Source organism: Sarcophilus harrisii, chromosome 6 (genome assembly GCF_902635505.1).
Source record: "Sarcophilus harrisii chromosome 6, mSarHar1.11, whole genome shotgun sequence".
NCBI lineage: Eukaryota > Metazoa > Chordata > Mammalia > Dasyuromorphia > Dasyuridae > Sarcophilus > Sarcophilus harrisii.
The window spans coordinates 36,557,513-36,698,023 of NC_045431.1; the positions used below are offsets into that span (position 1 = coordinate 36,557,513).

Consider the following 140,511-nt stretch of genomic DNA (forward strand, 5'->3'; position numbering starts at 1 on the left):
GGAGAGGATTGATGGGCAAGAGCACCAAGATGGAGAAAAATGGAAGTCATTCACTCAGACACTCCCAGTCTCATAAGGCTCCCCATTCAGTGATCTTTGGTTGCTTTATTTCATCTCCTGGCCAAACTTTCTATATTGAATCCAATAATTAAAAAAATAAAATAAAATAAAAAATCTCCTGCTCTCGTGCTTTTGTTTTAGTTGGGTGGGTTGGCTTGTCTCTAAATGCGTTTGGGTGAGTTTATGCCCTAAGCTGTGATAGAAGCAAATGAGATCCATCTTGGTTCTTATCTCTTTTTAAAGAAGTGACTATATATATCATGTAGAGTTCGTTAAGCCTAAGGTTAAATCCTGAAGTGATCTTGGCAACTTCTAATATGGCAAAATCTCCTTTCAAGAAGCTACAACTTTAAGAAAATGGTCTGTCTAAAAGAGATTATGAAGAAATGTGTCAGTACTGAAGACTAATGATACTTTTCTATTATTTTGTTGAGCAGTTAAAATTATGCACTTGGTTATAATTTCTAATGGATCTTTATAATTTAATTTATATATTTATATTTATTATTGTTATTGTTTTTATATTTACTATTTCATTTACATATTATATTATATTATTTATGTATAATATATTTGTATATAATAGCATATATTGTATTTTATTTCTAAATATTATTATATTTAATTTAACATAAATAATAATTAAATTAACATATAATGTAATTTAAAATTGATTTACACAAAGATACATCAGTGTAAATCGTTCACTCTATGAACAATGACAGTATGGGGAATGGATAAAGATTTGATCTTGAAGTCAGGAGGACTCTGGCCAAAACAGATTGTATGATTCTAAAAGTCACTTGACTTTTCAGTGTCCTAAGCAACTATCAAAGACCATATGAATTACAGGCAAAGTGTTGAGCAGCAGTGGTAGAGATAGGTTTTGAGCAGGAATTCCTTACTGTGATGAAATCATAGAGTCAGTCAAAAGAAATCCATTCAATAACTTTGCTTGTAGATAAATGTAAGTAGTTTCAGGACTTTGAAACACTGGAGAAAAAAGCATTACACATGTATCTCTGAGCTAACTAGGTGTAACTTAAAAGAATCACAGGCGGTTTAGGGAGGGTCGATGGGGGAAAGAGGTGGCCAAAGAAAAGAGTCTTCCATTGAACACAAAAATACAAGCTCTTAACACCAAAACCTTGGCTTTTCTCATGAGATGATTAGGATAAACATAATAGAAGTAAAATGTTTAATGTATTTAAGAGAATGAACTCCTTTCACATATTTTAGAAGGTTCCATTTCAAATAAATAATTGATATGCACATCATAAATCATCTTTATCTGTTCATGAAAGTAAATCCCCCTAGACCTATACCTGCCAACATTTTATTTAGCTTAGTTTGAGTTATTATTTAGATTTGTAAGCAATTAATTTTTGTTTTTCTAAGATACAAACTTTTCACTAATGTAGAAAGGCCTTCCTCCTGATTAGCTTGAATCAATGAGACTCTCCTATATTTGGATTTCATAAAATGTGTTCCACAATCAGCTAAAACAAAATGTTTAAAAAGCTTGATGGGCAGTCAGCAGAAATGAGAGGTAGAGGGTAGGGTGTATAGCTTATACAAAAAGTCCCAGGCACAAACAAAACAAAACTTAGAAACCATGTGTGAATAGTCTAATCCTCAGGAAGCATTAATCACACAGCATGAATTAAATCTGCTATGTAGGAGATGCCTGGTATGTGAAATATCCTCTTTTTTTTAATGGCTAGATGACCCAAACCACAGCCATTGTTTCTTTGTGAAGTTTTCAGTTCTTTGAACTGTTTGAAAACTTTGGATTGTTTTTTCTCTAGTGAAATTATTTTATCTTACAGTAGAGCTAAAGTATAAAATGCCCGAAAATTTGAGGTAGTATAAAAACAAAAATCCATTCACTTGGTAGTATAGGATAGTTACATTAAAAATAAAACCATGTGATCAAACTGGGCAAATCAATCATCATAATCAATTATTTCTAACTCTTCACTCTCCATTTAACTAAGCAAGAAATGACTTTTCTATTCTTCCATTTGAGTGAGTTTAGCTCAGGAAAAAACAGACTAGAGTTCTATGTCATTCTCAGAACCATAGGACCTTATAATGAGAAAAAAACTTAAAAACCTCATTTCGTTGATGGAGACCTGAAAGCCTTAGCAAAGAAGTGATCTTCTCATAAAAGCATAATGGTGAGATGAGGACAGAGTCTGGACTAGAATCTAGGTGTCTTAACTCCTTTCAATGGCACCGTTACCCCATGGCAAGGCATCTCTCTGTCTAGAATAAAAGTATGATGACAAAGTGATAGAGGCTGGTTATTTGGATGGTGGTTATGGAAAGTCACTTAAATCAATCTCTGCTGTTTTTTACTAACTTAAAAATGAGGCAAACATTATTCACCTAAATAATGTATGGGAAAGGCTTTGGACTTGTGATTTTCTTAATGGAGGGGTCATTAAGATGAAGAAATTCCTTCTACTAAAGTAGGTTGACAACTTCTTCAATTTCAAGTCTTAGAGTTGCCTGGAGCATTGACAGGTTAAGTGACTTGTGGAGTCACAAAGTCAATATGTGAGAGGCAGGTCTGTCCCAGATGTGCAAGAAGAGCAATTTATTCAGATTGCTCTTCACCATATCTTGCTATCATCCTTTATTTGTATGATTACCTTAGCAAAATAATGGAAAGAAATACTGGTCAGTTTAGTTTTGGGGAAAAGAATGCTCTTGACTTAAAAACAGCTTTCACTAAATTCGACTTAGTTGATCCTTACTGGTTTCATCAGTTATGGATGAAATACAGAGGAATACAGAACTAGAAAAGTAAGGCTGCACCAAATTGGAAAGTGCCACAAATGAATTTGAACTTGATTTGCTTGCAAAAGGGGAGTCACTGAAGATTTTTAAGCAAAGCATTGATTTGCCTGGATTTATGCATAACAAAGGATCTTCTAGCAGTATGGGAAAGGATTGGTTAGAAGAGGAGATCGCCTAGACATTAAAGCCTTAAGAACAAAACCCAGCCCCTGTAATGGGATTTTTTTAAAAGGAGCAGGCTTTCCTATGCCAATTCCTATAATCATCCTGCAAAGCCAAACACTTCTACCTACTGAGTAAAAGGTAGTTCTGCCTTCCAGTCCTTAGAAAGAAAGGTGCTTTGAAAACTGGGTTAGGAAAATTACAGTAATGAGGCTTCTGTGTTAGACAGACACTCGTTGCAATGCTAAAATTTTTATCATTTTACAAATCATTAGACAGTGATTGTCTCAGTTCCTGGAATCTAAGTCTAGCAAATGTCCTCTTTATTCCCACTGTAAGAGTGGAAAGGGTAAGAACCCAGACTGTAAAACACCCTGATTTATAAATACTGGCTTCCTTTGCATAGAAATCACAAAGAGACTGGAGAGGGAGAGAAAAGTAGCAGAGAGGTCTCCATCCTTCTCAATATTCTCCAACCAGCATAGTGCTTGTAATTTTCACAGAGCAAAAGAATATGTGATTGGAAAGTTTTTTCACCACAGTTTCATTAATCTCAAGGGAGGCTTGCCCAAGCAAGAGCATATGATTAGAACTAAGAACTAAAAAGACCATGTCAGGTGAGAGTTGAGTCAACTCTTTCTAACAATGAGATGATTGAGAACAGTTCCAATGATCTCATGATGAAGAGAGCCATCTCTCTGCACCCAGAGAGAGGACTGTGGGAACTGAGTGTGGATCACAACATAGCATTTTCAGTCTTTTTGTTGTTGTTTGCCTGCATTTTATTTTCTTACTCGTTTTTTCTTTTTGATTGCATTTTTCTTGTGTTGCAAGATGATTGCATAAATATGCATGAATATATTGGATTTAACATATATTTTAACATGTTTAACATATATTGAATTACTTGCCATCTAGGGGAGGGGGTGGGAGAAAGGAGGAGAAAATTTGGAACACAAGAATTTTTAAGAGTCAATGTCAAAAAATTATCCATGCATAGGTTTTGTGAATAAAAAGCTTTAATAAAAAAAAAAAAAAAAGAGGGAATTGAGTCAAGGGAGGCAGAAGAAATAGTGAAAAAAGTTCAAAGAAGAGATGGGCACTTAATCTAGTATGTAAAGCAACCTGGCTGAGGGAAAGCAGTTCATAACTATTGGTTGAAAGATAGTTAGTGTTCACTTGCATGGGAGAGGCTTATTAGCCACAACATCCCCCTGTGGATGTTTAACAGGGTAGCAGGAAGCCATGAAGCTATCATCTCAGTAGAAAATTATAAGTAAGGATAAAAGAGTTGGCTGAAAGTACTATAGCTCTCTCCTACAAGGGAGAAATTGGCTAAAAACAGCATCTGCCTTCTTCTTCCCCTCCATAAAATGGAAAGTGGAAATGACTGAAAAAGATATTATATATTATTTAAGGGGAGACGCTTACTATGTTACTAACCATAATATCTCTCAGTGTATGGGAGACATGTAGCCTTGAAGACACCATGATGGTGGAAAACCAGATAGAACACACATGTAATATTAAGCAAAGAGTGAGAAAGATGCAATACCCAGCAGGGAAGTGGAATGGCCATAGCACTTGACAGGTAGCTGACCAAGCAAAAGACAGCCTGATCACATTGGCAAAATACACATAATTCTGAGGCACAAGAGACATGAATTGCCCTTCTACAATGCAGGTTGGCTAGATACTCAAATATCTGTGGATGCCCCATGCATTATCCTATGCATGTTTACAGTTTCTGCTGGAAATGTATTTCTGAATAGGTCAGCTCAAAGTTTATAGGATGTTCTATTGTCATTAGAGTGGCTCTGATTTTTAACTAAATGTTTTCTTCAAGAAATTAAAATTAAATACATCAGTGATGGCTGTAGGTATCATTTAGAAGGAATTCCGAGTCACCAAATGCATAGAACACGAGTAGAGGCACATGGATAAGGAGGATCCTGGGTCTTATATCTTTAAATAGAATATTTATAGTAGATATTGTGATCATTTAAAGCCTTATGAACAGACCCCTATGAGCATTTCCATTTCACAACATGAAGAGAGTAAACTCACAAACCTATTTTGATAATATAAAACTTAAAAGGCCAAATGACTGATAAAATGTTAAAATACATTAAAAGTGATGTTAAAACATGGAGAACCAAGAACTATCCAGAGTGATATACCTTGTAATTCAGGCTCCCTCTGATATTTATCTAGCTTTAAATATACTACCCCTTACCCTCTCCCAACCCCCACACAAAATTTCAAACTTTCAAGAGATTGTAAATTTTATATTGAATGCTCTGCAGGGTTTGAGGCCCAATGTTATTAGCAAAATGTTATCCACAAACAGAAGCTTCTGGCCGGCCTGGCCATATAGGAAATTCCTCATCTATTTGTATTCTTCTCTGGATGGCCTCTTGACAATGGCAAATACAATGGGTGTGAGCTTGCCTCCCTAAAATGATTGGACAATCCTTCCTATTAGGTTGGATAGACGCCCTGTGTAGAGAGGATTAACAGATAGATTTGGGCAAGAAATGCACAGAATGAAAAGGCAAGGATGCTTGGCAATATTCACAAATCAGGAAGGGCCCATGATCATGGGATCATAGACCTGCTGAAATCCAGTATTGATATTTCTGCCTTAGCTTTGACCCATCATTTAATGGATTTAATGGAAGGTCACACAGTTTATTCTAATCCTGGGCCTAATCCAGTTAGGTAGCTTAGAGGCTATACCACTGGGCTTGGTCAGGAAAACCTAACTTTCAAGTTTTTCTAAGGATCAAATGAGATAATATTTATAAAGTTTTAAGCATAGTATCTTTTCACATAGTAGGCATTATGTTCCCTTTCCTTTCCCTTCCCTACATTTCCCTACATAGCCTCTCTCAGCCTGTCTCCTCATCTATAAAATGAGAGGATGGAATTCACTGAAGGTCCCTTCAAATTCTAAATCCACAATCGCTTTCTAACATACTACATTGCTTCAAAAAGATGCAGTCTAGTCATTAGTTTAAATGCTAAATTCCTGGTAAAGGTTCTTAGGGAGAACATTTTTATTACAAAATAAAGAGAGCACAGCTTTAAAAAAAAAGACTGTCATTTTGGAAGTCTGAAGTATAATACAGTAGCTTCTGGGTAGAATGTACATCCTTCTGATTTAACAAAAAGAAATTTTAAAAAATATTCCAAACCGCATACTTGCAAATGTCAGGTATGATTTAAAACCCTGAGATACAATCTTAGACATCTTGGTGACAAGTATGGCAAGATCCCTCATCCTAATCAGCAAGAAACTTAGAGATATGGGAGACCTTCTCCTGTTAGAAAGGTCTTGAGAGGTAGCCCAGAGATGGATTGTATGTCTTTCAATCTACTGTCTGCGAATCAGTCCAAGGTTGAAAAATCACACATAAGGCTGGCCATATATTGTTGAGAGCATGACAACTCATTCAACATTAACTAAGGCTTGGGTGGACTTCCATGGGTGAAGAAATCAAATATGCTTTTGCCCATCTGCCCATCTGTTTGTATGTTTCCAATCAAAAGCACAGTTCTTGAGGCTAAGTGAAATGAGGAGAACCAGGAGATCATTATACATGACAACAGCAAGATTATATGATGATGAATTCTGAGGGATGTGGCTCTCTTCAACAGAGATGATTCAGGCCAATTCTAATGATATTGTGATGGAAAACGCCATCCGTATCCAGAGAGAGGACTGTGGGAAATGAGGGTGGATCACAACATAGCATTTTCACTCTTTTTGTTGTTGTTTGCTTGCATTTTATTTTCTTTCTCATTTTTTTCCTTTTTGATCTGATTTTCCTGTGCAGCGTGATATTTATAGAATTGCACATGTTTCACATATATTGGATTATTTGCCATCTAAGGGAGGGATTGGGAGAAAGGGAAGGAAAAAATTTGAAACACAAGGTTTTGCAAGAGTGAATATTGAAAATTATTCATGCATATATTTTGAAAATAAAAGCTTTAATTAAAAAAAAAAAAAGCACGGTTCTTTGGGTAACATCCTCTCCCACTACTGATACAAAAGACATGGGCCCCAAATATGCTTTCTATAACCCAATGGTCCATTTAGTAACTTGTCTATATCCCCAAGAAGCCCTCTGTTGTTTAACTGATAAGCTTTTCTCTCAGGTCACATGAGGTCCCAGTGTATCACACTTGACATAAATCTAACATTTGGTCCAAAAAAGGGAAATTCTCACCTGACTCTAATCAATGGATTCCCCCCTCCCCAATTTCACCATCACAGCACATGCCACCAGGATTAGGGAAACAAAACCTATTTGTCCTTTTTTTTCCTCCAAAATTGGTCAGAAGAGAACAGAATAATTCCCTTTTATCAAAGCAGTAAAGTTTTTTTTTCCTCCCTCTACTTTTCAGAATTATGAAAAAGACAAAGCTTGTTATTCTCCCAAAGCCACATTAAAAGAAGGAACATTCTGCTGACAGTTTAATAAAAAACAGGGCCTGCATGCTAAATAGGAAACATACAAGAAATGACAAATGGAATTAAGGGAGAGGGACAGAGAGGGCAGATTAAAGAATCTTAATGAATGCAATCAACAAAAAGAATGTTTAAGGGAGGGTTTAATTAAAGTGTATGAAAATACTAAAAGGCTTAGATAGGATCAACAGGCTTTCAGCACAGATGATTACATGAGGGCATGCAATACGGATTGGACCCAAGGAAATCCTTCTCCTGCTAGAGTACCAACAACTAAAGAACAATTAACATGTGGCAAGATGTGGTGCTCAAAGAATGGAGAAATGAGGGTTAGATAGAAAAGGACACAGATATTGCGACAAAAAATTGAGAACCAGCCCATGAATGTAAATGATGGTCTCCAGGGGACCCAGGAAGCTTTTCTGTGGGTGTGGGGAAAGAGAAAAACGAATAGATCAAAGCTTCTAGAGTATAAGATCCTTAAGGACAATAGTGTGTATTTAATAACAATATACTCTTCACATAATGTTGTTGTTGAGTCATTCGTTCTTCATTTCTGATTCTTCATGCCCCTTTTTTGGAGATTTTCTTGGCAGAGATGCTGGAGTTGGCCATTTCCCTTTCCAGTTCATTTTACACATAAGAAACTGAGATAAACAGAGTTAAGTGACTTGCCCAGGATCACAAAGCAATAAGTGTCTGAGGCTGGATTTGAACTCATAAACATGAGCTTTCCTCATACAAAGCCCAGTACCTCTATCCACAGTCTAGACACTTAATAAAGATTTTTGGAACAACCATGTGAGTTAGAAGCAAAATAGAAAATTCTTAGTTCAATAGATCTTGATGGTTCTGGAAGCAAATACTGATAAAGATGAACATTGGACTGGTTAGATCTCATCAGCATCCCTCTCTAAAAACTCTGTGTTTAGAACCACAGAAGGGATCTTCAAAGCCAGTGCCATGACTAGCCAATTAGTGCCGGTTCAAGTGTGCCCTCTGCTCCCTTTCCAAGAAGAAGTTATCCAGCCTTCACTTAAGGGAAAGTGTTTATATTTGAATGAAATATTTTGCTGTGAAGAGTGACGTATATAGAAAGGTTATCAACCCATTTAGTCCAGGACACGTAATTCTCTAAAGGCAGGTAAAGGTTCCATTAGTATTTTTGACTCTTGTGTTTTACTACTGACTTCTATTGCACTTATTGTCTACTAAAACCCTCAAATCTTTTTCAGATAAACTTGTATATGTATATAAAGCTGTTTTTTTTTAACACAAGAAGCCTCAAATTCTTTTTCATAACATCTTCTTCCATGTAAAAAATAACTATTTAATCTAGTAGAATGTAAATTCCCTGATGACCAAACTATTTTTCTTTTGTTTTTGTATCTACAGTGATTAAAATAATACCTGGTACATAATAGGTACTTAAAATGCTTATTGAATTGCTACATATTAATATGTCTATCTTCCCAGAAAAGGATCATCTTTCAAATCCTCTCAGTGCTCTTGGGGAAACTTTGTTGTAAGAAAAAGTATTTCTTCGATTCACTACTTTAGCCCCCACTAATGTGTTTCTATTTTCACATGCTAACTACTCATAATGATGATACTTTTAGATCGTAAGTGTATCCATTTACTTAGTAAATAAGCAAAAGAAGTAATAACATTATAGGGATTCATAAATAAAAGTAGATAAATAATAAATACATCATAATTTACACATAAACTCAGGTCACATTCTCCTATCAATGCATTCAATACCTATCGAGGGCTGTGGATATATATTTATAAAAACCTGTCAAGGAGAATATTAGTAAAGAAAATCCCTGTCTTAGAATAACTCATAACTATGGAACATCCATAAACTTCAGTGTCTCAGAAAATGCCTATAAAATTCCTTAACAAGCATTGATTCTGTGTTAAACAGATGCTTTCACTACTAAATTGAGTGATCTCACTCCTCTTAATTCACTCGATAAATATCTATGTCAAACTAGTTTATCTATTAGGTGACTTCTTTGATAGGAAGTTTTTGATGCATCCTGCTGCTGAACCTGATTTACATCACTTCTAGCTTCACACTTAACTGGCACAGTTCTGAAATTTGTCCTTTTACCTTTTCTGCTCTTAATAGGTTTAGACAATGGATCATGTCTGTGAATGACCTCAGGTTCTATGATGATTAATAGCCAAATTATCATCATCTTTTTATAATCAGAATATTTTCCACAATCACAAACAAATTCTGACATCCATTTCCCCCATATGCTATAGTGAGTCACATTCAAAGTGAAATAATTAAATGGTATCACAGAAGTCTTGTTTATAATTAATTGCTTCTTTTAGAAATCTGAGCAGATTTAACTCAGCAACAAACTACTCCATCTGAAAAGGACAGAATCTTAAAGGAATAGTGCTTTACACCATTCTAGATTGTGTTTGGATGTGGGATCATTAACTTACAGAATGCAGTGTGATGCTATGTGGGTGATAATGGTGCATTCTTTTTTCTGCTTAGAGCATGATTCTTCCTGGAGTTGTCTTATGGAAAGCTGTTTTGTTTTGCTTTTCCCCCAGGTAGCCACAATTATCCAGAAGTAGCATTTTTAAGTCCTAAGTCCTTGACAGACTAAGAAAATTTCAATGAGAAAAATGACTTACAATTCAGGGTTTTTTTTAAAGGTATTTATCTGTTGATGTCACAATTAATTAAGTGTGACAAAATGGCTATGTAGTTACTAAATTTAAGAAGTGGGAAACCTCAATATTTCAATGTAATATGCTTCCCACATACCCACAGTAACCCCCATATACCTCCTTACTACTTATCCAATTAGGTCCAAAGCTCCTTATCTTGGCATTCAAGACCTTCTACCTACTTGAGAGATTGAGCATTACAAATAGTGTGCTGCATGTAGCTGGTAAGGCTTGGATTTGAATTCCCTCTCAGACATTAACGTGGGCAATTTAATCTCCCTGAACCTCAGTTTACTCACCTGTAAGATGGGGATGATACAGATACCATTTCCTCATGAGACTGCTGTGAGTCTCAAATGAGATAATGTATGTAAAACATTTTAGAAACCTTAAAATACCATGTAAATACCAATTATTATTATTCCTTACATCTAAATTATTCCTTTAGCTAGTGAGAAAGGAAAAGGCAGGAAGAAGCAAATTATTTCAGCTTCAAAGAATTTGTCATCAAAAGGAACAAAAGAAATGTTGAACACAAAGGAAAGTGAATGTTCTTGGGATAATCCCCCGGCTTCCCTTGTCAGTGACAGCACAGAAGGAAAAACACACCTGGCATGGAGAAAGGGCTGCTTGGCCCTGGGTCGGACAGTTTGCAGATTCTCTTCTCTCATCTAGAACTCAGCTAAAAAACAAACACCAAAATAATAGCTTAAACACACACACACACACACACACACACACACACACAAGCAAAATTGTTTTACGTGAAAGGGCTTCAAAGAAATTCTCTGTAGATAAGAAATGCAGATGATTACCCAAGAGACCTTGAATTTTAAAATTCAAAAGATAAATCCAAAATACTGATATTCAATCAAAAGCCTACAAAGGGTCAACAGGCATATATTATAGTTTAAGGATATAAGGCTTCTAAAATTTGGATTGCTTCACTAACAGAAGATAGGATTTTTTGTGGAAAACATAAAATGAGCTCCTTTTATGCTTCTTGAATTGCACATTTATTAAAGGTTTGGAATAGAATGCATGATTTGGAGTCAGGAAGTTCAAATCCACTCCTGACACTTGAGTACCCATTCTTGACCTCTCTGCCTCTCAGTTTCCTTATCTGCAAAATGGCAAAAATAGTAGTACCTCTCAGGATTATTGTAAGGTTCAAATAGGATGATGCAAATAAATTGCTTTGAAAAATGTCAATCATAATAGATAGCGATGATGTCAATCAATGAACATTTATTAAGTGTCTACTGTGTGGCAGGTCTTAGAGTTAATAAAGACAAAAGTAAAAATGGTTCCTACTTTCAGAGAGTTTTCATTTTATTGAAGGTCACATGGACATATATACAAAATCAATATAAAGAAGTTTGTAGGGGAACACTAAGATATAATCAGTTGGAAGAGTATTACGTGTTCACGGGTAGGCCAAGCTAATATAATAAAAATGACAATTCTACCTAAATCAATCTACTTATTCAGTGTCATACTGATCAAACTCCCAAGAAAATACAGAACTAGAAAAATAATAACAAAGTTTACCTGGAAGAGCAAAAGGAACTAATCCAACCATTCTAGAGAACAATTGAGAACTATGCCCAAAGGACTGTCAAATTGTGCATACCCTTTGATCCAGCAGTGTCTCTACTGGATCTGTGTCTCAAAGAGATCTTAAAGGAAGGAAAGGGACCCATATGTGCAAAATGTTTGTGGCAGCCCTGTTTGTAGTGGTGAGAAACTGGAAACTGAGTGGATGTCCATCAGTGGGAGAACGGCTGAATAAATTGTATATGAATGTTATGGAATATTATTGTTCTGTAAGAAACGACCAGCAGGATGAATACAGAGAGGCCTGGAGAGACTCACATGGACTGAAGCTGAGTGAAATGAGCAGAACCAAATCATTGTACATGAGAACAGATTATGTGATGATCAATCCTTATGGATGTGGCCCTTTTCAACAGCGAGGTGATTCAAACCAATTTCAATAGTGTTGTGATGGAGAGAGCCATTTGCACTCAGAGAGGGACCGAGTGTGGATCACAAATATAATATTTTCACCTTTTTGTAATTGTTTGCTTGTATTTTGTTTTCTTTCTTACTTTTTTCCCTTTTTGATCTGAATTTTCTTGTGCAGCATGATAATTGTGGAAATATGTATAGAAGAACTGCATATGTTTAACATTAAAAAAAAAAAGAAGAAGTTTGTGGGGGAACCAAGTTTCTCTGAGACAGTGGGACTGTGATCCCATGGTTGCCTGGGAGGCTCCTCAATCCTCATTAGGGAAAAAAGGCTGGGAAAACACTGACTTCAAGAGGTCCTTGAGCAAACAAAGCATGAGTCTGCTCCCTGAATGTTCTGCAGATTTTCTCCTGGTCTCCTTGCATGTTGGGTCACTGGTCACATGCCAGATCCTTCCTGCCATTCATTGCTTGCCTCATCTGATATGACCCACAGTCTAAGTGATCATTTCTTAGAGCTTAGAAACAACTTCCCCCAGAGAAGACAGAGCTCCTCCCTTCATAAACAGTCTTATCTTCTCTTACAGCTCTAATGTTCAACAATCCTTCTTGTCAGCTTCCTTCTCTGAGCTGCGTTCTTCACCTTTTAGCCTCCTAATCAGGTGATCACTTGCTTTTGCCTTTTTTCTGTATACTTTTACCTTCAAGCACTATTTCCATTCTTGAAAGGAATGCTTTATTCTTTCTGTTAACTAGACAATAGATATACTTTCTTCCAGGAATCTTACTTTTTTCAAATAAAGATGAGTTTTCACTTTCTATATCCATAGAAGACAGAGAAAGAGAGAGAGAGAGAGAGAGAGAGAGAGAGAGAGAGAGAGAGAGAGATGCAAAAAGAAACAGAAAAGAAAGAAGAAGGAAGAAGGAAGAGGAGGAGGAGAAGGAGAAAGAGGAGGAGGAGGAGAACAAGACAAAGAAAAAGAACAAGAACAAGAACACAAAGAACAAGAAGGAGGCAGCTAGGTGGCATAGTGGATAGAGCACCAGCTCTGAAATCAGGAGGACCTGAGTTCAAATGTGACCTCAGACACTTAACACTTTCTAGCTGTGTGATCCTGGGCAAGTCACTTAACTCCAATTGCTCAGCAGGAAAAAAAGAAGAACAAGATGAAGAACAAGACCAAGAACAAAAACAAATCTAATGAGATCCAACCAATCCATTTCTCCAGTCAGCTCCAGATGTGTTCCTGCACTTCTCTGGATGCTGGGCTCACTGTCCTTTCTTGGGAGGATGGTGAGATTTAATTCATTTGGTATTCAGAAGCAAACAAGATGCAAATTCATGAGTCATAAGGACACTAAAGAAAAAAATACACACACACACACACACACACACACACACACACAATTCATTTATTTAATGGGATCTACCTCTCTTGTTTTACCTTGTTGCTGTTCTCTATATTCTTTCCTTACCTTCATGGACATTAGCCATGAAGTTTTGTCCCAGACCAGAAGACAATAGAGAATGAGTTGTTGTTTTTAAAAATTAGCGTGGATAACTCATTCAGGTTGGCAAGGAGAGAAAGAAGGCAAAGAGATCAATGAGGAAACTATTATAATATGATCATGAATTGTTGAGGACCAGCTCTAGGCTCTGGGTCTCAAGAGACACTGTTTAGGAGGACTTGATGGTTAATAAGATATGAGATATCAAAGAAACTGAGAGTCCAAAATGATTTGAAGGTTGTCCTTAGTCCTGTATTGAAGTGCTGGATTTGAAAGAGTACTGGATTTGGAGTCAGCTCCAAAGAAGAAGAGCTCGTTTCAAGCCTTGGTTCTTTCTGTAAACCTGGACAAATCACATCCCCTCTGGGGATACAGTTTCTTTATTTCTAAAATGAGATAGTCGAACTAGCTGATCTTTAAATATCCTTTCAGATGAAATTTGATGATGCTGTAATCTTGAGACCAACAGTCATCACCCCAAACTCACAGCTCCTTTCCCCATGAAGAACCCTTGCAATAGCCAGAAGTCATGCCCTACAATGAAAAGTTGCCCTTTTGGGCCATGACAGACCTGGAACCAATAGCCTACCTGTCATATTACACATTAAGGGCACAGGGACACTAGCAAGACTCATGGGAATGGCTGGATGGCACCATCTCCTACCATGTCCAGTTCTGGGTAATGTTATCGCTCTGTTAGTTTCATTAGCACTTTAGAAAGATTATTTCCAAGTCTTTATAAATCATCACTGGGTATTTCCAAGGGAGAGACATTAGACTCCTGAAATAAATCTGCCTCAAGTGTTTTGTTTATGAATTTTGCCCTTAGTGATCCTATACCTTTAGAATTGATAAACAGAAGTGTACATTTGGTTATGAGTACAAATGAGAAAAAAAAAAAAAAAAGAATAAGCCATCTCTGTGAAAGGTTCTATTTTTATCCGGCAAAGACTAAATACTGCAAATGGAAGCTTAGAAAGGATGGCTGTTGACCCAAGGTTCCCTGGAGCCTAGTGCTTATTACAATAGAGGATTCTCAATCCATCATTCACTCCATGCACCTCCAAATGCCTGAAGGCCTTTATCTAAAATATGAAAAATGATATCTGCTTATGCTTTATCTCAGATAGTATCCTAAACATGAGGATTTTACCTCTTTTCATTTGCAACTATATATTTCTGGCTACTTGTCTGAGAGTCCAGAGAGACTGAGGAAAATAATTCAAATTCCCATTTTCTTGGAGGATTTCTTTACTGGCTTTCAACATCTACATGTCATACCTGTCCCCATCCCTATACATTTCATCTTGTTTTCTCCAAACCTAAACTCCATCTGCCTTTCAAACTCTATTTTGTTTCTCTTCCTTTAAGAAACCCTCTCTGGATACTTCAGCCTATATTGCTTCCTTGCTTCTACAACAGAAACAACGCAAGTTTAATGTAAATTAATGGTATGGCAAGGCAGCCAAAAAAGAAGGGGAAAGACTGGGGCTAATCAAATCTTAGGGGGGCATTAGTAGAGACACAGTATCAAGAACCAGAAGAAAAATCATATTCATAGATAGGGGCCACATTTTAACAAGGACAAAGATGATTGGAAGGATCGATCTTGCAAAGACGGCCATCGGGATGCAGAGCAGGCTGTAGTGCGTGGCATATGGGAAACAATCTAAGGAGTTCTGACTCTACAACCAAAGCACCTGGGTTCAAATACTGATTTACTGGGCACTCATCTCTCTGGGTCTCAATACTGACCTCCATGGCCTCTTCTGTCTTTAAATCTGTGATCCTACCATATATCTGTCAACCAAATGAAGGCACTAGGGATGCTTAACCTGGAAGGGACAGGTATTAAGAGAAAACAGGAAAGCTGCCTACTGGAAATACTGGAAGGACTGTTGTACTAAGAGGGGTTTGACTCCTTCTACTTGTCTCAGAGGGCAGCAATGGAAAAAGAACTGGTTAGAAGTTGCAGAGGATTAGCTATGAGGAAAACCTTGAGGAAAATCCAGAAGGAGAATGGGAGCACCTCTAAATCATGGGAAACTCAATGGAGGCTTTCAAGCAGAGACTGGGTGATCCCTTATCTGTTGATGGTCTGGGGGGAACACTGACATTCTCTGAATTCCTCTAGTATGCTCACTTTGAAACTCAATTTTGTGCTTTTTTCATATAAACCTGGCACGGTCCTTTAGTTATTTCAGATGTGTCCATTTTTTCTCCTGACAAATCTCCATTTCTTTGGGGTAGAGGTCATTGCCAATACTTCTTTGTGCCTAGCACAAACTTATGCCCATAATTAAATTCAATTAAACAAACATTTGTTAAGTAATGATAGCTAGCATTCAAGTAATGGTAGTGACTAGATAGAGGTCCGAAGGGGGTGGGGTATATCAAATGTCTAACTCAATCTTACTACAATCCCACTATTTTTACCTTTAGAAAGATAGATATAGATAGATGAATAGATAGACAGACAGACAGACAACAGATAGATAAATAGATAGAGAGAAAGAAAAATAGACGGATAGATAGGCACTGGCCCATATGGCTAGAACCCATTGATAGTGAGTAAAAGATGATATTTGTATTTATCTTACCATATGGCTAATAACTGAGAGACAGAATAGCATATCACACTCTTAAAACCTGGATTCATCTATGGAAGTCTCTACACCAGGAGTTCCTCACACCAATGAAATCACAGATCTAAAACAAAAAAGAAAAAAGATTACAAAATAAGTTTTCTTGTTGCTCTTTGTTAGTGGCTAATGTTTGTGGCTAGGTGGTAAACTGCAAAGAGTACCAGACCTGGAATCAAGAAGACGATTTCATATTCAGTCTCAATTCTAATTCAATGATATGAATTGAATTTGAAGGAGTGTGCATTTCTAATCATTTACTAGCTATGTGACTCTGGTTAAAGAGGTCATTCAACGTCTGCCTGCCTCAGTTTCCTCACCTGTAAAATGGGAATAAAATAGCACCTACCTCCCAGGAGGTTATTGTGAAGATCAAATGAGATAATATTTGCAGAATTTTGAAAATCTTACAACATCATATAAATGCCACATAATAATTACCATTATAGTTTAAAACTATTGACTGGGAAATTGGAATGTGTATCTGCAAGAAGAGTTGTAAGATTTCCCCTTGCTAACTGTAGGAAACCAGGCAGACTACAGCACTGATAAAAAGCTCCTCTTTTCCCCGTTCTCTTTCCTCTGCAAAAGTAAAAAGCTCTGAAATCACAATAATTCACTTACGCCCAGCAATTTTTATTGGACATACAGCTCCTCTGACTCTCAAAATATTAAACCCAACAGCCACTAATTATACCTGCATTATGTTGTCTCTAACTTTCAGGGAGACCAGAAGGGTAATTTTCTCCAACTAGCTGAACATGTGTTCCTATTTTCCAGCAAGTCTCTTGCTATGGTTTCTTAATTCTACCCTAGTGATAAATCTAAGCAGTCGGTGGGACACCTTGAGATGTTAAAGCATCATGATAGGAAAGTGTCAATCAGCCACATTCATTAATTATAATCATCCTAACGAGCAGACAACAAAGCCAGTCTTAGATTGCAGACTTAACTGTGATATTTCCTATTTTCATTTCCTGCTCTCGCTGGCACAATCTTCAAACATCCATTTTGATTAGTGGGTTGCCTCCACTCGGAGATTGCCTCAGAGAAATTAAAAATAGTATGAAAAGATTTATTCAAGTCAGCCTCTGTTTTTCTGAAGGTATAAACCTATCATTAGGGATGATAATGTTATGCTATCAGAATTGTATGTACCTTCTCCTATGTTCCCCCAATTTATAGGTGCCAAAAGTAGAGTCAGAATTTTTCATGCTCCTTATTCCTCTTTGCCATTTTGATACTTTCCCTTTGCTGCTATCAGTTTGAAGCCCCTCTTCCTTTGAGTTTCATTCTATCCAAAAGTTTCACTCAATCCAGATCCTGTTGTCTGTTATCACTTTGCCCTCGGGGCATTTTTTCTCCCTTCTCAGTGAGTTGAATGCCTGGTTCTTAGCCTTTCTCTCCACCCCTGCTGTAATCGATATACTAAAGAATCTCAGCAATATATGTTGTTCTTCCCTCAAATCCCTACCTCTCAATTCTTCAAATTATGCAACTCCCATGACCTACTCCTTTTTCCAGCTCAACTACATATAGGAATGGTTATCTATTTGATCTTGATCTAATATTTTATTTTCCCCAGTTTACCTGTAAAACAATTTTTTACATTTGTTTCTAAAACTTTGATTCTCTCCCTTCCTCCCTCTCTGCCCCCACCCCATTGAGAAGACATATGTGAAGTTTTGTAAGATGTTTTCCATCATTTGCTTGATCTTGCCATCATTCACAAGGATTTCGCTTCCTTGGTCAAAAATCCAAAATTCCTTCATCCAATCAAAAGCTCTGATATTTCAATCTCCCCCCATGCCTTACTACCCTTAAACCTAGTCTGCATTTTCATGGTAATTTCCAGGTCCAGGCTTTGGGATTTCCCAAACTGTCATTCCCCATTCCCGTTCTGATTACACTGTTTTCCTTCTCCATCCTTAATCCCTTAAGCAACCCGATCAATTCCATACTTGCTTTTACTTACCAGTCCCTTGTTCCTTTGTCTTATTGCCATTCATACCTTGCCAAACTTCAATTCTGAATGACAACCATTCACTTTGAGATCCTCCTTTCCCCCTTTTCCTTATCTCCCAACATTTGATATCATCTCTTTATTTCGTCTCTGGAGGATGACAAGGTGGCCCTTCTCACCAGAGGTAATCCATCTACAAATGTTTTACATTTTAAATATCACAAAAAGGAAAGTGATGGCTGGGGAAGGAAACTTTGGTCTAGAAAGGTACAAGGAAAGGGAGAAAATCTCTTAATCCCATCTGTGGGATGTTCTCCCTCTTTATTCCTGCTCCTAGCTCCACTTGCTTCACTTCTTTCAGGATTCAGCTCACTTTCTGCAAAAAGGCTCTCCTGATTCCTTCATGCCTAATCTCTGAGATCCCCTTCCATCAACCCTGTATCTAGCTTATTTGTACATATGTTTACTTGTTTTCTGTCCCATTAGAGTGTGAGCAACTTCAGGGAAGGGCTGATATTTATTTGTATACCCATGTTTAGCACAGTGGGTAGCACACAGTAGGCGCTTAATAATTGCTTGTTAACTCAAGTCCCACTCATATGGGGAAGGAGAGAGAAAATGTTTCAGTTCAGAGAGGAGATAGATGAAGAGATGGGAGAGATGGGAAATATAGAAAAGATTTTCCTCAAATAATGTTCTGAGAGATGATAGCTTATACATTAAAAGTGAAGCCCCAGGGCAGAAGTTCCTCTAGGACATGGTCTCTGGTATAGATCATGAGGCTTCTGAAGTCCAGGAGTACAGCAGATAACAAGCGAATATGGAGCAAACTGAAGCTTGTCAGTCCCTATGGTATTCAGGAAGGAATTCATTTATCAAATTATCTAATAATATGACAGTTTACTGAGAAAAAAAAAGAGAGAGAGAAAGGCAAGAAAGTTTGATTAACAAGGAGGGGGGAAGAATAAATCTGAAGACATTGGGAAGAATATTTGTTCCTGCTGCCACAGAGCACTGTCTCCAGATGATAGCCCCTGTGAGGCACTGGGCAGGTTAAAGATTGCATGAGAACCAAGAACCACAAATAGGAACTTTTGTACCATGGACAAGCACCACGAACTGCTCAATCCTCAGTTGAAGAAGGGAGGATGCTGACTTACTGGGGGAGACAGATACTCCAAGACTGAGTCTGGGATGCTCTATTTGCTGACGTGGCTACTGTTCAATAGGAAGAAGGAGCTTTCCCTAAACTACCATGTAGTAGCTTCCTATTTAAACTATTCTTGTTAACTAAAGGTGTTTCCTTGTTGTTTCTGTAAATTTTGTGAGCGTCTTAATTGGGCACCTATGGGGTGAAACTCAATTTCTTCATCCTAGTCATAATTCTGGATAGTAACAGGAAGAAGAAGGGAGAGAAAAGGTCACAGATCATCTGTGAGAATTCAGAGGAGTCCTTTTCAGACAGAAGTAAGATGGGTTTCCCTGTTTCTGGGAAGGACTTGGGCAGAAGGGAAGACTCGAGCCAATACTATTGATAAGTTACAAAGGGGTATCTCTAACCCTAGGATACCCATAGTTGGTACTTAATATGTTCGTTAAATTGAATTAAATGAGGACACTGTGTTCCTGGCATGCAGAAGCTAGCTGTTCTTTATAAATCCCAAATCTCGTGTTTACAAAACTGCAAAATCATTTCCTCTGTAACATTTTTGTGGATATCCACGTGATTCACGGTTTCTTACAGCTGCAAATTTCATGGTATTTCAGATGCCCTGTAGCTTTTCAAAAGGTGTCTTGGCAAGTGTACAGTACTGGATTTGGACTCAAAGGACCTGGGTTCAAAGGTCATCTCTATTATTTACCGTTCTTGTGACTTTGTGCCCCTCAGTTATTTAACATCCTTGGTCCTATTTCCTTATTTATTTAAAAACAAAAAAGGTGTTTGGCTTAAACAGTTCTACCATCCAAAGTAAACATCTTCCTGCTTTTCGCCATGGGCTTCATTTTGTATATTTGGTTCTCACTTCAGATAAATCACCCCTCTTGCATACCATAACCAGACTCTCTAATTTAGCATTAAGAGCATTGGCCAACAGAGTAATCCTCATCCTCTAGAAAGTCCAGGGTGCCAAGACTTTAATTTAATCCACATTCCTCAAGTCACACACTGAGGAAAAGCCACATTCTAGTAAACAAATAAATGTCACCTTTTCCTAGCAAAGCAAAGTTCATGTAAATGGCATCTGGGATTCTCCATGGCATAATGAGATTTGGGATTAGGATTAAAAGCCAGGATCCAGGGGGCTCTGCAAAACATGGATTCTTTCAAAGAAGATAAGTGTTTTTAATTGGCCCAATAAAATGTGGTCACGGGAAGACTTTATAAGCCTTTCTGTCTGTTTATTTGAAGTGGTACAAATGTACCAAGGATTTCACTTTTAGTGCTCAACAGTGAAACACTCACTTGCTACCTAATTCTACTTAATGTGAAACAGAGTGAGGCAAGAAAGAAGAGAGAAAAGGAGTGGATTGTGCTCCCTTGCCCTTTCTGCACCTTAGTTCCATTGATTTCTGTTCCCTCTGCTCTTTTGTAGATACCTTATAGCTACCTATTCATATTCCAACTAAAAGATGACATTAACAAGCCATTAGATTTGTTCTGGGTCATTTCCCCAGTGACCATTTTTAAAAGACACAGATAAATGGCCCAGATCCACTTACTTTGCCTTTGGCAGCTAAGTGGCACACGACAGACTTGAGGTCAAATACAGCCTCCTTTACTTATTACCTGTGTATCCTACAGCAAATTTCCTTCTGCCTTAATTTCTCCATTAATAAAATGGGGTTTAGTTCCTACCCCCAAAAACTGTCATGAAGATCATAATGAGATAACATTTGTAAAGTGCTCCATAAATATTATTATTATTATTATTACTACTTGCCTCTCTGGTAAAATGCTGTAACATTTTCATTCATTTTTTTAAAATGTAGGGTTTTTTTTTTATTTTTAAAGTGGAACCCTCCCTACCTCCCCTTTTTTCAATATTTTAGTTATTGCGTTATGTCTGTTTTTAAAATGTTTAAAAAATGTCCTCTCCTACTTTATTTGTTAATATTCTTTTTTTTTTCTACATCACTATCAACCACCCTCTTCCCCAACAATAGAGCTCTTTCTTACTTAGAGGCAATTGAATTATCTCAAGAAGGACCACATTCTCTACATAAAGACCAGGTATTATCTACCTCAGGATCAGAAATCATTCATAAAATAGGGGAAGAGTGACAAAAACACTTGAAATAGAGTAGGTGGCCATTATTTGGGGATTGGATGAATGAGTTGTGCCTTGTGTACATGAAGGCATATTATTGCCCCATAAATAATGATGAATGGAAGGCAGCCTAATGTAGCCACACTAGAGTTAGCTATTAAGCTAATCAAAAGAACGAGTCATCCCTCTGACCTTGTCTGTGATCCTGTATCTTTAGTCCACCATCTTTCTGTTGAGAAAGAGTATATTCCATCATTAGTCCTTGGAGAGTCGAGATCGGTCATTGTGCTGCCCTGGATTCTCATTCCTTTTCAGTGTTGTTTTCTTTTATATGATTGTGGTTTTAGGTCTGTTGATTTCACTCTACATCCATTTATCCTATTTTTCCACATTTGTTCTTTCTTATCACTCTTTTTTTTTTTTTTGGTGGGAAGTGGGGAGAGAAGGATAGGAAAGGAAGGATGGGACAGGACTTGTCATTTCATGGATGTAGGGAATTACTTGGTGATCATCAACTTTTCTGAAATGTAAAATCTAAGAGAGTTTCCTAGGGGGAGGTGAGAAATTAAATGATTGGCCCAAGGTCACAGTTTATAGCAGAGAAAGGATTTGAATCCAAACAATCCTGGCTTCAAGATTGACTCTAAGTTGGCTACCCTCTGCTGCCTTCCATTCATCATTACTTTTGGGGCAATAATATGCCTTCATGCACACAAAACACAACTCATTCATCCAATTAACTGGCGCCTACTCTATTTCAAATGTTTTTGCCACTCTTCTCCTATGCTATGAATGATTTTTGACCCTGAGGCAGCTAATGCCTGGTCTCTGAGTAGAGAATGTGGTCCTTCTTGAGCTAATCTAATTGCTTCTAAGTGCTTCTTTATCCCTCCCATCTGTGCTTGACCCTGCCATCCCTTCAAGCTAGCCCTCTGATATTTCTTTTCCCTTTCACTGCCCAGTTATTTAAGAGTTGCCTACAGTCAACTCCTGGTGGAGAAAATGACTCATCTTTTTCATTCACTACTCACTCAGCCCTCTCTATCTGGTTTCCAGCCCATTCCACTTCATCCACTCTGCAGAAACTTCTCTGTCAAAGATTGCCAATAGCTTTTTAACATCTAAATCCCAAATATTCAATCTTTGCCTCCTGCTCTATTCTTCCTTTCAAACTCCAGGGCTGCATCACCAAGTGCCTCCTGCAAATTTCTCCCTGGGAGTCCTATAAGTATCTCAAACCCAGCATTTATATCAACAGCCTTTAGCTCATCCCATCCTCAAATCCACTTCTCCTTCATACTTCCCTACCTTTGTCCAAGACATCATTGTCCTTCCAGGTGGGTAATCTCAAAATCATCCTGGATTCTTTCCTATCCCTCAAGCTCTATAATCAATCAATTTCTAAAGTTTATCAATTCTCTGTCTACAGCATCTCTTGCCTCTTCTCTCTCCCTTCTACTTACACAGTCACTATTCTAGGTGAGGTCATCTCTGATAGACTTGGAATCTGTATGGCCCTGGGCATGCCATTTAACCTAGCTTAATTTTCATTTCCTTATCTTTAAAATGGGAATAATAATAATAGGACTTAACACACAGGATTCTTGTGAGGGTCAAATGAGTAAATATATTAAGTGTTTAATAGGCTTTAAAGCATTACATAAAATGCTAACATCATTATAATCATTTCCTGGATGATTGGACTATTCCTAATTAATCACTCTGCTTTTAATCTCATCCTTCTTTAATCCATATCTCTCATAGCTGCCAAAATAATCTCCCAAAAGCCTAAGTCAAAACCTCACTCATCTCTGCTCAAAAAATCTTCTATGGTTCCCTATATTAAATACAGATTCTAGGATAAGATAAAAACCTCTCAGCCTGTTGTAGATGATCCTTTCCCTACAAGGTGACCCCTGCCCACCTTTCTGTGACATCATGATCCTTCTCTAAGAACAGAGACTATTGTTGTTATTTGTCCTTCTTTCTCAAAGAGGACCATGACCTCAGGGAGGTGACATTGTGACATGCAAGTGAGCTGGATTTAAGCAAGGGAGGGCTGGGCAAAGTCACGAGTGATCCTTTCTTCTCCAGAATCATCTGGGTCCAATGGCCAGAGATAGATCAAGATGACTGGAGGTGGCCCCAATGCAGTGGGAGATAATGAGTTTTTTAAGCTAAGTTCTTTAACAGGTCTCAGAATGACTGAAACAATACCAATCATTATTAAAATTGGGTAAGAAATGAGGCAGACAGTTCCAATGATCTTGTGATGAAGAGAGCCATCTACATCCAGAGAGAAGACTGTGGGGTATGAGGGATCACAACATAGCATTTTCACTCTTTTTTGTTGTTGTTTGCTTGCATTTTGTTTTCTTTCTCATTTTTTTCCTTTTGGATCTGATTTTTTTATCGGATTTTGTGCAGTATAACTATAAATATGTGCACATATATTGGATTTAACATATATTTTATCATGTTTAACATATATTGGATTACTTGACATTTAGGGGGAGGAAATGGAAAGGGGAAGGAAAATTGGAACACAAGGTTTTGCAAGGGTCAATATTGAAAAATCCATGCATATGTTTTGAAAATAAAATGCTTTAATTAAAAAAAAAAAAGAAAAGAAAAATAAATGAGGCAGAAACTGGCCTCTTTTACCTAGCCAAAAAAAAAAATCAAATTTCCTCAGGAGCTAATGATTTTCTCTTCATTAGAGGTCTCTGTCAAATAGAAACCCAATGATCATTTGGTGTGGGGGAAGAGGGAGAGGGAATATTGTAGGGAGATTCTTATTCAGATCCAGTTAACATAGATAGCCTTAAGTCCTTTCCAATTCTGACTGAGGACCTGATTCCTTCTATAACAAAACATGACATTTATGGCTCTTCAAGTGTTTCTGCACATAGTACATAATCTCATTTGTCCTTCAGTACATCAAACTCTAACCACATAGATGCTATCTCACCATTTATCTAGTTCAGTGCTCTCTCTACAGCTCCATGCTCCAGCATCATTTGAAGGCAAATTTTTATTAGTCTCAAAAAACTTCTGCTTCCAACAGTTCTTAATTTCTCTAAACTTAAAAACTGGATTCTTTCTTTTCTCTGGAGTTTTTCCTTTCCCTGCTCCTCAGTGAGTTAGCCTGCAGAGGGCCATGTGGTCCTTTATAGAAAATTCTAAAATTTTCTGGGGTCGAAAGTAGAGTTTGATGTGGAAAACACTGATCTGCTCTGCTCATATTTTATAATTGAGGATCCCAATTGCCAACAAAGGAAGTGGCTAGCCCAAGATCACCCAACTTGTTAGTGGTAGAAGTTGGGGCTAAAACACATGCTTCTGAATTTCTAGATCATTACTCTCTCTCCTGCCTCATGCTGCTTCTGGATTCCCCAATGTCTGCAATTTATTACAATGTCTGAAGAAATATCTGAGTCCCTTTTACTTTCTTCTTATAATTCCAGAATGAGTGCAGAGTTAGGAATGTTAGTATAAGACTCTAGTCTATATACCACTGGGAACAGAGGACCTGAATTTGGCTTTCACATATGGGGTTAATATTAATCAGGTATCTGATCTGAAGCCATCTCCTTCACAAGGAGGCACTAAGTTCTTGTTAAGTTCCCTGCCCAAGGCAATCTCAGCAAGCCCCAGACAGAGAAACAATTAGAAATGAATATTTAAAATATGAACAGAAGGATCCAGATTGAAGATGTCTGGTTTCCTAAAAGCTACTGTGGGAACAGTTCAAAAAGCAGTGGGGCTCAAATAGAATTCCATGATTAAAACCAAAAAGTTTTAGTGATGATGTGTTGTTCCTTTTTAACTTTTCTTTTAAGGATGAGAAAGATAATGTGCTTTTGCATTTTCATTTTTCACAACCCAGTAAGATTCTCCAAGTCTGATATTTCTTAATATCTACTGGAAGTCATGGCTGGAAGACTTTTGTCATCCAGTGGCTAAAAATCTCAACCAAGAGAGCAAGCATCTTTTAACTGTATGGGGACTGGAAATCCTCAAACTTTCCAAAGAGTTCCAGTCTCAGACTTTACACAAGAAAAGCTGAAGCCCCCACAAGTGAGGATCCATAAAAACTACTTCAATACAACTTCGATAACTACTCAAAGCCTCTGTGTGATCGTTGGTAAGTCGCTTTACATGTCTAGACCAACTTGCTTTCTGCATTCCAATAATAATAGGATAGAGATGTGGACTGGACCTGGATTTCATGAAAAAATTCCCTGTTTTGATATAGCTCATTACCTTATCTGCATCTTATCTTAGAGAGTGACTCAAACAGAAATAGGGGCAACTAAATAGTACCTAAGGATCATAGTTAGTATGAATGTGTGTCAGAGATGAAACCTGAACCCATTCTACAGATTAGGACACAAAAGCTTAGTAATGACTCTGCTCACATCAAGGGGATGGTGTTCCCATAGCAAAAATGTACTCCCTCCGGAGTTGTGTCCAGAGAGGGAGCTTGAATGGTGTTCCCAGTCTGGGTCATAATAAATATTCTAGTAAATTTCCATATCATTAGTACCTTAACAAATAGATTCCCAAATTATCAACACAATACATTGAAAATTGGATTCTAAACATGATGTTTTTTATAATGATGACTGGTACTGATAAAATGTAAAGATTTCCAACATACTAAGGAAATGTCTCAATAGAAGCTCTATGGGAAAACATAGGTAAGAATTGCATATTGTGGCAATTTCTGTTTGCTCTGATGGAAGGAATACTCATATTAATGAAATTTTAATTGTATTAAATGGAAATATGGAAGTAAAATTATGACCTTGAAACACGCCCAAATCCCAAAGTACCTTCTGACTCAGCATAGAAAGAATTGCTTATGTTTATTTACTATGGCATGATTTTAGGTTTCTGTGGATGTTACTGCATTCTCATTTCAATGCAAATTAACAACCTGTGAATGGCATACGAGAGTTTTGGTTTGGTTTATTTTGCTTAGGACTTAAGATTTTGTTGCTGTAAGGGACTCGCTTTGTCCACCTGCAATTTAGCTATAATTTAAAGTCTCAGAGAATTGTTTGGGACTCTAGGAAATCCAATGAAATGGATGTGATTTACTCTCTTCCCCTGTCAGGAAGAAGCTATTATCGGATAATTCTCAGACTACCTAGGAAAGAACTCTTTATCAACCTCCATTGTCAATCCTCCAACTTTAGGTATCTTTAAACACTTGTGAGCTATTGATCAGCATATCTTTAGACAGGTCTGGGACCCATCTCTCTGAGTTTCCCCATTTACTTTTCGGATCTCCCTGAGGAAAAAACTCCAAGGCTGCATTTCCCCTATGAAAGATCTGTTTATAATGAAGATTTTTGCCAAATTCTATTTAGGACTAAGCCCACTCTGAAGTACTCTCTTTCTCTCTCTTACAATGGCTTCCTTTTAATGGCACCTTTGTCCTTACTCTAGCTAACTGTGGTCTGGCTAACCTGCCAGTCAATAATTTACTTCTACCTCATGGAGTATTTCCTTTCTCCTGGTTAATTTTGAGTTCCCTTGGGGAACTTGTCTTTTTCTTTGCTAACTATATGCTCTCCCAATTTTATTTCATATTTGCCACTCCTGGTGTTTATTTTACTTCCTATTTTTGTCTGTAACCTATTCCCCTTTTGGCAAAGAAAATGGCCATTGTGGAGTCCTCACACATTATTTCAAATAAGACATTGCTATCCTGAATAGCATCAGGATCACTTGACCAAGGTATGTGTCATAGATAAGATTTGAATCCAGTCTTCCTGATTCCAAGAATGGTTCTCTAATCTACAGCATACTGCTTCCCAGGTACATGAATAGAGTTGAACAAAAAGACAAATGTTCACTTGATCTTGATTTTCAGTCATAGTGTTGTGCCACAGTTCCCTTTTATTGTCCTGGCTCAGTTTCCCTAATTGTCCTGACTCGGTTTCCTTAAATTGTCCTGCCTTGGTTTCCCTGAATTGTTCTGTCTCAATTCCTAATGGTTCTGTTCAATCTTGCAACACCACCCCTCCCTCCTAATCATGATGATCCAGATAAGGAGAAAGACCTTCTATCTTCAACTTTATCAGAATGTTGGGTGCCTCTCCCCATCCCAATTTCTCAGAATGTCCCTTGCCTCCCCCGACCCTGTTGGAACCAGATTGATAGTCCATCCCACTCTCAGCGCTCTGACTCCACTCCTGCCTCAGTCTATCCATGTAGTGGAGTCTCCTGCATATATATGTCATTGAGAACTCCCATTGGTTGCTGGATGCTTTGGACATCAGCCCTGGGGGGAGTAGCCCCCAGTACATTCTCTCCCTTTCAAATAAAATATTAAAAGTCTCTAATCTCAATCTTGTCTCAGTTTCTTTGGCATTACAATAGAGGATAACTCCAGGTTCTGTTTACTACATACTCAGGGACATTTCTCACTGCCACCCTACTGGTTCTTTTTTTAATCTGGGATGTGGGGATAGTGTTAATGCTTAACATGATCCTTAAACTCCTTAGAATATTTGCATAGTTTTTTTACCTTATCACCAAGGTACATATGAATATACCTTTATAGGAATTTTGGAGAGACATTTCAAGGTAAAGAAGAGGGTATAGGGAAGTACATCAAACTCATGTTTGTTGTCAAAACAGAAACTAATGCAGCCCTTTTTTATTTCCTTTTGAAAGTTCACTAGGAAAAATCAAAGGTTTTCAACAGCTCTACAATGGAGTTTATATATAAACACAGTAGGAACAAAAGGTTTGCTCCATTGGGAGTTGCCATGGAGAAGTCCACAAAACTCTGCTCGCTACCCAAGTTTCTTTTAAAAGATGATGACAATTTATGTGGGGATGTGCAAAGAGCACGAAAATATGCCAAGATTAAAGAGCAGCCGTGGATGAATTAATCTGGCCCTCTGACCGCATGAATGAGAACTGGAAATTTACCAGGAATAAAAAACAATTTAATGAATTGAAAGCCTTACTTGTCTACATTAAGCTTAAACTTATCATTCTCCGTCTACTCCCATCATGGAAGAATAAGTCGGAGATTTGCTAAGAACAGAAACTTTATTCTTAGATTTATAAATATTTTTAATAATTACAAGACTATGCGTGCAAAGCCATTCTTTTGGAGAGAAGCACTGTGCCCCCAAGGCAGCAGGAAATAACAGAAAAAGCACTGGTTCACCAGTAAGTGGAAATGGTCCAAATCTTAACTCTACCATTTACAGCCCATCATTGGGCTTTATTGTTCCTCAGTTTCCTCAGTGTAAGCTAAGGGGGTTGGACCAGATAGCTCCTAATGGAACTTGAACTTCTCTTCAGCTCATAGTCCTGAGAAATCACGGCAATTTCACAGAGCCCAGCTTTTATGAGTAGGCACCTACATGTTCAGCTGATGAAGTGTCCCATGTGGAAGAAGCTGGAGGGATTACTTCCTGGGGCTTAATACCTTGGAGAGATTTGGGGCATGAACAGAAATTCTGTAGCTAACCTGGTGAGACTGGCTGTGGAAACTAGGGATGCTCTCAGACGGTGCTAGTCAAGTACATCCCTTCTCTTGCTTTGACTTCTTCCAGGCTGGGGGTATTTCAGGGAGGGAAGAAACCATTGCTGTAAGTCTTTCTAACTGAGGCAGACCTGCTACTCCTGAATACAAGACTTAGTTCTTTGCCTCAATATCTGTTTTGCTTTAGATGAAGAAGATTGGTTGACCTGATGAGCTTTGAGAGATTCAAGAATTAAGTCCCCAAGCTTTCTAGCCAATTGGTCTAGCTTAGAGACCCTAAGGGATGAGGAACAAGTTGAGAGATGAGACAAGGGTTCATTCAGTGGCAGGGCCATATTTGGATATGAATTTGGTGCAATTAGTGGTTTGTGGAAGTCTGAGACTATGGGCTGAGATGATACAGGGAAGAGTGTGCTCTTGAGGCAGAGGTAATTAGGTGTCTCAGTACTGGGATTACTCAGTCTCACACACTTTATTAGCTATGTGATCTTAGGCAAGTCACAACTTCTTCTGCCTCAGTTTATTCTACTGGGAAATGGAGCTATAATAGCCCCCACCTTGCAAGGTTACTGTGAGGATCAAATGAAATAATATTAGTAAGAACAAACAAACAAAACAACAACAAAAAAAAAAAGAGTGTGGCTCATAGAAAGAGCTATATATATAAAAGCTCTTCCCTTTCCCTGAATCTGTATTTCTGTTCTTGCTTTATCCCAGGGCACAGCAAAGTCAAAGTATTTGCTTTTAAAATTGCAACTAATATTGCAATAATTAGTATTTTATTACAATCATAAGTATATAGCTTCTCAGCCTTCATATTCATCCTTTTAGCTTCTCAAAGGACATTGCTATCACATTTGATATCTCTCTCTTCAAAATGATATTCCAAAAGCACAAGTCTAAACATGTCACTCCTCTGCTCAGGAAAGTTCAGTGGCTCCCTATTACCTCTAAGATCAAATAAAAACTGTACCATTTGGCCTTTAAATTCTTTCACAACCTAACTACAACCCAACTTTCCAGGCTCATTGTGCATTATTCTCCTCCATAAACTCTCCAGTTTGACCAAACCTGCCTTGAGCTCCTATCTCTGTGGTATCTATCACATACTGTTTTCCATGTTCATGTTACGGATTCCTTCCTCACCTCCACTTCTTGGAATCCCTGACCCCATTGCTCAGCTCAGGTGCTGCTCTTTACTGATTGATACAGATAGAACTAATCTGCCTCCCATCCTCCCAAACTACCTTGTAATTTAGTCTGGAGTTGAGGAGGGACAAGGAAATAGATATCAGAAATGTAATTTCATTGGTCGTGAGGAAACTCTAAATAGGAAAGCAGGTCAGCACCAACTCTGAAAGCTATGATCTTAGGGGATTCCCTGACTGCAGTGAGAGGTTGTGATTTGCCTGTTGTCACACAGTAAATCAGGAGTTCAATCTAGGTCTTCCTGAATCCAAACTTGCCCTCTATCCCCTGATTCATATTACCTCTAAAATTGAATTTTTTTGGTATAAATTCCTCCAGTTAAACTAGTCTGTTGGTCATCACAATGTCTAGCAGAGTTTCTGGTACATAATAAATGAATAAATAAGTGCTTGTTGCTTGATTGATTCAATAAGAAGATATACATGTATATGGAAAAGTATATTTTGGATATCTGACCCTTGGGAATAAAGACATTTATATCTGTGTAAAATGGGACCATCTTTGGATCAGATGGAAAAACTACATGCCAAAATATCAGAAGCAAATGTAATAAAATTACAAAAATCCATCAGAACTGAAGAGACATTCAAGGATGCTCCTCACCCGGTCCTACACGGAGGAGGAAGGTACCCAAGTGTGTCACTTTGCATGTGTTTTGGGACTTTTTCATTGTATCGATTAGTTGTGCTCATTTTTCCCCCCCTAAAAAATACTACTTGTTATAGGGAATAGCTTTCTGGGAAGGAAAAGAAAAGGATACTTGGTATAACCATGATGACATAATAAAAACCAGAATATCTCAATTAAAAATGATAATAAAAAAGAGACACTACTCAAGCAACATTTTCTGAATATTTGCTTTCCTGATCCCCATCTGCTACTTCTTTTCCCTTCCCAATTATCTTGTAATGAATTACTTTGCATATATTTATATTTATTCCCTATACTTAAACTGTGTATCTGTTTATATGTACTTATATCTACTATTAGGACATATTCCTTGCAAATAGGTATTGTTTTATTCTTTGTACTTATATCCCAGCACTAGCACAGAGTTTAGCATGTCGTAGATGCTTAATAAAGGCTTGCTGATGTTTAACTCATCCAAACAACTTATCTCCCTCTCATTCCATCTCCTTTTCATAAGCATTTAATAAAAGAGCAATCCTTGGTTAAATCAAAATTGACATCTTTCCTTTTAAAAATAAGATCCAATAATTGTCTATTTTCAATCCTGTTGCAGAGCCAATACTGCTCCTTATTAGGCAGATGAATCAGATCTGGACAAAACTCCATTATCAGGCCCCAGAGTTAGTCATTTTTCCAATGCCTTCAGGGGAAAGAACTACAAATTCGCCAGAGAAAGGACGTCTTTCTGACAGGGCTACCGATCTGTTTCAAAGCCTATTAATACATTCCCCATGACCATAACATTAGAGCCAATGCTGCTGCAGACACGTCCCGCCAGTCAGCACATTCTGAGCTGCTGGAACCATTTTGCTCAGTGAGAGGGAACCAGAGTGCTCTGCTCCTGTGACCAATCTTTAATCCTGTGGGGGAGGCCACAGGGCCTGAATTCCTAGCATCCATGTCTGGGGAATGAAATCGCCCACGACTTTTCCCACCACGTTTTTAAGGACCTCTAAGATCTTAGACATAAGAAAATCTCCTGACATAAAAAAAGAGGATCCTACCCAACTTGGACAAGCAAAATCTTCCCCTTCTTGTTTAAAAGTTTAAATTATAAAGGAGTATGGCTTTACCACTAGTAGTACTGCATCATGTTTTCTCTATTATTCTGTACAACTTTCAGTACCTCAAAAATCCAGATGACAACACGCCCATAACTTAACAGACAAGTTTCAAAAATGTTTTGGGAGGTTCAAAGAAACAACAGAATCTGCTGATAACCGTGCAGATCCTAAACATGAATCAGAAGGGGCTTGGAAATCATCAAGTCTAAATTCTTCATTTTATAGATAAGGAAAATGAGGCCCAGAAAGCTGAGTTGGCTCACCCAAAGTTACACTCATAGTAAGGAGCAAATTAGGATTTCAAATGCAGCATTTTTTCCAAGATATCACATTGTTCCTTCCAGAGATGAGCCTTGAATTAGTCTTCCAGATTCTAAGTCTGGTACTCTCTCCACTACCCTACTTTTTTTTTTTTTTTTTTTTTTGCTAAGGCAACTGGGGCTAAGTGACTTGCCCAGAGTCACACATATAGGGAGTGTTAAGTGTCTGAGACCAGATTTGAACTCAGGTCCTTCTGACTTCAGGGCTGGTGCTCTATCCACTGCACCAACTAGCTGCCACATGCTACCTTACTTTTGACCACATAAGGCTTCTTTTAGCCTAAAGAGTTAGAAACTTAATAAATTAATAAATATCCCATCCCCAACTACCCAAGGTAGATCATAGCTGATTGACTGTTACTTCTCTATCAGGAGGTGAAAATAACAGAATTTCTTGCCCACAAGATCCCTTAGGTGACTTGCCCAATAGCAACTTCTTTGCAACATTTTGGGGATGCCATAATTGCTGGGGCCTTGTAAATACTGCCAGACAGAAAGAAGCTGGAGGGCTGCTTTTATTCTTAAATACCAAGTTTTTCTTTTTTTCTTTCAAAATTCTAGAGCTGATCAAATATGAACACAGACTAGCAGCCCCTATCATGGGGGCCTATCATTAGATCTTGAACCCATCTTACTGGGGCTGTATTTTTGGAAGTTTTGCATTGTGATATTTGAAAGAAAGGAAATTAAAAGGAAAAAAGAAAAGCAAAACACTGTGATTACTTTCTTGATCTACCATTGGGTTGGAGACCCCTCCCTTAATATTTTATTCCCTTCAATAGTCTTCAAACTAACATAAGGCCTTTTCTCCCTCTTTCCCATTAAAATGGCCTCAACAGGAAATCAGACATGAAACCCCCTTCTAAATTCTCCAACAATGCGCTATTGGCGATAGGAACTTTGAGGATAGCCTTAACTGGCAACAACTCTCCCCATTTTTCAGAACAAAAATCGCTTTCACTCATCTGATCATGCATTAGGTAAAACGTGGGCAAAACTGAACTTCCTCATTTCAGACAGAATTCCTTCAAACTAGCTGGAAGTTTGTTCTGGTTCACAAGAATGCCCTAATATTCAGATACATCTGGATGTTGGACCTCATGGAGACGAAACTTCCAAACAAGAAATTGCATTTTTCATCTATTATCTCATATGTAAGGACAAGCAAATAAGCTTTCAGTATACTCCTTCCCACTCCCCAAAAAGTATTTAGATATTTAGGATGCAAATTATTTTCATGTCCCATGGCTAATAGGACTCAGCGATACCTTTCCCTTGAGGGCTCTCTAGGTTAAGATTTTTAGTTCTTTGAAATTTCTTTATTACATTCCTCTGTTGAGAGTCACATGCTATTATTCACATGGGGCTTGCAAGGTAAAATCCATAATGATAATAATAACCAACATTTATATAGCACTTTAAGGTGTGCAAAGTGCTTTACAAGTATTGTTGCATTTGATCTTCACTCCAACTCTGGCAAGTTGAGCTTTGCAAACAGGCCTGGCGAACTTTCAATGAAGGCAGTGCTAAATGTTTCACAACCAGCTTTCTGGAGGGCAAACATGCACACTTTGAAATTTAATCTGAATTATTAACGTTCTCTCCAAGATTTTCTTAAGTGTAGAAATCAACCAAACAAAATAATAAATCAAGTCCTGATTTATGGCATTTGTTGATTTCTAAGGCATAAATGCTCACACTGAAAATTTAACAATTGTCCCTCCCCATCAGTTGCTCCCAACTACGGAATGCCCTTTGCCAAGATCTGAACAGATTAAAGCTATAGGTTTCTCTACCATTTAGAATCAGAGATTTCAATCTTAATGGAACCTTGGAGGCCCATATTCCAAATTCCTCATTTTACTAATTAAGAAAGTAAGGTCACAATTTACTCCAAGTTCCTCAGGTAGAAATTGCAGAACTAAGATTTGAACCCTGGTCCCTTGAATCCAAATCTAGGACTGTTTGCACTATACCACACAACTTGTGTTGTTGCAGACTTTAGAGATATGCTGCTTGCTCAGCTCGTCTGGTATACTGCCTGCCACGGATTGGATGTGTTGGAACTACTACCTTCTCTACCATTGACAATCATCCATATCTTCATCCTTTGGCTAGCACTTCTTCAAAACTTGCTTGTACTTTTTTCAATACTGCAAAGATATGCCCACTTTGTAAGCCCGTGCACAGTTTCCTGGGCCATGGCCATTCAAAGACCTTCTTCTAATATATGAGTGCCTAATAAGTCCCAACACACAGTGAAGATACCCACAGGCCAATTTACATGCTAAAGGTACATGTAGTCCAATTTTCTTTCCTTTTTAAAAATTTAATTTAATTTTTATTTATTTTGTTATTTTTATAATAGCTTTTTGTTTTTCAAAATACATGCAAAGGTAGTTTTCAACATTCACCCTTACAAAATCTTGTATTTTATATTTTTCTCCCTCCCTTCCCAGATCTCTCCTCCCCTAGAGAGCAAGTAATTCAATATAAGTTAAACATGTACAATCCTTCTAAATGTATTTTCACATTTATCATGATACGCAAGAAAAATCAGATCAAAAATCAGAAAAAAAAAGAGAAAAAAAACAACAACAAAAAGAGTGAAAATCCTATGTTGTGATCCACATTCAGTCTCCATATCCTTTCTCGGGATGCAGATGGCTCTGTCCATCACAAGTCTATTGGAGTTGTAGGCCAATTTTCAATGGCACATTGGTAGGTCATACCTACCATGCTTCTCTTCCACACCCTGTGTGAGAGTTGTATCCTGTACTCCTCCACCACTAAGTCAGCTTGTAGCCCTGCTTTCCACCTTCAATGATGTTTTCTTCATAAGTTCACAATTAACATAAAACTTTTAAAAACCTTTTAATCCCAATTTTTTTTTCTATCCTCATCCCTGAGTATGGCAAATGTTTCATGATAAAAGTGAATCTGCTCCCAGCCCTTTGGTTTCTGTATTTTTAGAGTGACGCTACAAAGAAAAACCCTCCTATCCCTTCAGCCCTATAACTGTTAATAAAAGACCATCGCCTCCTATTCCTCATCCCTCAAATAAATGTAAATAAATCCCTTGCCACAGCCTCAGAGCATCAGGAAAGTTGCTGCCTGTTTCTAATGAGCTTAAACTCAGTCGGGCATAAGGGGTTTTAGATAAGGTTTCTTTCCCCATTCTCCTTTTGGTGGATACCAACAAAAGGAGTTAGGTAAAGTCTTTGGGACTTGTAAGGAAGAAGGATTCAGGACTACTCTATTTCTAGGAAAGCTCTGCCTTCAAACCAGTATCTCTTTGCTGTGGAAATCATTAACTGTTGGTTCTTGCATCCCAGGAAGAAAAAAAAAAAGTGTGACTTTTTATATCATATTTGAAAACAGAGCCAATTCGCCAGATAATCCTCTGAGCATGAGTATGCAAATAAGGGCAAACTTCATTTGCAGTGTCTACACCCCTGCGGTCTTTACCACAGGAACAAGAAGGCTCAGTGCCATGATGTCATTGAATAGACGCCTAAAAGCCTGCCTGTCTGCCCCTAAAATATCTCACCCACCAGTCTGTTACAACTGCCTTTATCGGCGTCATTTCTGGGAGTTAAACTACTCTGTCTCCAGAAATTTCCTATTAAATGCTAATAATGTTTTAAGGATAATGTGCTGACCCTCTAGGACATGCTAATACGAAATAGACATTAATTGAATGGGTTAGCTGTCACTTTGCAAAGTGATGAGTAAGGACCTAAAGTTGTAATCACTTAACCTGTGTTCCTTATTTCTGAAATAAGAGCTGAATTAGATGACTCTGAAGTCCTTTTAGGCCAAATCTATGATCCCATCACTCAAGAAAGGCAGTTTTTTTTTTTTAATTGAAGTTTTTTTTTTTAATTAAGCATTCATTTTTCTCTCTCTCCCCTTCCTCCCTTCTTGTAAAAAAAAAAGAAAGGAAAGAGGAGGAGGAAGAGGAGGAGGAGAAAAAGAAAGAAGAAATGGGGTGAGGAGAAGGAGCAGGAGAAAGAGGAAGAAAAGGAGGAAGAGGAGGAGGAGAAGGAGAAAGAAGAGGAGAAAGAGGAGGAGAAAAGGGGTGAGGAGGAAGAGGAGAAGAAGAAAAAGAAAAGACCAAGAGAAAGAAGAAAGAATGGAAGGATAGAAGGAAGAAAGGAAAGAGGGAAGGATGGAAGGAAAGAAGGAAGAGGGAAGGAAGAAAAGAAGAATGGAAGGATGGAAGAAAAAAGAATGGAAGGATAGAAAGGTGGAAGGAAGGAAGGATGGAAGAAAAAAGAATGGAAGGATAGAAAGGTGGAAGGAAGGAAGGAGGGAAGGTAGGATGGAAAAAAGTAGAAAGAAAGAAAGAAAGAAAGAAAGAAAGAAAGAAAGAAAGAAAGAAAGAAAGAAAGAAAGGAAGGAAGGAAGGAAGGAAGGAAGGAAGGAAGGAAGGAAGGAAGGAAGGAAGGAAGGAAGGAAGGAAGGAAGGAAGGAAGAAAAGAAAGAGAAAGAAAAGCAAAATTCTTGTAACAAATGTCCATGGATAAGTAAAACCAATATGCTCTTAGCATTGATAAGAGTTTTTTCTCAGTGGAAGTTTGCTGTACCAATGATCCCACAAGGACTAGTTTGGCAGGGGAAAAAAAGATGTAAAACTTCCAAGAGGTTTGCAAATATTGTATCCAAATGTTTCCTCTTTTGAGGTCCATATCAATTGAGCTCTTGGGGATTCATTTGGGAGGAAGTTCCTATTGAATCATAAAATTTGAGAGGCATAAGGGAAATTAGGAATCTGGTCATGAATTTAGAAGGGAGAGAGACTTGGAAGCCATTGAGTCTGCATTTCTCACTTAAGATCAACATAACTAGTGCCTGAGGAGAATTTTGTGTCCAGTCTCCCTGGCTCCAGGTCCAGTATTCTTGCCACCCTGGCTCTCTCTATTTTGTCAACACTATCATTTTGAAGTTGGAAACTGAACCCTAAAAGGGTTAAATGATTTGCCTGAGACCACACAGGACATGAGTGAGACCACACGAGAAATAGGATGAGGTCACAAATCTTGTTTTTGTGAGTTATTTGGGGTCACCCAGCTAGGAAGCGTTAAGTGTCTGAGATCAGATTTGAACTCGGGTCCCCCTGACTCCAGGCCTGGTGCTCTCTCCACTGCACCTTTGAGCTGCCTCAAGGTCTCAAATCTTAATCCCCTTTCAGTCCCTTATGATGTAGGAAATGAATAAACGAATGTGAATAATCAGTATATATATATTACCCCAAAACAAGAGAGATACTGGCTGCATTATGCTTTGCCTTCAGAAGACACTATCACTAATCTAGTGCTCAGTTCTGGTTGTATTGGTGATGGTTTTTAATTTATATCTTTTATATTTCCATCACATTCATTTCTGAATGTAACCCTCTTCCCCTACACTTCCCAGAAAGCTTTTCCTTGTAATGGATCTAAGGTCTTACTAGCCCGCCTCTGAAGACAGGGAAAGAGTGAATACTTGCATCTCGAAAAATGCTAGTTGGGATTGAGGAGCGACAGACTCCCGGGGGTGCATGTCTGCCCATCTCTAAGAGGAATATTGGATTAGAATTATATCTCTGTGCCATACTTCAGATATCTTACTAATTTAGAGATTCAGAAGGAAATCTGGTTATTCCTAAAAGCTTATATTTCTCAGCTTAACTCCTTCCCACCTGATTCTCTTTCACAAAATAACACCACCAAGAGTGAATAACTGTAAGTCCATTTGTCCAAGTGAACACCAAACAGAAATTAGAGGAGTTATATAGATTAAAATATACGAGTGAATGAGCTTTTCAGTTAGAAGTGAGCTGTGACTTCAGCTCAAATGCTCAGAAGAAAAAATAAATGTGCTCCTCCCCACCCAGAAGATGTCTATTCTAACAGTCCCTAGCATTTCAAGCAAGTCCAAGAGACATAGTAGGATGCTTTCTCCACCATTTCCCTAGAGGGTCCTCGGTCCCCTTCCCATGTCTTTCCTAAGAAACTCTGAAAGATTTTCAATAAGTCCCTTACATTGGGTTGCAGTGTCAAGGTCAACATTTGTTCCATCAACCTGGTATCCTCTTCCTCCATATGTAGCATCAGGCTGTCTCTTCTTCATCTTGCTTGGATGGGGTGGGGGGAATAAATCAGCTTTTACATCACATTTATATCACATTATATATTATATCACCACCTAACAGTGCTACATGTTAAAAGGACAGTCATGCTAAAATGCCCAAGATGCTGAGAGAATTCAAAATCTTGTCAAACAAGAATGATTCGCAGGAATTGGCAACATCTTGCTTGGAGGAGAGAAGGCTCAGGGGATCACAATTGCTGTTTTCAAGTATCTGGAGAGACGTTCTATAAAAAGGGACTAGAACAGAAGACAAAAGGAGGAAGAATTTGACTCAATACAAAGACAGTTTCCTCATGGAGCTTCCTAAAATGGAATGGGCTGCCTTGGGAGATAGCAAGTTTCCCTTCAATGGAAATCTACAAGCAGAGATCAGAGGATTGCTCATTAGAGATGCTACAGAGTGGATTCCTTCTCTTCTCGATTGGCGCCGAACCCCCTTCCAACTCTGACATTGTGTTTCATTAAAGATTGGGGAGGAGAGGGTAGAGTCAACTTGTTGTACAATCACTTAACTTCACCCCCTCCTCAGATGGGCAATGAAAATACAAAACTCTAAATCTGGGGAATCCAGCCTCGGTCTTCTGATTTGATCACTGTCATAGGATCTCAGCCTAAAAATATTTCAGGATAAACACATTTATCTAGAAAGCCAGAGAACTCATACCATTTCTGGGGGGTATTTATAATTATAACTTCCTAAGTCCTTTCCAAGCCCTCTCTTTCTTTGTTCAGATTCTGGAAAACTAATTGCCTGGATTTCACAATAAAAACAGATATCCCAATAATAGCAGAGTAAAAATATCAGCTTTTGTAGTGTTTATAATTTTTACTGTTTGACTTTGGAATGAATTGCAAAAGAAACAAACTATATCAGCTCAATGGGGAAAATGTGGGTCATTTTAAAATATTTTCTTCCTCCGTGTATCCAATCTGTTGCCAATTTCCTATTGATTCTCACCTAGAACATCTCTCAATTATCCCATCTTTTCTCTTCTGACACTCCTATTATCCTGGGATAAGTCCTCATTATTTCACACCTGGACTATTTTAGTAACTTGTAGGGGGTCTCCCTACCTCAAACTCTCCCCATTCATTCTCTTCTCAGCTCTCATATTGATCTTCCTAACACAGGTTCCCTATACCTCCAGAATCAAATATAAAATATAAAAAATAAATAAATAATAATAATAATAATAAATAAAATATAAAATGTATAAATATAAAATAAAATATAAAATCTGTTGTTTAACTTCTGAAGCCCTGGTTGTTTTCTATCTCTCCAGTCTTCTGCTTTTTTTTTTTTTTTGCTGAGGCAATTGGGGTTAAATGACTTGCCCAGGATCACGTAGCTAGTAAATATTAAGTGTCTGAGAATAGATTTGAAACTCAGGTTCTCCTGACTTTGGGTCTGGTGCTCTATCCACTGCACCACCTAGCTTCCCTCTCTCCAGTCTTCTCAAACTTAATTCTCCTCCACCTCTCCTACAATCTAGTTACACTGCTCTCCCATAGCACTCCATCTTCCACCTGTGCACCTTTTCATAAGCTTTCTCCCCTGGCTGAGATGCCCTCTTCCTTCATCCCCAGCTCTTAGTTTCCTGGTGTCAGGTCCCAGTTTTAAGAGAAGAGCAGCACAATTACAAGGGACCAGGAGCCCTGGGAAAGGCCAAAGCAGAATGGGAAGGCAATGACCAGACCTCTCTGCAGATCATACCACTTGGCCAACACTGAAAACTCACAGGCCCCCAGTGAGGGGTGAAAGCATCAGAGACATTAAGAAAAAAGAAGCCGTTCAGGCCAGTTGTCCCCTCACAGGTTAGCAGAGCCCAAATCTTATTAACATAAAGACCAAAGTCAAGATATAGGCTAGAAAACTGAACAAAAAAAGAACCCTTCCATAAAAAATTACTTTGGTGATAGGGAAGCTCAAGACGCAGACTGAGAAGACAATGACTTAAAAACCTACATGTAAAGCTCAAAGAAAAATACATGTATATATTTTTGTATATAACTAGTTATTTACGTGTGATGTCTCTTCATTAGAATGTGAACTCCTTAAAAGCAGAAATTATTCTTAATTATTTTTATATCTTTAGCATTTAGCACAGTTCCTGGAGCATAATAAGCACTTTATCAATTTTTTTTGATTAACTTATTGATTCTATAGTTTTGGAATTATATATAAACTACAGATTACTGAATGTTTCTAATAGCCTTTGATATTGAAATGAAACATCATGGCTGATGGCAATTGCTTGTGGCAGAAGTCAGCAATGTCTATGAAAGCTATGAAAGTCTTTGGCTACATAAAGATGACTTTCTTCTATCTTGTAGCAGTTACTATATTGCTGCTCTTTGTGTCCCTTGAGCTCCTGAAGGAAATCGGAGACATGGAAATGGGTTACCTAGGAATTAGGAACTCTCATGTGGAAATCCAGGATGCAACTGACCTGCACTGAAATCCAATCTTTGCCACATGCTAAATGTAGGGTTGGTTGAAGGACCTCCTGAAGAAATACAAATCTTACTTAGCCACAACTAGAAAAAGCAGCTCTCAAAATTGGCAAGAACTTCACATCTCTCTAATTTAGTTGTTTAGAAATTTGACCAAAGGGGTGATGTTATTATTTGATGATCTCAGCTCTTTATATCTTCTCTTTAAAGCTATTGAACATCTCATGATCAAAATAGCATCTATCCATCATTCCCTTTCAATAATATAGATCTGCTGACTTCAGGGTGCTCTGGAAAAAAACAAAGTGCTCGCAGTAAACTTTAAAGTGGTGAAAATAGAAGGCAGCATAAGATTGATTTCTGCATCTCTCTGAGAAAGAGAAACATGGATCAGAAGAAGAATAAAAGAATGGAAATTGATGACTTGCTGTATTCTCCTTTCCTACTTAAATTAAGTCAGAGTTCTTGACTTATAACCATTCCAGAAACTAACTTAAAAATTGAACTTATTTTGAGTATGTGAGCTTATTTAGTGGCATGGAATAAAGAAAATACCACTGAACCACAAATCAAAAGGCTTATGTTCCACTCCCAGCTGGGAACATCACCTCTTCAGACCTCAATTTTCTTAAGAAGGATCTGAATTCAAATTCTGACTTTGCTGCTTAGGGCCTGTGTAACCTTGGGCAAATTACCTCTGTGGCCCTCTCTTTCTTTATCTGTGAAAGATGAGGATTGGATTAGAAGGTCTCCACAACTCATTTTGGCTCTATATTTGATAGCTCATGATAAGGAACTTGGACCAGTTGATTCTAAGTTCCCATCAACCATCTCCATGTCTTTGAACTGTCTCTCTACAATGTTCTGACCTCTCTTATGACATCCCAGATTTCCTTCTACATGGAGCTACTTCCTGCAAGAAACCTTTTCTGACCCTTCTACTTCTAGGGTTTTCCTTCCCAAAATCACTTTATATTAGCCACAGGATCATAGCTTTAGAAATGGAACAGACTTTAGAGATCCAAACTCATTTTATAGACAAATAAACTCAGACTTCAAAAAGATGAATGATTTAGCCAGAGTCACACAGCTGAAAGACAAGAGTGCTGGCCTTGGAGGCAGGAATCCCTGAGTTAAATTCTCAACTGTGTTCTCTCCCCATCCCCTTCCTCACCCCAGAAAAGTACTTTAATGTCTTTCAGCCTCAATAATAATCATATCACCTATGTGTGAGGTTTGTTGCAAGAATCAAATTGTGTGTATGTGTGCCCACACATATACATATACATGTATATATTCATATATCCACACATGCACAAGCCACAAAACCTATTGTGTACATGAATGCACATGTGTATAGTATGTATGTATGTTTACATATGTGTGTATACATATGTGTATTTATGCTTTGCAAACCTTAAAGCCCTTAATAAATGCTAGTTACCATCATTAGTATCAACATCTGAGCCTGGATTTGAATTCACGTCTCCCTAAATCTAAGTCCAATACTTGGCTCCAATGAATAATATTTTTTCAAATTAGTATCATCCTTAAAAGGAGCCTTTTGCTTTACTGAGTAAATTTCAGACTCCTTTGCTTAGCTCTTCCTAATATGGCTCTAGCTTTATTTTTCCTTCTCACTATATTCAATGCCCATCAAAGTGGAGCTCAAATAGAATTATAGTCCAATTTCACTGCTTTTGGATTTTGATGTGTGGAAAAATCTTCTTATAACAAAATCTATACAAAGAAATCCTTATTTCAAGTTCAAGCACAATTCAAAATTTTGCAAAACATTGGTAGTTCCTTGGAATTACTTGTCATGTGGCTTTGACCCTTACTAAGCTCTTTAAAATCACTTTCTAATTTGGGATCTTAAATACTTACTTTCTTGTTAAATTTATTTTTGCTTTCAAATGTCAACTGAAAATATCAGTTACCTCAATTAGAACTGTGGAGTGCTGCAGAATTCTTTTGGTAATCATCACTAAGTAAGCATAATAAAGCATCCCCTTCCCTCTGTCATGTTTTTGTTTCTTAGTTAACATTCTTTCATTCCTTACTCACAGCTTCAATTCCCAGAATCATCACTTAGATTTCTGTCCTTATTCTCCCACCACTCCCCATCCCTAGCTAAACAAAGAAGAAAAACAGCTTCTGCTTTCAACCTCAAGCTTGTGGCCAAATATCATTCAGATTCATTGCCATGCTATAGTTTACAATCACTATGTCACTTTGAGAAAGAGCAATAGTCAGTGAAATTAGATTTAATTACATTAACATTACATTGTATATCTGTTTCAGGCAAAGCTGCCAGGGTTATTTATTTATTTTTGAGATAAATTTTATAGATGCTTTTTGTTTACTATCAAAGTAATTTCTGGATATTTTTTTTTCCTTCCAATCTCAGAACAATTAAGTAAAAATAAACAATAGAGTAATCACAAGTGACAACGTATGCAACATTCTGCCCCAAAAGTTCCTCACTTCTCTGCCAAGAGGAAGAAGACATATTTCATTATTTTTCTCTAGGAGTTGTCCAAAAGATGGTGGAGAAGAAATAGAAAAGTCCAGCTCTCTCCCAACAATTCCAGAAAGGATTAAAAATAAATAAATAAAAAGAACCAGATCAAGAAAGAATCAAGACACCCAAGGGGAAACTATAATAAGTGCATTTTTCCAGGCCAGGTCCTCACAAAGAGATAGCCAGAAGACTAGGAGCACTAGGCAAGGTTTGCTCCAGTCAGAAAAGTCTTGCTAAAGAATTGCTGTCTCCGGGAGGTGAGAAGTTGGGGAGGGAGAGAGAAAAATTTGGAACACAGAGTTTTGTAAGGGTGAATGTTGAAAATGATCTTTGCATGTATTTTGAAAAAAAAAAAGTTAGGATTACTATTTTAAAAAAAACAAAGAAATATAAAAAAGAACTTAGCATATAGCAACCTTCCATTTGGGACCAGGAACAATTCAGGAAGCTTTGAGTTAGGAGCAGGGAGATGAAAGTCAAGACCAGGATCTGGACAAGGGTTTCTGGTGCCTTTACCTGAGATGAACTAGCTCCAACATGGGGTCAACAAGCCAATGGTGCTAAGACTTGGAGAACAACAGAGTGTGCTCTGATCAGAGGATCCCAATGAAGACACATCCCCTGCTGTCACAGAATGTTTCACCATTCATCCTAGAAGAGCACAAAAACTCTCTGTCACAAAGTTACAATTCAAGAACCAAAGCAGGAAAACTTAGTAAAACAATTTTAAAAATCAACAATAAAGAAATATTATGGAACAAAAAATATTTTGAAAAACAATTCTCAAAGAAGAGAGTAACTGATTGCACATTAGGATAATCCAAAAGAGCAACAATAATAACATCCTCTCTTTCTCTCTCTATGCTGGCCTGAGTTTCTGCAAAATAAAGGGGAAAATATGGAACTGGAAGGAAGAAGCCAATGACTTGGTCGCTTTTCCTTCACTTTTTTTCCTTAGCTGACTTCATTTGCAGGCCAATCAAAGGGGATCTTAAAAGAGAAATAGCTTAATAGTCCATTATAGCTTGTGTATTATCTAGTTGTTGGTTTTTTCCTTGGATAGAACACTCCAAAATGGTTATGGGGACACATAATGCCAATTGGGGATGTAAAAAGGAATTCAATTTTCTAACTCTAAGTTGTATAATTATCTGAGACCATGAGCTTTAAATCAGTGCCAAACATTTGTTGCTAGGTCTTTTCAGTTGTCTACGATGTTTCATGACCCCATTTGGGGTTTTCTTGGCAAAGATATTGGAGTAGTTTGCCATCTCCTTCTCCAGCTAATTTTACAAATGAAGAACTGAAACAGGGTTAAGTGACCAAATGAACTACCATATTTCAAAGTCTGCTCCAAATATCCTTTCTTCCTTGGAATCCTCAGTGGGTCACGTATTCCTCCCTAAGACTTCACAAAATATTTTGTACTTTTGGTTTTTTAATTAATAAAAATTCACATTCTCTTTCCATCCCCACCCTTCCCCCATTAAAAGAGAAAGGAAAACCAAACCTTTGTTACATATATACACAGTCAATCAAACAAACACCTACATTGGCCATGTCCAAAATGTAGGGGTATATGCATAAATAGATAGATGAATATAGACAGATAAATATAAGTATAGATAGATAGATATGGATATGAATGTGAATATATGTCCCCTGAGTCCTTCATCTTTTAAAAGATTTTTTTATTCTTTCTTTTATTTTATTCCAAACACCCCAAAAATGCACATTAAAAATAGACCAGTAAAAGAATATTAGGGTAACCAGGTGGTACAGTGGATAGAACACCAAGCATGAAGTCAGGAAGAGTTGACTTCAAATCCAGCCTCAGAAACTTACTAGCTGTGTGACCCTGGGAAAGTCACTTAACTCTGTTTGACTCAGTTTCCTCATCTGCAAAATGAGCCGAAGAAAGAAATGGCAAACTACTCCCAGTATCCCTGCTCAAGAAAAGCTCAAAGAGGGTCATAATGAGTCATACATAATTGAAAACAATTAAAATAAAAGAGATTTATTATATGAAATTGCAAATCTCTATTATTTGCAGCTTACAATTTTGCACCTTTACAAAGCACTCATCTTGATATAATATTTTGTCTTACAGTTAATTGTGTATGTGTCATATCCCTCTACTTAACTGCATCTCTCCAAGGCAAGGGTCTGTCTCTTAGCTAAACTTAGCATCCTCCCCTTCATCCTGTCATACATAGCACAATGTTTTGCATGCTGTAGATTGATGTTTGTTGAATTGAACTGACTTTCAGTCCCAACTCTCTCAATTCTCAGCGTGATTTCATTTCCTAAATCTATAAAATGAGAATGATAATAATACTCAGAGGCAGATATGACATAGTTGAAGAAGTGTTTAATTTGGAGACAAAAGATCTGAATTCTGATCCCAGCTTAACTACTTCTGACTATGTGATCTTGAATAAGTCACTTTCCCTCCCTGATTTCTTATTTTCTCATTTTTAAAATAAAGAGGTTGTCCAAGATCAGTGATATCAGGCTCAAATAGCAATGGGGACCATTAACCATGCTTAAGGGGCTATACATTAACTCAGAAAACTACATATGAATATTATCTGGTTCTATTGAATTTTTATTTTATTTAAAATTTCCCAACTACATTTCAATCTGGTTTATGTCACACTGAAGAGTGTTGCTGGAGGTAACATAGTGAGTTAGGCACTTCTGAATTAAATGACTTTTGGGGTCCCTTTCAGATTTCAGTCTGTGATCTTTTGCTGTTGTTTGCTGTTATTCAGTCATTTCAGTCATGTCCAACTCTTTGTGATCCCATTTGAGGCTTTTTTTGAAAAGATACTGGAGTCGTCCGCCATTTCCTTCTCCAGCTCATTTGACAGATGAGGAAATTGAGGCAAACAGGTTAAGAGACTTGTCCAGGATCACACAGCTAGTAAGTATCTGAGATTGGATTTGAATTCAGAAAGATGAATCGTCCTGACTCCAGAGTTGTTACTCTACTTGTACCACCTAATTGCCTATAATCCTTTACTATGCTCAAAATCTGTGATCCTTTGCTCCTTACCTTATAGTGTTATTTTGATAAGCAAGAGCTCTATAAGACATTCTACAAATGTGGTCTATTATTAGTATTCTGTTGCTTATATGTACTTGTCAAAAAGATGTATTAAAGTAGGCAGGGATAAAAAAAAAATAGACTCTGGCTGAGATACCATCTGGCTTAAATTTTGGCTTGAGTCTTATAGAAATTGTCAAAAATCAGTGATAAGAATAAACATCATCACAACCTGGCAACCCCCAAAATAACAGAGTAAATGGTTAGCTTCAAAATTCTTAGCTGAACAAGAGGATGAGGAACAAAATTGAATCTCTCAGTTCTAAGCCCATCTAAGAAAGTTTTTTTCCTGATCAAAACAAGACAGCTACCACAGGAAGGGCTTGGGTAAACCACAAGTCTCACACCTGGAGAAAAAAAATCCACTTCACAAGTACACAAGACAGAGATGCTTGGTTAGACAGCAGTTGTTTGGAGGAAAAAAAAGATGTGGGAGTTTTAATATACTGCAACTTCAACGTGAGTCAGCAATGTGACAGCAAAGTCAAAAAAAGCTAATTGATCTTGGGTTCCATTAAAAGGTCCATAGATTCAAGGCTCAGCAAGTGACGGCCCCACTCTACTTTGCCCCAGTGAGATCTCATCTAGCTATTGAATTCAATTTGGGGCACCTCATACTGAGAAGGACATTAATCAACTGGAATGTGTTCAGAGAAGGGTAGTTGGGAGATGGGACTTTGAATCAATGTCATATGAGAATCCTTTGAAATAATTTGACATATTTAGCTTGGGAAAGAGAAGATCCAAGTGTCTTCAAGTTGTTTTAAAGGAATATCATGGGGAGAAATGATTTGATTTCTTTTATTTGACTCTAAAAGGCAGAACCAAAAGTAATAGTTGAAAGCTTTCAAGAGGCCAATCGAGCCTTGATACCCACGATTGGAGTTGTCCCAAAGTGGAATGAGATGCCTTGAGAGGTGGTAGTCCCTCACTCTTGAACACTTTCTGATCTCACTTCCTGAACAACAACCTGTCATGTATCTTTAAATAGGGATTCCTTTTCTGTATAGATTGCATTAGATGGCCCCTAAGTTCCCTTCCATCTTTCAAAATTCTGTGATTTAATAATTACCAAATGTGCCCATTTCAGTTGGCTTTGAGAAGTGGTAAAGATTTAATCTCAAGCATTCATAGACTTCAAGTTGGGTCCTTGAGGTTCCACTCACTGATCCTCGGTTTCCTCCCAAGCAATGTCCAATGGTCAGTTTTTCCAATGAAGTATTAAAACAAAATTGTGTTGCCTTCCTTCTCCCTGTTTTCTAGCCCTTCCCCCAAAAGGAAATTCCAAAGGAAAGGTCAATGGCTTAATTTATCTCTATTCCACTCCTGTTTGCTCTGCCTTCTGGCTTAATGAATTTTCTCAAGCCTAAAGAAGCAGCAGGCTGAATTTGAGACCCTCCCTGCCAGAATGAATTAGGATCTTTGCAGGAAAACTCTTATCTTCTTCATAATAATTCATATTTCTTTAGAGTAGAGTTCTTGATCTGGAGTCCATGAACTTATTTTTAAAATGACTATCTCAATATAATTGGATTCCTTGGTAAGCCTGTGTATTTTATTTTATACATTTACAAACACTGCCCTGAACAGAAGTCAAGAGGCTTTACCAATTGCCAAAAGGATCCATGAGACACATTAGAAGGGGTAAAGAACCTCTGGTCTTGAGCCTACAAAACTATATCCGCCACAACAATCCTGTGAGATAGTGCAAGTCTACAATTGTTATTTTTTAAAAATTTCAATGAACAAATATTTATTTTCTCTACTTCCTACAATCCCTAACTGAAAAAAAGTCCCCAACCCCAAATCCTTGTAACAAATATTTGTAGTCACTTACATGAACTGATGCTGAGTGAAATGAGCAGAACCTGGAGATCACTATACAAGGCAACAACAAGATTATACAATGATCAATTCTGATGGACATGACCCTTTCCAATAATGAGATGATTGAGGCCAGATCCAATGATCTTGTGATGAAGAAAGCCAGAGGGAGGACTGTGGGAACTGAGTGGATCACAACATGGTATTTTCATTCTTTTTGTTGTGGTTTGCTTGCAATTTGTTTTCTTTTTCATTTTTTTTCTTTTTGAGCTGAATTTCCTTGTGCAGCAAAATAATTGTAAAAATATGTATACATATATTGGATTTAACATATATTTTAACATATTTAACATATATTGGATTACTTGCCATCTAGGGGAGGGAGTCGGGAGAAAGGGGGTAAAATTTGGAACACAAGGTTTTGCAAGGGTCAGTGTTGAAAAATTATCCATGTATGTGTTTTGAAAATAAAAAGCTTTAATAAAAATATATATTTGTATCAAACAAAACAAATTTCTACATTGGTTGTGTTCAAGAATGCATATCTCAAATGTTGGAGGGGATGTGGGAAAACTGGGACACCAATACGCTATTGGTGGCACTGTGAATGAGCCAGCCATTCTGGAGAGCAATTTGGAACTATGTTCAAAAAGTTATCACACTGTGCATACCCTTTGACCCAGCAGGGTTACTACTGGGCTTATATCCCAAAGAGATGCTAAAGAAGGGAAAGGGACCTGTATGTGCCAAAATGTTTGTGGCAGCCCTGTTTATAGTGGCCAGAAACTGGAAAATGAATGGATGTCCATCAGTTGGAGAATGGTTGGGTAAATTTTGGTATATGAATGTTATGGAATATTATTGTTCTGTAAGAAATGACCAGCAGGATGAATACAGAGAGTCTTGGAAAGACTTACATGAACTGATGCTGAGTGAAATGAGCAGAACCAGGAGATCATTGTACACGGCAACAGCAAGATTATATGATGATCAATTCTACTGGACATGATTCTTTACAACGAGATGACTGATGCCAGTTCCAATGATCTTGTGATGATGAAAGTCTTCTATATGCAGGAGAGAACTGTGGGAACTGAATGTAGACCACAACATAACATTCTCACTCTTTTTGTTATTATTTGCTTGCATTTTGTTTTCTTACTCATTTTCTTTCCTTTTTGATCTGATTTTTCTTGTGTAGCAAGAGAATTGTATAAATATTTTTACACATATTGGATTTAACATATGTTTTAAATGCATAACATATATTGGATTGCCGGCATCTAGGGGAGGGGATGAAGGGAAGGAGGGGAAATCTGAAACACAAAGCTATGCAAGGGTCAATCTTGAAAAATTATCTGTACATATGTTTTGAAAATAAAAAGCTTAAAAAAGCGAAAATTAGTATCCTCACATCATCTTATCTGTTTCAAACTATGGACCCAACTAGCGTAACTCAGAGTAAGAATTAATTGCAAAATAATAATAATAAAGAATGTCAAATAATCGAGAGACTAAAAAAAAAAAAAAAGAATGCATGTCTCATTCTGCATCTTGATGCCATCACTTTTCTATCAAGAGATGAGTAGATATCTCATTTCCTCCATTGTATGAAGAGGTTTGATGGGGAATCCTGATCAGTTGATAAAGCTTCAGGAAGATGAGCCTTAGCTTGACAACTTCTATTACATCTACTTCTGGAAAATATCTACGTACTTTTTGGTGCCCCTTAAGAGAGTTAAAGATAGCTCTGGACTACTTAGATATCTGGAATAGATACCTGCTGAGGAGGAGTGCTTACGTTTCAGCATCCAGGGTTAATTAAACTGATCCAAGCTGTTGTAGGTTCGAACTCCCCTTTACCTGGCCTGTAGAAGGGAATTTTGAAGCAATGGAAATATTGTAATTATCTCAGTTGTACAAAATGGGATTAGTGAGCACCAGAGAGTGTATTAACCTATAGCAGAAAGAAAAGATTGGACCTGGGAAAGTGAGTAGGGGGTGTGGAAAGTGAGGGAATGATGACCTGGTGGGTGATCCCAAGTCTCTACTCTGTACAACCTCTCCCATTGGAGGAGCTAATGGCAGCTTAACAGAACAATGTCCAAGCCCTCACTCATAGTCTGAAGAGGCGTTTGTCATAGAGTTACCCCATAGGAAAGTCTAGAGCCACACAACCAACTTCCTAAATGATTCCAGATCCTGATCTTTTAGAGAGAAAAGAAACATCTTGCCACGTTCCAGTCCTCTAGAGAGAAGAGGACTGAGAATATGGTCCCCAAGCTTGACACACAATTAAGTCAAATTAATGAAGATCACAAACCTAGTCTTTACCTGTTGCCAATATTGTGTTTTTTGGACAGTGCCAAACCATGGTTAGGGGACTGCCTCTCTATCAGCTCTGAGTTCATTTTGCTTCTGAGAGAATTCCCATCGTTAGGTACTATTATGAGGCTAGAAATCTGTATAAAAGTCCCAAGTATGAACATTGGACTCAGAGGAAAAGGAGAAAGACTCATAACTAGAATCATAATTCTTTTAAAAATATTTCAATTTTTAATTTTTTTTCTGAGGCAATTGGCAATTGCGTCTTCCATCTACGTTGGTCTTCCTGCTGCTCCTTGCATATGGCTCTCTATTTCTTGATTCTGCCTTTCCACTAACTGTTCCTTATGTCAGACTTGCCCAGAGTCACACAGCTAGGAAGTGTTAAGTATTCTGAGGTCAGATTTGAACTCGGGTGCTCCTGACTTCAGGGCCGGTGCTCTATTCAACTATTAATTTTAAAAAATTATTAGGATTCTTGATTTCCAAATATGGGCCTCCTCCTTAATGTCTTCCCTTGTAATAATGACTAAATAAATAGAAAAAAGTGAGAGTTCAGCAAAACTAATAAACACAGAGAGGAATCTGATAGTATGTGAAATATTGGATACCCATAGATAATCTTCACTTTTACTAAGAAAAAAAGGAGGCACAGATTCTCAAATCTGGGGGTTCAAGCTTGGTCATTATAATAATAGTATTTGGTTTAATTTTATTATTCTTTCCATTTTTATTCTTATAGCCATTGTGTTTACTGCTTTCCTAGTTCTACATCAATTCATCTACAGTGTTTCTGTGAATTCTTCACATTAGTCATTTCCCACGTTACACTGCATAAGTGGAATGGGATGCTGATGCTTGCTGTGAAAGCCTTGCCCTCCTTCTCTTATTCATCAATAAATCTCACAGTTTAGGTACATACCCAACAAGAGTTTGTTTCTTAGAACACTGGGAAATGAATGTGGACTGCTTGCATTTTTGTTTTTCTTCCCAGGTTATTTTTACCTTTCTGACTTCGATTTTTCTTGTGCACAAGAGAACTGTCTAAATATGTAAACATATATTGTATTTAAGATATACCTTAACATGTTTAACATGTATGAGACTGCCTGCCATCTAGGGGAAGGGGGGGGAAAGTCGGAATGAAGTGATTGCAAGGGACAACATTGAAAAATTACCTATGCATATGTTCTGTCAATAAAAAGCTATACTAAAGAAACAGTATATTTCTTACATCATTTTAAATTTCATTTATAATTTTTGTTCCTCGAATTTTTATGTGGTACTTTCAGATAATTTGTTTTTTAACAAGCATTTTTAAGCAATTACTAGGACTCCGGCACTATACTAAGCGAGGAGGATACAAGAAAGGCAAAGGGTGGTCCCTGCACTGAAGGAACTCCCATTCTAATGAGGGAAGAACATATAAATAAATTTGGACATACAAGACATATGGAGAGCCAAGGGGATAGAATCTGAGGGCAGTCTCTAGCAGTTGGGGGAAGCAGAAAGATTTGTGCAGAAGATAAGGTTTGAGCTGAGTCTCAAAGGAAGCCAGGGGGAGGAGGTGAGGAAAGGAGAGCATTTCTGATATGTCAGTGAAAAGGCAGAGTCAAGAAATAGAGAGCCATATGCAAGGAGCAGCAGGAAGACCAACGTAAATGGAAGATGCAAAGTGTGAAAGATTACAAAGGTAAGAATGTGCCAGGTGGTAAAGAGCTTTAAAAAGCCAAATAGAGCATTCTCTTTAATCCTGGACATAAAACTGGAGTTTTTTAAGGAAGTTTTTTAAGAACTACTAGAGTTTATTAAGGAAGGGAATAACAAGATCAGTCCAGCAATTTAGAAACACCATTTTGACATTCAAGTGAGAGAGAGATCAGAGAGACTTTAGAGAAGAGAAGCAACAGAAAGCCTGAGTAATCTGGGCATGAGAAGGTGCTGAGGGACAGCACCAGGGTGGAGAAGTGGGGGATACCTATAAGAGAGACTCCAAAGGTAGAAATGGCAAGACTTGGCAAGAGCTTGGACATGGTAGATGATTGTGAGGGAGGAGTCTAGGATGGTACAGAGATTGCACATTAAATGACTGGTGCTATAGTAGTGCCCTAAAATGTAATAGGGGATTTTTTAGATAAGGTGAGGGTTTGGTAGGAAAGATACTGAGTTTTTTGGGCTGATTAAGCTTGCAGTGCCTAAGGAATATTTCTAATTTGAGATGTTGAAAAGGAAGTTGATGAAAAAGAAATAGAGTTCAGGAGAAAGATGAAGGCTAAATAATAATAAGGCTAACATATAGCACCTACTACGTGCTGGAAAACGATGCTAAACACTTTACAAATATTATCTCATTTGGTTGTCTCAACAACCATGGGAGGTAGATATTATTATTGTTATCCCAATTCTGTTGTTAAGGAAACTGAGGCAAACTGAGGTTTATGTGACTTGCTCATGGCCTGACAGCCAGTAAATGTCTGAAGTCCCACTGGAACTCAAATCTTCTTGATTTCTACCCACTGCTCCACCAGCTGCCTCCTAGTTGTCTGTCACCTAGCTAGATAGACAGATCTGGAATCATTTACATAGAGATGATGATTGATTCCATGGGAAGTGATGTGAACACTAAGGGAGATAATCTAGAGAGAGAAGAAGAATTTAGATTCTTGAGGAGCCCCCAGAGTTGCCAAGAAGGAAACTGAAGGGTCTGAGAAGTAGGAAGATAGAATGAGAAGAAAGAAAGGAAAGTGTATGTAGGAGAAGATGTTAAACCAAGGATGAAGAATGAGAGAAGGTCCTCAGGTTTGACCTTAAAGAGCTCATTGACAACTTTGGAAAGAGCAGTTTCAATTGAAGGTTGAGGTCAGAAGCCACATTGCAGAGAGTTTAGAAGACAGTGAAAGGAGAGGAGATGGAAATAATATTAATTTTTTTTTGCTTTTACATCACATTCATTTTTCCTTAACCAATCTCCACCCTTCCATCCCAATTCTGAACCTTTGCTTACAGCCACCAAAACGAAAATCTCCTGTACAAAGTCAACCAGAATGGCAGCTGCAACTGACTGTACATATGTCCCTGAGAGCCATCATTCATCTCTACATTTTTGCCAAGAAAAAGATGGGATGCTTCCCTTACAATTCTTGAAAACAAAAAGGATTCTTAACAACTCATGGCAGAATCAAGAAACTCATAATAATTCAGTTGCTTTTTAGCGCTATTGACAACTTTGGATATTAAGGTCAACATTGAGATTAAACCCGAGAAGGATCTCTGGAGTGTGGGACAGGATCTTTTGTGAAGACTTATGGAGGATCACGGCTAAGGATTCACCAAGGATGAAAAAGCATATGCAAGTTATGATCCAGAAAGCAGGGAGCACACGTGGATGAAATCATGGCTACTTGGCCATACCCATGTATGAATCCAATCAGCAAAGAGCCCAGCTGAGGGTATAAGGTAATTCAATACCATCTCTAGAGCTACTTTTGATATGTTTGTCTTTTGTTATGTTGACAGACGCTAAGTCTCGTTGACGTTTATGTTTTATTGGCTTGACTTCTTGGTGAAGCATTTGGAACCTAGACTCAGCCCAATTTGTTCATCCTTGGACATTCTTAGATCTACAAAGATCTGCAAACAAAATCGTTTTAAATAACAGTAATGCTGAAGCAGAGGTACAGAGGAGTGAATCATAAGCTAAGCTTCAGCATCAGGAAGACCTGGGGGCATACAATGTCCCAAATCAATAGTAGCTGTAGGGCCTTATACAATTCCCTTAACTTGGAGGAGACTCTCTAAGATTAACTAGCAGAAGACTTAGCAAATCATTTTTTGGAAGCAGGACCTTATCAGGAAGCCTAATTTAAAGCTCCATTAGAGGTAATTTTTCCCCTGTATACCTTTTACCCCTCAAATCTCCTACTAGACATAGCCCATTGGGAAGAGGTTCTACCTAATCTTCTGATACCAAGTCAATAATGGCTCACTTTCATCAACAATGGTTCTTTAAAGGGCTTCCCATCATGAAGGTTTCCTGAAGGGTCAGATAAAGGACTATAGTACGGATCATAAAACTCATCTTACTTTAAATATACAGATAATACCATAGACAGAAAACAGTGGCTCCAGTGAGTGAAATATTTCCCTTCCAATAATAATAATAAAATGCAAAGCCAAGCAAACATCATCTCGTTCTTTCCCTTCATCCCTACTCACACAGATGAGGCTCTGGGTTCAAATCTCTGTGCTGCCGTTATCCACGTGCCTTTGAAAAACTGCTTCCACCCCTCTCTGGGACTCAGTTTCTCCTTCTGTAAAGTGAGGAGGTTATAATTTCAAGATTCCTTACAGACCTAAATCCATGGTCCTTTAATATGGGTCTCTAACTTTCCCCTAATAATGCCCTTTAGAACCTGGCTTTTCCAGGGTTTTTTCATATACCTTCACACCATCTTCCAGCTAAAGATCACTTCCTGTTCCTTCTATTCCCCAAACCCAGAATTCTTGTCTTTGCGGGCTCCCTAGGTCTGGAATGGCCTCCCTCCTCACCTCTGCCTCTTAGAATTCTATTTTATTCATCACTTGGCCCAAGCTCAGTTAAGTGTTCACTCTCTCCTCCAGTTAGCATGTACACAATTATTTTTTGATGTATTCTATGAAAATGTATCCCACCTCCAATCCCATATACGGTCCTTTAGGGCAGTGACTGATTTTATCTTTGACAAAAGTTACCCATACATATAACCTGTAAATAAAAGGCTAGTAAATAAAAATAATAATAATAATTTATCTTTGACAGCTGACTGATTTCAGAAAAGCCTGGAAAGACTTGCACGAACTGATTCTAAGTGAAGTAAATAGAAGCAAAAGAACATTGTCCTCAGTAACAAGATTCTAACAACTAGGCTTGGCTTTTTTCAACAATGAGCTTGAAGGCAATTCCAATAGATTTGTGGAGAGAGCCATTTGCATTCAGAGACTAAATGTGGATCAAAACAGTATATTTCACCTTTTGTTGTTTCTTTACTTGTTTTTTTTCTTTCATATTTTTTCCCTTTTGCCCTGTTTTTTTTTTTTTTAGCAACATGATGAATATGGAAATATGTTTAGAAGAATTGCACATATTTAACATATTAGATTATTGTCTAGGGGAGGAAGGAGAAAGAAAATTTGGAACACAAGATTTTGCAAAGGTGGATATTAAAAACTATCTTTGCATGTATTGGGAAAAATAAAAAACTATTAAAAATAAACGATATTTATATTTGTATTCACAGCACCTGGTATAGCATCTTGAACATAGTATGAGCTTAATACGTGTTTTCTGGACTGGCTGGAAGAACGTCATTATGAAAGCCAGTAGGGATGCTGGGCTTGCAGGTGCCAACCATTGTTTACCATAATCCCTCTAAACTCAATTTTTTTTTTAGATTGAGATGGTTATTTGTAATCCACAGCCTGGAAAGTGTGCCCCATACTTGGTAGGATTATAATTACACAAAACAGAAATGTATAAATAATTATAGCTTATGCCTGGAAAGGAGGTAACCGAGTCTCACAGCAAGAAGGCGGCACAGCAGATTGCTGCCCATGTCTGTGTGTGTCCATATGACGGCAGGAAGCTTGGGGGTAGGCTCGAGCATCCTGGGTGACCCCTTGTGGCATATTTACCAGAGAACATAGACGAGTAATAGAATGAGGAGACATGGAGAGGCTTTGATCTGCACCATGGGAGACGTCACATTGATGAGAGCATAGAGCCGTGGATTTAGGAAGTATTAAAACTTACAGAAAACAGGCAGCCTCTGGGTCCCCAACTAGGGTTTTCTTGGAAAAGATACTGGTTTGCCATTTCCTTCTTCAGTTCATTTTACAGATGAGAAAACTGAGACAGAGTTAAGTGACACAATTAGGGTCACAGAGCTATTAAGTACATGAGGTTGATTTGAACTCAGAAAAATAGTTCTTCCTTACTCCAAACCCCAGAACTCTCTCTACTGCACTCCAGGCACAACAAACATGAAATTAGGAATCTTAAAAAAAAAAAACAGCATCTCTGTATCTCATATCTAAAATGCAGTAGGAATATTTTAGGAAGACAAGGAAATTTGAATTTTTCCTCACCTATTCTAAGGGGAAGGTACAAATTTTAAACAAGTGTAGTGTGGGAATTTGTTTTGCTATAATGAGAATTTTATTTAACTTTTTTTCTATTGGAGGAACAGATTAAAATATATGTATATTTTAAGAATTCTAAAGAAAGTCTCTATGTCTAAATTTCCTGAAAGACTAGTGCTAATAGTACCTACCATACAGGGCTGGCTAGGATGATCAAAATAACTAATGTATGTAATGTGTTTTGCAAACTTGAAACTTTAACACACTATATAATTATCAACTTGGCAGAGGAGACAGAGCACCAGTCTGGAGTCTGCTGACCCAGACCAAAGCCCGTCCTCAGCCACAGCCACAGCCACGGACACGCCACAGCCTCTCATTAACTCAAGTTTCCCAAGCTCTACAATCGGGATACTATTCTCCTACCTACCTCAGAGCTAGTAAAGTAGTTCAAAGAAAACGCTGACAAATCTCAAATGCGAGTTTATTTCATTTTCTCGTAGAGGGCTCCAAGAGCAATCGTCCACAGTGAAATCACATTGAGGAAGATAGAGTGGGAGGGGGTTCTCTATATTTAAGGCTCAAATCTTCCTCATCCCTACAGAACCCTTAACCTGGACGGGAAGGGACAAACACTAATTCGGTACCTACTCTGTGCCAGGTACTGTTCTAAGTGCTTTACAAATATTATCTCATTTAATTCTCACAAACATCTTATTATTATTCCAATTTTACAATTGAAGAAACTGAGGCAGGAGTTAAGTGACTTGACCAAGGTCACATTAGCTAGAAAAATTAGATCTAAACTCAGCTTTTCCTGACTCTAGGACCAGCACTCTATCCTCTACAATACTTAGTTGCCTGTGAAAAGATGGTTACAATGAATTTTATTCTTGGGACATGTATATGTCCCGAGGTTGGTCACTACACAAAGTGCACACTCCTTAGCACCAAAGGATAGGTAACAGATCATTAGAACACTGGTGGTATTTCCAATATAAGATTTTGGATAAAAGGTTCCTTTTCTCGAGCTTCTTCAGTTTATAGTGCACAATCAATAGCCCTCAACCTGCAGGATAATTTGGAGCCAAAGTGAAGCAAAGGGCCAGGGTTGATAAGCACATCTGAGGAATTTTCTTCTGATACACCCACTGGAGAATTCCCATATACCCAAACATTCTCTAATAAGATCTGGTCCCATATAATAACCTAAAGCCCATGGGACATAATTATTTCCAAAAACGAAGTTTCAAAAGAAATGTACCATTCCATTTCAGAAAGTTACATTATAAAATCAATTTGCATTAAAAAAAAAAATCAAAGTAGATCCCAGCTGTGCAGTTATTTTCGTCTCTTAATTGCCAACTCTTGACTACTCTTTCCCGCATTTTGTTAACTCAACATATTGTTCCATAGACTTTGGTTACAGGTTCAGTGTTGATTTTTTTTGTCTGTTTAAAATAAAAAGCAACAGCTTTCTCAAGAAAAATGTATCAGTTCTAATAAGAACACAGCCATTACTGGGAAATAAAGAGGAATCAACTTTTCTTCAAATTCCAATAATTTCAAAATCAAATTATGAATAACTTTTCCATGTCACCCTGTCCCTTTCTTTCATATCACCGTATTTTGAAGTCTTCACGCAGAACATTACCCGACATAGTTCTCTACAGAGAGAATTTCCATTTATTTATTTATTTGTTGTTGTTGGGTTTTTTGTTTCATTTTTTGTTTTTTGCAAACTCCATTTTAGAGGCAAGGGGTTAAACTGATTGAATTTTCACACGATTGAAATTATTGCTTAAAGTGCTTGGGTTGGTTACATTTTTTAAAAATGAAAGTACAGAGTCTTTAAAATTAAAACTATAGGTATCAGCAACACAAATGGAAACTACATGGATACAGCAAATATGTCAGTTATGCAGAAACAGGAGGCGGAAATAAATTAATATAACACTGGAAAACAATTTACTTACGTAAATTGAGCAAGAAAAAAATATACCTATTTTTCCCTGACTCACACCATTTACAAGGGCAAATTATTCGGAATGGTGACTATGAACACCTTGGCTACACAATAGCAAACGAGGGCAAAACATTTAGTGCATGATATTTAATTTCACACGAATATACAAAATTGAACAAAAAGTCACGTTTGAAGATAAAATCCATCGATGGTAAAATGTAAGAATCCATGTACCTAAAATAAGCCTTAAACCTCAGTTAGAACTTGGTTCACCATTATGCAGCTCCATAAAATTCAAGGTATAGGAAATGTTTCTATCGCTTTTCCCATCTTATCTTCAGCTGCCTCGGTCTAGCAAACCCCAAAAGATGCCCGTCCCATTTTCAGATCCACCTTTAGTTGGTGGTGTTTCTCTCCCCTCCTTCATTTTCAGCTGCATCGAATAGCATCTCAAAATGAGGAACATCTTGAACTGAGCAAGACTAGGAGCTAGCGATCTCCCTTTCAAAGTGCATCCTTAAGTGGATCTTCCCAGAGAATGTTGTCCTGAACTCTACTATATTCTCATTCTTAACTAGGAACCCATAAAATCAAAAGATTTCTTTTCTCCTTTAGCACGATATAGCAGCTTGTTTTAAAATACATAACCAATAAGAATGATGCTGTAAAGCAATTTTTGCAGGGGCCCAGCAAGCCAAACACGGACATAGAAGAAAGCCACAAAGTTGTGCTGGTCTCTGAAATGTGAATTCTTTAAATGACTTTGAAGATGGGTTTATTTGTTTTATACCATTCTTAGGCTCTCTCATAATGGGAAGAATTTGTTAAAAAAGAATCCACTTGGGTGACGTCATCTTTAAATACAGTGAAAAGATTTTTTAAAAAAGGTTATAGCTGATCTCTTACTAATTGGAGGTGAAATGGAGGGTGAGTGGGAATGGAAGAGTAAGCAAACAGATCTAAAATAAAGTAAATGCTGATTAAATTTTGATAGTGGGCAAGTTAATTTTTGACTAGTTACCAATTGTTTACTTGCACTAGTCCACACGTCTCTCTAATACCTTCCAAAATACCTTCTTACAAATACAGAAATCTGTTCATAAACTCTACATTTCCCTTTTTCTTTTGCATGAAAAAAATAAACTATCATAGTAAAAATCATTGGGAAAAGCTGTTTGTAACCTCATAAAAGGTCAGACTGTAACCCTGGTTTAACATTTCAATATTGCTTCACTCGTCACTACTTAATTCCTTAACAGTTTATAAACCTCTTCCTAGCAAAATGGACATTTATTTCCAAAAATCTATTTTAAAATAATTTTAACAATTTCTCTCCCCAAAGTTATCATTCAGTCTCCCAACTCTGATTGTGTAAGGTTCGCTATACATTTCTTGAGCTTTGCGATCTATAGCCAAGGATCTGGGGTACAATCAACATAGACATTCTCTCTTCATCTTCAGTCTGGAAAGTGCACTCATTCACAACCAGAGCCCAAGATTCACCTGCTAAGCAAGTGATTGCTGTATAACTTTAATGGGGGAAAAAAAAGGTGAGGCATGAATATTCAAAAATAGGAATTCGCCTCTAAACAAGGTAAGGCATTTTATACTCTCACCAAGAAAGTGGGAAGGGGGAAGGGAATCACCCCGTTTTGGTCTCGGATGGAAAGTTGAACATTTCCCCTTTAGCATGACAAAATGAAGCATGTGGGACTAATGAGTCACATTCTGAGTAATAAAGAGTTCAAGGTATTTCAAAGATAAGAAATCCAGTTTCTCTCTGGTTAAAGTGCTATATTCCTTATGATACAAAATGGTGGTTCACCTTTTCCATTCCATTTCAAACCACATCATACCAAAGGCTTATAAATTCATGGATCATAAGGTACAAAATAATATCACATTCACAGTAGATTATAACATCAAGAAGTTAACTGACTTCCTCAACAGAAGCAGAAATCCAGAATGAGAATTTCAAACAAACTTTGCTAAGAGGGTTGGGGGAGGAGAGGACGGGAAGGAATGGAGAAAAAAGGGAAAAGACAAAACCAGCTAAGGACAGAAAGGCAGTTGACCCTTTTAATGAAAAGTACTGAACTGTCTAATAAATATACATTTAAAAAAATGAAAATAAGTAAAAGTAAATATGTATGAGATGAGGTTCTTCCTTGGAAATCTGTCTTGTCTAACAGCCTACGGGCTGATTGAACCTAAGAAAATGTCCGTCACTTAGTCCACTTTTCCTCCTCCTACTTGCCCTCCCCTTCCACTTCCTTGGACTTTGTCTCGTTCCTACTTGGATATTTCCAGTATTCCCCCTAGGGAACAGTTCTTTATTAGCCCTGACACTTGCCAGGTCCTCAGTAAACTAACTGAAAAATAAAAATTACTAACAGTCACATAATGTGGCTGGATAGTGTAAAAACGTGATTTCCTGTTTAGTCCCATGATGTGAGGGCAGTGCGGGTACTAAATGATTTGGGGGGGACTGGAGTCAGGTGTCTTTTTTTTTTTTTTATCCCTACTATTGTAGGAAGTATTCAAGGATCAGCTGAAGTTACCCTGAAAAGATGAATAGGGCTATTTCCTACCCACAGGGGAAAATGTTGATGGTACTGAAACTCCTTGAAGTACATTTTTAAAGTTAAGGATCTCTGTCCAGAAAATTCTCTCCTATTTCTTCCTTTCTTTCACCTACCCTTAATGCCATACTTTGTTAGGCCCTTGAACTTTGACAGTTGGTTCCAAGGCCCAAAGGGCTAACACTAATGTCACCATAATAAGCTGTCTACCCCTCTCCCCTCCTTTGAGGCTATTTTTAGTACTGAGGTTACTCACTTCTAAAAGTTTTTCAACTTAAAGTTATGGTTTTTAGCCCCAGAGGGCATGAAATCCATCCAGTTCTTTAAGCCTACTCTATCGAAAACTTGGCTTAGGAGCTAGAAATGGAGAGCCACAGAGCCTCTGACTTACACCATTAAGAGGAATGCATCGTAAGTTGGCCCCTGAAGCCATTTACAAAGTTCAGTAAAAAGCCCCAAAAGAGAACACGGCCATTTGTAGAAAACATTACTCTAGTTCACTGGGAGGCAGCGGATGGCATAGTGTGTACTCAATCCTAAAAATCTGTAAATGTTATTCATGTAAATCTGACTACAACTGGATAACATTGAATTCTACCTTGGACTGAAAGAAAACCAAAAGTGCTGCATATCAAAATGGCGGGAGGAAGGGGGGGACGGGGGAAAGGGGGCAACAGCCTAACACCGTTAGACCATTCAGGCTCAGGGTGTCGATGGCGGGCCATTAAGAAGGAAGGTGATTGATCTGCGGAGAAGCCAGTCAGAGTGGGCACTATGCCATTCTCCCACTTGAAGCAGTTCTGCAGTTCTTCACATCATTCTCTTGATTGATAGAATAAAATATATCCTGACTCCGAATTTTTTGATATATCTGATGTCAGACCATAGAATTCTTCGATAGCTTGTGCATCTATTTTCTTTGGGAAGGAATGAAGGGGAAATAGAAGAGAAGAGAGAGAGAGAAAAAAAATTAAAATAAACACAAATGTTCAAAATGCTAATTGGAAGAAAATAATATAAACACATTACAAATAAATGGCATATCATAAGGTCAGAACATATAAAGAAGCAATTCAAGGAGCCAGAACAATCCAGTACTTTAAGTTCTTCTAATAGTTAAAAGAAGGGGGGTGAAAGAGGTGAGAGAGCCAGAGGGAGTATGAAATAGAGTCTAATTTTAACTATTTCTGTTTACCAGGAATCCATTTAGTGTTCTGAAGAATAATCTCATAAAATAGTCCCCTAGTCACCTCAGATTTAATGGGTGCCTCAAGCATGGAATTTACCCTTATAAATCCCCCTTACAACAAAACCATGACACAGAAAATATCCCTATAATAACAACAAAAAGATCCTATGGTTCCAGCAGATGGTCCACTTAACTTAAGAAATAATTAATACAATAAAATTCTAGCACAAGAAAAATAGTTCAGACAGATCTTTGAAGTATAACCAGAATACCATCTAGACTGTTGTGTCCATGGCCAATTAGTACAGTTGACTGTATAATACTAATGAGGTCAAGGTCACAAGTTGAATTGAAGCTCAGGTCAGTTAGTTTTATTTGGTTTCTCTGCCACAGACAGTAATCCTAACTCTTTTTTGCCCTTCTGAAAATTTGTCCCCCTTGGCTCAAAGCGGGTTCTGGGTGAGGGGATATTAATGTATCTCCACTACTGGAAAAATGAGTCAAAGTGAATGTCCTACCCAGTGGTGGCAGGGAGCCATTAGTATATCACCTCATTAAGAGATTGTTCATACGTTAAATTACTTCCACAGAAGTTTTCTGTTATGACTATGGGACAGGGATGATAACTGGAAAATATGTTACAAACATTTCCTAATAACGTGCTAGAAAGAGAATTTTTAGGAGTCAAATTTGATTACTGCCTCCTCAAACTTTCATTTGTTCAATGTTTTCATTAGTGTATTATCTTCTAAGAAGTTTCAAGCACTTAAATCCCATCTCCCAAACTGATCAGGGGAAGAAACAAGTCCTACCCTTTTATTCTATCTCTTCTGGTGCCCATCGTGTTGGACCACTGTTACTCAACAAATGTTTGTCAAATTGAATTAATGTAAACCATTCATTGCAGTAATTCAGGAATACTGGATTTCAAAGGTTATTTGGATCTCAAACTTTCATCCTGAATTGCAAATATAAAATTTTGGGAGGCTCAATTTGAAAGTCAAATGTTCTTAACTCTCAAATTCCTTGCAGAGATTGCACACAAAGCTTTCAGATAACTGCCACAGTAATTTGTCAAGTTATGTCCTCTTACTGCTTTGTGAACAGCAGTGTGCAGCAGACTAGTCAAACACATCTACGGGGACCCATTTCTTATCTTCCTGTACTCCCAAGCAGAATTCATCAGAACAGGGGTCATGTAGGTCATGCAGTTTTATAGCTTCTATGTGCATAATTGGTAGTATTAAACAATGATTACAGACATTCTAATAATAATCCACTGGGATATAAAATGCCAAGTTAGATGAGAAAATAGAATCTGGTACATCTGAGTCACATTTAAGCATAAATTTTTAAAAATCTGCTTGACTTTAAAACCCTGCTCTCTACATGTTTGCTACATCCTAATTTCCAATCTTCAAAAAATTCAACTTGCTATTTGGTCAATTATACAGCATAACATAACTGCTAGCAGGAACTGTTTAGTAATAATCTTACTCTTTCCTCAGAATCTTAAAACTCCCTCATGTTCTATACTAGAGATTCTTAAGCTTTTTTGCCTCATGTAACCCTGTGGCAGTCTGGAGTCTATAAAGCTTTTCTTACAATATTTTAGATTCACAAAATGAAATCTGTAGGATTAGAAAGAAAATCAATTATATTGGAGTAAGAATCTAATCCTTTTGTCATTCAAGTTCATGAACCCCCTGAAATCTACCCTCAGGAGTCCACAATCCACAGCCTAAGAATTCCTGCCTTAGATCCCAGCTTCTTTTTCTCTTAATTTAAATTTAAATTATTTTTTGTTTGTTTTTCTTTTTTTTTAATAATGGTATTTTATTTTTCCAAATGCACACAAAGACAGTTTTCAACATTCACATTTGCAAAACCTTGTGTTTCAAATTTTTCTCTCTCTCTACAAGATAGCAAGCAATCTGATATGGCAAACTGTATAATTCTTCTAAACATATTTCCATATTCATCATGTAGAGTCTAGCTTCTTAAACTGTGAACCCATGAGGTCTCATAACTGAATGTGGGAGTCACAAAATTATGATTTGTTATCAATAAATTTTTAATTTATATACCTATTTTATATACCTATATGCCTGGAGTCATGACAAAGAGAAAGAGGGGACAGAGGAAGGAAAAAAGTAAAAGAGAGAGAGGGAAAGAGAGAAGAATAGACAGAGAAAGACATAAATACACTGACCTCTACAATGTCATCATCAAATAAAAGCCAGAAGCCATGACTCTTCACAATGGTAATATAATGCCCACGATTAGGTCCACTGAAAAAAAATATTACAAAGAATTAGCTATGACTGGAAGAACATTTCTCCACTTTGCACTTCTATTTTTTTCTATGACTATTATCAGTTTTATTTTAGATTTAATTTTAGATGTGTTGTATACACCGGAAAGATACAATTCCCCCAGGGTTTGTTCAAAATGACATGAGATCTTCTAGGTACATCCTAGAAGAACATAATAGGACTTAGGGGGTCCTCTTCAAAAGACTGTTGATTTAATAACATTTCTCTAAAGAATTAACCAAGGGTCTGGCCAACCCTTGGAGCCCCCTATATTGAAATCACTGGGCAAGAACAATTCCTTAGGAATTGATGAAGTTTCAAAAGAACTTAGATTTAATGAAAAATGGAATAACTGGCCAAGAACTTTATGGTGTGAATCTTAAGATGAAGCTATCATTACTACTTCTTAAAATACTACCTTGAATACTACAGTGACAAAACTCCAAATTTGGCATTTTCAAAATTACAGAATACCAGGGTTGATAGAAACTTCAAAAAAACAATCAGTAAGGCTGATGAAAATATATTTTAAAAACACAATTGAATCTCCTCCACTTTGTGTTTGTTTGCTGTATTCTTTTAGTTTTGTTTATAAATGCTCTGAATAATCTATCTTATAATCTGGATCTCTTCCAGACTTTCCAATGGGCGTATCATCTACTTTTCAACTACTTTTTCAATGCTCATGGTCTTCTGTTAGTCTTCTCTGTGAAGTCTATGAATGAGCACTCTATACAAGAGAGCTTTAACTAGGCTAGGGAAACCCAATATCACTGTGGTCTCCTGCCTATATTCAGACTTAAGGAAAAACGCTAGCTGGAAGTTAATGAAAATAAAGATATAATTTTTTTTCTCCATTCAAGTTCATGGATCCCCTAAAATTATCTTCATGGACTCCAAGTGAAGAACTTCTGCACTAAACCATTAGTGTCCTTGGGTGTCATGTGTCTCTGTTTGGCAAGCACATATGTCTGCCAGCCAAGGCTGTATCTGAGTTCTCTTTTAGATATTAGTTGTGATGACAATTTTCCTTTGTTTCAAGTTTTCTCTCCATTTTTCCATTTAGTCACTATTTTGTTTTCCGTTTTCATTTATAGTGGGAATGTAAAAATAGGTATAGTTTATATCTTTCAATAGTATGTCAACACACCCTTTACAGGTCACATATGAAGAGGATCCCAATTAAGTTAAATTTGAATTATTGTATTGTATCATTTGCAAATGCTCTAAAAACTGACATTCTGCTACTCCCTGGTGATTCCTTCAGAAAATCCTAACAGAAATATAAGAAAAAATTTTTTAAATTGGAAGGTGTATTCTTTTCTCAAAAAAAAAAAAAAAAAAAAAAAAGCTAAATCAAGCCTATCCAAATAAGAAAATTAATAACATGGATTAAGATTTTCAATTTTTCTGATTTTAGTTATCTTGAAGAATAAAGACATCTTTGCCCTTTACTTGGTGGAACAATCTGGGAGACCTCTATAAAAACAGGTACCAACTTTTCCTGTATAGGTCAGTGGTTTTCTTCAAATTGTACTCAGAATTTCCCTAGACTATGTATTTTTAATAGCCCTTCAAAACACAAATAATGACCACTCAAGATGCAATGATACCTGCCACAGTGGACTACTACAGCCACCAAGTCATACATGCGGTCCAGGTTCACTGCGTCACTGGATGTATTGAACAGACGGAGCTCCAGCGGGAAGACCACACGGTAGGAGAGCTTGGTATATCTGTGGAGTTGTTCCATATATTTGAACCTCTTAAGATGTAATGCTAGGATCATTGGAAGCTTTTTTACTCTCATCCTAGAAAGTCATAAATAAGTTGTCAGTCAAGTCTCATCCTTTTTGGGGGTTAAAAAAGAAAAAAGCACAATCTGTTTTCTGTATTGGCTCATGGAGGGCAGACATGGCCCTGGTAACCTAAAGTAGAAGGTACTAAAACAAAAACTAGAATACTTCACTCATTTACTAGATACCATCTTGTACAGTAACCTCAACTATGCAAAAGATGGCTGAAAAGATCTCTGAGCAGCCCAAATGGTCAGCACCCATCAGTTCACGAAATACAATCCACATACTTAATAAATAGGAGCAGTCCAGGTCTCAGGTCTAGCAAACTTGGTTATCTGGTTTCCCTGCCCACTACAGATGAGAATCATCCAAATGATGGTGAGAGCCATGTGTGATGCTCTAGAGAAGAAATGGCTAACAGGATCAAAATTAGAGCTAAAAGGGGTCTTAGAGGTTATCTAGCTTAACCCCCTCTTGCAGTTGAGGAAACGGGCACAGAAAGGTAAGGGGATGTGACTTATAGAAAGTAACAAAACCCAGATTCTCTGATTTCAAATCTAGGGTTCTTCTGCATTGCACTATAGTGCTTTCCTCTTGAGGCAGGAGAAGAAAGAAAAAATAAATAAGACACCAACTATCTCACATAAATCATTCAGCTCCTTAGAATAATACCCATCCCTTTAATGAAGTTTTAGTATAAGACATTTTGCCAGCAATGTCAGTGATGAAAACTGAAGCTAGCCCAATAGGTAGCATGTGCCTTATTTCCAACCTTGAGTTGAGAAGGTTCACAGATATACCTCTGCCATGTGCTAGTCTTGCATTATGGTACGGAACAGAAGAGAGAGCTCCTTCAGAGTAGGGAAGGCAGGGCTGATCACCCTGCCTTATTGCTTTCAACTTAAGTCTTCCATTTAATTCATTTACTCTCAACCAAGCTTCCTCAATTCAATGGCAAGATGTGAGATCCAACAAGGAAAAAGACAGAAAAATTACAAAAAGCAGAAATAAGAACCTAAAGGTATAGTGTGGAGCCATTGAATGTAGGGATATGCAGGCCTACTTATTTCCCAAAGCTCCTAAGGGCATTATATTATTATAGTGGAGCGGGCAAGGACTCAAAATAATAGAGATGGGGGAACCTTACAGATTCCATTTCCACGACTTCCATTTTACTGAAGTCAAAATGCATTAATGCCGAGTACCAATCAGTAACTCAAGTGATACAATAATAGATACACATAATAATACCCTGGAATTATCAAGGCAAGATCAAATTATGTTCAGTAAATGTTTTTTAAGCCTAGGGAATACTATGCCTCAGTAGGTCTCCTTTAGTGGATCATCATCCATCCATCTCCTATCCATGAAATGATCTCCTTTGGGGGACCATCTTCCATCCATCTCCTATCTATTAAATGATATCCCTTGGTGGACCATCTTCCTTCCATCTTCTATCCATTAAATGATCTCCTTTGGGAGACCATCTTCCATCCATCTTCTATCTATTAAATGATCTCCTTTGGTGGACCATCATCCATCCATCTCCTATCTATTAAATGATATCCCTTGGTGAACCATCTTCCTTCCATCTCCTATCCATTAAATGATCTCCTTTGGTGGACCATCATCCATCCATCTCCTATCTATTAAATGATATCCCTTGGTGGACCATCTTCCATCCATCTCCTATCTATTAAATGATCTCCTTTGGTGGATCATCATCTATCTCCCATTTATTAAATGACAGTATGTTCCAAGGCTTAGGTATAGGCCCTCTTCTCTTTTTTATGTTGTCTTAGTGACCTTATGATCTCCCATGAGTTCAATTAATTGGTACGTGAGATTTGCAATGTAAATGATGATCCAAAGAAGGAAACAGAGTAAAATTGGTTACACAGGTGGGAAGAACAGGGTAACCAGTAGTGAACGCTCAAGAGTGTGAAACAGGAATGAGGAGTGAGAAAAAAAAGCCACTGAATTTGAAAATTAAGAGATTACTAAAAATCTTAAAAAGAAAAGCATTAGTCAAGTAGTGAGCTTCAAAGTTAGTTTACAAGGGTATAAAAGATAAAGAAGAGACAATGAAAAAAGATAAATTGGATCTACATATTACTTCAGAGAATCAAAACATTTCTCTCATTTCTTGCTTATCAACTTATCATGCTTATTTAAATACATTTTTAAAAATAGAACAGAAGATAGTATAAATAAAGACTTCCTCTTTTGCCTTATATTCTATGGAATAGAACCTTTGAAAGATTCTACAAAGCTGGAAAGGTTTCAAACACAAGTTCAATCAAGAATCGTACACTGATAATCACGATCTAGTCTAGGCAAGTTTGCAGAGATTCATCACCAGACTGGCAGCAAGGTCATGAATGATCAGGTAACAATTCTCAAGTCCCATTTACTAAGTTACAGAGGTTTGCATTCTGCACCATTGGAAGTAATACCCTGCTCATCAAATCCCAGATCCCTGAAGCATTTAAGATAAGGAGATGGTGTGGGAACAATTCTTGAGTCTAATGATTCAGAGAACAGAGGAATTCTCTTCCTTTTGCTGGAAGAAATGGTTTCACAGAAGGTTATGTTAGAAAACTACAAGGATTTTAGCTGACTACAGGTTCAATAAGTATAGTGTACAAGATGGCGGCAGCCTCTCAGACTATAATAAGGCTCATCTTTTGACATCAGACAGAGTGTACTCAGTGCCCTTATATTCATAGCCTATCAAACTTGTTAGAATCTGCCAGACTCTGAGAACTCTTAAATCACTATAAGGATTTCATAGCAAGACTTTAATGATCTTACTCAGCATTTACAGATAGTTTCCAGAATAAGTGGGATGTTAGTAAAATTTAAGTATTTCTAGATTTCACATTTTTGCAAAATATATTCAGAGAAAAACAACTTAAAAAAAAACACTATTCTATAACCATGAAATTTAAGGACTAACTGAAGAAAAGGGGGGTAGTAAAGCTGGAAAAAAGATTTGGTTAGGGGGTAAGGGAGGAAAAGGATTAACCATTCCAGAGGGTCCAAGAAGGGAAAACTGGACAAAAGGTTAGTTAATTTTTGCACATTTCGCCTTAACATGAGAAAGAATTGTCTAATGTTATAGCTTATAAAAAAGGAGACAGATGCTTTGTGAGCTAGAAAGCTTCCTGTTGTAGGAAAGGGTCAAGTAGAAGTCTGACATCTCCATTTGTTTATAGAAGGGGTTTCTGCACCAGGAAGGGTTTGCCATAGACAGAAATGATTATTAATAATAAATGATTCAGAGAAATTCAGAATTTTTTTATCTTTTTTTTAATCTTCATTTGAAGCACTCAATCTCTGAAGGTTAAGCTAACTTTTTCTTCGACCCCACCCAGGTGGAGCAGCTATTTGGTCGACTTGAGTTTGGGTGGGGATAAATTCTTTGAATAGATTGCTCAAAGCTGGGAGTAATTTAAGAATTAAATGACACAATCAAAGGTCAGGTCCTGCTCCTCATTGTAATATTCATTTTCTCATTAATTGTTAACCAATCAGAGTTGACTGCTACTTTGGGGAATATCAACTCTTTTGGACTAAGAGAGACAGCCAAATGACCATCCTTTTATTAAAATGCTGAATATATTAATAAAATGATTAAATTACCCAGAAATTATATTTTTTCAAACCTTTTAAAATGCTACACCTAGTTGCCATCTTAGATAACTTCCAAATCTAAAATTCTACAATCTCCTAACCTACCATGCCTAAAGCTGCAGATTCCCTGTCCCCTTCTCACTCGTCTCCACATTCCCACTCCCAATCAGGTGAATATCCACATCCCCTGTCCTTAAAGAACAAGACAAATTGGGAAGGTGTATCTGAAGTTTCCACCTACCTTTTCTGGGCCTCCTGTTTACTGCAGCAAGTTTCACAGTAGTATTTCTGTTCACTACACAATGTCTCAGTGTTACTGAAGTCTCTGTAGAGAAATACAATCTCATTTTTAAAAGGGACCAGGATATATTTTGTTTACTCGATCAAAGACACTTCTTATATCACATTGCAAAATCCATATAAGATGATTTGTAATCTGAATATAGAAAAACAAAGTAGAAGACTTCTGAAAAACATAAAAAATTGAAAACTCTGAATTATTTTCATCTGAAGCCTGGAGATAATGTTCATAACATTATTACTTCCATTGTCCGGGCTATTATTTCACTAGACAAGAAAATTCGAGTCACTGAATGGATCCTAGAACTACAACCTTAAATCCCCTAATGGTTCAGAAAACTCCAGTGTTCAACAGAATGGACTTTTAATGGAAGATCAAATAGATATACAGATAATATTACTGGGTAAGTTGAAAAACCCTTCTTCAGGCTTCTTTTTTCAAAGCTCCTTAAAATAGTCTTTAAATCATTACTTGAGGGAATCACTGGGAACACTATTTTTAGGCTATTGACAATAATATTTAGCATCTTCAAGAAGATGTGGACAAATGGGTGGTTTTGTTAATTTTCACATTAAATTTAATATACTCTTAAAAAAACCCACACATATCACAAATCTGAAGACCCCTTTCTTTATTTTCTTTTTTGTATATTGAAATATTTACTTTTGTTAAGATCATAATAAAAACAAAAAATCATTTTAGAGATGTTGCATGTATCAGTGCAGAACTGAAGTCAAACCAGGAAGCATCACATGTCATCACCATTATAGATATTTATGAAGTATTACTATGGGACAGGCACTCTGCTAAACATTGCAATCATCTCATTTGATTCTGAAGGGAGGTGCTATTATCATCCCCATTTTACAGATGGAAGAAATGAGGCAAAAAGATTTTCCAGCTTAGTAAGTGTCTGAGGCCAGATTTAACTCATCTTCCAGATTCCAGACCCAGCGCTCTATCCACTGAGCAAACTAGTTGCCATGACTACAACAAAATGATAGAAGAACAAAGCTGAATACTGTAAAATTGTAATGATCATTTGATCCCAGAGAAGAGGCAAGAAAATGCACTTCCCTTCCCAATCCCCACACCCCAGCCCATTTCCCTATAGCACTGGGGGACCACGGCTGCAGAATGCTGCATACAACTTTGATGGACTGTGTAGCTCCCGCTGTCCCTTTCCTACAGCTCCCACCATCCCTTTCCTTTGCATTCCTTGCTTTGAGGGACAGGCTTTTCCTTATTTTGGGAAGGAGAGTGGAGAAAGATATATTTAGAAATACCACATGGATCCTCGTTCCAGCTCTCAGGTCATATATATTAATACCATTAATGAACAATTCTACTATAGTCTGACTTAAACAGGCTTTGGTGACCTAACTAACCTAATCCTTAGGTAAGGCAATGTTGCTTGGACTCTTTAATTAAGATGCCTTCTGTCTCCTGAACACCGCACACAAAACATAGAATACAAATAATGAACCTATTATAGAAGACAACTAGCTATCAGGAAGTTTGTGGGTTGTTAACTTTGTAGTTAACATAATGATTGACTTAACCAGGAAATCCTAAGTCACCACTTCTGACACTTCCCACCTCTATGGCCATTTTATTTAATCTCTGAGTCTATTTCCCCATTTGTGAAATGAGACTAATAACACCTCAAGGGATTGTTCTGAAGCACAAATAAAATAACAGATGAAAATACTCTGCAGATTTTCTTTGCAAATTTCAGTTATTTTTGAAAAGTTGTATAAGTAATCATTTTTTGAAGGGCACAATTTATACAATAACAGCAGTCTTGTAAAACGGAACAACTCTGAAAGATTTTTAAGGGCTCTCATCCATACTTCCAAAGTGCTAATTATGAAGAGAGATGGGAGGCAGAGAAAATAAATGCATGTTAATTGAATAAAAAGTTAACCGAAAAATGCCAGAAGGAAACACAAGCAAGACAGCTTTGAAAATGACATGTATAATTCATTATACCTTTATAAGAAAAAGCAAGCTATAAGTAAGAAAAATGATTCTGAAAAATATATCCTTTTTCTGTTCTGTGTCCCCGAGTGGGCCTTGTCATTTTGTGTTTATTGAGTCTAGCAGCATCACTTCTGGAACTATGAAATATATTTTGTTTTGTTTCATCTGTGCCTTCCCACTCCTGCCAAACCAAGGTTCACTCGCCTGGCTGGTGAGAAGAATGGATATGGGAGTTTTTGTTTTGTTTTGAATGCATGAATGAAGCCATGTCAAGTAGTGTAAGGGGCCGGGTTCCCCAGTGAGTAGTAGTATAATAGTTCTAAGAGTGACAGATGAAAATAAAAAGCTCCTTCCTCTTTAATGAAGAATGGTCTATGAAAGCATAGCTGAAATTAGCTCTCTGAAATACTTTACAGAACACAGGAGTTCTGACCCTTTGTACTTTTTTTTTTTTTTTAAATAAAAAAGATTCTCAGTTCAAAAAAGGTGTGGATAACTTATCATATGTAAAGAGATCTCAACAAACACAACCAGAAATAAAACCTAAAACAAAAATGGAGAAACGGTCTCTCCTGTCTAGCTTAAACCTAATTTCTCCAAGAGGGGCAGGGACTGTCAGGGAGGTTCCAAGGAATTTGCAGAGTTCTGCAATAGTTCAGGAGTGATCTTATATGGAGGAGGAACTGGGAATTTCCAGTCCACTTCCTGACTCCTCCTCCTAAAGGATCTTAGGAACACAGATAAGAAATTTAACATTGAGGGACCTTGGAGTTATCTAGTTTAATTGCTTTATTTCATAGCTGAGAAAACTAAGACTTTAGGAGATAAATTACTTGGCCCAAGGTCACACAGGAAGTAAGAAGCAGGAGATGAACCCATCTTCTGATTAGAAAATCTTTCCAATGTGACCACACTTTCTACTGACCATAAGATCTTCCACTGATTATCCTGCCTCGCATCTTTCCCTAGAACCCTTATGACTGGTTCAAAAACTGCTGAAATTATATAAGCCTGGAGACTTGGAGGACATGTATCTATCGGGAGCAGGAAGGTTTGACTATTAATGGGAAAATAGAGAGCATAAGAAACAGGACCAAATTTGTGGGGAAAGGAAAGAGTTCAGTAAATTCATTGGCCTGAGCCACCCCAGAGAGATGGGAATCTCAACTATTTTTAAAGGCATTCAGAAAAGATTCCACAGTAACCCACTTGAATGTTTAGTATGTTTTTAACAATTCCAGATGTTACAACCTTTCTTCTCAAGCACAGCTGACCAACAGGGGGCACAGATACGGTTTGCAAAACAAAGAAGAAGAAATGTAAAAAAGTCACATTTCTCCAAGTACCATCTCCTTGCTAGGAGTCCTGTTAATGACAAAGTCATTACAATTTTGAGTTGTTTGACCCAAAGCATTAAATTGAGAAAATCAAGGGGGAAGGAAAGGGATCATTCCTAAATACAAGAATGTTTACAGCAGCTTATTTCATTGTTGCTATAGCAAAGAATTGGAAGAAACTAAAGAAAGGGGTGCTGATCAATTGGAGAATAGCTGAACAAATGATGATATGTGAAGATAAGGAAATATTCTATTATTATTCTATGAAATGGGAAAAGGGAGAGTTCAGAGAAATCTGGGAAGATTTATATGAACCGATGCCAAATTAAGTGAGCATAACCTGGAGGAATCATTTCTACAATAATAAAACTGGAAAGAAAAACAACTTTCAAAGACTTAATAACTGCGCTGGAACAATGATCAATTAAGAAGCTGGACCACACAGTAATGATCAAATACACTACCAGCCTTCTTAGAAGGAGTAGATGGATTCAAAATGCAAAATGAGACATACATTTTTAAATATAGGCAATATAGGATCTTTTAAACAATTAATATTTGTTATAAGGATTTTTTTTTCAAAAGAAAAGTAAGAGAGGGTTAGTGACAGAATTGTCCAAAAAAAAAAAAAAGAGAGAGAGAGAAAAGGTCACTGAAGCATTTTTAAACTATTCAAGAGAACAATTTATAAAATCACAACCATATAAAAACAAACTCTGAAAGAATTATTAACTCTGATCAATGAATTCATTGACTAACTAGGATTCCAAAGAATAACTGAAGGATTTCCCACCAATTTTCTTACAGAGAGATTATAGATTCACAATGAAAAATGAAACATACATTCTGGAACATAATCAAACCTGGAATTTGTTCTGCCTGATTGTGTATATTTGTTACAAGAGGGTTTTTTTTTCTTTTTTCTTTATTTTTTTCCCCAGTGGGGGAGTTGGTGTGGGAGAGAAAATAAATACTAATTAATTAGAAAAATAAATTTAATAAATAAAATGTACAGAGGAGAACAGATGGAATGCCAGTAAGAAACACAGATAAGAAGATAACAGAAAGACAGCCAGAAAGAAATACTGATAAGCATTAAGCCATCTCTGAAAGTGACATAATGAAGCTAATTTTATATTTTAAAAGTAAGAGAAATCTATAAAAGAGACTAATAGGATCATGTAGAATCCTCTTTTCCTATTCTATTTTGTATAATGGAAATAGTCATTTTATTTAGTATTTATCTAGTTCAGATTTTTTTTATTTCAAATTTTTAAAAATCACCAAGCCTTACTAAAGAGGCACTGGATTGGCTGCTGCTATGTCCCACCCCCTTCTGTAGTTTACTTAAATTGCAGTTTGGGAGTGCCACATAGCTGACAGAATCTTTCGTTCCTGGGCATCAGTTCATAACATTACGAAATCTTCCCTCAGTCTTCAGGCGATCATCAAATGAGGGCAGCTAAGTGGCGCAGTAGATAAGGCACTAACCCTGGAGTCAGGAGGATCTGCATTCAAATTGATGTGACGCTTGACCCTACTCCCTTCACAGCCTACGATACCTTCAAAGTGAAAGTCTTAGCATTTTCTGTTCTTGTCCCCATCTACCAAATCTCTATAACTTTGCTCACTTGGTTCCTTCTGATGGTCAGAGAGTCAGTTAACAAGCATCTGTTAAATGTCATTATAGTTTCCTGCCAGATCCATCTATTGGGAGTTGCTCCCCTCTTTCAAAAAAGGGGAGATCACCTCCTCATCCAGCTCACCCACATATATCTCTCCACAATATCTCCCTTGCCTTCTCTCATTGGGAGTTTTTTTGGTTTTTGGGTTTTTTTTTACTTTTTTTGCAAGGCAATCTTGGTTGCCCAGGATCACATAGCTAGTAAGTGTCAAGAATATGAGGCTACTCATACTCAGGTCCTCCAGACTCCAGAACCAGCACTCTCTATCCATTGCACTATCTGGCTGCCTCTTGGGGAGTTCTTGGAATAGAGAGGACCAGGGTCAGCCAGCCTTCAATTCCTCTCCTAGCCCAATTCCTAACTTTCTCTAGATTTCAAAACCATGTCCCTTCCCGGCTCTGTGTAATTTCAATTGCTTTCTCCAGGACTTTTTAGTTGCCTATTATATGAAGTCTCCCCCTAAATTTGAATGTAGGGTAAGGTCTTTCTTTTTTGCTTTTTTTGTTTGTACTTTTATCTCCAGCATTCAGCACAGCATCACACACAAAAAACTAAATTATTCCTTTCTTCCTTTTCTCCTTCCTCTCCTTTCCTCTTTCCTTCTCTTGCTTCCCTTCCTTCCACAAAGCTAATATGTTTACACAATTGAGATTGATAGAGGTAAAAGGCATACATTTCATATTTAAGGGATTAAGCAGAATATCAAACATTTAAAACTTTTAAAAAAATTAATAACTGGTCTTATTTACTTTAATTATTTACTTTAAGCCAAAAGGTATAAATAGGAACATGAGATGATCCATTTACCTTAGACAGTGTGTGATTGATGTGTTCTGTTCCACGTCAACAGAAAGGTCAAGAAAATCTTCATCTTTGCTACTAACCTGTGTAAGAAAAAAATCATATTAGGTCCAAGGCTACACCATGGCTAAGATTTTCAGTGAACATGTTTTATTTGCAATTAACCAGACTGTATCTACCAAAATAATCACTGTCAAGAATTAAAGAAGTTAAAAGTTTACAATGAAATAAAATATTCTGCAGATAAATCTGAAATTCTCTATTCTAGAGAACAATTTGGAACTATGGTCAAAAGATCATAAAACTGTGCATACCCTTTAAGCCAGAGACATCATTACTAGGTCTATGTCTCACACACACACACACACACACACACACACACACACACACACAAGCAAAAATGAAAAAAAAGGCCTAAATGTACAAAAATATTGTACAAAAATAAGTAGTTCTTTTAGTGGTGACAAAGAAATTGAAGGGATGCCCATTGATTTAGGAATCAAAGTCCTGGTATATGATTGTGATGTAATGCTGTTGGGCAATAAAAAAAATTATGAAAAGGATGCTCTCAGAAAAACCTGTAAAGAATTACATGAACTGATGCAGACTGAAGTAAGCAGAACCAGGAGAACATTGTACATACACAGGGACAACAATACTACATGATGATTAGCTTTGGATGATTTAGCTATTCTCAGCAATGCAATGATCCAAAGCAGTTCCTAAGGATTTATGATGAAAAATGCTATCCATATCCAGAGAAAGAACTGAAATCCGAATGCAGATTGAAGCATACTTTAAAAAAAAATACAACACCTTTATTTTTCTGGGAGGTTTGTGTGTGTGTTTATCTGTTTTCTTTCACAACATAACTAAAATAAAATAGAAATATATTTTACATGACCACACATATAACATGTCAAATTGCTTGCCTTCTCAATGAGAAGGAAGAAGAGAATGCAAAACTCAAAGTTTTAGGAAACAAATGTGAAAAACTGTTTTTCATGTAATTGGTGAAGAAGACCAAAATATTCTTTTTGTTTGTTTGTTTTAAAGACAAGAATAATGATCTAATGACTAAATTCAGAGACTTTTTCTCAGGCCTCAACTTCTGACCTCTCTGAAAATTTTAACACCGCTGGCTATCCCTTCCCGGTTAACTTACACATCACTCTAAATTCTAACCTAAGCATGACACTCTCTACTGATTTTCTTCCTACCTCTTTAGTTGCACTTCTTTTGTTTTAATTACTATCTCTTTTTCTCCCAGTTCATTAACAGAGATGTTCCCCAAGAATCTGTTCTTGGTCTTCTTTTTTCTCTAAACTCTCTTCCTCAGCAATCCCACTTATTCCTATAGATTCAACTACCTCCTTCTATGCAGATGATGCCCAAATGTCTGTGCCCCGCGTTCCTAAATTCCTTCAAGTCACCTTCACCTGGAAATCCTTCACTCAGTAAGTCAGATTTAAAATATCCTAAATCAGGATTATTACTGTTTCTGTAAACTCATGCTTTCTTCTCATGAGCTGAAAATACTGTCTACAAGAAAACTTTCAAGCTCAAGAAATGATAGGTATATCATATATATGTATACACCTATAGACATATATATAGACATATATGTGTATATGTGTGTATATATATATGTATATATATATATATACATATATATATATATATATATATATATATATATAAAATGACTCCTGCTCCTTTTTTCTTCAGTGAATCACAGAATTAAAAAGCTCTGAAAAGAAGAACTTGTTCAGCTTCCTCATTTTCTAAGAGAGGAATGAATAAGAGTGGTTAATGACCAAGAAGGTAAAAGAAGTAAATAGTGGTCAAGATCCAAATCCAGATCTTTCTTCTTCCCTATCTAATTTTAGATCATGTATCTCTTAGTTTCAGTTAGTACCTCGGACAGCTAAGTGATGCAGCCATAGCTATTTGCATAAGAGAGAGGGACTTATGGGTAGAGGTAGAAAAATCTTTCTTGCTACAGTACTACTCAGCTCTTTTTCTACTTGAAAAAGCAGAGTGCTGGCCAAGAACTAAAATGACTTTCTGACCCTAAGTGGAGACAACTAAACTGAGAGACTCAGAGGGGTCCATAGATACCAAGGGAGTACTGAAGAATCCAACTGAAGAAGTCAAAAGAATAGATCTGACTTCAAGATAAGCTTCTGCATTTTCTACTACAGGCTGGATGAAAGAAGAACTCCAATTCCTTTGCCCGAGAACTGGACAAAGGACTTCATAGTCACCGTTCGAGAATGCTGGCTAAAGAGCTCCACAGCCCTCCCTTCTGGAAAAGGGGATTATTGATCAAGTGAATGAAGGACAGGTGCTTTTGAGGATCTTCCCTCAGCTGAGAACCACAGCTGAGATATAAGAGGAAGTTGAAAAAGTGAAAAGTTATAGCAAGACAAGAAAGCAGTAAGCTCTTTTTGTGGTAGCAAAGGATTGGAAAAGGAATGGAGGCCCATCCATTGGGGAATGGCTAAGCACCCTGTGGGACATGAAGGCAACTGAATATTATTGTTCTCTAAGAAATGATGAACAAGCTGATTTTAGAAAGGCCTGGAAAGATTTACATCAACTGATGCTGAATGAAACAAGCAGAACCAGGAATACATTGTACACAGTAACAGCAAGAATGTGCAAAGACCAACTATGAAAGACTTGGTTCTTCTCAGTGGTTCAATCCAAGACAATCCCTATAGACTTTGGACAGAAAATGTCATCTGCATCCAGAAAAAGAACGGAGACTAAATGTAAATCAACACGTTCTATGTTCACTTCTTTTTTCTGTTTTTGTATCTCTCCCATGATTTTTCTCTTTTGCTCCGATTTTTCTCTTTTGCTCCGATTTTTCTCTTCCAACACGATTTATAAAACAATGTGTATTAAAAATAAACTTACTATGAAAAAAAGACAAGAAAGCAGTAGCCTACCCTATAGAAGAGACATCCCATCTCCATCCCCCACCCCCATTTTTGGCATAGCCAAGGAGACAGCTGGGGCAGAGACATGACACCCACCAGGGAGTGGGCTCATTCATCAGGGAGCACCTGAGACACACCACTTGGCAGGTAACCAAAGACAGCAATGCTTGTGGGGAAAGGTTGAGCAGCACAATGATATCAGTGCAAGATAACGGCAGTCTTACAATATCAGAAACACGAGTTTTCCTCCCCATCCTCCATGTACTCAAATTTCCTGTGAATATTCCCCTTTAGGAGTATACTCCGGACACATTTCTTCTCCCTAAATGGATGTCCCACATATCACTCCTATGAAGGTCCTGTGAATATTCCCCTTTAGGAGTGTATTCTAGACACATTTCTTCCCCCTAAATGGATGTCCTACATATGATTCCTATCAAGGTTTGTTCTTCTCATTGAAAATGTTTATAATTGTGGGAGAATGAGTTATGGAGGAGTTATTAATGTTCTTTTATTACTGTTAGTACATTTCTAGTTAATTAAGCCTAGTTAATTAGTAAAAGTGAACTATCAGTGGGGACTAGTAAGCTATGGTTTGGACAAGGTTCTGGCCACAAAGTATCTAGAACCTGGTATAGCTAACGGAGTAATGTGAGTGATAGGTCCCTAGGTATTAAAGATTATCTGGAAGAGCCACTAGGTGACACAGTGAATACAGCACTAGGCTTGGAATCAAGACATCTTTCTAAGTTCAAATCTGGCTTTTAGGCACTTACTAGCTTGTGACATTGGGCAAGTCACTTACTGTTGTTTGCTTCAATTTCCTCATCTGCAAAATGACCTGGAGGAGAATCTTCCCCAAAGTCAGAAACATAACCCAAAAACTACTGAACAGAGCTGAATGGGACTTTCTATCCAAATTCCCCATTTTACAGGGGATGAAGTACTGTAATTAAGTCTCAAAGATGGAACTAGAATCCGGAGTCTCTTACCTCCTCGCCTAACCTTATGTTCTTTCTAGCACACTCCCAGATTCCAGAAGGAAAGGGGGAAAAATGTAGATAACTTTTATTTACCTAACAGGCGCCACCAAGGTGCTGGGAATCAAGTCATAATGACAATGAGGTAGTTCCATTAAGTTAGAAGGAAACAGTGTACAAACCTGACACTATGGAACAGGAACTAAATAAAGCAGGAACTTCTGAAACAAGGTCCTTATTGCATAGGGATAAATCCACCTAAAAACCCCTGGGAACAATAGGTGTGGCAAAACTAGTTGGCAGCCTTAAAACAGACCTTGGAGGCAAGAGGATAAAATTTAAACATAAAGAAAGTATGTGTATTAAGATTCAACAGGCCTAGAAAATGGAAGGGAGGAAGCAAAAGAGTAACCAGTACAAACTAAGGGAAAAGTCACAGCTTTTCAATTCTGAAGTAACTTTACCAAAGTTAGTTGGAAAGGGTTTTCCAACCCTTTCTCCATGGCATTTCTAAAAGGGGACTGAAAGCAGCCCTGTCTCTACAAATCTGTTGACATTTTTGCAGCAAGTTCAGGCAACATTCCCAACTGACTTCCAAAGGGTGAGAACCAGAAAAACAACATTGTTTTCCAGAACATAAGGCTGAAAGCTGTTTCTCTGTAATTAGAAGAAACGTTGAGTTCTTTTTATCATGCTGACAATTCTCCAGGGGCTAATCTACTCAGCACAATCTCCTCCAGTTTGGTCCCACTGTGAGATTTCCCAAATGCAGTCAATGATAATTTTTTTTCCCTTAACTTTTGAAGTATCTTCTATTCCATAACTGCCCTATATAGAAACACCAAACATTAATATGTTTGTCCTTTTACATCTTTATTAACTCTTAACACGGCAACAGTAGTTTAAGTTTTCCACAACTTGTGGAAGAGAAGTATAACAAATTCGATATGCTGTTGTGCCACAATTCTCTTTTATTATCCTGACTCAGTTTCCCTAATTATCCTGACTCAGTTTTCCTAAATTGTCCTGCCTCGGTTTATAAGTGTTCTACTCAATCCTGCAAAATTTTCCCTCCCTCTCTATCAGAATATTTGATAAGGATATCTTAGAATATCAGAATGTCAGATACTGTCTTATCAAGATGCCTCTCCCCATCTCTGGAGGTCGGTGCCTTCCCCCGACCCAGTCAGAGTTCCCGCCCTTAGCACTCTGACTCTGCCCCTGCCTCAGTCTACCCCCTGTGTGTGAACATATATATTATTGAGAATTCACATTGTTGGCTGGATTCTTGGAGACAATAGTCTCATTCAGCCCTGGGACCAAACCATGATCCATTGGGTCCCAGTAAATCTCTCCCTTTCAAATAAAATATTAAATACTCTCTAATCTCTATCTTGCCTCAGTTTCTCCAGCATTACAATGTCTAAGACCAATTTTATCATCTTGTTCTCCAAACCTTCTGATTTCAATATTTCTGTCAATTGCACCATCCCCTTTCACTTAGTCTTCAAACCCATTATGCTAACTCAGAGTCTCCTCCCTTCACCTCTCATACTTAATCAGTTGCCACATCCTGATGATTTTACCTCCACAACTGTAATCTCTCCTGACTGCGTTCTCCTACTCTCCATTATCACTGTCATAACTCCCACAGGTCCTGAATATCACCCACCTGTACTAATAGAAAAATTGCATAAAAGCTGTTCCTGCCAGTCAAAACTAATAATCATGGTGCTGGGGCAAACAGCACCAACATGCCCTCAAACAACTTTATAATTCATACTGTGAAAATGGTATAACAAATTTAGACAAGTGAGTGGAGTGGGAAGGAGAATTAGAGGCTCCGAGATAAGTCTTATTAATAGTGCCTACCATCTTATAGTTTCCTATTTCAATTAACTATCCTTGCTACTGATGTAATGTGACTTTGGGGTCCCCTGACCTTGGGGCTTTTGTTCTAATGAGGCCTAGATCTTCTGTTTTTGGAATCTGCTTCAGAAACTGAGCACATCCAATCTATCAAGTCCACCCTTAATTCATCTGGAGATTACTTCCTAGCCTTACCTTTGAGCTATAGAATTAATATATCTATGACTGAAAGCTGTATAAGTGTATCTCCTTGGTACTGTTTCTTTACTGAATTTGCTTAGATGTCAGTTCCCCCAGTAATGGCATCACGTTGCTTTTAATAAACTTTGCCCCTTTACTAGGAGAAGGGTTCAAGCCCACAAATTCTTTTGAGACACTTCGGCGACACCGGTCTGGGACTTTTAGCGTCCCCTTCTCAACCTCAACGCTAGCTAGTTGTTTCTATAGTGAGAAGAGTATATGTACTTAATGGAGCAAATTTTCAAAATTCACAATTTTTTATAATCTTTCTTTTACATAAATAAAGCTTCTCAAGGTATTCTTAAGGACAAGATGCAGAAGGCTAAATGATAAATGAGATAAATTCAAAACTGTACAAATGGATAGACTCAAAGAGTAAGTCACTGATACTTTTCTACCATTTTGAAAGGAAGTCTCTAGTACAGTGCCCCAGGGATATGAGGTTGGCCAAATGGAGTTCAATCTTTTTATTAAGGCCTCAGATAAACATAAATGGGATGTCATCAAATTTGCAAATGACCAGGATGAGAAAAATAGCTAACACATTGAATAACTGAGCAAAAAAAAAACCCAACAGTGCAACAGAATGAATCTAAGAATATGAAATTCACAAAAATAAATGTAAGGTTTTATATTTGGGCTCAAAAAAATTAACTTCATAAGTACATGATGAGAAAAATATGACTAGACAACACAAAATAAAGCTCTGAATTAGCTAGCTCAGGCAGATTTACCTAAGCATTTATATTTAGTAGAGATGTAAGCTCCTAAAGGATAGAGGTCATGTTTGATCTTTTATGTTTTCCATATGTGCACATATGGATACTGTACATATATTTAATTTGACATTGGGACAGTTTGATGATCTCTTAGAACACTGTTTCATCTATAGCTGGTTTGGGAATATTTTTCTTGCTGTTTAAGGAAAAAACATACATGTAAATGTACACAGACACTTCAAAATGGAAAAAAAAAATTCTAAAGCTTACAGTTTCACAGTTCAAGCATCGGGTTTCATTGGTCAACGTTCCCTGAAAGATTTCATGTACCCAAGTGAGTTCTGGCTTATTGTTCTCCACAGGTTCATTCATGTTGCCATTTTTTAACTTCCCATTTTGTTTTTCCTGCTTTTTCTCCTCCTGCAGGATGTCTGCAATAGTGTTTAGCAAATAATTTAAAAACTCATGGGCATCCTGCTGCATGTAGTTGTCAAAGAGATCTGGAAAAAAAAAAAAGAAATTCATTATTTTGCTCTCCATTTTTCACTGGAAAAAACAAAGCATATTTAAAATCAAGTACCACACCTACGCATTTATTTTAAAAGATGGACAAAAGTATAGAATATTAGTATACTTAACTGTGATATGCAGCTAAGCTTTAAGAAAACTCTTAGTCATTTCAGTTTTATTTTCTAAGGTCTAAACTTTTCACAGAGCTACATTTGAATGATAAAGAAAATCTCCAAGGTACAATGTATGATTTTTGCTTTAAATATGGAGTTTTAAAAAGTTCACTTTCTTGATAAAACAAATACCCTCATCAATTGAGTATTGAAAAAGATCACTCATCCCTTCATTTTACAGGTGAGGAAATTAAGGTAGAGAGATGAGGTGACTTACTCAAGACCATAAAGCTAGCTAGTGTCTGGGCCAATATTTAAATCTGGGGCTTTCTGACTCCAAAGTCCAGGAAACTATCCTCTGTCCTACTGTCTCAGGAAAAAAAAAAAGGAACTACTATTATATGATTATGGGTTATTCAGCCTACTGTGAATTAGCTGTAGCGAATTGAGGTCTCTCCTAAAGATTCTAGCTGTTGTTCTTCATTTTCAAAGAGCACCATTATATCAGGGAAGTGATGTCATGACATGCAAGTGAATTGGATGGAAGGGACGAAGGGCTTGGCAAGGGCACCTGCCTCACTTTCCCATCCAGAGCCATCTGGGTCCAGTGGCCAGATATAGAGCTAGACTATGGAGATGGCCCCAGATGCAGTGATCCAGAGCTAATGGATATTGAAACAGGACATAGAAAGAAATGAGGCACACTCTCATGGGGAAGGAAGATTTCACAATGAAAGTCTCCTTTTCTGTGCGGTCTCCTTGCCTCAAGCCTCTCCTCCTCCAGTCCATCCTCCACTCAGCTGCCAAAGGGATTATCCTGTTTGATCATGTCATCCCTCTTTTCAGTAACCTCCAGCCAGTCCCTTTGCCTCCAGAATCAAATATAAAATCCTCTATTTGGCTTTCAAAGCCTTCTATATCACCCCCCACCCCGCACCCCAGTCTTCTTATAACTAACTATACATGCTCCAATATAATTAGTTGTACACTGGCTCCCTTGTTCTTCAAAGAAAACCCTCCATCTCTTGACTCTAGGCAATTTCACCAGCCATCCCGTGCCTGAATTCCCTCTCTCCTCATCTCTTGCTCCCTCCAGCTTCCATCAAGTCTCTCTAAAACCAGAACTCTAAAGCATCTCAGTCTCAGTGTCCATTATACACATTACTCCGTCATATGCTTGCTTCCTTTTGCTGTTATCCATTCATCCAAATCTTCCCAAGTTTCTTGAAAATTAGGAGCCATCTAGTAATTAAGTGCTATGTGCCATGCACAGTGCTAGCATGGGTCAGGTAAGGGTGAGGAAAGAAATGGAGGTGAGTTTTTGGAAAGGATAAAGGCTTGCAGTGGTCACAGAACTTGCTGGATTGGGGAAATGATAAGCAGGAAAGTGGGAAAAGATCTTATACTATGGTATCAGTGCTTGATTGGGATACCATAAAAATGAAGAGTGAAACAATAGGGAGGCAAGATTGCAAATCAATTGGGAAGGATCTGTTTTGGACAGGAACATATAATAAGCTCCTAACTTTGAAGCCAGATTCGGAGAACCAGAGCCAAGTGGTTCTACTCTGAATTTAAATGTCATATAGAGCATGTATATCTGATGATGCATACAAGGCTGACCCTGCTGTATACACAGTCAGTACTACGTCACAGATGTGTCTCCTCAAGTAGTTAACAGTGGTCAACATTGTTCCAATCAGCATGCATTTATTAGGCAATTACTTTGTGTACCAGGCACTCTGGTGCGCTCGGCAGAAACAAATATAAAATGAAATAATCCAAGAAGCTGATATTGTACAAGTGGAGACAATTTGTGCAGATAAAAAACATCCCAGAAAAATATACATGACAGGGTAGGTAAGGAAGAAAAGCAGAGGGAGTAGGGAGGCTAGTGAGAAATAGGGGAGGAATCAGGAAAGTCTTCCTGTGGAAGGCAGTGCTCAAGCTGTGTCCTGAAGGAAGGGGTTCTGTCAGCTGATGGGGGAGCATGGGGGCAGCTAACCGGTAGAAAGACCAAAATATCGCTGTCCTTGGTTCTCGAGGAGGACCAGAATGACATCACTAGGTTAGAGCCAAGTTAGTGTGTCCGACTGTGGCTGATCAGACCAATAGGAGCTTGAGTGCTCTGCCGGGAGGTCGGGCACAAGGGGTCCATGTGAAAATTGGGCGGATTCTCTCAGTCTGCCGATCTCGCATTTCTTTTGGGCTATTTCAATTCTGCTTTGCTCGTAGAGCAGAGTACCTTCTGAGATGAGGGCACGCCATATTGGGAAGTGGAGAATCATTTGAGAAGCTAGACCACTGAAGAAGGGGAAAGGAATGGCATGAGGTTGGAAAGAAGAATTGGCCAGGAAAGGCTTTAAAAGCCAAATATGGAGCAGCTAGGGGGTGCAGTGGATAGAGCAGCAGCCCTGAAGTCAGGAGGACCTGAGTTCAAATCTGGTCTCAGACACTTAAGATCTCCTAGCTGTGTGACCCTAGGCAAGTCATTTAATCCCAATTGCCTCAGCAGAAAAAGAAAAAGAAAAAGACATGGAAATGAAATGGCAAGGATTCTAGCTAAGCAGTATTGTGGAATGAAGAATTAAGGATAATACTGAGATTATGAATCTGGCTGGCTTAAAAAATAATGGTGGCTTCAAAAAAAATAAGGAAGTCTGGGAGGGGCAGAGAAATGATGGTGGAAAGATAATAAGTGCTACTTTGGACATATTGAGTTTGAAATGCCTACAGATCATCCAGTTTGGAATATCCAATGGTGATAAAAGGCTGAACCATCACTAGAACACTTCACTGTTCTAGCACAAGTCCATTCATCCAAATCTTCCCAAGTTTCTCAAAAATCAGCAGCCATCTAGTAATTAAGTGCTATGTGCCATGCACGGTGCTAGCGTGGGTCAGGTAAGGGTGAGGAAAGAAATGGAGGTGAGTTTGGAATGGAAAGCACAAGACTGCACCATGTTGCCATTTGAGTTTTACCATTTATGCCACTGTTCCACAGAGTCTTACTGCTTCTTCTAAGATCATTTCATCTAACAATGAGCTTTTGCTAAACTAAATAGCTCTGGAGGACAAGGTATTCCTGGATACAGATCAAACAACCACCTTACTCAAAAATGAGTTTATAGTTTTCCATCCCATGTAACTCTTCTCTTATTTGTTTGTTTGTTTGTTTTAGATCTTCTCTTTCAAGGGAAAAAAATTAAACCACAGCAAGAAACCAGCAGCAAGTCAACTAAACAAACATCATATAATGTTTCACATTGATATCCTTCAATTGAACCAGACAAACTAATTTAAAAGAACTGGATTTTTTTTTAAAGCATTACTTAGTATGAGATAATATTTACTTTTTTTTAATTGGTGTTCTATTTACAAGGATGTCTGAGGCAAGTATCTCTCTTACCTAACCCTAGATATAATCCTACAAGAAGAAGACTCTTTATTTTGGGGGAAAGGGGATGTCCTGGGACAAGAAGCAGAGAATTTTTAGAGCAGAAAGAGCTCTCTGCAACCATAAAGTCTAACCTATATTAATAAAAGGATCTCCATGATATTATACCCACCCTCCACTTCCAGACCACCAATGAGGGGAAATCCTTGGAGATTGCTCCATGTGATCAAAGTTTCTCCTTTCCTCTCCAAGTTTCACTCTGGACTTTCTCTTCCATACCCAAAAAACCTCTTCATCCTAAAGCTCCCTCAGACCCCAGAAACCACACATTAGAAGTACCAAGCTTGCTCAATGGCTTTTCCTTGGAGGGTACTCAGGTCAACCAACACCTCGTCACACCCAGGACTGCACTCTTTACATCTTCCAGAGCCACAGACCTTTGTGTCCGCCCCCAAACCACTCACACACCTTTATTCCTTTTGTCTTCTCCCAAGAGAACTTAAGTGTCTTGAAGTAGGAACTATTTTTTTGTTTCCTCAGTGTTGAGTACAGTGTCTGGCACATAGAAAGTACTAAAAAGTGCTTGTTTACTCACTTTCATCAAAACCTAAAATTGTTTCTCTATCTTCCACCCAAGGCTCCTGTTCCTTCTCATTGGGACCAAACAGAACATATCTAATCCTTCTGAGAGCATTCTAAAACTGAGGTGCTTAGCCTATTTGTATGTCATAATACCTTTTCACAGCCTGGTAAAGCAAGTGGACTCCATTCTCAGAGAAACCTTTCTAAATGTCTAAAATAAGCTACAAAGAAAACCCATTTTATTGAAATATATTCCCCCCAAAAATTCATAGACCTTTCTCCTAAAATGAAATTATAAATTTTGCCCTGATAAGGGAACCATTCCTCCATTAAAATTTTATTTTGAAGCCTTTTTTATATAAAAAGCTCACTCCTCAAAGGCCCTATCAGTGAAAAGCAAACTTTAAAAAAGGTCTGTCAAACTAAGAGAGGCTTTGAATACTGGCCCAATAATAGACTTTGTTTATGGCTAGAGAGATCCATCACTAAGTGAGCCGAAGGCTAATGATCAGTGGGATGCACTTTGTAGGAGGGAAGAAGAGGGAACCAGTTTTTAGAAAAAAACGAGTAAGTCAATTTTGTTTTAATCTAATAAGAATTGAAATCTCCATTGGTATAAGGAATGCTACCATTAAGAAAATGACAGATCCTGAAAATAAACCTTGAGATTGAAGGAATTTGATCTACTCCATCCTGTTATTAACTTTTTCTCACTTTATGGAAAAGCCGGCAAGACCAGTCATGCTTTAAACAAGGCATTCCTTTATACTCACCATTCTCCTTTCTTAACCTTGAAATGAACTTCTTTGGTGGAATCACGCCAACTTTTTTCTTCTGAGTAGCAATACTATGAAAAAGGTCTGCCAGGCAAGTCAACAGATTTTCCTTCTTTTTTTGCTGGGCCTTGTACGCCAATACATTTTCTCGAAATGGCCGACAGAAGTACAATGCTTGAAGGACAGAGTTACAGTAGCATGTGTTCCCAAACTGCCAAAGGAAAAGCAGAATGTCATGAATCATTGTCCAAAGGGACTGAATTCTAGAAAACCTTCGCCTATGGAGATCTTAATACTCAATCACCAACCAAATATGACATTTGTACACAGTCTGCTCATTTTAGCAGAAAGTACAATCTTTTTATGTGTCAATTAAGTTGGTATCAATATAAATAGATGAAAAATACAAATATTCCCATTGATGGTCTTTGGACCTTTCCTTTAAGTGTAGCAAATTACTTGCTAAATCGCTTAGTGTTCTTCCATAGATACAATATTCTTTTTTTTTTTAATTGAAGCTTTTTATTTTCAAGATATATGCAAGGATAATTTTTCACCAATGATCCTTGTAAAACATAGTGTTCCAATTTCCCCCCCTTCTCTTACCCTCTCCCCTAGATGGTACATAATCCAATATATATTAAACATGGTAAAAAAAATATATGTTAAATCCAATATAGGCATATATAGTTATACAATTATCTTGCTGCACAAGAACAATCAAATCAAAAAAGAAAAAATGAGAAAGGAAACAAAATGCAAGCAAACAACAACAAAAAGAGTGAAAATGCTCTGTTGTGATCCACCCTAAGTTCCCACAGCCCTCTCTCTGGATATAGATGGCTCTCTTCATCTCAAGGTCATTGGAACTGACTTGACATAATATTCTAAGGTGACAATTAGCATTATTCCCTGATGGAAAAAATGGTTGAGTCTTGTTGGCTGGGATGATGAGCCAAATCTAACAAATAAAAATGATAGATTCAAATCTGATAAAGACAAATATTTAAATCCTAGACTTATGTTTAGGACATTACAGGAAGGAAAGACCTTTTTCTCATGAAAACGATGTAAGGATTTTGGTCAACTGCCAACAACATACAATAAGTATGAAATGATGAACTAAAAATGGCAAAGCTGTCTTTGGCTCAGAAATAGCAAGAAGCTTCTCAATAGCAATCTCTGCTATGGCCGGGCCACATCTTAAGAAAAATTACCAACAGATGCATAGTAAAGAGAAGGGTAATGAGGATAATTAATTTGAAACCATATCAGATAAGGAAACACTGAAGAAACCAGAGACATTTAACCTGGAGTAGATAAAACTCGGGAGGGGGGAGAGACAAGAGGGCAAGATAGCTGTCTTCAAACATTTCAAAGGCTGCCATATGGAAGGGGCATTAGACAATCTCTAAAACCCCAGAGGGTGAGACTAAGATCAATGAACGGGAGCGATAGAGAAGGTAGAGAATGGGAGCTGAAAGGGAGAAATTCCTAAATGTTATAGCCTTTCCCACAAAAGGGGTGCTCATGGTTCTCCCTCAAAGGTGACATTTCAGCAGAAGCTGAACACCACTCACTTGTGAGGGGCAGAGGCTCTTAGAGATATGGAGACATTCAGGTGACTTTGAGCTTTTGAGAACCCTAGCCACCATCATAACACAGTACATAAAAATAAAATGGAACACAAAAAAGAAGAATCATTTAAACAAAATCTTCTCTAGCGTTTATCTTTACAAGTAAACTAATTGAAGGAGGGAGTGGAGAATCTAGCTTTGGCACAATGTCACAGCAGACATTATCACAGCCCAGAAAGACCATTCAAAAACTCTTGCCTCATAGATGAAGACTCTGCCCGCTAAATTTGAGCTCACTCTAGGCCAAACAGCCTTTATGGTTTACAAAGGACTTTATATGGATTTTCTCATTCCATCCTCAGATCAACCCTGTGAAGGAAGTAGTACAATTATTGGGCTTAGGGATTCTTTGTTGTTGCCACTGTTGTTTTTGACCAGATCTGTGATTTCATTGGTATAAGAGACCTGATGAAATGAAGAAAATCCCTCATTAAAAGATGGGACCCTTATAATATTAGAGGGTTATTATTCCGCTGAAATTTGGCCCTTTTTCAACAGACAATGCCGGGGAGAAAAGGCTTTGATGGAAAAGGTTTCTGGAATATACTTCCCTTTTCTGTATTTGATGGTCCTGCCAGGTTTGATAATGTGTATACATAAAAAGAGGGAGATGGAAGAAAAAGTAGAAAAGATGGAGGAAGAAAGAGAAAGGCAAGGAGCCAAAAGAGAAGGCATAAAAGAAGAAGAAAAGGGAGAGGGAGGAGAGGAGAATAAGGAAGAGAGAGAGAGATGGAGGGAGGGAGGGAGAGGGAAGGAGGGAGAAAGAAAGAGAGAGGAAATGACTTCTTTTAAGAAAGTAGACAGAGCTGTGATATATCACATTAGCTGTGAATACGGAAAAATTAACAAGTCTATGGGGAAAGAAAATAAGCATCAATTTCCATAATTTTTTCTTCCTTCATTCAATGACCTAAATTTTCATTCCTCCCCAAATACTGTTAATATATTTCTCTTCATTAAGGCAAAAACTCCCATCGACTTCGGTAATGGCCTTCACAGATCAATTTAAGCCAAGGACTTGTGCCCAAGGTCCAAGACATTACATTTAAATAAAATGTTCATATTTCACTTCCTTTTATGCTTCTGTTCCAACCCACAAGCATCACTTGCAGTTCTATAATCTTCCTTCTCTCCTCACTAGCCTTTCCCTATGACTACTAAAAGAAAGGCCCAAAGTGGAAGCTACACACTTTGTCACACACGGGGAAAGGGGCTGCATTCAGGGGGCTTCTGGGTTCACTGGAAATTCTACATAAGCCAACAACCACTCTATCAGAGAGCACTTCCAGAGCCGTATATGGGAGAGCCAGGTGTTTCTGAGAGAGTGGTTATGCTCCGTTAAGTCCTGCACCCAGAGAGGCAGATCAGGAAGGGAAACTGTAGGGGAGATGGCTTATATTACTTGATCACTTGGCTATAGCCAGCTGGTCAGGAAACCAGAGCCTGGTAGATCTTGTTATGCACAAGGTTTTGTTCTGGGGCAGTTCAAAGAGCATATTACTACAACAGAAGTGAAATGGGACCAGGAGTTTGCACAGAATATCTAAGCTAGCTTATTCCACCAAGAGCTGGGATGCTTTCTATGTTCATTCCATTTAGGTTAGGAAATTCCAGATCAAACGTCACTTCTCCATAAAGTCTGACCTAATTATCCCCATATCTCCCCAGAGCTGGAAATGGTACTTGTTTTCTGTATTTTGCATAATAATTTGGTTGGATTTGCTTTATAGAATTATCTTTTTCTATCAGGTTTTATATTTATTCCTCTCTGTGTCCTTACCCTCAGTAATCTTACAATCTAGAAAGAGAAATATCTTTTATTTAATCTTTCTCTCTCCTTTACTTCATATAAAATGTAGTATTTAATAAATATTTGTGAAATTCTTATTATATAAAGAATTCAGCATTAACCTAAGATTTTATCCATGTGATTTGGGAAGCTTTGTAGTTGGGGGGAATTCTATAAGTACCACTCCACAAACATTAGCCCAGATACAGTAGCTAATGTCTATTTTAAAGCATCTAAAATTGTCTTAAATTAATGGATTGAAGTTGTCCTTCTTATACCTCCGACTTGCCACTTTCTAATCACTACAATGGAATTATTGCAACTCAACCAATGAAAACAAAACCATGGATTCCAAGTGGAAGACTAGACCAGAACATTTAATAAGAACAATACTTACGTTGACCAATCCAAAATAGTGTTCATTGATTGGAAACTGCTCTGGACCAATGTCTTTTTCCAGAGCAGAGGCATTGGTGCCCTGGAAAAAGAAAAACGATATGTTCAGTTTAATGGAAAATAAGACAAGACGAAAAAGCAAAACCTGAAAAAGCTCCCAAAAGAAACATTTTCTTTGGTCAGAGATGTACAGTCTAGTGTGTAGAAAAATGAATTCCAAGTAGTGGGACTTGGCCAGCCCATAAGGTACAGAAATAATGGGCAAACATGGTATTATTGTCTGCATATCATTATTTCTCATGCTGGATAATAAGGGGTCAAAAATGGGAAGGAACAAAAACTAAGAGCATCCCTCACATCCAGCTGCTCTTCCTCAGTCTTGGCAATATGTGTCTCTTTTCCTCCAACCTTTTGTTCCCTTTTCCCATTATGTCCTAAAAGAATTCTAGGAAAGAGGAGACATGAAACCATTAAATGGGGAAATCAACAGTATAAAATTCCTTTGAAATAAAATGCTGGATTTACATAGGAGTGAAAGTCCATCAGCCAGAATAGCATATAGGTTATACCATCAATTTCAAATTTTTATCAAAAGAGAGGAAGGAAGGAAGGAAGGAAGGAAAAAAGGAAGGAAAGAAGAAAAAGAAAAGAGAGGAAAGAAGGAAAGAAAGGAAGGAGGAATGGACAGAGGGGAAAAAAGAAGGAAGAAAAGGAGAAAGAAAGGGAGGGAAGGAGAGAAAGAAAAGGGAAAGAGGATAGGAGGAAAGGAAAGGAAGAAGGGAGGAAAGGAAGGAAGGGAGGAAGGAACAAAGAAAGATTCACTTTGAAAAAACAGAAGTTATAAAAGCTTTTTTAAAAGGACAAGTTTCATTTACCTTATTTGATCCTCACAACAATCTCAGGGAGCTAAGACTATTATTAACCCCATTTTATGATTGAGCAAACTGAAGCAGAGTTGACTTGACCAGGATCACACTGCTAATAAATTTCTGAGGCTGGAATTGAGCTCAGATACTCCTGAGTCTTGTTCCAATGTTCTACAATCGAGCTGAATCAAACAGAGTAATATTTGTAAAAGCACTTAGCATGGCTCCTGGCACATAGCAGGAACTTAATAAATGTTTCTTCTCTTCCCTTCCCCCAGGTAGAATCTAGTCATTCCCAATGACAACTACTCCATGAGCCAAGTAAAACAGTCTACACTTTTACACAATAAACAATTATTTCTCTTCCCTGACCTTGGTAAAGCTTCATCAACAATGAATCTATTACAACAAGGAAAAGTGAAGCAAAGTTTATGCAACAATGTAAAAGGAACAAGGTCAGAAAAAATGGAATTCAAATCAAGTAAATGACCAAATTCTCTTCGTCACAGGCCAGTGACAAGGAGAGCCTCAGGAACTCATGCAAGAATATCTCTCTCTTGAGAGCCTATTCTCTGGACAGCCAGCCTGCCTGCCTGCCTTCTTATTTGAGTACATACTTTAAAAGGCTTAGTCCTTTTAACCCTCCAGAGATCTATAATATTGAAATTATTAAGGTAAGAATTCAAACTTTGAAAGAACTGTTTCTAAAAAAAAAATAAATAAACATAATAGGATGGAACTTCACACAGATCTGCAAAGGGACATAGAATAAAAGCCTTTTTTTAAAAAAAATTAATTTTTCATTAATGTATTTGGTTCTACTTTGTTGAAAGTTAAACTTCTTTGAGAGATTGTACTCATTCTGTAAGTATCTGTTTTGGTTATTGGTTAAGTTTACAATAAAAAATTTGTTTAATCTGATTTTAGCTTGTATCATGCTGCATACAATTAGCACCTCCTGCCAAGAGAGTGAAGTCACTTCTGAAGAACTGACTAGATGGGGTGAAAATAGCCACAACTGCCAGTGGGAACCTCGAAAAGCTGAATTGCAGAAACAATGTGTTGTAAAGCAAGTAACTGCTTGAAAGGATGGAATTTTTCACCTTCATCTCAATTGCCTTTTCCTCCTCATTGAATTTCTATATTTTATCTGCTGTTTCAATAATCCAGTTTCTTTAGCTGTCATTTAGGAACAAAGTACCATACAATACTGCTTAAATCTATTTTGTCTCTAGTGATGAAGGAACCTATAATTAATGGTTGCTCTTCTTAAGACTGTAAAAGACATCAAACGAAATTCACATCCCCTACAATATTCTCAATTTTTTGTGTCTTGGACATCTGGCAGTATGGTACAAGCTAGAGACCCCTTTTCTGAATGTTTTTAAATATATATAAAATAAAGGATTACAAAAGGAAACCAATTATGTTGAAATAATTTTTTAATCATAGGCATGATGTATAATTATCTATGTCAAATTACATAACATCTCAGGGAGGGAAGACGGGAAGGAGGGAGAGAATGTGGAACACAAATTTTTTTTAAAAGGAATGTTGAGGGACAGATAAGTGCCACAGTGGATAGAGCAACAGCGCTCGAGTCAGGGGTATCTGAGTTCAAATACGGCCTCAGACACTTACTGTGTGACACTGAGCAAGTCACTTAACCCCAACTGCCTCAAAAAAAAAAAAGTTAGAAATTATTTTTACAAGTAATTGGAAGAAAAATATAATTCATAATTTAAAAAAAAAATCCAGATTAAAAACCCCTGCCCTAAGTGATCAAAACAAGTGTTCACCCCCTGTGATTTCAATCTTATAACTCCATTTCAGCTTGATGCAATGAATAGGCCTTGGGATCTGAAAGCCTTAGCTTCAAGTACTGCTTCTAGCTATGTCACCTTCACAAACTACTTAGCATCCCAAGCAACATTCCAAGTCTCTTAATTTCTGATGATTTGCTCTGATTAGCATCAGTACTGGGATGAAATCATAGGTCAAATAATAAAAATAAAAATTTCAAATAAAAAACCCCGCCTATTTACCGAGTCCCTACTATGTTGCAGGCCCTCCAAGGTTTTATAAATGCAAAGGCATTCCTATCCATCTCGGCTTTTGAATCTCTAGCTTCCTTGTGAGCTTAGCTATTACACACTTCATTTATTAGTTACCCTTTCCTTCCAGAAATTATTTTGCATTTGCTTTTTATAAAATTTATAATTGCTCCTCTGCATATATGTTGTACTACCCTGGTAGAAAGGAAATTCCTTGAGGTCAGGGACTATGTGATGTTTTCTCCTTGGTGTCCCCAGGACTCTATATAGAATAGAAATTTAACAAGTGCTAGTTAAATTATTGGCCAGATATGGGTTCCACTTTGTGATTCTGAATGTTTTTGCAAGATACACATCTAATATAAAATCATAATGCTTGGAGCTCACAAAATGTTTCTCTGTAAGACAGAAATGTTCCTAACCCCAGAAATGTAAACAAAGAAAAAATAAAAACAAACTACACACACACACACACACACAAATTTATCTTCTTATGATCAGCTACTCTCTTGTTTTATTACCTAAGAAATAAAATTCCTGGTCTTAATAGGAAAAAAAAAAAAAAAAAGGCTATGTACGGTTCTTACTGAAAAGAGTGATCCTGGGCCCAAAGCCCAAGAGTCTTTGTAATGAAGTAATATTCATACACAAGAAGCAGGCCAATAAAATGAATTATATGGACTATACTTTTCATCCTTCAGTTTCTGCTTGTTTTCTTTTAGAACAGTTAAGTAGTCATCATGTCAGTGACACACCAGGAAAATCTTCCTGACTCGAAGCCCCAAATTCTCTCCACCGCACTCCCTCACTGTGCCTTTGGGGAGGCAATAACACTGGGTCAAAGAATACTCAGTTTAGCGGGGGCCTCTTGAACAAGGCTATGACATCAGGGACGCTGACAAGACATGCAAGTGAACTGGACTGAAGTGAGGAAGGGCTATGCAAAGCAGACCCACGTTCTCCTCCAGAGCCATCTGAGTCCAGTGGCCAGATCTAGATTAGAATCTAGTGGCAGAGCTACAAACTTCAAAGGTCTTCGATGGATCTCCTGCATATCATCCCATCTCTCCCCATTCCAATCCATCTTCCTCAAAGCCACCAATGATTTTCTGAAAACACAAATCTAGTCCATCAAGTCCTACTCAAGCTCCAGTGGCCTCCTGTTCCCTCGAGGATCTACAAAAACAGCAAGGAACTGGAAACGAAGCAGACTCCCATCAGTTGGGCATATGAATGTTATGGTTCGATGAATGTTATGGAATATTATTGTTCTATAAGAAAGGACCAGAAGGATGATTTCAGAGAGACTTGGAGAGACTTACATGAACTGATGCTGAGTGAAATGAGCAGAACCAGGAGATCATTGTACACGGCAACAAGACTTTGTGATGATCGATTCTGACGGACGTGACTCTTTTCAACAATGAGATGATTCAGGCCAATTCCAATAGACTTGGGATGGAGAGTCATCCACATCCAGAGAGAGAACTATGGGCACTGAATGTGGATCACAACATAGTATTTTTACCTTTTTTTTGTTGTTATTTACTTGCTTTTTTTCTCATTTTTTCCCCTTTTGATCTGATTTTTCTTGTGCAGCATAATAATTGTGTCAATATGTATAAAAGAACTGTACATATTTAACATACATTGGATTACGTGCAGTCTAGGGGCAGGGATGGGAGAAAGGAGGGAGGAAAATTTGGAATACAAGGTTTTGCAAGGGTAAATGTTGAAAACTATCTTTGTATGTATTTTGAAAATAAAAAGCCATAATCAATTTTTTTTTAATTTAAAAAGTATTTAAAGCTCTTCAGATCTTGGCCCCTTCTCTTTCTTTACACATTCCTCTCCTACATAATTGCTATTCCTCACATAAACACTACATTGCCTATCCATGTGACCTGCACACTAACTGCCCCCATACCTGGAACATCCTCTTCCTCCTTACCTCTCTCTCTTGAGGTGCTTGGCTCCCTTCAACCTACTCAAATGCCACCTTTTGCAGAAGGTTCTTTCCCAGTATCCTCAGAAGCTGAAGTCTTCCCCTCTAAACAAGTCTTCCACATATTCTATGTGTACCTTGCATATGCTTTTAAAAAATAGATATATACATATATATATATTGTATTTAATATATACTTTAACATATTTAACATGTAGAGGTAGTCCTACCTGCCATCTAGGGGAGGGGGTGGAGGGAAGGAGGGGAAAAGTTGGAACAGAAGGTTTTGCAAGGATCAGTGTTGAAAAATTTGAAGAATTAATTCAACAGAACAAGAATTGGACTTATTCTGCTTAGTTTTAGAGAGAGCAGCCAATAGTAATGGACAGAAGGTGCAGAGAGGCAGATTTAGGCTTGTTTACAAGAATAACATCTTAATAGTTAAGTTATTCACAAGTAGAAAGGACTGCCACAGGAGACAGTAGGTTTCCTCCTTCCTGGAGGTCTTCAAACAATGGTTGGATGACCCATTTGTTGGAGCAATGCAGGTTTCAAAATCCCACAGAGAGATTGATTACTCAACACAGTATGCCTTTGTGAAGGGAGAAGAAGTAGGAGCCAGAGCTTGGGAAGAGTCCCTCTTTTTCCTTCCTGCTTCAAAAAAAGACCTAAGTGACTTCAAACTCTCTGGGAGGAAAACCAGAGACAAAGAGAACAGAGTTGGAAAAAACAGACATGTTGGAGGGCCAGCTGTCTCCCCAAAGCCCGTTCTACTTTCCTACAGGCTCTTCCCCTAATAGAGTCAGCAACCACTTGTATCTTTTCTCAAAGCAGAAAAAAAGAAAGAGTCTTCTCCCCAGTTCTCCTGCCAATTCGACACCTGGTGCAGGCATTCGGTGCTGTGTCCATAAATGCAGTTTACCTCCACAGCAGCTCACAAAACCCAGATTACCTTCCTGATTTCCTTTAAACAGGAAACAAAGCTTCCAACTCCAACTGAATGTAAGCAACCTATTTGGACATATCCAACCTACGGGGACAACACATACCATACATGGAAAATGTCTGTCAGGAAATTCTGGTTTTACACACATGAAGAGCATCAGGCAGCCTCAAGTCTCCTCCAGTTCTTGAAATGGCATGAAACTGAGTAGCTGAGCTTGGCAGCCTACCAGCTAAGGAAGGCACTACCCTAGGGGAACAGGAAATGCTGCTCCCTGACAAGAGCTTTGGGAACACAATTTGCTTCATGGCAATGCTGGCAAAGTCACTTAGACAAGAAGGACAGACTCATAAATGAATGAATGAATACAAAAAAGAGCATTTGTTAAGTGCTTACTGTGTGCCAGGAACTGTGCTGAGTTGTTTGTTTGTTTTTTTTCTTGTGGACTTTCCTGTTGTTGTTCAGTTATGCCCGCCTCTTCATGACCCCATTTTGAGGTTTTCTTGGCAAAGGTACGAGGGAGCTTGCCATTTCCTCGTCTGGTTCATTTTACAGATGAGGTAACTGAGGCAAACAGGGTTAAGTGACTTGTCCAGGATTCCATAGCCAGCAAGTTTTTGATGCTGGATTTGGACTGATGAAGATGAGTTTTCCTGACTGCAGGGCCAGTACATTACCCATTGTACCATCTAGCTGCTTCACTCTGCTGGGTACTGGATACCCAAATGCAAAAAAGAAAAATAAGACACATGGAGGGGACAGGGATTAGGAAATGGGTAAGGGAAAAGAAGGGACAGATCAAAAGAGGTGCCTGAACTGAGGAAGAATTGCAAGAAGAAGCAAGAGAGTAAATTCTACCCATTACAGACAAGAATACAAAGAGATGGGAAATGGAGCATTTGTTTGGAACAAACAGGCCAATATGATTGCATTGCATAGTATGTGGAGTAGAATAATGAGTATAGGAAAACTGAACGGATAAAAAGGGAGCAGATTGTGAAGAGCTTTAAATGCCAAATAAAGGAGTTTATGTTTGATTCCAAATATAATAGGAAACCATTGGACTCTTGTTAGGGAGGGGCGAGGTGGACATTGTCAGACCTGACTGTGTTACAAAAATCACTTTGGCAGTCATGTGGAGGATGGATTGGAGTGAGAAACTTGAGCTAGGGAAAGCAAAGAAAAAGCCACCAAAATAGTCCAGGTGAGAGGCAGGTCCTAACTAGGGTCATGGCTACATAAGGGAGAGGAAAAGATGAAACTGAGGGAACCTTGTAGAGACAGAGGAGACAAGATGTGACTAATGACTATCAGATTTATAGAATAAGGATAAGGAGACAAAAATAACATGAAGATTTTTAAAATAGCTGCCTGGGAAGAGGGGATGCTACCCTCGACAATAAAAGGGAATTTCAACAGACAGATCAATTTGGAAGCAAAGACAATGAGTTCTGCTCTGGACATATTGAGCTTGAGATGATTATGGAATATCCGGTTCAGAATGTCCAAAAACCAATGGGACTGAAGCTCAGAAAAGAGAAGTGATCTGTATATATACACACAGAGCAGTTGGGGGAGGGGGGAGGGGAGGGAGGGAGAGGGAAGAAAGAAGCAATGGGAAGATGGAGGGAGGAAAAGGGAAAGGGGGAGACAGACAGAGAAGAAACAGAGAGAGAAGAGACAGAGAGAGAGAAAGAGAGAGAGAGAAGAGACAGAGAGAGAGAAATAGAAAGAGGGAGAAGAGAGAGAAAGAGAGGGGGGAGAAGGGGAGGGAGGGAGACAGACAGAGAGAGGGAAAAAGTGTTAATGAGTGTCATGGGACAATTGATTTGAATATTGGTAGAAGAACAAGAGGTGTGGGGGAGAGAGGTAGTGATACATGAGTAGTAGCAGGACAAGAAGAGGATCAGAGAACAATGTGGTGGGTCTGGAGACAACTAAATAGGATGAAGACTCATTCACCACTCAGGAGAGTTGGGTGGTAGAATTCCCTAGGGTAAAAGCTGGAAGCCTTGATCAGTAGATGGACCTATGACATCATGGGTACTTTCATCTTAAGGAGTGGAGAAGAGGAAACAATAATGAAGGAGATGGAAAAGTGGTTAAAGAAATAAAAGAGCAAAGTGTGATGTTTCTGAAGCCACAGAAAGAGCAATTATCCAAAAGGAGGATGATCACTATGAGTGTCAAAAGAAATGTCTTGAAGTAAAGTACTGGTGATTCATAGTTCGCTGATCCCTTTCAAGAGAATATTTTCTATACAGGGTGGAAATTGAAAATTTCAATGAATTAAAGAGAGGATTTGTGATAAGTAAAATGGAGACAGTGATTGATGGGGTGTCATGGAAAATTATAATAAAATTTAGGAAGGGAACTTCCACTTTTTGTAACCCCAGCACTTAGCATAAAACCTGAATTATAATAAGCATTTAATATATGTTTACTGCCATACTGATTTTAAAAAGAAAAATATATGAAATATATATATATATATATATATATATATATATATATATATATATAAAATGTGAAAATATGTATGAAAGAAAATTACTCAACATAATGCAAAATGAAAAAAGCAGAGCCGGAGTATCAGAATACATATTGGCTATAATTATATTTTTGTTTTAGGCTAGGCTTATGATTTCATGAAATCATATTAGGAAATTCCCAATGAAGAAACTTACTGATTACAAACAATATTTGCTCTGAAATTTTTTTGAGAATAACCTGCCCAAGATCACCCAGTTATAATTATGTAGATATATATATTTTAATCTAGAAATTTGACGTGAACAAAATTTTATGTCCACAAATGTGGACAGTGTGGTCAGAGATAACAAAATGGAACAGAGAAAGAAGTATTAACTGTTAAATTATTATAGATATTATACAGATTTGTTCAAGCTTAATTTGTTACGTATTAGGTTTCATTGACTTTCCACTATGTAAAAGTTAATCTCACACAAAAAAAACTTGTAATTGTGTAAAAGTTAGTTTCACACGCACACAAAAAAATTACTTTATAAAAAATAAGGCATTTACCTCCTCTTATCCTACTTGTTTGAAACTCTTGATTCAGGTATTTTCTGAGGAAAGAGAACCCAAAGTAGTTTATATATTTGAATAAAAATAAATTTCAAGGGAAAAAAACCACACTACAAATAGATCTGTCTAAAACCCCAGAAAAATCTATGTGTTGTTTCCACTTTCATAAAAATAGAGACAAAGGGTCAACTAGTTTAGGACCAATGTATCCCAAGAGTTATTAAGAGATATGTGGAATTCTATCATTTTTTTTTTCCTATTTAAAAAAGTTTTCTCTTGTGTATACCCTTTGATCCAGCAGTATCTCTACTGGGTTGTATCCTAAAGAGATTACAAAAGAAGGAAAAGTTCCCACATGTGCAAAATTGTTTGTGACAGCCATTGTTATAGAGGCAAAAAATTGGAAATTAAGTGGATGCCCCTAAATTGGGGAAGAAATGATGAACAGACTGATTTCAGAAAAACCTGGGAAGTCTTATATGAACTGAGAGAAGTAAGCAGAATCAAGAGAACACTATACACAGTAACAAGAAGATTATGTGATGGTCAACTGCAATGGACAATGAGGTGATTCAAGGCAATTCAATAGTCTTACGGTGGAAAATATCATTCATATCCAGAGAGAGAACTATGGAGACTGAATGGGGATCAGAGCATAATATTTTCAACTTTTGTTGTTATTTGCTTGTTTTTTTCCCTTTTGATCTTTTTTTTTTTCTCAGCATGACAAATATAGAAATATGTTTAGAAGAATTGTACACATTCAACCTATTTTTAACCTATTATAACCTATTGCTGTCTTGGACAAGGGAAAGGGAAGAAGAGGGAGAAAAAAAAAAATTGGAACACAAGGTAATTGCAAAGGTGAATGTTGAAAACTATCTTTGCATGTATTTGGAAAAAGAAAATACCATTACAAATGTTTTCTCTTCCTTCTACCTCTCCTCTAGGAGGGGAAGAAGAAAACAACCACCTTGTAACAAATATGCATAATCAAACAAAACAAATTCCCTCATTGGTTTTTATTACTTTTCAAAAAACATTAAGGAATGAAAAAAATGCCTGTGAGGGAAGAACTGATTCAACTACCTAACCACAGTCTTAATAACTAGGACAAGGCAACTAGGACTGGATCCAGGACTAAAAATCCTGTTCCAGGCAGTATTTCCCTTTCACCACATATCCCACACACATATATCCCAGCTTAGTTTCTCCAGCCCCTCTCTCTTATTCTAAGTGCATAAAATCTCTACATATAACTTAAAAACTAACTGAAAAACTGGAGTCATCTAGGGTAAACCCAAGTTTAGACCAATTTGGAATGGTCTTCTAAGCTGAGAATTTGAGTAATTTCAAAGTGATAAATTTGGGGGTGGTGTACAAAAAGCTGAACAATTGATAAAGACAGTACTCCTGGATATATTCAGTTGGTTGCTGGCTCTATTTGTTGAAATATGTAAGCTCAAGACCCAGAATAAGGTTCACTTGCCACAAACCATCCACCACACTGAGTAACACATCCAGACGTCATTCTTATTGTAAATAACTATAGAGAGAAAACAATGTATGGTGTACAAATTTCCATAGGATATTAGTCACTTTGAAAGAAATAGAACCCAAAAGGTTATAAGCAATGTCTGTTGAGTCATATTTCACGCTTGTATAGCTCTTCATGATTTCATTCGGGGTTTTTGTGGCAAAGATACTAAAGTAGTTTGCCATTCCCTTCTCCAGCTCATTTTACAGGTGAGGAAATTAAGGCACATAGGATTAAGTGACTTGCCCAGGGTTGCACAGCTGGTAAATGTCTGAGGCTGGATTTGAACTCAGGAAACGAGCTCGGGTTTTCCTGGCTACAGGACTGGTATTTGTAGGCAATACAAGGAAAAGAATGTCAATGTCGTTTACTTTAATCTGATTAAGAGACTAGATCCAAGAAAATGTTAAAATGAAATCCTGCACCAAAATGATTTGATTATAGAATTTTCCTCAAGAAAAAGATGTAATTGGGAGAATTATTCATTTCTGTCTTTAATCTTACTCTTCAATACTTATGAAGAAAGCGTATCAGAACACAGGAATGTATCTATAGCATCAACAATGATATAATCCAAAGGCTACACTTGAAATGTTACTAATTTCTGGCAACAGATTTAACGGAGGAAAATTAAAACAACAACAACATGTAGGATACTAAGTGTTTTTAACACTATGTTCTATATTTTTGTTTCTAACTATACTTATCTTTTAATAGTTATCACTGAAGACTGGCAATAAACAGGGTAAAAGGTAAGGGAACTGGGCTCTATTACTACTATGATTTAGCTTTTAAAAAGGAAAAAAAAAAACTTTAAAAAAGGCACTTTTTAAAATAGCCTGTCATTGTGTGAGATCTTGGCCACTAGCTCTCCAAGTGCCTCAAATCGCCCCAATAGACACAATCCCGGATCCTTCATGTATTCCATATAAATCTTCTTATCTCTCTTTTTAATTTATCTTCACATTATGCTTGTAATACAAGTAGAGATATGTATTATTTATCAGGGCTTCTTAAACTTTTTCCATTCTTGACTCCTTTTCTCCTGAGAAATGTTTCCGTGGCCCCAGGTATATAAAATAAGTACACAAATCAACTGTTTACTGAAAATAAATCATAATTTCATGACTCCCACATTAAGTTATGTGACCCCATATGGGGACTGACCCAGTTTAAGAACTTGAGATGAAAAACCTGAAACCCAGAGATCGTAAGTGATTTGTTTAAATGCCAATGAGTTGTAAAACCCAAACCAGAGGCCCAAGTCCCAGCCCATCACTCTTTGCCCTGTATCACACTCCTTCCAAGCTGTCACCCAGAACAGATTCGTGTAAATGCAGGCCAGTGGCACTTTGGCCTTCTACCATATTTTCAAAACTTAATGATTTGTGAATAATAAAAAAACCCAGCAAGTGTTGGGAAAATTCACTGATCTGACTTGTAAATAATCTCTGCTTCATGCACCTGAGCTACAAAATCTCCTGCCAAAGAAAGATGGCCGCAGGACATGAGATTCCGTAAAATAACCTGAGGTCTAGCTGGAACACAGAGAAAATACAACTAAAATATGCCTAGAGGCTTTGGTCAGCAAACCTAAAGTTAAGAGACTAAACTCACAAAAAGACATTCCTTGCAGGCACAGGTAAAAACAGTCATTAGAAACAGCAATTAACTGTAAAATGAAGTGGCCAAAAGTGTGTTTCCACTTGGTCATTATCAAGTACATTCTATTTGTTATTTAGCAATAACCCTATGATCCTTAGTCAGATTTTGCCGATTTCCTTCAAAGCAGAATTAATTATGTTTATTTTACTCGTGGAAACTGAAAAATATAAAATTGCGTAGGCATTGATCACAGGAAACAGGATAATGGAGCAAATCCTGAACTTTCCTTTCTCCCTTAAATTACAAAATTTTATTGGCTATCCTTTGCCTAATTCTCTCATACTCCGACCTAGCTCATTCCTACCGGGATTGTATCTGAATTATTTTGGGGAATGAGGGATCACAGAGCAGGAAGGAATCCTAGCATTTCCCTGCAAAACCCAGACCTTTTGAGATAAGTACACTAGGATTCTAGAGATGAACCAACAGGCTGTGTTTAAATGGCAGGATTTGAACCAGCTCCTAGGAGTCCAAAGCCAGCCTTTTTCCTACTGCACCATGCTGCCTTTCTTTGGATCTGGGATTCCATAAATAGCCTGTCATTGGAGATTTTTTTTTTTTTTAATTTTAACTAACCCAAGTCAATTACTCTTGCTCCAAATCCACTCAAAGTGGAAGAACAGAGGAGTGAAAATCATTCTTTCTCTGCCCTAACCCTCTCCTCCCCAATTATTTCTCTATATTCCTTCAGGTAAACAACTAAACATTTTAATGCAAATGAGCTTATCTGACCTATTAACTTCTCCAGCTAGGATCACTTAAACAACTGCACCAACACGTTGATTTCTGAACCAAGCAAACGACTAAATGTTTTTTGGCTACATGATGTACCCTCATTACCAGGAAAAGGAGAAATGTATCATATCTTGAAGGGTTATTAGAACTTTTTTTTTTTTTTTTGCCAAATACACTCACAATTACATTTCAGTCTGAATTTAGAAACTGATTTTCCTTTTCTCTTCCAATTATTCTTTAAAAGTCCTCTCTTCCTTTAGAATACATTTCTATACTGGCAGGCAAAATTATTAAAGATCTTTACAAACCCAATATTCCCTTATCAAATTAGTTTTCAAACCACTATCTTCCAAATTTTAATTCTGCCTTCAAAAACTGAAACCACAAAACTCAGTCATTCATTTTTAAGACCTTAACTGTCCATCCACTAATTCTGGAGGAGGACAGTGAATGGTGCTTAAATAGCTTTTGATACTTTGAATAATTAATTAGGATCTTCACAAGTAACTGGGGTAATTAGATGTAGACACAGTCATCTTTCTATTCCCCGTGGCCAAGGAGGTCTAAGCTCTTGACTGATGTCTTAAGACTTTCCACTATCATAGGTTTATAGATGTATACATGGAAGGGACCTTAGAAGCCATCAAGTTCAATCCCTTCATTTACAATAGAAAGATCTTCATTTGTAAAATGTGATTCAAACATCTGTAATCTGTAGATAGATATCCAAAGATCTGAGAATAAAGATGATGAAAATAAAGTTCTTTTTGTTGTCCTGCAATCATTCTAGTCACATCCAATTAATTCTTCATGACCCCATTTGGGGTTTTCTTGACAAAGATTAATGGAGTGGTTTGTCATTTCCTTCTCCAGATCATTTTACAACTAAGGAAACTGAGGCTAAAAGATTACAAGACTTGCCTAGGGTTGAACATCTAGAAAGTGTCTGAAGCTATCTTTGAACTCAGGTCTTACTGAATTTAGGCCCAGGCTCTATCCACTACATTACCTGTGGATTTTTTTTCATGCATTTAAACATTTTAAAACATTTTTCTGAGAAAAGGTCCATAGGCTCCCCCAAGTTGTCAAGGTTCCATGACACACACAAAGGTAAAAACAAAACAAGCAAGCAAAAAGCCTGATCTGATTCAACCTTTTCATTCTAGGAAAAAAAAAAAAGTAAAATGAGGTTCGAGGAGGTAAAGCGACTCATTCAAAGAATAATCACCACCAATATCTTTTCCACCTTTCTTTTCTGATTGCTTAAAACAGCACAGCTGCATTCTTGGAAAGAAGGAAAAAAAAGATAAAGAAGGAAAAAAAGAGCACAAAATCCATTGTGGTATATTATGCTTTATTATTCCATTCTCATTAGGAAACCTGATGTTCACCCTGGAAGAAGTGGGGCTAGGAAAGTGCTTTGAGTCAGGAGCAAAATTCATTGCCAATGTTGTTTCCATGATGGAACCTGGTGAGAAGTTGGTTCCACCTGGCCTGGCTGCAGTTTTTAGGGAACACGTTAGAACAGGATTTGCTTCCACCTAATCCCCTCATCACTCGTGACCCAGCTAAACTCCGAGGGGATTATTTAAACCACAGCTTCATATCTGCAAATTTTCTTTCCTACTTTGCCAGTCTAGTTAAATTGAAATGTAAATATGTGTTCTTGTAGGAATGTCATTGTTTTGGAGATACTCCTCAGCTTCAAGCTTTTCTTCCTGAAAAGAACAATGGAATGATCCAACACAAATTACATAAACCATGAGCAGTCCTTTCAGCCAATATGAGGTCATCTAAAGAGCCAATTATTCAATTTATGGATTGTTCTCTAGAAGGTCCCTTGCTGCCTCCTAGAATTCATCTTTTATCCATTAGAAGGAAAGCAAAATTGAAATGGAGAAGTTAAAATCTGTAGAATATTTATAGGTATGGCAAAGTTTTATTGAATGAAAAAAGAGACAAAATTGAGAACCAATGTTAAGTTTCAAAATTTTAGAATTACGCTTGGATTTAACTCATTCATTTTAAGCAAATTATTCTGATTTTAAAATACTTTATAGAGAAAATGTTTCAACTATACAACAGAGCCTTTTCTGATCCCCAAACTGCTAATGCAACCCCTTCATATATATTTAAATATAGGTGTGGGTGTGAATATGTATGTGTGCATATGTATATGTGTGCATATGGATAGACTGAAAGAAAGAACAGATAAATAGTCTCCGTAGATAGAATGTAAGCTCTTTGAAAGCAGGAGCTATTGCATTTTCACTCGGTATCCCTTTTACTTAATGTCTAGGATATATTTATAATCATATGAAAAAAAAAGTTCTATCTCACCACTTATTAGAAACATGCAACTTAAATAACTCTTACCTCACACCTATCAGATTAGCTGACAGAAAATGAAAATAATAATGATGGAGGGGATGTGGGAAAGCTGGGATATCAATACAACAGTGGTAGAATTGCGAACTGATCCAATCATTCGGGAGAACAATTTGAAATTATGCCCAAAGGGCTAAAAAAATTTGTGCATACTTTTTGATAAAGCAATCCTACTACCAGATTTGTATCCCAAAGGGATTTTTTTTTAAAGGAAAAAGAATCAATTTGTACAAAAATATTTATAGCAGCCCTTTTTATAGTTGCCAACAATTGGAAATTGAGGAGATGCCCGTTAATTAGGAATGGCTAAATGAGTTGTGGTACATGATTGTATTAGAATATTATTATGCCATAAGAAATGATGAGCAGCTTGTGCAGCATGATAAATGTGGGAATATGTTTAGAAGAATTGGACATATTTAACACAATAAATTATTTGCTGTCTAGGGGAGAAGGGGAGGGAGGGAGAAAAATTTGGAACAAGCTTTTGCAAGAGTGAATGTTGAAAACTATCTTTGCATGTATTTTTTAAAATAAAAATCTATTTTTTTAAATCATCCTGATGAGCAGGAGGATTTCAGAAAAATCTGAAAAGTTACATGAAATGATACAGAGTGATGAAGTGATACAGAGTGTAAAAGCCAACACTTCAAGATGAACGACTGTGAATGGTTTTGCTGTTCTAAGCCATTCGATGATCCAAGACAATCCCAAAGGATTCATGATGAAAAATATGATGCATACTCAGAGAAAGAACTGGTAGGGTCTGAATACAGACTGAAGCACACTATTTTTCACTTTCTTTTACTTCATTCAAGGTTTTTTCCCCTACAAAATGACTAATATGGAAACGTACATGATTACACATGTAAAACCTATATCAGACTGCTTGCTGTTTCAGGGAAGAGAGAAAGAGAAATAGAATTTGGAAATCAAAACTATTTTATATGAAATTGTGGAAAAAATGAAATATTTTTTAAAAATTAAAAAGGCAATTTACCCAAAATAAGCTCAAAAAAGGAAATCTAAAAGATTAGAGAAGCTATTAATATCATCACTAGGCCTATACCCCCCCCCCCAAGATAAAAGAAAGCAGAAATGGACCTATAAGTGCAAAAATGATTATAATGGCTGTTTTTGCAGTGTCAAAGAACTTAAGAAATACCTACCAGTTGGGAAATGGTTCAACAAACTATGATATATGAATATAATGGATTACTATTATGATAAAAGAAATTACATGAGAGTTTCAGAGAAACTTAGGAAGATTTATATGAACTGATAGCAGAATGAAACAGACAAAACAAGAATAATTTATCCTATAAAAATAAACAACCTTGAAAGACTTTTTTTAAAAGTCTAGCATTTAGGAGGACTTGGAAATGATTGTTGATTTTTGCCTGAATGATTACATGGGTCAAAAAAAACCTTGTCTATGGAAGATTTTAGAGGCTATATTTCTTCCCCTTAGTTCCTGTCCCCTTCTGCTCCTGATTTGCTAGACTTTGCCCCCCGATCCTCAGTTGCCATCTACCCCTTGAAATTCCCTCAGGCTGGGACCTCCTCCTGCTGGAACTTCCTTGGACCTAACTGGCCCCCTCCTACCCCTGATAAATTCCTCACACAAGCTTCATTTGGGGATGGGGCCTAGGCTATCCAACCTTCAATTCCCTCCTCTAGTCTGCTTCCGACTTCCCACAATTTCAGTCTTTTCCTTGTCTTTATTATTTTCTAATCTGGATATAACTTGCTTTGTCTGTATTCATGTTGTCTTTCCCATTAGACTGTAAGTTCTTTGAGAGGAAGGACTGTCTGTTTAACTTCATTTTGTATCCCCAGCACTTAACACAGTGCCTGGAATATAGTAGATATTTAATAAATGTTTATTGATTGCTTGACACCATGTTCTATGCAGGCACCTTCTCTCCTGCCTTTCAGCTTTTCAGTTCCCTGTTGTATGGCATCCTTCCCCATTAGAACATAAGTTCCTTGCATCTCGATGTTTTACACAGTGCTTAAAATCTAGAAAGTGCTTAATGAATCCTTCACTAAATAAATTCAAGGAGTATATAAATATCTTGAACTGTTATAGATTCACGTTAATTACAAAAAAATAGAATTACATTTTCTCAAAAATGGAACAACTTAAGACACCATCGAGTCAGACTCGAACATGATTGAGAATCCACACTAAAACATATCACTGGTAATCAATGCCTCAAAAATCCTCAATGAGGAAGGGCAGGATATCCAGTATTTCTCCAAGGATAATCATTCCAGTTGGGAGACAATTATAATTGTGAAGAAGGTTTTCCCAAGGTGACATCTAAATCTACCCTATAACAACATCAACTTGCTTCCTGGGACCACACGCCATTTGAATAAGCTAGTAACTGGTGCAACTCAGTGTAGCTAGACTACAAATTTCCAAGATAACACAATATTCTGAAACATATAGTGTGGGCTAAAAAAAAAAAAAGTACACACAAGATACCTATCACAAATACGTGTTCAGGCAGAAACTGAAAAGTCTTATTACATCAATCTCAACAGAATAGAGAAAATTTCTTAGGTGTAAGTAAAACTATTATGGAACTTCACTTTCTGTAAGGATAGCAAAGAGCTTTGGAGTGAGTAAACATGAATCTAGAAGCCATCTACTTCTCATAAGTTGCTAAAAAGATATTTTCCTCTAATGTTCATTTTAACTGAATACAAATTACTTTCCAAAATTAACAATACTGAGCTAAATTGAAATCTGATTGTGAATAATAATAACTTTCATTTAAAGACTAGCAAGAAATTAACTTCTGTCCTGTGATTTATAACCTTTCTGTGATACCAGCTTGTACTTTTTCTCATCCCTTCATCCCTTCCCTTTAGCTACCACAAGACAGTCATGACCTCTTTCTTCCTTGGGACTCTTACCTTTTACTCACTTCCATACTTACGCACACACACACACACACACACAGAGGAAAGTGTTTCCTTTACATGCAATCAAAAAAGTATTTACTAAATACCTGCTATGTGCAAAGCACTGAGAAGAATTACATTGTTCTTGGGAATTGCAGAAAGAAGTCTTAACAGCTAGGGTACACCTTCCAGGACTTAGAATTGGAAGGAACTTCAGTGGTCACCTTAATTTAAGAGATCATCCAAAATCACTGCCTTCAATTAGGCTAAAAGGTGATTTTAGCTTGGATTAACCATGAAATTCAGAATGAATAATTTGAAACTTGAGCTAAATTAGAACCCAAAAAAATCAATGCTGGAATTGTAGGAAGCATTATGACCTCAGAGTTACTTGTCAACTGTGATTGTGATTTTTAAAAAAAATTTTAATAGTATTTTATTTTTCCAAATACATATAAAGATACATACATTTCTGCAAGACTTTTGTGTTCCAAATTTTTCTCCCTCCCTCCCTCCCTCCCTCCTTCCCTTATGTCTCCCCTTCCCAAGACAGTAAGCAATCTGATATAAGTCAAATATGTACAATTAGATTGTATTTTAGATAGCCTCAGATATATCTTTGCTATTCATCTGAATAGTTCAAGTCTGGCATATAGATAAATATCTAGATATCTCCATTTATAAAAATACATGTACGTATGTGTATATGTATGTGTATATATCCCTGATCCAAAGAGAGGCAGCATGGTGCATATGCAATTAAGAATTGCTGTGCCCTTTTTCCATACCCTACCAATGTTTCACTTTATCACAACTATAGGCTTGAATATTGCAAAACTACAATAATAAAATGTGAACTGCTAATCAGAAGGGCAAATTAGGAAGAGAATATACAGTGAGGTCACTGAGGGATCATGGGAAATGCATTTTGATTTTTAGTGTAGTATGGAAATGTCCATGATGACCAGTGCTAAGATAACTTGGGCCAGTCATTGGATTTTGCTTCTACTTCTAAAAAATGGATGTGATAGTAAATATAAAATATTTAGAAAGTTTTGTAAAGATAATGTCATATAAAATAAATGACTTACGAAACTTTTAAAAAAAAAATACTGATTGATTAGGAGAAAGGCAAGAGTGAAAAGATGAACAGTCTAAGTCATAGAACATTAAAAATAAACAGAAATTATTTTCAAGTATATGTATTATCAAATGTCACAGAAATCTACATGAATAGTTTTATTGTGTTTTTTTTTAATTAAGTACAGTATACATTCAATATTAAGACATTGGTACAGTTAGCCAACTTCCAAATATAAGAAGACTGAATATAGCTTAATATTTATATCATGAAAGGGGAGAAAACTGATGGAAGAGAGGTAATTCCCTTTCATTACACTATTTAATTTGATTTGCATCTCTTACAAGATTTAACACAATTTCCATTCTCAGATTTTAGATTTGAACTTCTGAACAACTGTCATCATCCATTCATTTTGCCCACTTTCAGGTTTCAGTTTCTCACATCAGTAAACTAAGCAGGTGAAACCCCATATGCTGATTTTAAAGACTTATAGCTGATTATCCCAAAATAACTGAACACAGTTATCTAGTAGGCTCAGTTTCTAATTTCAAGAATATCATGGAAAACTAGCAACTAACTATAACTACTTCCTAAATTAAATGACTTCTTAACTACTTAAAATTAAATTTACTACTTTTTAAATTAAGTTTTTTCCCCCAACTATGACTTCAGCAAAATTGTTTATTTGTCCAAGTGGATGAAAAAAATCTCCAAAGAAGTCCCCTAGATTTGGGGATTTTTCAAAAATTCATTATTTTTAGCTGTTCGCTATCTGGATATTCAAAATGGCATTCGAAGGCAATAATGCCCACTTTAAAAAAAAAATAACAACATATATTTTAATGATTACTAACATTTTTAATATTTAGAAAGAAGCAGTAAAAAATTTTAGCTTAGGAAGGGACCTTAAGAATCACCTAATCCAATACTCTCACTTTACATATGAAGGAAATAAGATCTAGAGACATGAAGGAATTTGCCAAGTTTGTACAATTGGCAAAGCCAAGCTGAATGAAGGATTCTTGCTTCTCAATCCAATGCCATCCCCTTCCATCATGCAACACATAATGATCTATAATGATTTACAGAAGGAAAGCACTCAACAAATATTTACTGACCAGGTAGTAAATACATATCTTTTTATAAAGCCCTTGCCTAACTGTGTCTGATCATTTAGCAAACAGTAATCTTATATTAAGTACTTCCTTAGCTTTGCATGGTAAGAAGCTGAGCCCCATAAAGAAGTATAGTAATTTGCCCTAGACCATAACCTAAGCCAGCTGTATGGGGAAAAAGCCCGTGTTTTACTAAGACTACATTCTAACTAGATTTTATCACTATAATTAAACCTCACTTAAATACAAAAGCCATAAATTCAGAGTGCATCATATATTTTTCAAAGAAAGAAGTATCATATCATGATAAATATTGGCTATAGAAAGGGACCACTAATCAATAATCATGGCAATTAGACACATTTCAACTCATTTGTGTCTGTTAAAGTCACATTTTGAAATGTCATTTAACTTCCCCAGCAAATGCTACTTCTGAAAAGTTCTCAGATTCTCATTTTTCACCTGCCAATATTTTAAATCTCAATTCATCCATTTCTGAGAAACTGACTATGCTGAAGATTCAGTGAAGCTTTCTTTAACCAACCATCGACATTTCAACATACTCTGGTAACTAATGCATTCTGAAAATTTCAACACACCAGCCAAGCAAGCTTTATTACCTTTGAACAAGACACTGTGGCCAGGATGACATTCCTTTAAGCAAGTTTATCAAGAAGTGCTATGGCAAGAATTCAAATGGAGGAGAAAAAAAATTAATACAAATAAGATCTAGCCTTAACCTCCCAACAGACTGAAAAAACTTCTGGGCTTTTCTCTTTATTGTATATTGAGGTTATGTAGGGTAGAAAAGGAAAAATGTTTACTTCTCAATAAAGTGAATAATATTGGATGCTATTTTCTTGTGTCTGCTCATTCCCATTTTGGTCAGGAAAACAAATCTTCTTAATTCAGGTCTTAATTTTGTTAAATCTTAAATTAAAAAAAATGAAATCCTTTTATTACATCTTTCCTTTTCAGTCTTTTCAGAACGTGCCAAATGCAGCCTGTCTAAAAATGTAACCTCCAAGTCAATCAATTATCCCTGCTATTTGTTACAGAGACTGAAACTGGACCTGAACAAACACCTTGGCAAGGAATAAGATATGGATTAATAAAAACAGATTCCGGAATATAAATCGAAGAAGGAGGAGACTCGAAAAGGACCTACCTGAAAACAATTCATCATCAAACGCAAGCCCTAAAGTGAAGTCCACTGAACATTTCTGTCTGATCAGATGAAAAAAGCAGCATCCCAGTCAGAAGTAAGCTCATCTCACTCAACCTTCTCCTCTGGCTCAGTCAGATAGGGAGGGGCTGAAATTACTTATGTGTTTTAAAAGGGGGAGTGGTCACGATTTTCCACTCCACCTCCCCGTGTATATTATTATTTTGTTTGATTAGCATCTATTTTGCAAAGTACCAGACACTTAAGATGGTTTACTTTTGTCACTTTTGCCATTAAGCCTGGGATAAACAGTCCAATTTCCATTTAACACCAGGAGAAAAGGGAAGCCATTGAGCAGCTTGACCACCATAGGAAAAATGAGCAGTGAGCAGTTTCCATTTCATCATTTACGGTTCTCTATTTAACTGAGAGAAGACCATTAAATCTATTCTTGGTTGGCTCCCTTTGTGAGAATTTAGGGAGACGACACTGCACACTCCACAGGCCCACAATGTGTAACCCGAACGCTTCATTCATTGGCCAATCCAGGCAGACTTGCTACATGGAATAGCAAGAACCAGGTTCTCGCTGGGCAGAGATGCCCATAGCCTCCCCCTACCTATACCAGGAATAAAGACGGAGGAGGATCAGGGAGATCCTAAACCATCACCACCAATTTCTGGTCAGTTTCCTCCTCCGCTTTCTTGCTTTGCCATCCGGCCTTTGATGCCCAGCGGAGAACAGCTCTGCAGCAAAGGGAACAGAGCACACTCCAAGAGAGACCACAAGAACCTTGCAGTGTCCCATGAAAAAAGCCAATTTCCCTTTCATTCCCATGACCACCCCTGCCTGGGAAGCTGTGGCCAAGCCAGGCCGAAACAGTATCCACCGTGAGCCATTAAAAATGAAAAGTCGGATTAGAGCAAAATAGCAGTTTTGCTTTATCTAGCAGGTAGCAGTTTTCTTTCTCACTCCGGCACCAATGCACACACAAGCACAAGACCGGGGCACCTGATCTCCTGGAGGCAGGGAAGGAAGATGAAAATTAAGAAGGTGTCTATAGTCTCACCCCAATTCTAATTCTCTCCGAGCCAGTAAGCATTGCTGCTTTCTCTTTAGTGACGCCCTGGGGTGCACGCTGTAAGCGGAGTCAGGGACCGCTAAGGGTGCCCCGTTCCATCCTAGGCGTGAGCAGGGCTCACCAAAGCTCTCCTTGGCCATATGGTAGTCTGGCATCTCAGGTGTGAAAGAGAGGATTAACCTGGTGGGGGGGAGGGGGGTGGGCCTGATCACCTTACCCAGGGGCTTCCGACTCAAGTCTCACTTTTCATGTGGCTACTCTCATCCAAGCCTTCTCAGATTCCACCTTCGAAGCCCGTTCTACCAGTTCCCAGAGAGCTTCAAAATAAGGCGATTAATAAATGAGAGAGAGGAAAAGAATCGGAACAAGGTTCCCAGAAGTAAGTCTAGACTACCCCGGGATGGCTGAATGGATGCTGATAGGAACCGGAGGGTAAACAAACATGGCACACCCAGAAGAGGTTCCCAACGCCGGAGGGAAACGGCATCCAGCAGGTTGGGGATGACAGCCTTGCTCCACGAGCAAGCTGGCATCCCCCGGGGCACAGGCGCAGAGCAGGGGCGTCGGGGCCAACAACGTGCCCACGGGCTGCCCCGTGGGGTGGGTTCGGCTCGGGGAAAGGGCCGGGGAAGAACCTGCGGAGGGTATGGAGCACAGGAGAGGAGGAGCCCGAGTCAAAGTAACTGTTAAAGCCCCACCTTAGGGCAAATAACAACTCCACTTGCTTGGCGACGTCCCCCACCCCCCCCCACCCCCGCCCCCGATCTGCTAAAAAGTGCCAGAAAAGAAGGACCACAGCCGAACCGTATTACGCAGTCCACTCCAACAGCCAGGACCAGAGGGCCTCCAAGTGCCACTGATCTCCCGAGAACATATGCCCCCGTTTCACGGATGGGCAAAACTGAGGCTGGCTGGTGGAGGCGAAGTGCTTTCGGGTCGCAGAGACGGGAGTCCAAAGGAGAGGTCGGCAGCGTACTTGGAGTTTCAATGACAGCAGATTATTCCCAATGGCTAAAGCCCAGTGCATTTCCAAAGCAGCTCCGCGCCGCAGTCCCCGAGCCCGGGGGTGGGGGCGGGCGGGGGAGGGCCGGGAGTCCAGAAGCGCATTCTCCCACGGCGGGGGGTCACGGAGCTGGGATTTCCCCCCGACGCCGGCCCGAGGTTGGGCCCCACCCCCAGCCCCCTCCGCCGGGAGCCGGCCGGGTGGAGGCTCGGCGCGGGAGGGGGCGGCGGCGGCAGCTTGGCGGGAGCCCGCGGGAGCGGCCGCCGAGCGGGGCAGGGAAGCCGGTCCCCCGGCGGCTCCCCGAGCCCCGCCAGCACTGAATGCAGCCCCGCGTCCCCCCGGCCTCCGGACCTCCCCTCCCCACCCCCACCCTGCACCTAGCCCCGGCCCCGGGGGCCGGGGGCTCGGGCTGGCCTTTCTTTCATTGCTTTTGCTCCTCTTCCCTTCAGAGCCACCTCCAGGCCGGCTGGTACTCACCATATTACAGATGGAGGCGATGTTTCGGACAGTCATTAGTCTAAAGGTTGCAGTGATCCCGCACCGCCATCTTTATAAGGTGAAAACAGAAATGCCCATGGTCTAGAGCTCACGGGGAGGGACGGGCGGGGGGAGGCGGATCGGGGTCCGGGTTTCGGTTTGGTTTGGTTCTGGGCTGGAGGGGGTGGGGGAGGAGGAAGGGAAGGCGGGCGGGGAGGGGGGGAGTGGGGAGTGGCGGGAGGGAGCAGCGGCAGCTGCGGGAGGAGCTGGAGGAGGAGGAGGAGGAGGAGGAGGACGAGGAGGAGGAGGAGGAAGAGGAGGAGGAGGTGGGGAGAAGCTAGATCAGCCTCCCAGGCCAGCCCACTTCCCAGCGCTGCGTGCTGCAGGGGAGCCCCCGAAGAGTCGGCGCTGCCTCCTCCGCCCGCTTCCCCACCCACAGCCTCCTCTCCTCCCGCTGCGGAGCTCCGGGCGCTGCGCGGCTCTCGGGCGCCGGCGGAGGCGCGCCCCTCGCTTCTCGCCCTCTCCCCCCAGCCGCTGCTTGGCTGCCGCCGGCCCTCCACGCCCCCTAACCCCAGCCCGGCCTCGCCGCCGGCCTTTCTGCTCCTCTGTCTGGGGGCTGAGCCGCGAAGGAGCCTGGAAGGCTACGGCCTCTCCTTCCGGACTCTGCAAACTGCCGGCCTTCGGGAGCGGCCGCGGCGCCGGAGTCCTGCCACCTTCCTCCTCCTCCTCCTCCTCCTCCTCCTCCTCCTCCCGCGCCGCCTCCTTCCCTGGCTGCTGGTTGCTATTCTCTCCATTTCAGCTCATAGCCGGGCGATCAACTTTGACAAGCGCCGCCGGGGAGGAAGGGGCAGCGGTAGTAATTGGCATGGGCTGGCACCAACCCGGCCTAGGGCTGAGGGGGAAGCTGCCCACCCCTCAGCCAATCGGGTGCCCGGCCAGGGAGGGAATCATCTGTTGTTCGCCGCTGACACCGGGGAGGATGAAGGGGGAACGCGGGAACTTTTCATTGTAATTCAAAATTCTGCCCTTCTCCCCCCACCCCCGGACGGTGTGGGGCTGGTGCGCTTTTGCATCATTTTGTGGGGGGAGGTGGAGGATGGAAAAAAAACAGGGCCAGGGGCTTATGTTTAGGTTTCCCCTCAGTGGTTCTGCCAGATGGCATCGTTGGGGACTGGAGAAAGCAAAATAGGGTCAGGACTTGGGAGTGGCCAGGAAGCTTCTCAGCGCCTGGAGCTGACTAGTTGGCTGGGGGCAAAAAAGGACCTGGCAGGAAAGAGAAATCGGGGTTTGGGCAGACGCCAGAAATAACGTGCCCAACCATTGTGTCCGTGGCATTAACAACGGGAAGTTCTGGGCAAATATTGATCTCGGTTCTCTCACCACCACCCGGCCCAAACACGACAGCAACGTCCCAGTAAGGTCCGAAAAGCTACAATTCTTTCCCTGTCTTTCAATTAAAAATGTTTGCCTCCAGGGTTACACATGAACTGAAGAGCACTTATATGGTGGAGTTATTAAGTACCTGATAAGGGCCCTCAACTGTTCCCAAATCCAGTTGCATGATTGGAGGAGGATGGTAGGGTCAATCTGTAGTAGGCTGCAGGCCCATTCCCAACTCAAATTGAGGGTGGATAAAATCAGAATTAGAGAAGTCTGAATCAGTTCTGTTGGCTTTCGACTCAAAGGGCCTTAGTTCAAATCTTACTCTAACCCTCAATTTCTTCATGTGTACAATAATGGTAGTAATCTCTAATTACTCTCTAAGGTTCCTCTATGACCTTATGATCTTGAATTAGAAGAAAGGAACAAACTTAAAGATGCCTACTGTGGTACTTGAAGCAAAGAACAACTTAGCAGACTACCATTTCCTCTTTCTCTAAATTATGTTGTGTCAGTAATATCCTATGATTAGACAAAAATAAAATAAACTAAATTCCACTTCTTGCTATATAGCGTTTGTATCCTAGTAGTTCTGGAACAGAATAGATTGGGAGATTACTTGAAATATTAACTATTCTAAAAATCTTTGAAGGTGTTTCTGAACATTTAATCCAAATCGTCACAATACGGAAAAACTTACATTTAAGTTGACAGTTAAAATTCTCTCACCGTTAGGGTTTAATTTTTCTGCCAGTGTTGATACAGTAGGCTGCAAAATTCATGGACCCATGTAGCAAAAGTAGAAAACCACCATAATTACCAAATCATTTTTTATTAAGCTTCCATTCCACATGGCATGACATCATGTCACTGAGCGCTATATAAGCAAGTAAAACGCTATGTTCAGTATTCGTCTAAAAGCTTAATGGCTAAAACAAACATCATCAGTATGAACAAACAGAAGGAAATTCAAGCCAAGAGATGTACAACAAATCAATAGAACATAACAGACCTCCCAGGATCATGAATAATTAAATGCATTTTTACACTGTAACAGAAGTTGGCTAGCAATGCTGACTTTAAAGCTGAGGAGTCATGAGTAGGAAAAGTCATTCACTTCACTACAAGGGAAGATTCTATAAAACTTTGAAGTAATGGGGAGGTCCTGGCAGAGCTTAGAGAGAAGAATGGCCCATGTCATCATTGCTATCCTGCGTTCCTTTGTGATGTTCCATGTATGTGACCTCATGGAGTCTTCATAACAAACCTGTTATTCTTTTTTTTTTTCCTATTTCCATGTCAGCTTAATGTTTCCAAAGCATTTCCCTATTCATAACTGTGTCAGGGAATGCAAGTATTATGAAGGTTCAATGTAGTCAGACTTGCCCATGCTCAAACCCGTGTCTTGTTCAGTCACACAGTAGCAGTGTCTTCTTCTTCTTCTTCTCCTTCTCCTTCTCCTTCTCCTTCTCCTTCTCCTTCTCCTTCTCCTTCTCCTTCTCCTTCTCCTTCTTCCTTCTCCTTCTCCTTCTCCTTCTCCTTCTCCTTCTCCTTCTCCTTCTCCTTCTCCTTCTCCTTCTCCTTCTCCTTCTCCTTCTCCTTCTCCTTCTCCTTCTCCTTCTCCTTCTCCTTCTCCTTCTCCTTCTCCTTCTCCTTCTCCTTCTCCTTCTCCTTCTCCTTCTCCTTCTCCTTCTCCTTCTCCTTCTCCTTCTCCTTCTCCTTCTCCTTCTCCTTCTCCTTCTCCTTCTCCTTCTCCTTCTCCTTCTCCTTCTCCTTCTCCTTCTCCTTCTCCTTCTCCTTCTCCTTCTCCTTCTCCTTCTCCTTCTCCTTCTCCTTCTCCTTCTCCTTCTCCTTCTCCTTCTCCTTCTCCTTCTCCTTCTCCTTCTCCTTCTCCTTCTCCTTCTCCTTCTCCTTCTCCTTCTCCTTCTCCTTCTCCTTCTCCTTCTCCTTCTCCTTCTCCTTCTCCTTCTCCTTCTCCTTCTCCTTCTCCTTCTCCTTCTCCTTCTCCTTCTCCTTCTCCTTCTCCTTCTCCCTCCTCCTCCTCCTCTTCTTTCTCCTCCTCCTCCTCCTTTTCCTTCTCCTCCTCCTCCTCCTCCTCCTCCTTTCTTCTTTCTTCCTTCTTCTTTCTTCCTCTCCTCCTCTTCCTTCTCCTCCTCCTCTCTTTCTGTCTCTCTCTCTTTTCCTGAAGCAATTGGGGTTAAGTTACTTGCCCAGGATCACATAGCTAGGAAGTGTTAAGTGTCCCAGATCAGACTAAGCCCTCCTAACTTTAGGGCTAGTCCCACCTAGATGCCCTGGTAGCAGTGACTTCTTACCCAAGTTTTCTGACTCTTTGTATTATACCACATCTCAGGAAGTCTAGGAAACAACAACCATGTAAAGGCTCAAAATTGGGTCTAACCAAAGTGGATGATAAGCCATCTCTGTTTTCTCATCCTCTGTGATTCCTGGCCATGGCTTTATTCAAATTCATCACTGAGGATCAATCTATCTTATGCATTAAAGCATTTCTTTGGTTCTCTTATCTCTGAGCAACTTCTCCCAAGCTTTCCTGATGCCTTTTATTCAACTCATCACAGATGAATTATCATTAGTAACAGAATGAGTGATTCATAATTTTCATTCTTCCAAGATTATGGTAGTGTTCTGACTCACAACCATATCCATATCCATTGTGAGGATATTAAAACTGTAAAAAGAGAGACTTCTGTACTAACAGACACTTTAGAATTGTTTTTTAAAAATTACTATACTGCACAATTTCCCCAGTTCAGAAAAGGGTTCAAGCTCCCCCTGGTACATACTAGCTGTGTGACCTGTGGGCAAATGATGTGGCCCCTCAGTGCCCCTGGATAAGGCTGTAAGCCATTACAATGCAAAGTGTGTCGGTCTGCATTAGGAGAACGTGTTTCCACATCAGCAATTCTGTTGCAAAAATATTGCATATGTTTATACACATGCTTGCATACATGGACACGTCTACATACATGTATATATGCACTGGTGTCTGTGGACTAACTCAATGGGCTACTCATAATATAAGTGGAGTACCCTTTTTGAGGAGTACTCATTCTTTTACTTGGGGTCTCCCAGAAAAGAACAAAGTATTTTGTGATTCCACACTCCTACAACGATAGCTCCTGAGGACTTACAATATCACCATGTTCAAAGAATTAGTTCAAAACAAAAACATTTATTGATATGGGAAAGTATTACAAAACATTTCTGCCATGAAATGGCAGAGGTACACTCTGCCACAAATGTCTCGAGCACCAATGGAAAGAGTCAGCACACACACATACAGAATAAACTAATAGAAAGCCACATGTAGGGAATCCACGCCACTTACATCTTTAGCACTATAGGACCTTGGTAGCTTCTTTTGTCATGTCGTCCTCACATTGCTTCCCTTGGAAGCAATATCTGCTAAGCATGGCACTCTGCTTTATCTGGGGGCTGTACTCTTGGATCTGGCAGGATCAGCCCCTTCTGGGCTGAGTGTCTGATGACTAGATGCTTCTGCCACAAGATTCCATTGGCAAACGAAGAAGAAAAGAAAATCCTTCTCCCCTCTGATGTATTTTCAAAAATGTGTAAGGGATGCTGTGTTCTGGAAAGCAGGACTTTTTCAACTTTTTCCACTCGTGACCCCCTTTCAATTATAAGGTCCCAGATATATATGCAAAATAGGTCTATAAATCAAACCTCTGCTGATAATAAATCATAATTTCACAATCCCCATATTGTTACACAACCCCATATGGGGTCAGGCCAGTTTAAGAAGCTTGTTCTAGAGCTGTTCTAACCCCACATCTCACCATCTTCTCAACTACCAGAGATGACTCTTTCCCAAGAACTTGCTGTTACTTTTTAAAAACCACCAGGGATGTGAGTAATCCTTTGGCCAATCTGTGATTCTGACCTATAATTGCATCAAGTTGATTGAAGAGCTTTTTTATTGATCTTAAAGAGAAAGGGAAGTATAAAGATTTCTGTAAAGTTCACTTTATTACATAGTAGTCACTGATCAAACCAGATCTGACCAATCCTTATATTGAATTATTTCAATTACCTGACCCACACATGCTACAAATATAACTCCTCAGAGTCTGAAAGAACTAAATCATAGACTCCATTGTTTCTATTATCTGCCCTTTATATTCCATGATTTATTCAAGTGTGTTGTGAGGAGGAGGAGGGGGAGTCAGTCCATCAAGAGTCATACCAGTTATATATGTCTGCATGTGTGTTAAGCTTTTAAAAAAAAAAAACATTTCCTGTCTTTTTGAGCAATTCCTTTTGAATTCCTAGGGGTTTCACCGAGTTTGTCACATTACTACACTTGATACAATTAGTACAATGTCAATCCTTTGCACTTACCTACTAAAAACAATTCCCAATATGGTAATATAATAAGTGTGACTGCTTATAAATGATTCATGTGCCATAAAAGCATAAGATAATGACTGTAAAGTGAATAATTAGCATTAATATAAAAGGGAAGCATCAAAATCCATAAATGCATTTACTTAAGAATTATTAAAATATGCTTCTATTTCCACTGGAAATTTTAATGCAATCCTGTCAATGAGTCCTTCTCACCCTTATGATTCCTGTTTTTATAGAAACCATCAGGAAATATATAGACAATGAAAATATTCCTTGTTAGAAAAAAATTACCCTACTGCACGATTACCTCAATTCAGACAAAGATTCAAGCCCCTCTGGTACATACTAGCTGTGTGACCTATGGGCAAATGATTTAGCCTCTCAGTGCCCTTGGATAAGGCTGTAAGCCATTACAATGCAAAGTGTGTGTTGGTCTGCATTTCTTGATAATACTACCGTCAGATAGTGATTATAGAATTATAGCATATGAGAATTCTAGTTCTAAGAACTGGGCGCCTTAAAGATTATCTAGTTCAGCTTCATTTTACAGAAGAGAAAATTCAGGCAAAAAAGATTAAGTAACTTGTCCAGTCATAGAGCTAATTAATGACAACAATGAGATGAAAATATAGCTGTCCTGACTCTTCACCTAGTAAGTCACTGAATAATTTTGATGTAAAAGGAATAAAAATTCATTTGTGGTTGTGGTCCAATTGCTAAAAAATCATTTGGTTGAAGAGCCTTCAAAGATCAACAGCAATTCTGAGGCTATAAGTCTGGTGTCTGGCTTCCCAGGCTTGTGTCCTGAATACCATTAAATGCCATCTTGGTCTAAAAATGTTTCATATATACAAACATATATACATATCTAAGCACATATATATGCATATATATATATATATAGAAAAATATATATGCATATCAGTGTATAGATACACACAAATAAAGAAAGAAGGGATCTATTATTTGACATTTCTGGTTGTATTCTTTATTATACCTCTTATTTAGGTATACCTCTTATTTAAGGATTCTGGAAGACAGAGATTAATTACATAATAGCAAGAATAATATTTCAACTGTAGTTGTATCTATAATTTCAACCACTTTGACTTTGGCATCAATTTAAAAAGAAACTTTAATTACGAGAAAGTACAAGAGAAAGCAAGAGAATGAACTCCTTAATTGGTATGGTGGAACCAACGGAAGATGTAATAAAGGAAAAACATCTTTGTCCATTTACAGTCCTCTCTTGGCACTTGAACAATAAATTGACAAAATCACTCAGCAAAGGCTAAAACTAGTATAAGCATCAAACCTATTACTCTTGTCTTTCAACAGTGCTAAAATTACGTTTCAAACAAATGCTGAAGTACCAGTTACTTCAGTTTAATGGCTATTAATTTACTGATGTGACAAGTTATATTATAGTTGCCAAAGTTAATATATCTTGGTCCTAGGATTTATGATGGGAATGATGCTTTATATTATTTCTCTAAGAAGGAATGGTAAATGAGTAAAGCTTACTTAATTGGAATGCCTAAGGAATGAAGTATTCTACTAAAATTTCCAGCTTAATTTTAATTTTTAATCATTATTGTACAATCCTTCCTTAAAATGCATTAGTCCATTTTTCTGCCACAGTGAGAAGAGTATTTTGGTCACATAATTCAATCTTTCTTCCAAAAAAAAGTATCATCTCATTGAAATTATTTCAAAGATCATTTTTCTCTTCACTATATTGAAACTGTCCGCGGTACAGAGTGATGTTCTTAAGATGTAATGGCCCAAAGGCAGCCCCTAGAGATGTTTTTAAAATCTTGTTGTGATCTTTCTCTGATTTCTACTGGGAAATACCAGGAGAAACAGACAGTGGAAGTTAAGTTCCAGTTAATCAAAGTTTTCTTGTAGAGGAATCATTTAAAACTCTATCACAGCTATAAAATTGTCTTTATTGGCCTTGTTAACCTAAAGCCAAATGAGAGAATTTATTCATATTTGTGTGAATGACTGAACCTATGTAAAGAGCTTTCCTTTATTTCCCAAACATTTGTAACCCATGGCCCAAATTCAAAGGGAAGGAAGGAGGAACTAAGTATTTAGTATCTGCCTGCTATGTGCCAAAAATATGTGTTTTTTTCTGTTAGTAATCATTTATTGATACATAATTTAGAATACACATATAGCTTTATAGGAATACAGTAAGCACAGGTTCAGTCAGATATTGTAAGACTCTAAAGATTAAGTTCATTTTTCTAGTTTTAGTAGATAATTTCTCTTTTCTTTTTCTTTAAAAATTTTTTTTTATTTAAAATTTAAATAGAAAAGAAAAAAAACATTATGTGCATGGCAGGATTAAAAATATGTAACAATAAATTTCCATTTCAAGAAAGAGTATATAGTAATAGAACACATTGTATTCAAAACTGCCCATTTTTTCTTTACTTTCTTGTACTGTGAGCTCTTTTTCCTTTATAATTTTTTTCCTGTCTTACCTCCCCCTTACCAATTACCTCCTCTTCCCCTCCATCCTCCCTTCCTTACCCTCCTCCCTTTCCCTTGGTGCTACTCCCATCAAGCAGTTCTCAGTTAAGCATAGATATATTTCTGTTTATATATTTTGGAGAGTTATACCCTTCAAGATACACATACATACACACAACATGGATGGATGGATGGATGGATGGATGGATGGATTGTTTCCTCTTTAACCCATTTCCAATGCCTGTAGGATTTCAGAACTACCAGCACTCCCCCAACCCCAATCTAATTCCTCTGTGTCAGTTCTTGCTCTTGCACTTGATTTGTCTAACATAATTACTTTTTTCTACACAATTTTGCTTTTTATAGTTACATTATTTCTTCCTCAATCTTTTTTTTTTTTTTTTTTGGATTACCCAATTATTAATGACAATCTAGTTTACATTTCCAAGTATATAACACTTTGTCCTTATTGAGTCCCTTAAAATTAGTCTTTTATATTGATTCTTATGTCAGTTTTTCTATTGAATTCAGGTTTGTTTGCAACAAATTCTGAAAATCTGACAGTTCATCGAATGTCCATTTTTTTCATTTAGCATTATATTTAACTTTGCTGAATATAATATTTTCAGCAATAACCCTACTTCTTTTGATTATTGAGATATAGTATTCCAGGACTTGTAGTCTTTTATTTTAACTGCTGATAGGTCTTATGGGATTCTAACTGTAGCTCTTGCATAATTGTTTTGTTGTTATTATTTTTGCTTGTAAAATTTTCTCTTTGATCTGGGGGTTTTGAAATTTAGCAATGATGTTCCTATATATTTTCCTTGTAGGATCTCTTTCAGATGGTGATCAATAGTTTTTTTTTTTCTATTTCTACTTTCCTCTCTTGTTCGATCACTTCAGAATAATTTTCTTTAATGATATCTTGTATTATTGTAAAAAGGTTCTTCTCCTCCTCTTCCTCCTCTTTCTTCTTCTTCTTTTTTTTTTTTTTTGCCAAAGCTTTCAGATAATCCAATTCTGAACCCAAAGTTCATACTCCCTCTTCAAGAAGCCTCAGATTCCCAGATACTTATGCCCCAGGTATTTATATACTGACTTATAGTACTATCCTGAGGTTAAGCCCTTTCCCCTCCAAGAGAAAGCACTCAATATTGCTAAAGATTCAAACAGATCACTCCTCTAGGAAACTCTACTTCCCCTCCTCCCCCCTGAGATTTGTACATCCTCTAGATTCATAGAACTATGCTAGTTTTTAAATCCTTCTACTTAAGTTCTCAGAGTCACTAAAGGTCTTTCCCTAGATCTGCACAGTCCACATTACTCACAGTTCCAGTAAAGAACTTCCATATTATGACTCCTTCCATAGGTATATGAACACCAGGAACTCTTCTTATGTGTGTACTAGGTTTGTCCCAGGAATTCTCCCGTGCATTCTCATCTCTGGATCACTTGGTTCACTGGAAGGACCTAGTGAATGCTCAGACTTCCTCTCCAAGAAATTAAGTTTAAGTTTCCATGCAGATCCTTTCATCCTGATGTTTTTTCCAGACACTGGGTCATTATACTCTCCTATCAAGGCTTTACAAAAGAAACAAGACACATCATCCCTCTTTTTTCCCCTCTATTCAGGTATACTAAATATGGTGACATGATTCTCTTTTGTTTTGAAAAGGATGTATAACTTGTACCCTTCTTGGATGCAGAGTAGGGAATTATATGTTATTAGAAATAGGTTTGTGTAATATGAATAACATCACCAGGAATCCATTGTGAAGGTGTTAAACGGTGTTCAATTTCATTTTATGTCTGGAAGAACTTAAATGAACTGATACTGAATGAAGTAAACAGAAACAGGAGATCACTGTACACAGTTAACAGCAAGATTATGTTTTGATCAACTATGATAGAATTAGCTCTTCTCAGTAATGCAATGATCCAAGACAATTCCAATAAACCTGGGATGGAAAGTGCCATCAGCATCCAGAAAGAGAAAACTAAAGAGACTGAATGTGGATTGAAGCATAGTATTTTCATGTTGTTTGTTTGTTTGTTTGCTTTTTTTAAATTTTTTGCACAACATGACAAATATAGAAATATGTTTTAAAGGACTGTACATGTTTAACCTGTATTAGATCACTTGGTGTCTAGGGGAAGGATAGGTAAGGAAGGGAGAGAGAAAAAAATTTGGAACACTAATTCTTATGAAAATGAATGTTGAAAACTATCTTTACATATATTTGGAAAAATAAAATACTATTGAGAAAAAAATTATTTTATTTACATGTGATGTAAACACAGCTCTAAAGCTAACACTTTTTTGCTTCACGAGGCACTTATGAGTCATTGAGCAGAGATTTGCTTTGTTTAAACACAGCTTAAACTCATATATAGTGAGGATACAACATCACTGCTTCTTTGATCTCAGGGCCATTATCTCAATCAGAAATGTGTCTGGTCAGTGCACAGTTAAGGAATGAAAGCTTACCTTGGTCACAGGCAAGCACCAAGTTTGAGGGGTACCAACTACACCCAATTGGGATCTTTTATTCCCACAGGGTGAAATCTGAGAGTGACCAGGTTGCATAAGAAAAGGAAGTTGAAATGTCATAACATACCACAATCATCACTATTACTAGGATTTTCTAAAATGTGTATATAATAGTCATATATTTTACCAGTCCAGACATGAAATTTCATCCATGTAAGAAACTGCTATGAATACAGATCAGTAGCTCCTGTAGTGTAGAGTGTTATAGTAACAGTCTCAATAAGAGGCCAAAAGATGTGGAAGGCAAGATTGAGATCTGGATCTTCTTGACTTCAAGACCAACCCTATATAAAACCACACCGTTATCTTACATGCCTCACACTCGCCCATCTTTTTTTATCCATTTCTCTCCCCCCAACAGCGAATTTATTTATTTTTATACATAATCATTAAGCTTTTGGCCCATTAAAAGTTTTACAAAATGGTAAATTATAGCTATAAACATGTTGATTTATTTTTTTTTTTTAAATTCTATCCTATAGGTTGGTAAAATGCTTTAAATAATAAAGGAGTCATTGTTCCTACAAAGTACTGTGTTTATTTTACCAAAACCAAAACAAAAACAAAAAAATGTTCCTGTTTTCATTCTAGAGCAAAACAGGGAGAACTGTTTCTAATTGCATGTTATTAATGAAATTACTTTTGTCAGGATGTCCATATCCACCTCTTAGTTTTCTTTTAGTCTCATCTTGATCATGTATCTATGTCACAATTAATACAAAGATAAAAATTAGAAATGTTGATAGGCTCATCTGCACCATCTGGCTACCTGTGTTGTGCCACAGTTCCCTTTTAATGTCCCTACCCAGTTTCCCAATTGTCCTATTTGGTTACTCTGCCTCAGGTTATAACCTTTCCCTCTTAATGTCTGATGAGATAAAGGTTTTATATCTTTAGGCTATAATCATTCCTTCTTGATGTTTGACAGGATAAAGTTCTAACCATTTTAGACATCATTAGAATATCAGTAACCTCTCCAGTACCTCCCTCCATTGTGTCATCCTAGGTGCCTCCCCCCCATTAGGTTACCCTCATCCAAGTACCTCCCCCATTATGTCATTGTTCTTGTTATACTATAAAAATCTTGTTGTCCCGATATTCAAGGCTGGATTCTTTGAGAGGATAGTCTTGTTCAGCGCTGGGACCAACCATGGATCCATTTGGTCCCAGTATATCTCTCCATTTAATAAACTATTAAAATGGTCTCTAATCTCTGTCTTGCTCAGTTTCTCCGGCATTACACCTGAAAGCTTCATTTGATATTTCCTTAACACAAAACTTACTGTAGAAATAAGAATCAGCTTACTAAAACTATAAGACTAAATTAAGACAAAGACAAAGTTACTGCTCTCTTTTTGCCTTTATCCAAAGGTAAACAAATAAGTATCATTCAGAATTATACTATGAGACTTGGAGATACGTTTTTAATTTCCAAAAAAGTATAATTAATTGTGGATATACTACCTGAACAAAGATTTCCATACACATATATAATACTTAAATGTCCAATAGTGTGTGTGTGTGCGTGTGTGTGTGAGAGAGAGAGAAAGAGAGAGAGAGAAATAGGATCTTAGGAACATGACAACTCAAAAGTTGAACTATGACCTTACCTTGGAAGGAAACAAACAGAAATTCTCTCGCATTTTTACTGTCTTGCTAGTAGAGCAAGGTTTTGTTTGTTCGTTTTTTGTTTTTGGTTGTTGTTATTTGTTTTTTTAAGATGTATAGTCTCTCTCTTTTTTTTAATTAGTGTAGCTTGTCAAGGAAAGATATTTCTTTATCTTTGCAAGCACACAAGGGGTGGTAGCTATGCAATGTGACATCTTTTACATAGGAAGATGTCACCAGTAAGTCACACAATTTTCTTTGACTTCGTTAACAGTTCTGAGATATCACTGGGTTTTGAAGAAATACACAGTGTCATGTGATCTGGAGTCAGAAGACTTAGGTTCCAACCCAGACCCTTTATTCCTTCACTGGATTGTCTTAGGCAGGTGCCTTCACCTCTGGACTCAGGTGTCCCATGGATAAAATGAAGAAAATTGTTAAGACTCCTTCTAGTGTCCTTTGGGTGCTCTATGTTTCATGGTTCTGTTTGTGCTGATCCCATTCTCATTAAAATAAATGATATCCAGATAGATATGTTCATATAGACAGAGATAGATGTGCACACATGATAAATAATATTTATACTAGCAAAAAAGCTTTCTACTATCCGATTCCCACCAGCCTTGCTAGATTTATTTCACACCAGTCACCATCATCCACACTGTGTTCCAGAAAAACTGGTCTACGGGCTCTTCTGAGAACTTAGTGCTCCATATCCTGTCTCCTCTGTATAACATGCCCTCCTAGCTTCCTCCTTCATGTGTAAACTCAGTTGCCAATTCCCACAGAAAACTTCTCTTGATTTGTTCTTCCAATAATTCATTTTCTTTCATTCAACAATTGCTACATGCAAGATACTATGCTAGACATTGAAGATAAAAGAACAAAGATGAAATTGTCCCTGCCTAAAGGAGCTGACATTCTGAAGTTGTTGGTGTTTTTTCTCTGTCTCTCTCTCCTTCTCCCTTTCCTTCTCCTTCCTTCCCTCTTTTCTCTCTCTTCTCTTCTCTCTCTCTCTCTCTCTCTCTCTCTCTCTCTCTCTCTTTCAATCCCTCCCTTTTCTTTCATCTTTCTTCCTCCTTCCCTGTCTCTGTCTCTCTGTCTCTGTCTTTCCATCTCTGTCTCTTTCTCTCTGTCTCTGTCTCCCCCTCTCTCCCCTCTCTCTCCCTCTATCTCTCCATCTCTCCCTCTGTCTGTCTATCTCTGTGTCTCTGTCTTTCTCTCTGTGTGTCTCTCTCCATGTTCCTCTTTCTCTCCCTTTCCCTCTCCCTCTCTTTCTCTTTCCTTCCCTTTTGTCTTTATACCTCCGGTGCTTTGTTCACAATTTGTACCTAATAAAGGTTTATTGAATGGAACTCAATATTGACTGAGATATAATTTTAGTCTACAGCAATGGACAGAGAAAAAATGATTGTCTCATACAAAAATTCCTTTTGTGATCTTCACTAAAGTGGTACCAGCCAACTAGAAGTTCCCCCCCCCCCTTTTTTTTTAAATCACGGATGTTAGTTTTGGTACTTTCTGAAGCCTAACAAGGAAACAATCTATCTACCTGATATTGTAGTTGCTAAAAGAAGATGAAGAAAATATTCTTCTATAATCAGCTGTATTTTAGGAGGAAATGATGAAAGGATAATGACAGCAATCTGTACAATCTCAAAACAGAATAGAATTAAAGAAATTAATTATGATCCCCCAGCATGCCATGCTACTTGTGATAGCTATCTGCTAGCAAAGGCTACCGTGATGTTACATTCATCCAATGGAGGAGGAAGGGGATGCATTTTCAGAGCTGCTGATCCTCCTCCAGAATATAAGTATGTCAGTGCTAGAGATGTTCATTTTCCAGAATGGGCAATGAATCTTGTTGGCAAAGATATCTGTAAGTTTGCCTTTTTAAGAAGTATGTACTTTTATGGAGGTCTTGTTATTTAGTGGGCTTAGTTTATAGCCAATAAATAAATAGTAATAACATTTCCATAATCTGATCAGCACCTTTATGGAATACTAAGTATACAAATGTTATGCTTGAAATGTCAAGTATTGAAGTAATAAAAAATTGAAAAATCCATTCAGTAGAGTAGATGGACAATTCAAAAGATAGAAGTCCATTATAATAACTAGCACTTTTTTTCTAAACATATTTATCAGTACTCTAACAAAGAAAAAAAAGCAGGTAGTCCTGAATTTGGGGAGTAATTTTAATTGCCTTGTAGGCCAAAGAAGATTAGGGGGAAATGGGCTATTTTATAATCAATAATGCAATTATGTGATACTAATTAAAACACAAAACTTAAACAACCTTCAAATGGAACACACAAAACACACTGCTCAACTCACTCTGCTCAATTTATGCCAACCCATGGTCTGTTAAATGCCAAGAGGAACTGGTGGCAACAAAGGATATGAGAGAGCTTCCATAATAAGATCAAAGAAAGAATATATGTTTTGAAAGTGGCACAAAAATGCCTCCATACTTCATGCTATATTTCAGTTTCATCCAATACATCAGCAATTGTCCAACATGTCCTGCCAACTGACAGGACCAGATTTATCTATTGTAAGGATGGGAGTTGAATGAATATATCAAGTAAATTATTTCAACCCACCTAAAGTAAATTCTAACGGTTAATATTTTACCAGGTTAATGTCTTAATCAATTAATCATAGCTTTCAGATTAAATTTTAGGAAAGTCCTTAATCAAGAAGAAGTGAGTTCACTAGGGTTTTAAAAAATTGCTAACACCCCTGGGATGTGCATAAAATCAAGGAAGCAGGTCAGAACAAGATTTGAGAAAGTGGAGAGGAGAAAGTATTTCAGCAAAGCCTCTGAGAAGGAATCATTAGGACTGGGTGGGGCTAATCCAGAGCCACAGTCTCTCACAATATTGTTTCCCCATCTTGATTTGTTTACTTTGGACATACAAAGAAGACCTTAGTGTCCTAATCTCAAAGTTTGTCATGTTCCTTTTCCTTATGGTTGAGGGAGAAAAAAGTTATACAATGAAATCCAATATATGGTTTGGGAATCTCTGCGATAGTTTATCATACCTATGCAAGAGCTAAGATTATAAAATGTAGGAATACTGTATTTAATGGACTCTACAAGTAGACACTGAATAAGCAAAGTGCTCTAACCATGCTGCTGGAAATGCTTTTGAAGTATAAAAGTTTTCTAAATTTTTAATAATATAGAATTTTCATATCTTTCATCCAAAATATAGAATCCCTTTAATAACATAGCACTATTCTTCTCCATTGGACCCTTATTGAAAGGATCTGTGCATCCTTTTAAATAAAAAATTATAAGATCTAACAATTGTATAATTGTTATTGTATTGTATTGTAATATTGTATAATACTGTATGGTTTGCAAAATGCTTTCTATTTATTATCTCATTTGATCTTCACACCAACCCTGTAAGAAAACATGTGTCTTTTCTTATAGAGTTGGTATAAGAGAAAAAGTTTGCAAGAAAAAGAATATTATCCCATTTTATAGATGAAGTGACTTGCCAAGGGTCAAATAATTCGTAGTGTTTAAAATTGTGTTTGAACTTGGGACTTCCTGACTTGAAACTCAGTACAGGATCCTCTGTACCACCTTGTTGCCTCCATATTAAATATAAGATGATGGTTGTATTCTGTGAGAGCCTAATTTACCAACTCCAGATTATATGTATACTGTTAACATTGAGATAATGTTAAAATTTTATTTGTCTTCTCTTTGTCATTCTTAAAAATAATGTATATTGGCATTGGGTTGCCCTCAAAAAGCTGGAGTATTGTGCAAGCACGTACACACACACATGCATTAGTTAACAAGTATTCATTAAGTCCATTAAGTCTCTACTATATGGCAGGCACTGTGCTAAGCTTAAGGATACAAAGAAAGGCAAAATAAAGAACAAACATATCTAGTCCCTGTTTTCAAGGAGTTTACTGTCTAATAGAAGGCAATGTGCAAACAACTATGTTACAAACAAAATGTATACAATACTTGATGGAGGACAAACTGGGAAGCCAACTAGCAAGCTATTTCAATAGTTGATAAGTTGATGAGAAACTGGACCATGGCCATGGCAGTGGCAGAAGGGGGGAAAAGGGACCTAATGGAAAGATATAAGGAAAAAAAGGACCTATTGGAAAGATGTAGGTAAGAAAGACCTATTGGAAAAGTGTCATGAAGGTAGAAATAAGGAACTCGACAACAGATTGGATATAGACATAGGTACAAAAGAATGAGAAGTAAATAAGAACACTTAGGTTTCAGAACTAGGTAACTGCAAAAATAGTGACATCCTCCACAGCAACAAGGGAGTTTAGAAAAGGGGCAGTTTTTTGGGGAAAGATAATGAGTTCAGTTTGGGGCATGATAAGTTTCAGATATTGATGAGACATCCACTAAAGGCAAATATCTTTACTGGAACATATTATAGGGCATTATAAAAAAAAAAGAAAGGGAGGGAACAAGTGTTTATAAAGCACCTACTATGTGTTAGGCACTGTACTAAGCAAACACTAAATATTAACTCATTTGGTTCTCAGAACAACCCTGAAAGATTCTATTATCCCCATTTTATAGACAGATAATTGAGGCAGAAGTTCAGTGACATAGCTAGAAATTGTCTGAAGCTGAATTTGAACTCGAATCTTATTGACTCATTCCTAGTGCCCTATCTAGTGGTCCAGCAAGTACTTCCAAATAAACAATTTTAAAATGTATTCCTATGGTAATGGTGCCTTTGTTACACCCAAAGTCAGACAGTGTTGCATAATCAATAAAGCATTGGTTTTGAAATCCAGAAGACCTGGGCATAAGCATTTAGAAATATACATATCATGAATTATTCTTTCTTCTATCCATAGGCATTTAGTTCCTGCCATTAAATCTTTTATGTCCCAAGGTCATCAAATATCTGGGCACTTTCCATTCCCACCAACAAACCATTGCAAAAGCAGAAAACTATTTCTTTTCTTAACCAGTCAAAATCTCCCTCATCTAACTCCAGGCTGTAAAGTCAGCCTGGAATTAGGGGCAGAAGGCTTACTTAGAGACAGGAAAACCTGAATTTAAATCTTGCTTCAGACTCTCACTAGCTGTGTGACACTAGGCCAATTAACTACTCTCAGCAGCTTGCTGTGACACTCAAAAATATGTATTTGTTTTTATTAGATGGAAAAAAAATATTCCTTTAATAATTATGACATTTACTAACATGACTGAAATGCATTCTATCTTCCATCACTGTCTTTTAAAATCTTCCTCCTAGGCTTTGTTCAAGTGTCTCTTGCTCTACAAAGCTTTCTTTGAATTTTCTTCCCCCACACGCTAAGAAGAAAGCATTCTCACTCTTTTTACATTTTCTTAGCAAAGATGGCTTACTTCCATTTCACTCCAGTTTGTGCAATATAGCACTATGACCATACATTTTCACCTAATAGAATTTAAGCACAAGGATGTTAATCTTCAACTGTAGCCACAGCCCGGAGCATGGTGCTTTATGCATAGCAGAAAACTAATAAATGTCTGTTGAATTCAGGTCCTCTGGCAAAGCCTCTCTAAAAAACTGAATTTTGGAAACACAAAGTGTGATTTGCTATTCTGAAATCTACTTACAACTTTCAGAGCACAGGAATTTGAGTCACACAAATCATAATCCCTTTTAAAAGAGTTTACAAGAACAAGCAAAATAAATGGAACCCTACATTTTCGTCATTGTCATGGGTGTTAGCCTAAAGCATCATTTGTGATGGAGCTTATCAAATATTTTGTTAATTTGTAATGTCACCATGGCGCTTATTATTTTCTGTTCAATCTTATCAAAACTATGGATTCTTTCTCCCACCAGATCTTGTGCTTTGTTGATTTGTTGGGCTGAAAAAGTTCTCCAAGGTCTTCGAAATTAGAGATAGTTTCTTTTCTTTTTTAAAATAATATCTCTAGCTCTAGAAACCAACACTGTATTTAACAAGTATTTAAGAAATTTATTGAATTTGAAATTGCTTTTGATGATCTTTATTCAGAGATATTGAGGAGCTTTGAATATATAAGTAAATATACTTCATCTTCAGATTAAGTAAAGATCAAGGGACAGAAATGTTGAGAAAGGGATTTACTTCTTTAAAAGTGCTTTTTAATGGAAGATATAGAATTAACAGCAGCAACACTGCTTTAAAACAACAAAAAAATTTTGCTATCTTGGGGAAGGCTGGATAAGGGAGGGAGGAAGAAAAAAAATCTTACCAAAATGAATGTTGAAAACTATCTTTACATATAACTGAAAAAATAAAATACTATTCATATTTTTTAAAAGCTTTATTGATGCCTTTTGGTTTTACTTCTTAGTCATTTCCAGATATTCTCCTGACATCACTTTTGCCTAAGTTTTCCTTTGTAAAGAAACTGGATCCAGAGACTTGAGTCATCTAACAACATCACATTCATTACCTTCACCTAACTCTTCTTTGGAGCCAAGACTGGTCATTTTAATTTCATTATATTTATTTCATTTATAAGAAGAGCAACTCTCAAAAATGATCAACTAAATCAAAGGGATTAGGATCCTCATTAGTTGAAGAAGATCCCACACTGATAAACTAATAAATCTTTACAATATTCAAGTATCTGTGTAATATTCAATAAGCACTTAATAAGTGCTTAACAATGTGTTGAGGGCTGGGGCTGCAAAAAAGGGGGTAAAAATAGTCCTTGATCTCAAGGAGCTCACAGTTTAATGAGGGAGACAACATACAAATAAAGGATTACGCACAAGAGCAACTATATACAGAACAAAATGGAGGTAATCTCACAGGGAAGGCACTAGTATTAAGGAGGATTAGAAAGAGATAAAATCCAGAGATTTTAGGTAGGACTTGAATGAAGCCAGAAAAGCCAGGAGGCAGGGATGAGGAGGGAGAATATTCTAGGAATGGGAGAAGCCAGTGAAAATGCCCATTTGGAAGATGGAATATCTACTTAAAAGGACATTAAAGAAGCCAATGTCCCTGGATCACAGAATATTGGAGCAGGAGGTGTAAGGTTCAACAAGACCTGAAAGATGGAGCCGGGGGAGAAGTCAAGTTATGAAAGACTTTGAATGAAAGAAGGTTTTATATTTTGATCAGGGAGATGATGAGGAATCGTTGGAGTTGATAGGGCAGTGACAAGGTCAAACTGGAGTCTTAGACTAACTTTGCCAGCTGAGTGGAGGAGGAGGAGACTTGAAGCAAGAAGCCTGATCAGCAGGCTGTTACAGTAGTCTAGAACTAGGGTGGTGATTTTGTCAGGGGAGAGAAGAGGATGTTAGAAAGGTGAAACTGACTGCCCTTGGCTACAGGTTGGATGTAGGGGATGAAAAAGGAAGAGGAATCAAAGAAGACATCAAGGTTGGATGCCTGGGTGCTGGGAGGGTGGTAGTACCCTCAATAATAATAGGGTAGGAAGGAAAAGAGAAGGTTTGGTGTAGATAGGAGGAAATATAAGTGAGAGTGAGGATGATAATGAAAGAGAGCACGGGATGAGATCACTTGTACATATAGAGGGTTTGCCTGAGCAAGGAGACACTGAGCTAAGGAGGAGATAGTGGTAGAAGGGGTCTGGATGATACAGGATGAGGAAGAAGGGAAAATAAGGAGTCTTAGGTGCATGACCTCAACATCTTTAGCAAACTGTGAAACAAGACTTTCAGCTGAGAGAGGAGGAGAGGGAGAGCTGTGGGAAGTTTGAAGAGGGATGGAAAAATTTGGAAGACCTTCCATCGTACAAGGGATAGTGAGTTTCTTAGGGAAGTAGAAAGGAATTGTTTTGCAGCAATGAAATCTCAATTAAAGAGACATAGCATAAATTTGTAGTTTCCCCAATTAATGTGACTTCACGATTTTTTTCCAGCTTTGTTCAACAATAAGAGCGAAGGAAATAAATGATGGAACAAAGCTTTGCAAAATCAGCAGTACAATAAGGGGGAAAGTTTCAAGAGATGAGGACAACTCAAGAAGAATTTAACTGGTTCACCAAAGGGGCAAAATAGAGAAGAGAGGAGAATAGCTGGTGAGATTTTGGTCATGGTATTGTTATTATTGTTTGTTCTTCATTCTTCTGGACTCTTCTTTTTTGCTAAGACAATTGGGGTTAAGTAACTTGCCTAGGGTCACACAGCTAGGAAGTGTTAAGTCTGAGGCCAAATTTGAACTCAGATCTTCCTGAATTCAAGGCTGGTGCTCTATCCACTGACCCACCTAGTGGCCCCTGTCCTTCATTCTTGAAGAGAACCATGATATCAGGGAGGTGATGCCATGATAGGCAAGTCAGTTGGATTTAAGTGAAGGAGGATTCCAGGGCCAGATATAGGTTAGAGTCCCTGGAGATGGTTTTGGAAGCAGTGGGAGACCTTGGTAATAGGTCTCAGTTAGAAAAGGAACAGGATTTAGAGTTTGCAAGACTCTTTGTCTTGAGAAGTAGAATCACAATAGATTGTGATCAGATAAGGGAATTTCAGAATTCATGAACATGAGAGTGGTGTGTTTGTGAGTATGGCTAGTTAAAGCATATGACTGACAGTCTTTATGTATGGCTGGAGTAGAATGGAGGAACAAGTCATGTGAAATAAATAAGCTGAGAAATTGTTAGGTCAGGCTATTGGAGATGTATCTTTAAGTCTCCTAGTATGAGAGCAGGAGTAGGGAAGGAAAGAAAGACATTGATTTAAGAGGGGGAAAGGGGGGTGTCCAAGAGGGCAGTAGACCAGAGCTACAAGAATTTTGACTGAGTCGTAGATATGAATTGAGTGAATCGGAAGGGCAAAGAGATGACAGAGTGATGATAGTAGAAGAAAACGTGGAAGGCACAATAGAAAGCAAAGGCCTTTTCCACTTCTCCCCACCTCAACCAGTGAATTAGGGGGAATAAAAGTATAGCCATTTGTGGAAAAGGCCAGGAAAGCTGTGTCAATGGGAGGAGAAAGGTTTCCGTGAGAGCCCAAAGAACAAGGAATGGGAAAAGAAAAGATTGCAGATGAAAGCAAGTTTAGTAGCTCTAGATATTTTATTATAGTACATTAGGCCTTCTCCTATAATCATTGTATATATTCATTTATGCTCATTCTGTAGTACTTTTAATAGCATTTTTTACTATTTTAAATTAACATAATTATAGTTTTCTACTCTTATAGGGTATCATTAATTCTATTTATAATTCATTTGATTCCAAATCTTGTTCAGGAATGTGATACATTCTCTCCCAATGATACACTATTTCTATAGGAAAATATGGCCACAGTGAGGTAACTCAGGTCAGTTCCAATGGTCTTGTGATGAAGAGAGTCATCTGTACCCAGAGAGAGGACTGTGGGAACTGAGTGGGGATCACTCATAGCATCTTCACTTTTTTTTGTTGTTGTTTGCTTGCATTTTGTGGTTTTCATGATTTTTTCCTTTTTGATTTGACTTTTCTTATGCAGCAAGATAATTGTAGAAACAATATAGAAGAATTGTACATGTTTAAAATATATTGAATTACTTGCCATCTAGGGGAGAGGGTAGGGGGAAGGGAGGGAAAATATCTGGAAAACAAAGTTTTGCAGGGGCAAATGTTGAAAACTATATGCATATGTTTTGAAAATAAAAAACTAATTAAAAAAAACTAGAAAATAAATAAAAATAAAAATCTTTTTGTTTATCCAATCCAAAATTAATATTTTCTCCATTCCTTAGCTAGCAATGTTAGGCAAACTGCTGTGAGTAAACTAAGTATATGTTTCCTCAGAGAATTGGGTTCTGGTTAGAACAAAGAAATTCCCCAAGTTTTGCATGCTTTAACTTTCACAGTCCCATATGTCCCAAAGTCCCATCAATTACCTGCTGCTTTCCCCTTCCTTACACTATTGCAAAACCAGTCTAGATAGCAGCCAAGCTGTCTTGAGATTATGGTACCACTTATAGATTGACATAGGAACTATCTCTCCTAGTACTCCTCCTTAGCTCTGTTGTCCCAAATTGTGAAGTCCCAGGTAGAGAGCCTCAGGAGTAGGAGAAGGACTAGCCCTATCCTCATCTCAGGAGTGTTTTGTGGGGCTAACAGACCATCACCTGAGTTAGTTCAGCTTCAGTGCTAGGCCAAAATTAGGCATTAATTCAATAGTTAACAAAGGAAGGTTTATTTAATTAGAGTAAAGACTTTCAACTAAGATACTTCTACCCTAAATAGGTAGAAGGGCTCCACTTCTCTCCAAGTGGAAATGTTTCTGATCAGCTCAACAGCATGTGATCACTCACCCATCTGAAAGGCCCTGATTCCAGAAAAGTGGGCCTTTTTTGCTCCTCGGTGACCAAGAGATCATAGCAATGTGACCAGGGGCTACAGGGAGGTCACCAGACAGGCACCTGGAGTCTTCGCAATAAAGTCTAAGGAATATTTTTGTTGCCTTTTAGAAAATAAAGGTAACCTAAGCCAAGTTGGTGGGATAGGAGAACCCTCGTCTCTCACAGGAAGGAAGGATGCTAAGAAAATGAACCTTTGACAAAGTTTGGATGAAGAGCAGACAAGTCCAATGTACCTTCAGAGATGGGCACGTGGTCAAAACTGGAGATCTGAGGGTGAAGATTTAGTTTCTAGGAGTGAATCTGAAAAAAGAATAGAAGTGTAATCTGGTACATTTAAACAAAGCCTACCATATGCAAACTGATACTGTTTTCCTAATTGATCAAAACCAAACCCACATAAGCTATACAGCCCAGCTTCTTAAACTGTGGGTTGTAACCATATATGGGGTCTTGTAAATGAATGTGTAAGTCATGAAATTATGATTTATTACTAGTAAATGTTTGATTTACATACCAATTTTATCTAAAAATTTCTTGGGTGAAAAGGGATTGGAAGTGGAAAAAGTTTAAGAAGCCCTGAGCTATAGAAATATTCCTCACGCCTTCATTAGCTTCCATGGAAACCATGTGGTGGAATGATCTGCTCCCACTCCTGTCAGCTGAAGTACTCTCTAAACCGCTACTGTCCTCAAGTGAAACAAGAGGGAATAGAAATTTATAGATGTCATGTACACGTTGTCCTTCCAATTTTTCCATTTTCCCTACCTTTAGTTTTCTTTATTCTACTTCACGTATTTCTTAAACATTCTTTTTAACCTCTGCCCTTTTTGTTTCACTTTTCCAGGATTATTTATTTAATTATGTGGCTAGTAAGCATAAAAATTGTGCTAATAATAAACCTTTAGCAAATAAAAGGAAAAACACAGTTTTTTATTTTAAAAAATTAAACATTATAAAGAATTATCATTAAAGCATTTGAAAGGATTCAGAAGATTCAGTTCAAATCACCAAAAAAGTCTACATATATCCTCCCATGATAAAGAAAGCTTTTTCATTAAGTAGAATTCTTCATTCATTGAACATTCAAACACACACACACACACACACACACACACACACATTTCTTATTCAGTATTATTGGAGTTTTTCCATGTTGGTAAATTGCAGCAATTTTTTTTTAACCACCTTATAATTTAAAAGCATAGCATTTCATCAGCGTTATAAACTAAATCAGACCTTTGTGTGCTATTGATGCTATTTTTTTTTTCCTGAGGTACATTCTAAGCTTCCCTTATATTTTAAAAACATAGCATTTCATTAGCATTATAAACTAAAACAGAATTTTGTGTGTGACATTGGTGC

At 37.8% G+C, this 140,511-nt stretch overlaps 1 protein-coding gene and 1 long non-coding RNA gene across 4 annotated transcripts; one reads left to right on the top strand and one right to left on the bottom strand.

Moving 5' to 3' along the window:
• Nucleotides 1–58,513: 58,513 nt before the first annotated feature.
• Nucleotides 58,514–116,715, bottom strand: USP46 (ubiquitin specific peptidase 46). Of its 3 annotated transcripts, none has more exons than XM_031943076.1 (9): nucleotides 116,418–116,715; nucleotides 92,397–92,477; nucleotides 88,571–88,784; nucleotides 83,466–83,695; nucleotides 76,446–76,522; nucleotides 70,574–70,657; nucleotides 66,511–66,708; nucleotides 64,795–64,873; nucleotides 58,514–62,310 (listed from the first exon to the last, which is right to left on the bottom strand). In XM_031943076.1, exons 1-9 carry the CDS (start codon nucleotides 116,451–116,453, stop codon nucleotides 62,209–62,211), a joined length of 1,101 nt encoding a protein of 366 aa, XP_031798936.1. In that variant the 5' UTR covers nucleotides 116,454–116,715; the 3' UTR covers nucleotides 58,514–62,208. The 3 variants fall into 3 exon arrangements, with proteins under 3 accessions (XP_031798936.1, XP_031798937.1, XP_031798935.1); XM_031943077.1 differs by lacking the exon at nucleotides 116,418–116,715 and adding an exon at nucleotides 113,860–115,685; XM_031943075.1 differs by lacking the exon at nucleotides 116,418–116,715 and adding an exon at nucleotides 92,753–92,989.
• Nucleotides 93,799–94,681, top strand: LOC111721369. Its single transcript, XR_002770601.2, has 2 exons — nucleotides 93,799–93,935; nucleotides 94,189–94,681. It is a non-coding gene; the product is annotated as an uncharacterized LOC111721369 (long non-coding RNA).
• Nucleotides 116,716–140,511: the final 23,796 nt, after the last annotated feature.

What these genes read in the sequence shown, in the direction of transcription:
- USP46 (XM_031943075.1), bottom strand. Translation starts at nt 92,866, where the DNA reads ATGGTTTCATGTCTCCTCTTTCCTAGAATTCTTTTAGGACATAATGGG. An exon ending in ACTATTTTGGATTGGTCAAC is followed by an intron (nt 88,785 to 92,396) that starts GTAAGTATTGTT and finishes TTCCTTTGGCAG; the next exon opens with TTTGGGAACACATGCTACTG. An exon ending in TCAATCACACACTGTCTAAG is followed by an intron (nt 70,658 to 76,445) that starts GTAAATGGATCA and finishes ATTTCTCTACAG; the next exon opens with AGACTTCAGTAACACTGAGA.